General features: G+C 40.2%; 4 protein-coding genes across 8 annotated transcripts; 1 reads left to right on the forward strand and 3 right to left on the reverse strand.

Moving 5' to 3' along the window:
• Window positions 1-4,087: 4,087 nt before the first annotated feature.
• On the reverse strand, window positions 4,088-10,155 carry LOC117415878 (solute carrier family 35 member E3). Its single transcript, XM_034026790.3, has 5 exons — window positions 9,395-10,155; window positions 8,499-8,609; window positions 7,507-7,665; window positions 5,163-5,245; window positions 4,088-4,786 (listed from the first exon to the last, which is right to left on the reverse strand). Exons 1-5 carry the CDS (start codon window positions 9,794-9,796, stop codon window positions 4,600-4,602), a joined length of 942 nt encoding a protein of 313 aa, XP_033882681.1. The 5' UTR covers window positions 9,797-10,155; the 3' UTR covers window positions 4,088-4,599.
• A 1,273-nt stretch (window positions 10,156-11,428) lies between these two features.
• Window positions 11,429-32,610, reverse strand: LOC117415080 (nuclear pore complex protein Nup107-like). Of its 2 annotated transcripts, none has more exons than XM_059027668.1 (28): window positions 32,468-32,610; window positions 30,960-31,045; window positions 30,075-30,170; window positions 29,471-29,577; window positions 28,885-29,017; window positions 28,252-28,355; window positions 27,919-28,046; window positions 26,210-26,258; window positions 25,858-25,929; window positions 25,365-25,453; window positions 25,036-25,114; window positions 24,467-24,580; window positions 23,845-23,935; window positions 22,231-22,307; window positions 21,602-21,661; window positions 20,446-20,591; window positions 17,884-17,932; window positions 17,432-17,501; window positions 16,930-17,048; window positions 16,467-16,505; window positions 16,168-16,318; window positions 15,350-15,456; window positions 14,836-14,938; window positions 13,775-13,935; window positions 12,927-13,052; window positions 12,405-12,518; window positions 11,920-12,087; window positions 11,429-11,668 (listed from the first exon to the last, which is right to left on the reverse strand). In XM_059027668.1, the coding sequence occupies exons 1-28, from the start codon at window positions 32,479-32,481 to the stop codon at window positions 11,561-11,563; spliced, it is 2,760 nt and encodes a 919-aa protein (XP_058883651.1). In that variant the 5' UTR covers window positions 32,482-32,610; the 3' UTR covers window positions 11,429-11,560. The 2 variants fall into 2 exon arrangements, with proteins under 2 accessions (XP_058883651.1, XP_058883650.1); XM_059027667.1 differs by lacking the exon at window positions 32,468-32,610 and adding an exon at window positions 32,270-32,459.
• Window positions 32,611-36,045: 3,435 nt separating this feature from the next.
• Window positions 36,046-77,731, reverse strand: LOC117415871 (ras-related protein Rap-1b). Its single transcript, XM_034026765.3, has 8 exons — window positions 77,589-77,731; window positions 50,854-50,943; window positions 48,429-48,497; window positions 47,883-47,939; window positions 44,971-45,111; window positions 43,038-43,181; window positions 39,191-39,306; window positions 36,046-38,457 (listed from the first exon to the last, which is right to left on the reverse strand). Exons 2-7 carry the CDS (start codon window positions 50,911-50,913, stop codon window positions 39,220-39,222), a joined length of 558 nt encoding a protein of 185 aa, XP_033882656.1. The 5' UTR covers window positions 50,914-50,943; window positions 77,589-77,731; the 3' UTR covers window positions 36,046-38,457; window positions 39,191-39,219.
• A 17,624-nt stretch (window positions 77,732-95,355) lies between these two features.
• On the forward strand, window positions 95,356-119,721 carry mdm1 (Mdm1 nuclear protein). 4 transcript variants are annotated; one of them, XM_034921839.2, is made up of 20 exons: window positions 95,356-95,555; window positions 96,663-96,762; window positions 99,998-100,341; window positions 101,148-101,282; window positions 102,033-102,203; window positions 102,975-103,207; window positions 103,315-103,411; window positions 104,160-104,198; window positions 104,738-104,913; window positions 105,091-105,342; window positions 105,846-106,009; window positions 107,961-108,097; window positions 108,522-108,759; window positions 110,033-110,101; window positions 110,768-115,788; window positions 116,101-116,293; window positions 116,587-116,691; window positions 116,924-117,070; window positions 117,509-117,547; window positions 118,732-119,721. In XM_034921839.2, exons 1-15 carry the CDS (start codon window positions 95,532-95,534, stop codon window positions 110,875-110,877), a joined length of 2,289 nt encoding a protein of 762 aa, XP_034777730.1. In that variant the 5' UTR covers window positions 95,356-95,531; the 3' UTR covers window positions 110,878-115,788; window positions 116,101-116,293; window positions 116,587-116,691; window positions 116,924-117,070; window positions 117,509-117,547; window positions 118,732-119,721. The 4 variants fall into 4 exon arrangements, with proteins under 4 accessions (XP_034777730.1, XP_034777732.1, XP_034777731.1 ...); XM_034921840.2 differs by lacking the exon at window positions 104,160-104,198 and having other exon boundaries at window positions 95,357-95,555; XM_034921841.2 differs by lacking the exons at window positions 108,522-108,759; window positions 116,101-116,293; window positions 116,587-116,691; ... (1 more) ...; window positions 117,509-117,547; window positions 118,732-119,721 and having other exon boundaries at window positions 110,768-110,866.
• The last annotated feature ends 24,458 nt before the right edge of the window (window positions 119,722-144,179 follow it).

Genomic DNA, 144,179 nt, shown 5'->3' on the forward strand with positions numbered 1-144,179 from the left:
CTGAAACACGGGCACGTGTTACCCCCAGAACTAACTCTTTCTATTGAGCTGGTTTAGATCAGTTTAGCCCCCTTCCCCCCCAGTGGGCATGAGTCCACATTACAAACACACAGAAACACACAGCACCACCCTGAACTGTGTGTGGCACAATTGTCAATCTCTGTTTGAGAGGGAGGCCCAGGGCTGAAAAAACTTTATCCCTCACCCTAGGTGCAGTTCGGTTCAACCAGCAGCAGCAGCTATACTCTGTGCCAGGGCTTAAGGGGTGAAACACGACTTCATTCCACTCTGCTATCCATGAAAGGATGTATGAATATTTGGTTCATATAAACAGGTAAACTTTTGTATAAAATATTTATTCCATAATGTGTTTATAGTTGGGTGACGATGCAAAATGATGCTTTATTACTCGGTGTGTTTCCATGGTCTATATCTGAAATTGATGAATTCAGAACGTATTTATCTAAAAATAACTTCTAGTAAACTAAAAAAAAAAACAGTTTGGTGTTTAATAAGAAACAAATGTGATTCAAAATAGCATTTGAGTATTTGTTTGGGCTCCTAGAGACACTCCAGTTAAGACAATGTAAACAAACGGGCTGGTGAAGGGGGTGCCCAGAACAGTTAACAATGAAACAAAGCAATTCATACGGCAGTCAGCAAGGAATTGTATTATAGTACAGAACTGAACACTGCCACGCCCATTTAACTCACAAGATCCTGCAGGAATACTGGCAGTGGTAGCTATTGAATACTAAATGAGGTATCAGCCATCTGTAATCTCTCCCAGATGTGTTCCAGTTCTACAGGGCAGAGGAGCAGCAGCTGTCAATCACACTGCACTGTCTTCACAATGTCAGGCTCCCTCTCACAATGTGTTGAAATGTGACACCACCTTGAGTAGTTATTGCAGGTGCGGCAGGTCATCATTGATAGGTCTGGAATACAGAAACAATCTATTAAAAAGGGAATGCCCTTGTAATATGAGAATGAACATGCAAACAGGGGACTACTAGTGGACATTTCAGGGAAATGTGGTGCATTTTAGCAAGCTTCAGTCTGTCCAGTGCCTCTGCTAAGACTCAATTGACAGCTAGTCCTTGTAGAGATGACTTAGGCGTTTATGTGTGACTCAGCTCCACAGCCTGTGCATTAGGCATGGTTTCTGAGGCATGTTGCGACTTGTTCAAACAACTTGCCAATGTTACTTTCTTGTTTGGCTTTTTTTAAACACAATATATTGAAAAAGAAGTTTTCAAAAATGCAACCCTGTCAGGTGAAATGGAATAGGTCTATTTATAATTGTATCACTTGACATTGATCATACTGAAAGGTTTTAGAAACTAGAAATTCTACATGAAGTGTACAGTAAATTGTTATTCCATCCATAACTAGAAAACAACTCCATGATGGTATATGTAGTAATGAAACAAATAATGGTGCCGAGGTTGATAAAACAATTGAAATAATGTACTTTGTTTTTTGAACACCTTCACAGACCCTGATTAGCACTAGCCTTGAACAACCTAATGTTACTTTAAGTAAGGAAGTCCAGGAGCTGTGCTAATCATGAAACCAGCCGTTTGTGTTTTATAACTAGATCTGTCTTTACTTCGTGTAGAACTCCTAATTATACTGCAGGGATGGAAACAAGACTCCTATTGCATAGCAGTTTCCCCCATTCGGGTTTTACTAGGAGCTTGATTAGCTGCAGTGTGTAGGTGTGTCTGATTAAACTCATAGTAAAACCAGGAATGGATCACACTGCTATGCAATGGGAGACTTATTTCCATCCCTGGTATTTTATGCCCTGCAGTATTTGTTGAGGTGACTATGCCACATATGCTTGCTCCTAGTTCAGGTACTGAACTTATGACCAAAGCCAAAAGTGGCAATGTTAATATAATATTACAGAATAATTAAAGGGTGATTAGAAAGTATGTTAACCACATCAGCGCACCATGCACCATGCACCATGCACCATGCACCATGCCCGTGCACCGTGCACCATGCACCATGCACCGTGCCCCATGCACCATGCACCGATGTGGTGATCTTACTTTCTAATCACCCTGTATATTACTTGGAGAATAGGAATATTCTGTCAAGACTTACCACAATTAATAGATATTACATAATGTGACAATGCCTTCCTTTCATTGCCCCTACATTGTGTAAGGGTATATTGTAACATGATGTAATAGTACACACTGAAGGGACTGTGGTTATAGTTGAGGGTGGGTCACATTCAGCACAGGGAAAGCGCTGCACAAATCATAAAATAACTGTTATTAACTTGTTGACAGGCCACTGTGAAAAAAACAAAAAAACAGATCAGTTTCTCTAACCTGCTCCCAAAACCACCACATTCCATAAACCTCTGGTGAGAATCAGCAAGCAGCCAGACAGGGTTAGTGAAAGAGAACAGTCTGTTCATTCTGAGTGACGGCTTCACAAACACTGCTGCCTCTGTGCACTGTCATCAGCTCCTGTTGTCCCAATCCACTCAGCGGCTTACAGCATTAATGAAGAGTTGCAAAGTATCGTTTCAATACATTCTACTACACCTCCCACAGTTGTTTAAGTTTGCACCTATATTGTTTTAGGGAGAAAGATGTTTGAAAACTTTTTTTCTTAAGTGGAAGACAAAATCTTAGCTGAAAAGTGTCTACTTCATCTATATGATTATACAGATTCACTTCTTTCACATATGATGAGTGTTTAAAGTTACACACCCATTTTTAAACTTTTACAGCCCTCATCCCCTCTTTAAAAAGAACAATCATTTTTTAAAGTGATCATTAATAGAAGATAAAGGGGGATAGTGCTTGTGCTAATAACTTGGTTAACACTTCTTTAACCCTTTGCTGCCCAGTATCCAAAATATTTGACATTGAGAAAACAGGCATTCAATAGGTATGGGAACATACCCAGGGCAGAAAGGGTTAAACAAACTTATCAATTACTAGCAAGTTCATTTAGCAGAGGAACATGATTTAAGCAGCCTGTTACAGGTGTAGGTCCCCATGACCCACACACTCAGAATGTACAGGAGCAGCAACTCATAACAAACGCCCAGGCACAGACTCCTCAGGAGAGAGCATTCTACAGTTCAGCCAGCAGGGGTCAGTATGGAATCTCAGGTCACGTGCAAGGTTGCCTCACAGTCCCTCAGTACGTACTCTCATCTGTCCCCAGCGCCTGGGATATTCACAGTGACCGGCACAGCTGATCTCAACACCTCTTTTGGTCCCACATCTCCAGGATTGTCTGTTAAATTAACCAGCAAAAAAAAAAAAAAGAGTTGTGAGATTCCTGTACCCAGCAGGCTAACTCAGCCTCGGGCATCACCATACAAGTGTAGTACTAATAAAGAATATGCTTGTGTGTGGAGCATTATTAAAGTGTACAGCAATCCTACAGGCTTGGGTCCCCCTAACCGTTAAACTGAGGTTCCAGATTGGAATGTGCAATCCGACTCTGGATGTGCCGTCTGAATCCTATCTGTGTATCAGGGTAGTAAAGCGAATGCATTTCTAAGTAGCTTTCTCTTTTAAACTCTGCTAGGTTTGTGTATCGGTAGTAAAGCGAATGCATTTCTAAATAGCTTCCTCTTTTAAACTCTGCTAGGTTTGTGTATCAGGGCAGTAAAGCGAATGCATTTCTAAATAGCTTCCTCTTTTAAACTCTGCTAGGTTTGTGTATCAGGGTAGTAAAGCGAATGCATTTCTAAATAGCTTCCTCTTTTAAACTCTGCTAGGTTTGTGTATCAGGGCAGTAAAGCTAATGCATTTCTAAATAGCTTCCTCTTTTAAACTCTGCTAGGTTTGTGTATCGGTAGTAAAGCGAATGCATTTCTAAATAGCTTCCTCTTTTAAACTCTGCTAGGTTTGTGTATTTGGTTAAAAAAGCACATTACGTGTCAATCGCTGGTACAAAGCCTCCATTCAACAGCCATCATTTGACAGCGTGGATCTGTTTGAATAACTGAAAGACTGAATAGTTCCAGAAACGTTAAAGAATTCTCATTGTTTATGTGGGACGCTTTCTCAGACCAAACCGAAAGAAAATGCCCAATCTCATTGGGTGTTAATAAAAAAAAACTTTCATTTATTGCATAAAGCGCCATATAAAAACAGTTTTTTCAATTCAGTTTAATATTCAATGTTTCAGTTCAATTTGAACATTTGAATCAATGTATTAGAGCACATATTAGTATATATATATATATGTAGGTAATGTAAGCATCATAATCATTTTGTAAGACCTACAAGCACACTATTGGTTAAATAGACTCCTTACACTCCTAGGTCCCCCTTACAGTCTCTGTAAACACAATCATTTTCTATAAAATTTCCATTTTACACATTGCTCACTCATCCGACACACTGCCAATTTCAGCAAATCATGTTCTCGTAAAGTAGCGTGTCACGGTTTGCTTGGACTGTAGATTGTAGACCAGCTCCCCACTGCCAGTCCGTTTGGGTTATGAGACAATGTGATGACACCCCCCTGTTCAGACTCTTCCACTCTTCCACTCCTCCTCCTCCTGTGCTGGTGACACAGGCATTCCCGTGAGCTGTTAAAGCCACACTGAGCTCAGGGCCTCTGCACTAGCTTGCTCTTGCCTTCCTCTTGCTCGCTCAGCTTGAAATGGGTGTAAGACAGAATCCCAGCCAGCGTGCACAGGATCCCCACGCTCTGATTGAGGGTCAGCTGGTCCTGGAACAGGGCATAGCCGCCCAGCAGGGTGATGCAGAACTTGAAATGTCCAAACATGTTGTACCTGAAAACCAGTGTTAAGGAACAGGAACAGCAGCAGCAGCAGCAGCAGCCGCCACCCGGGGAGAAACCGGACTCAAGAATAATATCACACTTTTAGAATCAGTCAGGTGCTTCTTTTATTTAACCAGATTGCCAGTTACTGTGGCTAAAGTAGACAAACTTATGCTAGTGATAACAGAGAAACCACCTGCAGTAGCAAGGCTGTTTCTGTACTGTGTTGATTCGTTGCTTTGTCAGGGTGACAGGAGCACAGTCAGGTTATAACATGAATTTTCTGAGTAGCACAGTGGTCTTCACAGCGCAACACATTGAAAGAGCTCCAGTATTAACAACTCTTAGGAAGAAGGAACCCCCCCCCCCCCCAAAAAAAAGGATACGTGACTGGGGAGGTGTTTCCGATGATCCAGTAAATGGACAAGTTCACTAGGAATGCTATCAGTCCCGACAGCAGCACCATGCCCTACAAACGAAAAGGAAGAGCAGCTGTTACACACACTCTTATTGTACAGCAACACATTGGAAAGATTACTTACCTGCCTATTTTACTAGCTGTGAGCCATTTAATGAACAAAAAAACAAAACAAAAAAAACATACCTTCACTGACTAAGTTTCAGTTAAAACCTTTTAATAAATCATTAAGTTTGGAACAACTGACCCTGTTCCTTGACCCCCCCAATGGTGCCCTCTATAGGTGATCAAATGCTGGTAGCCCTGTGACGTGTAATACTTCTACTCTTCACATTTCCAGTAATAAAACAGGACTGCTGCATTTTATTGCCAGGAGAAAACGAGTATATGGGTTTATGTGCCGCACAGGGTCAACTTCAAACCATAAGATCCAGATTCACATGTGACACTGTGTAGCAATGGTGATGTCATTTCCATCCGATACAAACCAATACAAACTATCTGATACAAAGACATTTTATTCAGTCTACCTCAGCTGAGAAGAGGCGATTTCATTTACTCCTTCATTCTAATCTGTTATACAGGACGGTGCGGACCACTGCAGCTGCAATGAACTCACCTCTCACACAAAGACAGAGCTTATGAAAAGGTTAAACGCTGTATTTAAACAGGACACAGCCCCTGTAGCATTGAGATCATTATGCAAAGCTGCTTGAGCAGAGAGCAGTGACACAGGAGGACTTAACTACATTATAAGCAGAAGTGCTGAATCTGCAGTGAACATTTCAATACAGGTCCTGAACAAGGGTACTGCTGAACAGAGCACAACAGTACAGAGTTACTCTGCAACTGAGCCCCAGTCTGGTATCTGTAGGAATGCTTGTGGGCACAATGCCCAGCTCTAGCAGACAAGGTTGAGGAGTTGTCGTGCCATAATTCATCTGAGCAGCGTGGCAGGTCTTTAGCCTTACCCTGAGAACCCCTGAATGAGCCACCTCTCTGAATTCACCTTGTGTGCCCCGACTCAGTCACTAACCCTTTAACAAGCGAAACACTGGCTAAGCTCAGTGAATGGCATTGAACAGTCCATACCATGTGTTTACTAAATGTCACCACGAGCATCTACAACATTCAATCACGTTGGGTTTGTTTTTTACAAATGGACTTGAGTTAGGGGTGGATTTGATCAACCTGAAACATTTCACTACACTGACCAATCTCCCTGTATCCGTGGTTGTCCCGGGAGTACCACTGAAAACAAGGGAGTTGTCTAGTACTGTAAAATGCTCCAAAGAAATCCAGCTGTTGCTTATCCCAGAGGGGCCTGGTTTATCAAATCAACACCTTTGTCAAGGAGAAGCGAGATTCTAAACATCCAAAAAAATCACAACCCCACATTCACTTCAGCTCTGTGTGGAATAGCGCAAGCTCAGCTTCCATCGCAACAGCCTATCCTCCTGAGGTGAAATATGGTTCCCATCAGCCCACCGATGAGAAGGAAGGCTCCTAGTTCAGTGGTATTAACCCTGGACACCACATGCAGTGCTATTCACACACAGTCAGTCTGTCACATATGCAAGGATTCCAACAACCAGCAGTGGTGCAAGATGACCCTCCATTGCAAAGCAGTGTGAGCCATTCCAGGCTTTCCTGTGAGCCATTCCAGGCTTTCCTGTGAGCCTAATTAGACACGCCTGAGCTAGGACAGATAAGCTACTGGGAGTTCACAGGCTCGTGCAGATCTCATTAAGCTCAAACTGGGAGGCAATTGGAGCTTCCGATTTTCTCCATTTCCCAGCGCTCACTCACAGTGAAGCACATCACTGCTGTAACTTGGATTAGTGTCCCGAGGGATTCAGTTTCCAAAATGTTTTAAAAAGACAAGCTGTAAGCTTGGATGTTTCTGTGAAAGCTGTGCGACTCAACTGCCGACGGCTTTGCTGGATTGATCTGAAACTGTGTGCAGATGCATAAGGGTGGGGGAATGAACCAGGCACAGCAGGGATTGCATAGCAGTTTCACCCATTCCAGGTTCTACTACGAGCTTGATTAGTCACAGTGTAGAAGTAACAAGCTCAGGTGTGTCGTCATAAACTCACAGTGAAAGCAGGAATGGATCAAACTGCTATGCAACAGGAGTCATATTTCCATCCCTGCACAGATTCTGAAAACAAAGGGTTACTCAAAAAAAAAATTAAATAAATAAATAAATAAATAAATAAATAAATAAGTAAGTAAATAAAACCTCCCTCTGGCTACTAATAGGTTCCTTTGCAGAGCACAGTCTAGTGTGACACACGCAGAAGCCTTACCAGGGCGGGGACAGACCACGGCCCGAATACCCCCCCCTCCCCAGTGAAGGGCTCAAAGAAAGGCACGCAGGGCAGCAGGATGGCGGAGGACATGGGCGCCTGGTAATACAGCAGCTGCATGGAGTTCACCTGCAACTCGTGCTGCTTGGCTCCCACCCACTGGAAAGACAGGAGGACACAGACACAGGCATTACTCCTTACCCTGCCAGGGGGGAGTGAGACACCAACACAACCAGACAACACTCATCACGAAATACGATCCGTGCTGTAGCTGTGCAAAAAGATCAAATGATCATTCAAAGAAATCATTTGTTCAAAGGCAAATATGGAATGTGATAGAGTACATGTATGTATTCATATCAACTATAAATCACTTATTATTATTATTATTCAAAAATCATTTAGTGGACTACATGGAGCTATGTTGTGCTGTTGGTTCAGCATCACAGCAGAACGATACACACCTCCAGTACAAAACTACTGTATAAATATCATGTAAAGAAGGTGAATCGTTACACCCAAACTCTATCACTTCTGCCTGGTGCTGAGACTTCGGATTTTAAAAGCACCCTGTGCTGCACGGTCTAGGAACACTGCAGTGGGTTATGGTTTTAGGTTGTGACCTACACTTAAAGATCAAAATGTTCCCTTCTTATTACAGTTCCATTGATTAAGAACAAATATGCCCTTAATGGTTATGAGACATTCCTGAATGGTATAACAAATAAATCTGTCAACTTGAATAGTTCTTATAAAAAGAATCCATTAGGGGGTAGAAATTGGGCTATGCTGGATAAAACCTAAGATCATCACAACTAATTATATATTATATACATATACATTATATATATATATATATATATATATATATATATATATATACACACACACACACACACACACACACACACACAAATATAGTCAGGCCCACTAGGCTGGGTCTACAGCAGTATACACTCATTCCACAATCAGTGCTTTACTTCACCACTCACCACTTGATACAGGGAGGTGACAAAGACACCCAGGGTAGCAAAGAGAATTCCCAGGAAGTTGAACTTCACGTCATAGTAAGAGTTCAGCAGTACACCCAGTGTAATAGGAATCTGCAAGACAGAACACACACCTCTGAAGGGAAGTGCAAAACATGACATATACAATCTAAGACAGAACACACACCTCTGAAGGGAAGTGCAAAACATTCAACATACAATCTGCAAGACAGAACACACACCTCTGAAGGGAAGTGCAAAACATTCAACATACAATCTGCAAGACAGAACACACACCTCTGAAGGGAAGTGCAAAACATTCAATATACAATCTAAGACAGAACACACACCTCTTAAGGGAAGTGCAAAACATTCAATATACCCCAGGGTCCTGGTAGCCAATCACTTCCTGTGCTGCAGGTGACACAGTCCAATTGCAGCAGGACTATTGGCAGGACATTGACCCACAGCGCAGGAAGTGGTTAGGTAGCAGAAGTAGGCAGTTCAACATTTAATCCAGCAAAACAACTTCAACACAATTCCATCTGGGGAGAGGCCAAGTGTGGCAACGTGGGGAATGTGCCCCACTACACCCAAGTCACGGGTCTTGTTTTAGCCGACGTTTTTTTTTTTAAATTTTAATAATTATTATTTTTGTTTTGACAGATGTCAGTAGAGGCCAAGGACAGGTCTAGTATTGAAGAGATTGGACTGCTCCCTCACACTAGCCTATATACTTAAACTCCCTCTATAGTACAAACTATGACCGTACTTCCTGCCTTACACAATGTACAGTAAGTAAAAGGTCATTATTTTAAGAACGCTGTGACTGAATGCCCTTAACTTTATCATGAAGACATTTTAATACATAACTTTTTTTTTTTTTTTTTTTCACTTACCAGCGTCAGCTTAATCTTGGTCGAGAAGGTCTTCTTGTAGTAGGCGGTCTGGATCACAATGATCACGGGGGTTGTCATCGCTTTGGCAAGCTGGTACGTGCCTATCGTGTTGTTCTGAAGGGAGAGGTTGGTAAAAACGACAAACCCACAGAAACTCAACGCCAGTAAGATAATTTTGGTGGGCTGGAGTCTTTTCGGGGCAAAGACGTCCAACTTCTGGCACACGTAGAGACCCAGCCAGGTCACCACGAAATGTATCAGGGTGAGGCTCATGTTTGGGAAGCCGTAATGCACATAGATCCATTTGTTAATAAACACGATGCAGATGGAAGACAGCAAATTCGCTACAAGCCCAGTCACGATACGGCTGTTGGATACAATATTAGAAATACGATATGCCATAGTTAAGCAGACTTCTCTGTGATCCGATTTTTGTGCAGCAGAATTCTGTTTCTAAAAAAAAAAATAAAACGAAAAAATCACAACCACCACAAAAAGTCTTTTTTCAACACGTCCACCTATGCCGAGCTGATCAACTTGCCTGTGCGTTTATGTGGTGGTTAAACTTGCCCGCTACATACAACGGTATCCATTCTGTCTGAATATGGGGGCCCCTTGCAAGCCGGTAGTCATACTCAGCTAGTGTTTCAATCATACACACAGTAACACACTGTGCAGCGCTCGTCTGGTGACGTCATACAGAGCGCAGCCCCTCGGGCAAGACTCTGTTCGCCACGTCAATGAACTCGATCGCCGTCCAGAGGCTGCACCAGGTACTAAATAACACACTTTACTACATGGCTTTAGAAAATGGGCTTTTTATTCCTGGCATCTCATTGGCAAATACCCTTGGCAGGGGGGTACATTAACTTTCAATAGACGACCAGGAAATAAAAGGTGCCTGCAGAAGTGCCTTTTCACCTGGACAGATATCCTTGAGCCACCTAATCATCAAAATCTCTGTTCGAGTTTTAAACTTGTTTTTGTCTTTTATTTTTCATAACAGTTGCACATTTTCTAAGCGCAATAAGACCCTCCAGCGTGGGAGGTATTGGGAAAATTGCCCAATACCACCCACCCTGTCGGGACTTATTGCTTACTTTGATGCCGCTATGTAAAATGCATAGTTAGAAGTACACAAACAGGGCTGCCCAAGGATGACATGAGTTAGGGTTAGGGCTGGGGCTCACTGTGTGTTCTGGTATTGCATATGCAAAGCCATTTTTCAGACATGATAGAGCTCCATCCCTGACGGAATGCTCACTGATGAACGTTCTGTTGATGATGCGGATGGAATGCGAGTGGCCAATATGGAAGAGACTGGCCTTCAGATTGTAAAGATTACATTTAATTTACAGGTCAATACACATGATTTTGATCATTTTTTTTTCTGATTATGTATTGCTATCCAGGACAAGTCCAAAATAAAGTTGGTACTTTGTTTTGTTCAGGAACAACACTAGACCTTCATAGATTTGGTACTTGAACAAAAATGTATGATTTTTTCAGAATTATAAAATTATGTTCAGAAATAGCAATGGAAATCCAAGTATCCTCCCACCCCTCTAAAATGTACTCCTGTAATACCGATAACACATTTTACTGAAAAACGTATTGTTTTAACAAGCATGGAATCGTTTCTTTAGCTTCAGCACTCCAGTGCCACGGCTGCAGGGCAAGGAGGGCTGCCTGCGTTATTGTTTCTGTATTTCTCTCTTAGCACAACCCACATTCGTACATGTCCCTTAACACTTTGCTAAAGGGTTTATCCTTCCACCACTCTGTAAATGCACTTCCTGTCCAGCAAATATTAGGAATCCACCTGAGCTGGGGAAAGCCCTATTCCCTGCTGCACAGCAAGTGAGTTTATTGTGTGGTGGAAGGAAAACTAAACAAAATATCAACATCAAAATGATAAAGGAGAAAGGTCCCGTCCTAAAGGCTCCACATAGATTTGGCAATGTTTTTTTTGCATATAGATTTTCTATATACAAAAATAAGAATATCTGATTCACTGGGATACAGGGCTGGATAAAGAAAACCACACACACACTTTTTTTTCCCCCCAATGATGAGCCTTTATTAAACACAAAATTAGTTTTGACAGATGCTTTACATTGTCATCTGCTATGCAGTACAAAAACAAAGTTAAGAAAAAAAACTAAACTAAGACTGAATTTCATATCCCAGTGGATCCAGGTCTTTATCCAGCAGCAGGAGTGAAGATTCCCTCAGCTTCCGCAGAAACTTCCTCAGCTCTTCCTTTGAAAACACCTGGAAAGAGGAAGCAGCAGCAGCAGCATGCGTTGAATTTCCATGTCAATCTGCTTGTGAGTGTACAGTATGGCAGTCAACACATGCTCTCCCCATGCAACTGCAATGAGCAGCAGGGTGCAGGTGGTTTCTGCTTTTGATAGGATGTTATAGCACTGTATAGCGCTGCTGGGTTTTGCCATGCAAAGCACCAATATGATTGGCAGCGGGGGGGCGTACGTTACGTATGTGTGGAAACGCTTCGTATTTACCTGGTAGAGCTTCTGCTGCTCGGAGGAGACGATGTCGGCGAGCCGGAGACACTCCTGGTGCTGCTCAGTGTTGTGCAGGACGCTGTGCAGCAGGAAAGCCATCATGGGCAGACACAGCCTCCGCAGCAGGGTCATCTGATGGGAGCGCTCAGGGTCCGCCTCCGCGTCCTGCACACAACACAGGAAAGAAACTGTCATCTTCCTGCAGCGGCTCAACACCAAAGGAACCCATGCGATTAGCTGCAGCAGAGTGTGACCCCCTTTGCTCTTATCTGACCTCACAACCCTTAGCGATGACCTTGTAAAACAGTCCCTGTCCGGACTAGTCAGGTACTCGGTTTGTTTGGAGCATTCAAATTCAATATGCTTTCACACAAACCAAACTGCACCCTGTTTTGAAATACACTACCCAAACCAGCCACGTGTGTATGTACTGTACTGTACTGTACTACACCCTCCAGACAGGTCCGGCCAGGCAGCCTCACCTCTCTGACATCCACCATCCAGCCTCCGTCAACAAACAGCAGCACGTTGTAGATCCGGTCTCTGACGTCGTCGGTCAGCGCTTCCAAACGCCCTTTCCAGTTCCTACAGTCCAGCTGTGGAGGAGATTTTCACGTAAAACACAACAGGACTAGAATTCAATCACTGATATGCACAATCATTTATTTTACATTTATTTATTTTTATTTATTTATTTATTTATTTTTTTTGCAATGTCCAAAAAAAAAAAAAAAAAAGGCCAAGTTGTTCACCTCTTTGGACCCAGGAGGTGACAACAGAGGTCAGTGAGCTGCCGGCTACGGACAGACAGATACACTGGGCTGTCCGGCTGAGCTAATATTTCATACCATAGAATTTCCAGATAATACTGTGTCAATTGAGCACTTAAAACATATGGCCGTGGCAAGAGGAAAGGGAACCCTTGATGTCATTCAAACTCATGTACCCCATCATTTTTAAAGTACAGAACTGCAATTCCCGCTGTGCCCAGAAAATGCACTGACCTCGTATTCCTTCTCCTTCATCTCGTGCGCCACAGTCTCTGTGAACTTGGCCTGGGAGGAGAGGGTGGGCTTCTGGGGAGGGCTGTTCATGTGCTTGAACCACTCGTTGAAAGCTTCATGGGCCTCCTGGAGCAACAACACAGGACATGAACAGAATCAAATCAGGACTCCCATACCTGTCACCAGAACATCACTCAAAATACAGAAACACAGAGTCCACCAATAAAGAGGCGTGTCAGTGACAACCATCCATCCCCATGTCTGTAAATACAGTGTTCAAGAGCCAGTAATAACATCATGACAAAGTAAATCACGAAGACCTACATACACCAGACATGGACATGATAAACAAGAAGTAAGTTGTGCAAAAGAATGTTTCAGCATTACTGTATAAGCACTTCTTTAGATATAAATAAACTCTGACATACAGTACTTAGACAGACAAACAGGGTGCCTCCATATAATTATCTATATAAAACCAGATTCTAGAACACACTCAATAACTTGTGCCATGGTATGTTTCATCTCAATTGTTTAAGCTGAAGACATAAGGTAGGAGAAACTTTTTTTTTTTTTTTTTTTTTTTTTTTACAGAGAGAGTGCTGAGGGTATGCAATGGGTTACCTAGCCAAGTTGCTGCTGCTGAATTATTGAGGTCCTTTAAGACCTGACTTGACAAAGTTTTGAGATCAACCAGTTACTAAGAACCAGACGAACACCAACGGGCCCTACGAGCTTGTTGGTACATTTTCTTGTGTTCTTCTGCATTTAAAACTGTGGCGTGTTTGTGAAGCCCTGCACTCTCTCCCTGTCGCAGGTAATGAACTCCTCAGACACGAGCTGCTCACCAGGTAGGCTCGGATACACAGGTGCTCTCGAATGGCATTCTGGTCCTCAGCAGGCAGAGGGATGTCCATTCCTTGCGCCTCCCACTGCTTGTAAATTTCTCGCATGGAGTCCTCTGGGATCTTGGCGAAGACCTCCTTGGCTGCTTCATGCTTCTTAGAACCTTTACAAGGAAAAATACAGCAGATAAAGAAGTGTCTTTGAAAAACTGCCACTCTGTTTACCCAGTGTGATCCCTTTAGGGAACCCCAGTCGTCTCGCTGCTAGCTCACTCCAGCTCAAGTGGAGTTGTACTTAACACAGTAGTGTTTTACATCAGTCTGTCTGATCCTTGACTCATAATAATTACAAAACACAACCACAGCATTCAGAAATGTTTTTAGTGATTTTACAAGCACAAATAAGTGAATAGTACAAAATAACCACCAATACAAATTACATTTTAGCAGACCTGAAGTCAGTTCCATTTGTAATTGTGTAATTCGTAATGAATTGCAGTTACAATGTAATTGTAATTGTAGCTGAACCTTGGTACACCCGCGTAATAGTTATCCCATATAATTGATCAATTCCAGTTCAATTACACACCTTTCCAAGCTTAATCATTCACATTTCCATGTTTTGTTTTTACACTGAGCAATCATTATTCTCTTATTTTCAAAACCTTTTTGGTGACCCCATTTGTTTGAAAAAATGAATTACATGGTATGTGTCTATATTTGTACCTGCGATTATTGCTTGGTTATTTAGAATAAACAGAGTCAATCTGTTGATGTGAGCAGTTTATGTAACTTTTTAGTATAACCAATTATAATTGTAATTACTGCAGCATAACTGTAATTGAACTAAATATCACTGTAATTGTAATTTCAGCAAACAACGCTGCTGTAATTATGATTGTTATTACAACTGACCCCCAGGTGTGCTTTTTAGAAAGAGAAATCAACTTAATTTCCCAGTGGTGAACAGGTCCTGGCCAGGTTCACAGAGAAGTGGAGAGAGACAGCCAGACCCCCCTGCCCCTCAGCCACACTCCTGAGTCCGAGTCTCAATCAGAACTCACCCAAGAACTTCCTCATGATGGCGTTGCTCTGCTTCAGCGCCTCAGCCCTCTGGGAGGGGTCGAACACCAGCCAGTCAATCACATCGATCTTCCGAAGGTCCTCCTGGAAACAACACCACCACACAGATTTACACATCTCTCTCAACCACTGCCTGCCCTAAATGATCAACTTTGCAGGAGGTATTTTGGAACATTTGGGCTGGTTCCATAGACCTTGAAGAGCACTAGTCTCGGACCATCCTTCCTACTGCGGGGTTACATTAGGCAGTCCAGGACAGTGCTAATTTGGGGTCTGCAAAACCAGAGAATATCTTACGATGTGTTAGCAACGTTTGGAAGAGCATCTGTCAGAAAAAGATTAAAAAAAAAAAAAAAAAAGAAAATCCAACCTACTATAAAATAAGTGATAATAATTCTCTTGTCTAGCCCCCTTGCAGTTTTAAACCGCAGGCAGGTCTTGTACTGAACACCCTGTGTAATACACATATCTAGCGCTGATCCACTCGTACTGTACCTCGGAGGTGCCACTATCCAGAGCCAGGTCGTGATGAGAAAAGTCGTCCGCATCTCTCTTGCGGATATTCTCCACCACCGTTTTTGTTACTGCAGCAACATCTAGCCCTGTACATGGGAACAAGCAAACAAAACATACTGGCTAAAGTTACTGTACTTCAGCCACTGGTGTTACTAAATTTTATACAATAATTCAATGTGTTAACACTAGGGTCCCCATGTACAGCTTAGGTTAGGTCTTGTTTAATTACCGTATTCCTTTGAATTTATGAAGCACTTTTTAAACCAAATTATTCTTCTCAAACATGTCCTACGTCTTAAATTTGAGTTTAGTGACGCGTGTTTTACAAATCAAAAACGTTACTGTCCGATCATGAATCCTCCATGACATACAGGCAGCCATTTTCACTTGACATCTCCCAGACTCATTGTCTGGGAGATGTCAAGTGATAAAGAGGACTCTTCCAACTCAGATGAGGAGGACTAGGAGAGAGTCGCTGTTGTTACAGGCATGTTCATTTACCAATATACAATATGCATTACCAACATGCCTAATAGATGAGTGTTCCTTTGTATAAATTGGTCTTATATGTGTTGTATCTTATTAAATGCATCTTTATTTGATGTTTTATTTTTTTCCTCAAATTGAGGGTGGGAAATTTGGGCTGTGTCTTAAATTCGATGGAATACGATACTTGGTATTATCATCACTAAAATCCAAATGATAAAGAACGGCAGTGTTGATATTTCGCCGCTGTGTAAAGCAGCGATCATGCTCCAATTGAAACCCTCAGAGGTTGTTTTGAGGCGGCTTCTTACCTGCTTCCTTGGCCAGTTCCAGACAGTGTTTCCGTTGATCGGTCTCTGTGACACACTCCAGAAACTCAGAGTACTGAGCGATCGCCATGTCTGCAGGCAAGTGGCTCACATAAAAGGCAATCAGGTCTGTGTGCTTCTTGTTTACCAAAACCTACAGAAAAAAAAAGATCATCTATTGCTACAGCACAAGGGTGATGGTGCCACGGTATAATGACCGATTCCTGTCAACCAGGACCCATGAATAACAAGACAAGCTGAAACTGTGTTTAAACACAGGAATGTATTTCCAAAGAAGATACCTGGATATAGGTCTTCAGAATGTCCACAGAAACCTCCTCCTGTAAAAGAAACACAATTAAATTATGTTTAACAGATATTATTATTATTTTTTTTTTTATGCATCTAGCCTCCCTCCCTCAACATCAACCCTTTAGACGGGTGTTTAAAGGCACCTATGCAATAAGCATGGGCAACAGAAGGACCTAACATGCATGCTCCGCCCACCTTGATCTGCATCAGAAGGATCTTACATGCACGCTCCACCCACCTTGATCTGCATCAGAAGGACCTAACATGCACGCTCCGCCCACCTTGATCTGCAACAGAAGGACCTAACATGCATGCTCCGCCCACCTTGATCTGCATCAGAAGGACCTAACATGCATGCTCCGCCCACCTTGATCTGCAGCAGAAGGACCTAACTTGCATGCTCCGCCCACCTTGATCTGCAACAGAAGGACCTAACATGCACGCTCCGCCCACCTTGGTCTGCATCCCCAGACTGCGGAAGAACAGGATCAGGTGAGTCATGAAGCGCAGCAGGTGAGAGGGGAGGGCAGGCTTTCCATGGGACAGCCAGTCACTGAACTCCTCCATCAAACCTAAAGCACAACAAACAAAATCACACAATGCCAGAGAATGAGAAGAGCTGGTAAAACTCATCTTCCGCGGCACACATGTCCGGAAACACTTTATCTACTGCATGATTTCACAGCTAAAATGCAACACCTCATCTCAATAGGACGGAGCACCAGGCTCTGTGCTGGGATGCAAACACAGCCCTACTTGGCTCTTGTATCACCTCCCCTAACCCTAACCCTAACCCTAACCCTAACCCTAACCCTAACCCTAACCCTAACCCTATTAAAAAAACAACCACCACCACGGCTTGTTTTCTTTCTTCCTTTCTTGGCATATGAAGCTAACAAATAAATAAATACCTAAATGCTAAATGTATATCCTGGCAGCAAACGTCTTTCCTTACCATCGAGATCTCCCAGGATGATGAATTTTTGAATGACGTGGTAATGCTCCGTTGTTTCCTCCAATACCCTCTTAATAAAACAGGATGTTAAATTGAAGATCAGTGTCAGTTATCTCAAGTCAGATGATACAGTTTACAACATGTTATTTTTTTTTTGGTGGGGGGGGGGGGGGGGGCACAAATCTTGGCCCAGGTTGTTTTTTTTGCAATGATTGTAGTATTTTTCTAAATCAGACACCAACAACAGCATTAGGAATTCAGTAAGACTGCACGTTAAGGATGACATTACCTCTTATATAAAAAACCATACAGTAAATCATATTTGCGGCAAACAAACAAACTAAAAATAAAAATAAATACTGTGTACTTGTTTTACTGTCGTCTTGCTAATCTGTTTAGCAACACGATCATTTTAAGTATACCTTTAAAAACCTTTAGAAATCAACACGTACCTTTTTCTCTGTTGCTTTTAGTTCTTCAAATACCCTTTCCAGTGTCCAACTAAAAAGAAAAACACGAGCAGGACTAGTTATTCAAGGGTCTTTGTTGGAAGTAATCTCTTAAACAGACACACACATACACAAACAACTGACTGAAAACTTTGCAAAGCTATAATGTCAAAGGAAGTCTTCGCTAAGGAAATAAAACTAATAAAAAAAAAAATTATAAAAGAATAATAGAAAACAAAGGATGACTGTTAGTTGTGCCCTGCGGCTCACTCACTCACTTTGCTTCCCTACCCTGCGGCTCACTCACTCACTTTGCTTCCCTGCCCTGCGGCTCACTCACTCGCTTTGCTTCCCTGCCCTGCGGCTCACTCACTCACTCGCTTTGCTTCCCTACCCTGCGGCTCACTCACTCACTTTGCTTCCCTGCCCTGCGGCTCACTCACTCACTCACTTTGCTTCCCTGCCCTGCAGCTCACTCACTCACTCGCTTTGCTTCCCTACCCTGCGGCTCACTCACTCACTTTGCTTCCCTGCCCTGCGGCTCACTCACTCGCTTTGCTTCCCTACCCTGCGGCTCACTCACTCGCTTTGCTTCCCTGCCCTGCGGCTCACTCACTCACTTTGCTTCCCTACCCTGCGGCTCACTCACTCACTTTGCTTCCCTGCCCTGCGGCTCACTCACTCACTTTGCTTCCCTACCCTGCGGCTCACTCACTCACTTTGCTTCCCTACCCTGCGGCTCACTCACTCACTCACTTTGCTTCCCTACCCTGCGGCTCACTCACTCACTTTGCTTCCCTACCCTGCGGCTCACTCACTCACTTTGCTTCCCTGCCCTGCGGCTCACTCACTCACTTTGCTTCCCTGCCCTGCGGCTCACTCACTCGCTTTGCTTCCCTGCCCTGCGGCTCACTCACTCACTTTGCTTCCCTACCCTGCGGCTCACTCACTCACTTTGCTTCCCTGCCCTGCGGCTCACTCACTCACTCACTTTGCTTCCCTGCCCTGCGGCTCACTCACTCACTCGCTTTGCTTCCCTACCCTGCGGCTCACTCACTCACTCACTTTGCTTCCCTACCCTGCGGCTCACTCACTCACTTTGCTTCCCTGCCCTGCGGCTCACTCACTCACTTTGCTTCCCTGCCCTGCGGCTCACTCACTCGCTTTGCTTCCCTGCCCTGCGGCTCACTCACTCACTTTGCTTCCCTACCCTGCGGCTCACTCACTCACTTTGCTTCCCTGCCCTGCGGCTCACTCACTCACTTTGCTTCCCTACCCTGCGGCTCACTCACTCACTTTGCTTCCCTACCCTGCGGCTCACTCACTCACTCACTTTGCTTCCCTACCCTGCGGCTCACTCACTCACTTTGCTTCCCTACCCTGCGGCTCACTCACTCACTTTGCTTCCCTGCCCTGCGGCTCACTCACTCACTTTGCTTCCCTGCCCTGCGGCTCACTCACTCACTCGCTTTGCTTCCCTGCCCTGCGGCTCACTCACTCACTTTGCTTCCCTGCCCTGCGGCTCACTCACTCACTCACTTTGCTTCCCTGCCCTGCGGCTCACTCACTCACTCACTTTGCTTCCCTACCCTGCGGCTCACTCACTCACTTTGCTTCCCTGCCCTGCGGCTCACTCACTCACTCACTTTGCTTCCCTACCCTGCGGCTCACTCACTCACTTTGCTTCCCTACCCTGCGGCTCACTCACTCACTTTGCTTCCCTACCCTGCGGCTCACTCACTCACTTTGCTTCCCTGCCCTGCGGCTCACTCACTCACTCACTTTGCTTCCCTGCCCTGCGGCTCACTCACTCACTTTGCTTCCCTACCCTGCGGCTCACTCACTCACTTTGCTTCCCTGCCCTGCGGCTCACTCACTCACTCACTTTGCTTCCCTGCCCTGCGGCTCACTCACTCACTCACTTTGCTTCCCTGCCCTGCGGCTCACTCACTCACTTTGCTTCCCTACCCTGCGGCTCACTCACTCACTTTGCTCCCCTACCCTGCGGCTCACTCACTCACTTTGCTTCCCTGCCCTGCGGCTCACTCACTCACTCGCTTTGCTTCCCTGCCCTGCGGCTCACTCACTCACTCACTTTGCTTCCCTGCCCTGCAGCTCACTCACTCACTTTGCTTCCCTACCCTGCGGCTCACTCACTCACTTTGCTTCCCTACCCTGCGGCTCACTCACTCACTTTGCTTCCCTACCCTGCGGCTCACTCACTCACTCACTTTGCTTCCCTGCCCTGCAGCTCACTCACTCACTTTGCTTCCCTACCCTGCGGCTCACTCACTCACTTTGCTTCCCTACCCTGCGGCTCACTCACTCACTTTGCTTCCCTGCCCTGCGGCTCACTCACTCACTCACTTTGCTTCCCTGCCCTGCAGCTCACTCACTCACTTTGCTTCCCTGCCCTGCGGCTCACTCACTCACTCGCTTTGCTTCCCTGCCCTGCGGCTCACTCACTCACTTTGCTTCCCTGCCCTGCAGCTCACTCACTTTGCTTCCCTGCCCTGCGGCTCACTCACTCACTTTGCTTCCCTGCCCTACGGCTCACTCACTCACTTTGCTTCCAGGTACTCTCGGGGCAGCTCCTCCAGCTGATGCAGCGCGGTTCCCGAGGAGCAGATCTCCTGCTCCACCAGCGTGTCCACCAGCACCCGGAAGTACGCCCACACCGTGTCCTCCCATGAGTCACACACTGGGAGCAGCTGTACCAGAGCAAGAGAGAACATTCAAACACCTGCCTTGTGAGAACCAGCTCCCTCTGCTCTGTTAAATTAAACACCTGCCTCTGTGAGAACCAGCTCCCTCTGCTCTGTTAAACACCTGCCTCTGTGAGAACCAGCTCCCTCTGCTCTGTTAAACACCTGCCTCTGTGAGAACCAGCTCCCTCTGCTCTGTTAAACACCTGCCTTGTGAGAACCAGCTCTCTCTGCTCTGTTAAACACCTGCCTTGTGAGAACCAGCTCTCTCTGCTCTGTTAAACACCTGCCTCTGTGAGAACCAGCTCCCTCTGCTCTGTTAAACACCTGCCCTGTGAGAACCAGCTCCCTCTGCTCTGTTAAACACCTGCCCTGTGAGAACCAGCTCCCTCTGCTCTGTTAAACACCTGCCTCTGTGAGAACCAGCTCCCTCTGCTCTGTTAAACACCTGCCTCTGTGAGAACCAGCTCCCTCTGCTCTGTTAAACACCTGCCTCTGTGAGAACCAGCTCCCTCTGCTCTGTTAAACACCTGCCTCTGTGAGAACCAGCTCCCTCTGCTCTGTTAAACACCTGCCTCTGTGAGAACCAGCTCCCTCTGCTCTGTTAAACACCTGCCTCTGTGAGAACCAGCTCCCTCTGCTCTGTTAAACACCTGCCTTGTGAGAACCAGCTCCCTCTGCTCTGTTAAACACCTGCCTCTGCGAGAACCAGCTCCCTCTGCTCTGTTAAATTAAACACCTGGGATGGAAATAAGACCCCCATTGCACAGTAGTTTGATCCATTCCTGGTTTTACTATGAGTTTAATCAGATGCACATGAGCTTGTTACCTATTCACTGTGGCTAATCAGGCTTGTAGTGAAACCTGAAATGTGAAACTGTAGTGAAACTGCTATGCAATGGGAGTCTTATTTCCATCCCGACGTGTTAACAAGGGCTAGATCACTGAAATAATCAATATGCCCAACTAAGACATGAAATAAAATGAGTAACAGAATTGTGATGTGTCAGTAATACCTGTTTAAGATTTCCGCTGAGGGCTGCGTAGATGGCTCGTTCATACCGGTTGAACTGCTCCTGCAATACGAACATGTATTAAACGCAGAAATGCTTTTAAAACAATGCTCATCACCACAGCTTAGGAAATGTAAGTGCAAAAAAATACATACAACAACCTAGACAATAAAATACAATTACAATTCTCTAGAAATAAAATGCAATACTCAAATAGTTAAGAAGATTCTTTGTTATTATTATTCATGTTTTAAAGCCATCTTTAAAACTGTACCATCTACTAGATTAGATTGTTTTTAACACTGTGATTCTCTGAACAAGACCAAATAAAAGGACTATATTTCCAAAGCGTTTACTCCACTTGAATTAACTCCTATTTTTTGGAATGGAGAAAAACAACATAATAATAATAATAATAATAATAATAATAATAATATGAATAATAATAATATGAATAATAATAATAATAATAATAATAATAATATGACAAAGCCAGACCCAAAACAACTAGGTAATAGCGCTGTCAGGTTGTTTGCTTCTCATTCGGTAACATTAACATTGTTGTTGTTAAAAAAAATAGTAGTTTAAAGATTCGAGTAAACGCTTTGAAAAGATGGCCCAGTGTCTCTTACATCCTCCGCCATCCTCCAACAACAGGTTTTCCAAACACAGCGATGAGGGTTCCCCTCCACGGGCTGCAGCTCCACCCCTGCAATGACATGCAAACAGAGGCTCTTACACGCCTTACAGTCTTTGTTGAACACTTTAAAAAAGTACATATGTGTCCCACAAATAAAAATGGTGCTAACTTCCTTACTTTTGCAACGAGGTGAACAAAACAGGATTTACAATTTACTGACACGTTGGATCTGCTCATCCACATTGTCAGATTCCTCCTCGCGATACTCGAGTCACTCTCAAATGTATTTTAAGTAGAAACGGTTTGAACAGCCATTCAATTCTTTCTACCTTAAGGGGTTAAAGGACTAGGGTCTAAAAGATGAGTATTTCACCTACATGTGACGGCAAAAAATGTAATATTTACTATGGTAGTTTCACCTTTAATGAAACTACCATCGGGGTGAATTTGCAGAACTTGTATTACTGCATTCTAATAGTTTCCATGCGTATTAAATCCTATGTAGGCCCACTCTGCTATTCCTAATCTACATTAATGACTTAGATTCTGGTATAGTAAGCAAACTTGTTAAATTTGCAGACGACACAAAAATGGGAGGAGTAGCAAACACTTGCAGCAGCAAAGGTCATTCAAAATGATCTAGACAGCATTCAGAACTGGGCAGATATATGGCAAATGAATTTTAATAGAGAAAAGTGCAAGGTACTGCACGCAGGCAATAAAAATGTGCATTATAAATACCATATGGGAGATACTGAAATTGAAGAAGGAATGTATGAAAAGAACCTAGGAGTTTATGTTGACTCAGAAACGTCTTCATCTAGACAATGTTGGGAAGCTATAAAAAAGGCCAACAAGATACTCGGCTATATAGTGAAAAATGTTGAATTTAAAATCAAGGGAAGTAATGTTAAAACTTTATAATGCATTAGTAAGACCTCATCTAGAATATTGTGTTCAGTTCTGGTCACCTCGCTACAAAAAGGATATTGCTGCTCTAGAAGGAGTGCAAAGAAGAGCGACCAGAATTATTCCTGGTTTAAAAGGCATGTCGTATGCAGACAGGCTAAAATAATTAGTCTAAAAGAAGACTACGCGGCGATCTGATTCAAACATTCAAAATCCTAAAAGGTACAGACAATGTCAACCCGGAGGACTTTTTTGACCTGAAAAAAGAAATAAAGACCAGGGGTCACGAATGGAGATTAGATAAAGGGGCATTCAGAACAGAAAATAGGAGGCACTTTTTTACACAGAGAATCGTGGGAGTCTGGAACCAACTCCCCAGTAATGTTGTTGAAGCTGACACCCTGGGATCCTTCAAGAAGCTGCTTGATGAGATTCTGGGATCAATAAGCTACTAACAACCAAATGAGCAAGATGGGCTGAATGGCCTCCTCTCGTTTGTAAACTTTATGTTCTTATGTTCATATGTTCAATTTTACTCATTTATAAACTTCCATGTAAATATTTAATACTCGTTGGCAAAATTCTCATTATAGACCCTCGTCATTTAAAACATCAAAAAACAAAAAACAAATCTTGTCATAATTCACACATTTCATACACTCGATCACTGAAATAGTGAACTACAACACATATTCACCTCCGCTGATGTTTGGGTCATGGTATAGCTTCCACCCCTCCAGTGTCGCTGCTCTCCAAGCTTGACCACAGCGCTTACAAAGACGCTGAGCCTTCAAATAGAGCAAATGTGTCAGATAGCTGCAATTTTATTGAAGCCATGTCAATGCTAACCAGTTGGAGAATATTGAACATTGCAGAAGTTCTACTTCAAAGGGTATTCGAACAGTGAATAAGCAAACTAAATAATAATCAATTTGACAGTTATTCAAACCAGGTCTGACCTCATTCACCAAGGCGAGACAAAAAAACCCAGTACTTGCATGAATCCTAGTCATTTTTAACACAGATTCCCCCCAGAAAGTCCCACTGATCAGGCAGCCATGTGTAACTTGTAAAGATTACTTTTGAATGACAAGCGAAGTGCAAGGAATCAGTGAGAGTAGGGAGTCAGTGTTTCCTTGAGAAGAAAGCAAGTGGCTTTGTATATTAAAGTACTGATGGCTTATCATCTACAAACAGTCAGTGAATTGATGCTGAACAGCTGCATTGCTGGACCCTGACTAAAGGCACCTTGTCCAAGATGGTCAAGTGTTTTCGCCCACAGGAAGCCCTGGAGCGGCTCAGATGAGAGCTGCACTCACCTCCTCTGTCATGCCGGCTCGGATGAGGGTGAAGAGGTATTTGAGCATCCTGATATCGTCCTCCCTGTCCAGATCAGCCAGAGGCAGCTTCTGCCTGACCGGAGCATCGGGGTCCTGCATACAAACACAGCTCAGCCTGTATCCACTGGAGACAGCATGCAGGGCTATTCCCACTGGAGAAGACTTGTGCAAATGTTCTCATCTCTTATTTGCAACAGCATTCTCACTGGTCCTTATTGGTGGGCTTAAGATGCTTTTATGATCTTCGCTGCTTGATATTATTTATTCTATAAAGTGAGGCTGGAACCATGTAATTGAGCCCATGTAAGGAAAACTCAGGAACAAATGGCAGGTTACACAAGACTGTCAGCACAAAGATAAAGAGAACAGTGAAAATGTTGCAAATACTAATTGGAAATAGCAGTTTGCTACATGTATAGTTCAGAATGGATACTATACAAAATAAATGGCATATAATCTGTATTTTGAACATTAAAACATTAGTGTCAAGCCTTTCGATTGAATCTAGGAAAGGGTACAATAAAGCAGATGTCTTTCTGAATTGATACCAGTTCAGTGACCAGCGGGCGGCTGAACCCTGCGTGCGACGGGGTTCTTCTCTGCTTCAGGGTGTGCAGCGTATTCTCCCTGCAATAAAACAAACGCAGGAGAGTTGCAATGAGTGTGCAGCGTATTCTCCCTGCAATAAAACACACGCAGGAGAGTTGCAATGAGTGTGCAGCGTATTCTCCCTGCAATAAAACACACGCAGGAGAGTTGCAATGACTGATTTAGTATCTGAAACCCAGGGTGCACAGAGACTGTTCAGGACATACAGTTCACATTCAAAGCTGCTGAAAATAATTTTACATACGCAATTGTAGCAAAGGTTATTTACCAATAGACCGATTTGGCATAGAACTCGATGTTATCAGAAAAATCCCCGATTTCATCTTTGGCGATGGTTTCCAGCCAGTCTACAACAATCTGCAAAAAAAGAAATAATAATAAATGCAACTGAAGCAAGCCAGCCCTCCTACATCACCCTGGCAGTGTGGGTAGGAGTGAACAGAGAGCCATACTAATTCAAACAGGGAGTTATTGTCACATGCAAAGTTATGCATGCACTGTCACAGAGTGACAGACAGGTGGTGCTAACAGGATAGTAATGCATGCACTTTCATTTTTATAATTTGATGATTTTCCTGATGTACAGAGAAGCTCATTTTATTTTACCAGGGTATTGGAAACATTTTCTTATAATGACCTGTAGCTTTATTTAGACTGCTGCTTCTGCTGTTCATAAACTGGTTAACCTCAGTTTGGGACTGCCTTCACTACTAATACTACACATGCATATAGTATACCATTAGATTGAATACAATCACTACCTGGCTCTGACGAACCAGAGAGTCTCTTTGAAACAGATTTTCCACGATCACCTTTTCACTCTCACTTGGTGCCTAAAACCAAAACCAAATGCAACAATCAATAAACAATAACAATAATTCACACATATGAACAGCACTTCCTAACACTCCCTTCTTAGGTTAACAGTATCCCAGGTGCAGCGACGCACTACACATACACTCCAGTATCCTGCTACAACAGCTACATGTTCTGTGCACACACATTCCTTCCTTCCTTCATTGGCTGTTGATTCCCTTGTGAGGAGATGGACAGCTGACATGCCCAGGCAAGTATAAGCAAGAGTTGCAATGAAAGGCTTTTGGGTTGACTTACAGCAGCATCAATCATTACGTCATCTTCGAGAGCAGACTGGATTCTGTCCCTGGAAGAGAAATCAGGAGCCTAATGTAATTCAGCTCAGGCATGTTTCAAGTAATAAATGGACATGTCCTTAAATATACATACATTGAAAGTTATATTACAGCAAACTATCACCACTAGGCTTATTAGATTAGATTAGTTACAGAACACCCTGCATTGTTCACAACAAATGCAAAACTTTACCGGTGTCCTGTGTATCACAGAGTTATATTTTATTGAATAAAAATCCCAGTCATTTTCTTATTTTTTGTTCACACATCCTAGGTAAACCAGCAGGAGAATGAAACCCAACATTATTCACAAATTCCACCCCCCGTTCCCACCACAGCCATGTGATGTGAGCACCAGCTTTGTTGCGCGGATTTGGACACAGACAGGTTTCAGAGAGGGACAGGAGAGGTCTGTCCTGATGAAGGCTGGTATTAATTTGGATACAGACAGGTTTCAGAGAGGGACAGGAGAGGTCTGTCCTGATGAAGGCTGGTATTAATTTGGATACAGACAGGTTTCAGAGAGGGACAGGAGAGGTCTGTCCTGATGAAGGCTGGTATTAATTTGGATACAGACAGGTTTCAGAGAAGGACAGGAGAGGTCTGTCCTGATGAAGGCTGGTATTAATTTGGATACAGACAGGTTTCAGAGAGGGACAGGAGAGGTCTGTCCTGATGAAGGCTGGTATTAATTTGGATACAGACAGGTTTCAGAGAGGGACAGGAGAGGTCTGTCCTGATGAAGGCTGGTATTAATTTGGATACAGACAGGTTTCAGAGAAGGACAGGAGAGGTCTGTCCTGATGAAGGCTGGTATTAATTTGGATACAGACAGGTTTCAGAGAGGGACAGGAGAGGTCTGTCCTGATGAAGGCTGGTATTAATTTGGATACAGACAGGTTTCAGAGAGGGACAGGAGAGGTCTGTCCTGATGAAGGCTGGTATTAATTTGGATACAGACAGGTTTCAGAGAGGGACAGGAGAGGTCTGTCCTGATGAAGGCTGGTATTAATTTGGATACAGACAGGTTTCAGAGAAGGACAGGAGAGGTCTGTCCTGATGAAGGCTGGTATTAATTTGGATACAGACAGGTTTCAGAGAAGGACAGGAGAGGTCTGTCCTGATGAAGGCTGGTATTAATTTGGATACAGACAGGTTTCAGAGAGGGACAGGAGAGGTCTGTCCTGATGAAGGCTGGTATTAATTTGGATACAGACAGGTTTCAGAGAAGGACAGGAGAGGTCTGTCCTGATGAAGGCTGGTATTAATTTGGATACAGACAGGTTTCAGAGAGGGACAGGAGAGGTCTGTCCTGATGAAGGCTGGTATTAATTTGGATACAGACAGGTTTCAGAGAAGGACAGGAGAGGTCTGTCCTGATGAAGGCTGGTATTAATTAGTAAAATACGTTTGGTTTCATCCCCTAGGCTGTGTGAATATAAATATCAAAAACAGTTGCTGTGATGTTGAAAAATGCACAGCAAAGTAATGCATCTGTTGTAAACACTAACTAACCCTTTCAGCTCAAGGTGAACTCAACACAGCACCTCAACAGATAAGAATATCATGAACACCAAGAGTCATCTAATGCGGAAGAAAACAACATGTTTTCTCTCTGAAATGTTTTTTATGTAATGTTCATTCATGTGATGTCACAGTAGATAGACAGACCTGTACAGTGAAGTTAGCAGCCTCCATGTCACCATTTCCTGCTGTAGCAACCACAGCATGCTGGCGGTTTGGGAGAATTTCTGTTGCCCTGGCGTCGCTCTCGTAACGATTTTTTTCAGCATGCCCACCTAAAACAAACCCATTGTTAAAAGAAAGTCTTACAAAATGCCTTGAAAAGAGAAACTTGGCACAGTAGTGGTTGACTGGTTCTAACACTGATGATCCAATCATCATAAAGGATCTATTTTTTGATATCCTTAACCTTATGGTTCATATTGTCTTGACCTTCGACAGACGCACACACAGTAATCCCCGATGGGCCCGTCTCTGTACCTGTTCTTCACAGATTGTCTCGTACTCTTCTATCAGATCAAAGATCGCACTGGAGGAATGCCTCAGATAAGACTGTAAGAATTCAGGAAACATGCTGAAGGAAGCTGAAATGGACAGAAAAAGCAGGGGAACGAATGAGTAATTCAACACGGTCGATGGCTTCTTTAACTGCATGCATCTTTATTCAATTCATAAAAACAGACTTAAAGCCAACCTGTGCTAAAGGTCCTCAGCAACTTTAATTACAATGGATGAAGCAATGATCTACTGCAGATATACTGTAAACCATGACATATGCGCCCAAACGTAGCAGGGACAGAAATACGACTCCCACTGCTGAGCAGTTTGATCCACTCCTAGTTTTACTAGGAATTTCATGAAACACCCCTGTGCTTGTAACCTATAGACTGGGGCTAATCAAGCTCCTAGTAAACAGAATGCAACAGGAGTGTTATTTCCATCCCTGCTTATGCACTACACCCTCTGTTGTAGGTGTCGCTGCAGATTCTTTTGCACAACACAGGCTATTATTGGCACATACTGTACTCCTGCATTAGGAACACCGCTGCCACATAAAAGCAGGGGTGTAAATACAGCAAAGGCAATAAGGAAGCATGTGGAAGGAGGACTCACCAGCCTCCCCAGGGTCATCCTCTTTCAGCATCACTGCACTCATGGTGACGTCCTCAGTGAAGCTGGAGTCCACCAGGCCGCTCTGCTGGGGGGACAGGTACAGCGTATTGGTCCAGTCGCTGTCATCCAGATTCTGCACCCAGGGAAAGACCATTTTTAAATAATAAGTCACTACCACGACACACTTACCAAGATATTAAAAACCTGTGATGCTGGAGGGTGTTGCCTGTTTTTTTGGTTTTTTTGCCTTTATTCAGATCACCTGCTTACTAGCTGGAGGTATCCCTGAATAAATAATCCTCTACAGATTTATCCAAAGGATTTCGACACAAGCAAGCCATCTCACCAATTCAGACACGCCTCAAATGCGATCCCTTTACTGCCAGTGACTGCGTGGGATATGTGCTGTTCATTTCACCTCAGCAAACCTGGTATTGTATCATTTTTATAACGTGAAGTAGACTGGGTCTCTCCGCGCAGACTGGCGTGCTTACAGTGTTGAACATTCCCTCAGAGACTGCACTGCTGTTGAGAGCGCTGCTCAGGAGGCACTGCTGTTAATACAGCTGGTATTAGTCTTGCGTACCGTAGACAGGTTTCCAAGGCGAGCTGGTGTCTGAGAGTATCGAGGAGACTTCCCTCCCGTTGACAGAATAGCCGATACATCAGGGTGCCTCTTAATAAGAGGGGTAACTGAAAGAGAGAGAGAGAGAGAGAACCAGCAGAGACGGTCAGCTCGAATATAACCAGTTAAAAACCATTAACTGAAGAGCTATTAAACAAAACTTGAATCTATACTGGAAACAGTCCAGCAGGAGCCATTTAACCAGTTTGTAAAGTGCCATTGCTTTTGTTATTGAAATATTTAGACATTTATAATAACTGTTTCCAGTTCATTAACCAATGTACATTTCACAGTGTAAATAGAATACAATATTGCTCATATTTATAAGCATGCATTTGAATGACAGCTTTGGATATCACTTCAAAGCACATTAACTACTTGCACTGTACGTACACGTCTATCACAGAATGTACTTGCAACAAAAATCACTACAAATCAAGAAAATAACTTCAAGCACATGTCGCTATTGTCTAGAGTTCCATGCTCACAACCCCAGAAATGTGTGCATGCTGTAAATGGCAGTAAAAGGTCCCTGTTTGCTGTCAGGTTGAATGGCTGTACATACAGGAGTGTTTGAGAAGTGAGCCTGGAGTTCGGTTCAGTAGCTGCGGCCTGGCAGGGGTTGTGGATGCGCCGGAGACTTCGCATGGCGAGGAGGGAACTGGACTAGGAGTCAAGAAATACAACAAGGTCTCGAGGCACAGTAACAGCATCGATCAACTACTGTGCCGACAGGAATGAGCTGGGTGCTTTATTCCCCCACCACATGACCATCACCATAGAATGAGATCTCTGTCTGGTTTACAATAGAGAAATATTACATTTAGAAAATAAGTTAGGTTCAATACTGCTGGCAAACTTGGTCATTTCAGGCAGCGTTTGTTTGAATATTTGAATACATTGCAGGGATGGAACTACAACTCCTATTGCATAGCAGTTTCACCCATTCCTGGTTTTACTATCAGCTTGATTAGCCACATTGTAGAGGTAACAAGCTCAGGTGTGTGCTTAAACTCATAGTAAAACCAGTAATGGATCAAACTGCTGTGCAATAGGAGACTTATTTCCATCCCTGCACTCAGCTCTAGAGACCTAGGGCAATCAAAGCTCAGTGTCTGTATGGCCGTCAGTTTCAGAACCTGCGGGAAAACAACCGACAGGATGTGTGGAAAACACACAGCAATCACAAGTCATGTTTTTTTCATTATTAGTTTTCAACAATAAGATTATTTTAGTGCCAAGAAAGGGAATGAAAAACTGTAGGGAAGCTGGGAATTTAGTGTGTAGGCATGGAAATAAGGTGTGTCTTATTAAAACGCATAGTAAAACCAGGAATGGATCAAACTGCTATGCAATGGGGTCCTATTTCCATCCCTGGTGTGTGTGTGTGTGTGTGTGTGTGTGTGTGATTTGTCCACAGCTTCAGATTTCCAGACCCAGTAAAGGATACAGAAGACCTTCTTATTGGTACTTCTTCTTCGGGCTGCTCTGGTGACCTCTGTGTCCCTAACGACAGGAGACAGCAACTCATCACACCTGTGAAATACAAACAGGAGACAGCAACTCATCACACTGTGAAATACAAACAGGAGACAGCAACTCATCACACCTGTGAAATACAAACAGGAGACAGCAACTCATCACACCTGTGAAATACAAACAGGAGACAGCAACTCATCACACCTGTGAAATACAAACAGGAGACAGCAACTCATCACACCTGTGAAATACAAACAGGAGACAGCAACTCATCACACCTGTGAAACACAAACAGGAGACAGCAACTCATCACACCTGTGAAATACAAACAGGAGACAGCAACTCATCACACCTGTGAAATACAAACAGGAGACAGCAACTCATCACACCTGTGAAACACAAACAGGAGACAGCAACTCATCACACCTGTGAAACACAAACAGGAGACAGCAACTCATCACACCTGTGAAATACAAACAGGAGACAGCAACTCATCACACCTGTGAAATACAAACAGGAGACAGCAACTCATCACACTGTGAAATACAAACAGGAGACAGCAACTCATCACACCTGTGAAACACAAACAGGAGACAGCAACTCATCACACTGTGAAATACAAACAGGAGACAGCAACTCATCACACCTGTGAAACACAAACAGGAGACAGCAACTCATCACACCTGTGAAATACAAACAGGAGACAGCAACTCGTCACACCTGTGAAATACAAACAGGAGACAGCAACTCATCACACCTGTGAAACACAAACAGGAGACAGCAACTCATCACACCTGTGAAATACAAACAGGAGACAGCAACTCATCACACTGTGAAATACAAACAGGAGACAGCAACTCATCACACCTGTGAAATACAAACAGGAGACAGCAACTCATCACACCTGTGAAATACAAACAGGAGACAGCAACTCATCACACCTGTGAAATACAAACAGGAGACAGCAGCAACCCATTAAGACTGCTGCCAGTTGTTTCACGCCAGGACTGAAGTTACATTCTATTTCATTGGCCTTTCATTTTAGTGAATGGGTAGTTATATTAAGTATTTGTGTTGTGCAGCGACTGTCTGCAGCACGATCGGCTGCCTTGGTGCCAGTATTACTACTGTCCTATTCAGTAGTACCCACAATACAGAGCTGCTAGTACCATTTCCTAAACAAGTACAGAGTAAGGCTGTACTACTAACTGAACAACGATTTTGTGCGCAGAAAGGACGTTTGTGGAATTGAATTATATAACCGCTGTAGAGTACACATACTTTTTTACACTGAGATACTCATTTAAAAGACAGCGTGCAATTATATGCAGGGAGGCCTCTACAACTGCACTGATCCAAACCACATGTTCTCCGACAATAGACAACGAGCCAAACCCATTCACTGGTAACACAGTAAATAAACCCATAAGCACAGCAACACTTATAATAACAACAAAAAAAACCGTTGCAGGGTCTTACCGCTCCATGTTCATTCTGCTTTCAGAACTTCAGTAAAGTTTCATTCACCTATTCCCGCTCGGCTAGACCACTCCTATCGAACTCAGACACAGTCGATAAGAGGCTTAAGAGCACTAAGTAACACAGATCTGAACCTTACGCTGACCAGACCCGCATGCATACCCATTATATATATATATATATATATATATATATATATATATATATATATATATATATATATATATATATATAAATGCACAAGACTAGAAAGATCGATCGATGACATCGAAATTCAACTCTAAGGCATTTTACTAAAGAGCTGCAGCTGAAACAAACAAATCACCATTGAAGATGGTATGCGCTGTTCGCAGTCTTGGCCAGGCGGAGAGCGCCATCTGGCGGTTGAAAAACATATGCATGTACACATGGTTTTTGGCTTGATGCTCTTCAAATAAGGAACGATTCCCTCAAATAAAGAACTTACTAGCATGCCGCCTCTCACGATGCAAAGTCGTGGTTTTAGCCCTCATAACGATGTGGGTGCAGACCAAGACCAGGAAGTGTGAAACAAATCCATGCAATATATATAGATAGATAGATAGATAGATAGATCACTTTGAAAACACTCCTCAGTGTTCCTAATTACATTTCTCAATACCTTTATGGAAAGTCCAGCACTGGTGTAACCTGGTTCAGGAGTCTTGGTGCCGGTTGAGGAGCTGGTTAAACACTGGAGTTTTAAAGTGAATTGTTGCTGTAATCCATTTCAGGTATTTTATAGGCTGGCTGTCTGGACAGTAATTATTAGTTGCAGCTCCCATCTCTAGCTGGTAACCAGATTCTCAGCAGGGTGGGACACTTCTATTTTTTAAATTGGTATTTCTTTGTATGCATTACATTGGGATATGATTTACAGTCTGTTAAGATTCATTTAAATAATTTCATATATAGTGGTTCGGGGTGTACTTACTCTAGTAGGCCTATTGTTTTAAAGGATGGGATTGTAATTGGTTCTGTATCACGTTTTAGCAACGACAGGCAAAAACCGGCCACTCCCTTCCCCTATGAAAACCAGCTTGCCGTTACAATATCACGCTGTATGTGAGTCACACAGCCGTTCTCCTACATCAACCCCGAGCAGTTAGCGGGTATAAAGGACATTTTCAGGTTTGGTTGCAGCTCAGAAAGAAAAATGTAAAAATGTGCTTGTCATTTTTCTGAAATTATTATTATTTTGTTTGTTTGTTTTTGTTTTTATTATACTCATAACATTGTAAATGGCCTATATAGTTGTTATTTTCAACATGGGAGCAATACGATGCTTAAAATTAGTACAGCCTGTAAACACAGTTTTTAATGTCTGGTTTCACCCAGATGATTATGATCATTTCGTGTTAATCGGGGTCTGTGAAACCAGCTGTTAATCTATACAGGGCACTACACCTTTAAATCACCTGGTATGCTTTTGTAATGTAGATACTGCCACCTACTGACAGGATCCAGATGTTAAATCTCAAAGCTGGTGGTTGTATAAACAGATCAGTATGCATATACATGATTCTTTTCACATGCTGATTGGTGCTCAAACAGGAGCTAATTATCCTGCTGCAATACGTGTATCTGGGAATGCAGTACAGCACTGCATCTGTTTTGCATGAAAAACCAAAAAAACACTTCATTACCATAGGAATTATAAAGAGAAGAAAAGCTCTTCTGCAATATTGCAAATCACCATTATCCAGAGCTACCCAAAACAGAATGCGCTTTCAGGATTTGAATCTGATTACATTAAAAAGAAAAGGGATCCATGCACATGTTATGAATTGTCCCTTTTTCAGTAAGTATGAACAATAATTATGCTAAACAACCGAATCCAAACAGTTATGCACTGTATATATACATTAGCAATAGGGAAATATATAATAGATTATGTGTTTTATATAGCAAAGTGATCTATGAGAGATTTCCATGTTTAAAAAAGAACCCAAGCTTCCGTGTCTTTTCTAGTTATAGCTGCTCCACTTTCAAGAAGTGCTTTATCTCGCTTCTCTATTCTCGTAGGAAACGTATTGGATTTACAGTACTTTAAGACAGGTTTATTAGCCACGAGAGAGCCATAGCTGATAATAATATCGAATGTGGGCAGCCAGGTAGAAAGGAGGAATTGCTCCAGTTTTGTAGTCGCTAAATGTCATGCAACACAGATCTGCTAATCCGACTGCTGAGTGTGAAGAGTGAGGCAGGCACACCCTGTTGTGTTTGTGTTTGGTTGCACACCCACCCAAATAGCCAGGCATACCATGCTCAGCCGCAGGCTTCAGCTGATCGAAGAGGAAACATATGTTATCTTCCCACACAGAGTAACACCCTTTAATGATTTCATTTGTCAGCTTCTACTTAAGAGTTTTCAGGCAAGACATTCTTAACCATTCTTATTTAGTTTGGTCTTAACACTAGCAGACGCATGGTCAAGTACAAAAACAAATAATTGAATGGAACGGTGTTACATATTAGTACAGAATTGTACAATAATACTGTAGAAGGTCACCGCTTTGAACCATTCATGTCTTGAATAGAATCCACCAGTAGCAACTAGTTATAATTTTACTGACCCCATGAGGGTTTATCAGAATCCCTAGAAATATCCTTTATTAGCTAACTAATTAGATTTCAACACTGAAATAAGTATGTCAATGTAGGTGCAAAGTTTCGTTACTTTTTACAGCTGTGGATGGATCAGGTGGGTTTAGGTATTGGGATTAACTGGAAACGATCCCCAGTTAGCATCACACGAGCTAGGACTCAATAAAAATAGGAAGCACCACTTGTTGATACTAGAAAACTTTCAAATCGTGTGGATGTGGCGACACCAACCTAGGACTTTCACTTCTTGTAAATTTCTAAAAGAAAGAAACAGGGAAAAAAAATACAAGCCACTTCCTCGAATAAGAAGCATCAGCCTTGTAAGTGTGCTAATCTATTCCATTCTTAGTCAGCAAGCTCTGTGGAATGTGAAATGAAGGTGAATTGTAACAATTTGTGTAGTTAATGGCTATAGGTTACTCCATGTTGCCTACAATACATCCATTTCACAAATTTGATATAAATGAATGAGGATGAAGCGCTCATTCAGCTGGTTTGGTTCTGCTGTTTTTAATTTGCACCGGTTTCCAGGTCTCCCATACAATTATGCGCCAGCTGACGTTTCAGGATTTTGGTTTATACATGAATCTCTGCATCCTCTAACTATTAAAGATTAAAAGTGCAGTGCCCCATAAGGTTTTCAATAGTTTTTACATATTTAAAGATCAAGCAGCTAATTTTTTGCTATCCTGGCTGTTTCAGACTGTAATCACTCCGAGTAATCAAATCTTTGATATTTTATTTATTGTTAACGGCTAGTTTCACAGACCCCGATTAGCACTTATCTTGGATTATTTTGCCTAAGGTAACATTAGGTAGTTCAAGGTTGCTGCTAAATCAGAGGTCTGTGAATCAATGCTAATGGAGCAGAAACATTATTCTAATTAACTAAATTGTAAATGTCAGACATCCTACTCACAAATTACCACTAAATGTAAAATTACTCATTTCAATCAAATTTTGGATTTGTTTTTATTTAAAATATTTACACAGAATATACAGTGCACTTAGATTAAAACATCTCATGTTCAAATCATTCTAATACATATTAAAAAGTGATGTGGATTAGTGCCAGTGTTTTTTGGCAACCTACCTCAGTAAATATAAAGATTTGATTATGGAAAAAAAATCAAAGACATGAAAGCATACTGTGGGTATCTATTGGAAGAACTGCCTACATAAACCACCAACCAAATGCTTAGGAAAGCAAATGGTAATTATTCTAGAGAAAGGACCTGTCATGTCCAGTCACTGGTCTACCAAGTCTGAGTTCTCAGTACTGAAGGAGGAGTGATTGTCAGGTCATTTCTCAGAAATTGTTGGGCGAGTCCCCCCCCCATACAATACTCGATTTTAGTTACTGCAACTGAAAGCAAGTTATGTTCAGTTTTTGCACATAAGCAAGTGCTATGCAATGAAAACTCTCCAAATAAACACCATTATTAATAACATTACTGCACCCCCATAAGCACAGGATACAGTTTATACTGCCATAGGAGGCTGCAGCAATCAAAGAGGATTCAACTTGAGAAGCAGCTGAGAAAGTCATCTGATGATTCGCAGGTTTGCAAAAATCCTTATAGTGAATTTAACTAATAAAATTAGGTAAAATGATGGAACATGATTATAAAACCATCTTAAAAAAAAAAAAAAAAAAATTATATATAAATCAAGGACATTAAATTAGCAATTGACCAAATTAGTGAATTATCCTATTTTAAAGCCACGAGGGAACACTAGTCTTTGTGCATGACATAGGAAGAAACATGTAATGCATACATTTGTTTTACCACACAGTACCTGTCACCCACTGTAGAATGCACACAAGTATTAGATTTAAAAAAGTTAAACCAATATTTATTTCCTAGCACTGTTAAAACAATACACAAAACATTCAAGTGGCAGATAATCTTTACTGCAAGCCCTTGCATGGCAATCCACATCTACTGAACTACGGATGCTAGGTTATACAAAATTGCACCACTTTTAATTAAGGCTTTTTAGTTTACATTTGGCCACCTCAAAGCAGATGTTGCATTACAAATACTGTGGCTCTGGACTGGATATACACATGATCTTTACATCCAGGAGTTAATGCACACAAAGCAACAAGGCATTCTTAAATACATCCACAAGAGTGTTAAACATACTGCAGCTTGCGCCCTGTAACCAAATTACACGCAGTTCAAATTTTAGTTCCAACATTCACCACTGACATCCACAGTACTCGTTCACCAAGAAACATTTCAACCCAAATATTACACATGTGAAACAGAAATTACTAACAGGCAATTTTACTAACTAGTTGGTATATTTGGTTTTTTTCTCAATTACAACAGATGCATGAGCAAGCAGGGGATTTACAGTGAGAATCTACAGCTGCAGAAAGAAGCGTGAAGATTGGTTTTACAAACTAAATGGTTTAAATCATTCTTTAAAAAAAAAAAAAAAAAACAAAAAAAAAAACTCATTTTAAAATATATACTTCCTGTTGTAGATCCCCCTCAGACATCTATAAACATGGTTACCTATGTAAACATCATAATTATATAATAATAATAATAATAATAATAATAATAATAATAATAATAATAATAATAAAAAAAAGGTGACAAAAGGTTGACATTATTTTTTTTGTTTCTCCTGATAACTTACACATATTTGAAGGCAACATCTCAGGCTAAAGACAACATAATAGTGACAGAAAACCATTACTTTTTCCATACACAGAAAATCACGGTTTCCACAGGTTCCCCCCCAAGATAAAATCATATTAACAGCTGTTGCAATAATGTATCTTGGTACAACAAAACAGGAATAATCTAGTATCTCATATTTTTTTTATATTTATATATATATATATATATATATATATATATATATATATATATATATATATATATATATATATATATATATATATAAACTACAAATACCAAAGTTAGCTGTATGAAATTGTCTAAATAGGAGCTCTTTGGACTTTCACTTTTATTTTGCTAAAATAGTGGTGCTTCTCAATATTACATCATAATACCTGCGGCAGAAAACTGGGCACAGTGTTCAGCATGTTATACATCAGTTTCTTACATTTACAACATTGGTAAACGGAGTGTCTCCATCAGCAATAACACTGGGTGTAGGCTCTATCTTTTTTTTCAGTTGCATACAGTTAGAATATATTTATATACAAGTAAAAATCTCTTTCTTGTGATACTGGAGAGTGATTACAGTTATCTATGTACAAAAACTGACGCAGTAGCTTTAATCCATTTGTTAAAGGGCATCACCACAGGAAAGTCCATTTGATGTTGGGTTTAGTAAAGTTGGAATGCTGGCACTGTTGAACAGACAACAGTTTATCAGACCTGGAATTGAAAAAAAAAAAAAAAAGAAATGAGTTGCATGCTGCTGAATCAAAAAGTACAAAACAAAACTCTTCTGATTAATTTCCCTTCTATGTTTTAGTCCAGTAACACAACAGAGCATTATTCTAATAAACTCCAAAAAAAAAAAAAAAAGAGACAAATTAAACTCAATTGGCCCAGTGAAAGACATGTTTACATAGCATGCCCCGCTTGTAAATTGTAAAAGTAGGTGGTTTGAATATAAATCCCCTGACACAGTTACAAGTACAGAATGAGAGACGTCAGTGTCCTGTAAAAGTTGAACTCCAGAATCTATATACATAGTACATCTCCACAAAATGTAAATTGTGGCCTGCAGACTGACGTTTTTCTCCATATATATCCCGATACCAATACACAGAGTGTTGTATCCAAGCTTATTCAAAATTGGATAAGCGATTCTTTATCTACAGTGGTGCCAGGAAGTATTGTCAACTTGTAGTCTTAAATACTCATTTAGCTGTATGAATATACTGTTACTATTGTAGTTTAAAACGCATGTCAATACTTCTGGGACACGCTTATACCTGTGCCGTAGACTGCCTTCATTTCCCCAGACACCAATACTCTTGTGCAAAACTAAAATGTGACATAAGTACACAAGCATGAATGTGCAGGTGACTCCACTATATCCCAGTGACTGAGGGATACGAAAGACAGACAGTCCAACAGTAAACGTTCATTCTTCACCCACCTGGCTCAGAGATACAGCACATCTGTACATTAAAGCAGCTGACATGTTGACTTTTTGCGTGCTTTCCCCGGTACTGGGGTTTTCCTGTTGATTTGCCGAACCAGGTCATAGAAGATCTGCAAACAAAGACAAATTGAATTGCAATAGGATGTAGGAGGTACTGATTTATTATTTTTGGTAAAGTACGGATTTCCAGTCTTCCAGGCTAGTGTTATGTGATGCATTAGCAGCACCCCTTTACCCACATGTGGTAACCCTCGATCTTTCCTTCCCAAGGTAATCACGACAACGGTCATAATCCTGCTGTAAATACTTTAGATGCTGAACACAAGCAATGCAAATTTGCATTGACTCCAGGCAACCAAGAATCAGAGCAACCAGCTAAATACCCAAGCTTAAAACACTTCCTTATGCATATAATTCAGAATTAGGGGTGCTAGATTCCATATTGCATCATTTTGTGTTCTATGTTCTCACAGATGTTTGAATGTTCGCCATAATATGCATCGGGCCCCCAAAATATGGGTTAGTGTAGGGCCCCCACGTCCTTTAATCTGGCCCTGTGTACGCTGCCAATATCAGAGCACAACTCGCCCTGCAAACTGAACACCAGTGCTCTTACTAAGTGAGTCGCTAGGGGCGCTTAAAGATCTGCTTTATCATAAAGTGGAGAGCAGAGAAGAATAAACAAATGAAACTATACAGTATATATATATATACAGTACTGTGCAAAAGTTTTAGGCAGGTGTGGAAAAATGCTGTAAAGTAAGAATGCTTTCAAAAATAAACATGTTAATAGATTATATTTATCAATTAACTAAATGCAAAGTGAGTGAACAGAAGAAAAATCTAAATCAAATCCATATTTGGTGTGACCACCCTTTGCCTTCAAAACAGCATCAATTCTTCTAGGTACACTTGCACAAAGTCAGGGATTTTGTAGGCATATAGTCAGGGGTATGATTAAACAATTATACCAAACAGGTGCTAATGATCATCAATTCAATAAGTAGGTTGAAACACAATCATTAACTGAAACAGAAACAGCTGTGTAGGAGGAATAAAACTGGGTGAGGAACAGCCAAACTCAGCTAACAAGGTGAGGTTGCTGAAGACAGTTTACTGTCAAAAGTCATACACCATGGCAAGACTGAGCACAGCAACAAGACACACGGTAGTTATACTGCATCAGCAAGGTCTCTCCCAGGCAGAAATTTCAAGGCAGACAGGGGTTTCCAGATGTGCTGTCCAAGCTCTTTTGAAGAAGCACAAAGAAACGGGCAATGTTGAGGACCGTAGACGCAGTGGTCGGCCAAGGAAACTTACTGCAGCAGATGAAAGACACATCATGCTTACTTCCCTTTACAATCGGAAGATGTCCAGCAGTGCCATCAGCTCAGAATTGGCAGAAAACAGTGGGACCCTGGTACACCCATCTATAAGTCTGGTCAGAAGTGGCCTTCATGGAAGACTTGCGGCCAAAAAGCCATACCTCCGACGTGGAAACAAGGCCAAGCGACTCAACTATGCACCAAAACACAGGAACTGGGGTGCAGAAAAATGGCAACAGGTGCTCTGGACTGATGAGTCAAAATTTGAAATATTTGGCTGTAGCAGAAGGCAGTTTGTTCGCCGAAGGGCTGAAGAGCAGTACACGAATGAGTGTCTGCAGGCAACAGTGAAGCATGGTGGAGGTTCCTTGCAAGTTTGGGGCTCCATTTCTGCAAATGGAGTTGGGGATTTGGTCAGAATTAATGGTCTCCTCAATGCTGAGAAGTACAGGCAGATACTTATCCATCATGCAATACCATCAGGGAGGCATCTGATTGGCCCCAAATTTATTCTGCAGCATGACAACGACCCCAAACATACAGCGAAAGTCATTAAGAACTATCTTCAGCGTAAAGAAGAACAAGGAGTCCTGGAAGTGATGGTATGGCCCCCACAGAGCCCTGATCTCAACATCATCGAGTCTGTCTGGGATTACATGAAGAGAGAGAAGCAACTGAGGCTGCCTAAATCCACAGAAGAACTGTGGTTAGTTCTCCAAGATGTCTGGGCCAACCTACCTGCCGAGTTCCTTCAAAAACTGTGTGCAAGTGTACCTAGAAGAATTGATGCTGTTTTGAAGGCAAAGGGTGGTCACACCAAATATTGATTTGATGTAGATTTTTCTTCTGTTCACTCACTTTGCATTTTGTTAATTGATAAATATAAACTATTAACATGTCTATTTTTGAAAGCATTCTTACTTTACAGCATTTTTTCACACCTGCCTAAAACTTTTGCACAGTACTGTATGTATATATATATATATATATATATATATATATATATATATATATATATATATATATAAGCTCAAAGAGCTGTGTGTGTGTGTGTGTGTGTGTGTGTGTGTATATATATATATAAATATATATAAATATCAGTGTTCTCCCTAGGAATTCTGTACAGCCGGGCGGCAGAACATTATAGCCGGGAGCACTTTTATGGAAAAATAAACTTGCCTTACCTTAAATATATAATACGACAAATAATTTAAATAATGTGTTGTCTTTCATTGACTATATCTGGTTGCGCTTTTTTATGTTCTGTATTTTTTTTTATTACTGTTTTTTTTATTATAGTAAATTACCTGCTTATTTAGGCACTCGTACCATTTGACTGGGGAAAGATAACGTAGGGTTATTGGAGTTAACAAAAAAACGGTAACCTTTTCACTTCCTTTTTAACTTAATTATTGAGCTTATTGTTTCATTTAAATTGCTTTCTTTAAAATAAGTCTTTGTTTTTCACTATTCTACATTTTTTGAATGCAACTCTTCATTTTAACCATTTAACACAACAGAAACCGCAGTGTAATAATCCAGCACCGCTGCACTTAAGCACATCATGCCTTTCTTCTTAAAGGCGTACAGCCGCTATACATGAACCCCCAATATCTCTCACAAGCACCTGGATACATATTGTTACAATATCACAACAAAAGGAATACGCTTTTTTTTGTGCATAGCTATTATCTACTATACATCACCTTACCGTACAATAATACGACAAAAAATTGACTGAATTATAATACCCGAAAATAATCGGAATATTTTTTAATAAAGTAGCCGGTGCAAATATAGTATTAGGCGGTGGATTGCGTCGATCGCCGGATTATTTTGACCCCCTGCATTCAATGTCATTATTTTTGCTTTGAAAATAATTGGTTATTTTTTTTTAGCAATCATTTAACGTTTTAGCTTCTCGAAGTGCTTAACACAGAAAACCCGCCCCTTCAACTCTCTGATTGATTGGTTAAATGTTGTGTCAAGATGCAACACAGCCGTCAAGTGGTTCCAAGATTTTGTTTTCATCCAGCAACGCCCAACTGATCTAGTCAGCTAGAAGCGCAATCAATCCTTACTGTTAAAGGCACAGTAGCACCTGCAAGACGGGCACATCAGGGTTTTTCAGCCGGGCGGCGACAGCCACTTTGATAAGGTCTGAAAAGGCCTGGGGAGAACCATGTGTACACACACACACACACACTTTATAGTGTCAACTTCACCACAATTGCGTCCTTAAAGCTGCAGTTAAATGTTATAGTAAAATTGTGCGACTGTTCACTACAGTCTTCCACAGTTTAGCTATCCTTATGTGCGCCTTACTGCTGTTCAGCACAAGACATTGCAGGCTTTTCAGGATATAAACTTTCTCCTTTAAGCCCTTTAGCTAATATTCTCAACATTGGTTTATGTATCCGAGCAGTGTATTTAAATTGTGAGAGGCACTGTCCACTTAATAGGGTGTGACACTGTTCTGAGACACAAGTGCTTCAGGATGGATTATTAGTTCTTACCTCATTCACATTAATCTTTGACTTTGCTGAGGACTCTAGGAAGGCGCAGCTGTTCCACTGTCTTGCCAGGTTCTGTCCTTGCTCCTTCCCGACCACCCGCTCGTCTTCCAAATCACACTTGTTGCCAACCAAGATCATTGGCACCTGAAAATTAAGAGGAAGAGAAAACTATTGAGCAACAAGCCTGTTAGACACTGAATGCCTCAGCTAAACAGAATGCAGAACTCACCAAAGTCAGGTTTGTGGCCTTCTGAAGTAGGCTCAAAACCCTGGATCCTATTTTAAATGAGCTAAACAGTGTCCAATATAAATACCACTGCTCTTTTGATTAATTGGTCTACTGTGTAACACCTTTATTTAATGTATTTTATTAGGTGAGGGGGCATTTGAAGTGAAGTGATCTTTCAAGCGATATATTGGAATTTATGATACTACCTTGACTTCAGGAAGCACTTTATATTGCTATGAAGGCTGAATTTTTACAAAAACATGAAAATTGACAAATTTGTGCGATTACTGGAGCCTTGCCAGCGTCCGCTTGTAAATAACGTTCTTGCTGCATCTAAAAAGATGTTTATGTTGATCAAGCATCAACTGTGTGTTCATATCGAGCTGAAACAGCTCTTCTGAAAGCGTCAAAGCCTGAGGCACATGTACAAAGAGAGCATCAAGTAGATTTCAAAAGCACCCTGCAAGGTCTCTGATCTCAGGGGGGCGAATAACTTTAATAAAAGCAACATGTTTACTGGAAGTACACTGCATATCGATCCCTGGTGTTAAAGCCTTGGAGAGTAGTTCTAGTATACAACCACGTACAAGATGCATGTCTAATACAGGGAATCCCATAATTAAGGCATTAACAATTATCATTGTTAATACTGGTTGTGTCTCTTTTAGCTCTGAAATGTATTTAAGCAAAGAGGAATGAATTCAGATCATGTTGATATGTGGTGCACATGGTCAATGAGGTGTGGCAGCCCGACTGAATGGAATATCCTAAAAATCAGCATAACAGGTCTGTTTAGACTTAAACTGATATGTTATGGCATTCTAATAAATAAACAGTATCCCCCTTCTCTGCTTTGTACACAGAGCCAATGTTTTAAAATTATTTCTTTAATAATGAATATCCTACCCAGGCCCCGAAGTGCCCATATTCTAAGAACATGTAATTTTACAGCTGATACCGGAAAGGAAATGCCTGTGGTTTTGAACAAATGACAGACACCCTGTTTTATGGGGAACACGCCCAAACCCCCCCCCCCCCCCCCCCCCCCCCCAAAAAAGAAAGGAAGTGGGCGATGTCATGCAGAATACTTTCTAGCCCATCTCAAAAGAAGAATATACTGTTCTCTTGCCTCAATACTGGACAGCAGAATGAAGGTGGAGGGATTCCCAACAGCAATGTGAAGCAGTAATTTGTCTCAAGAAAACCCTTGCTAAAAGGGTGTTTTGCATCTATACCAGAAACAAAAATAAAACGAGAACAGACAACTACCCCACCCTCTTCCTGTTATGAAATATTACTGCACATCTGTACTTCACTGGACAAGGCTGTTTGTAATGCCCATATTAAATCAATTATATTATCAGCATTGACTCATATACACACAGGCTTGAAAGCTTGCTGTGAATAAAACATCCATGTATGCTATGAAAAAACATCTTAAAGCCTGAATGCTATAGAAGAAACCTTTTTTTCTTTACATATATCGGGTATCTGTTTTTTCTTTGATCAGCACTGCGTTTGCTTTCAATGGAGCCTGCGGATTAATTAAATGTGCGTTTCTAAATGGAACTTGGAATGGATTCAGTTCTTGCATTGAAGATCAAAGCAAAAGCACTCAATAGCGTGCAGTCCAAAATTACCTTTTTATTGCTGAGTACCATATTCATTTTTTTGGACTTGGCCTTTTCAGGTAATAATACTCACGTCATCAGTGTCTTTTACTCTGAGAATCTGTTCTCTCAAATCCTGTAGGTCATTAAACGTGGACTGTGCGGTTATGGAATACACTAGCGCAAAGCCCTGACCGTTTTTCATGTATAGGTCCCTCATCGCCGTGAATTGTTCCTGTGCAAGGAGAAAGCAAACAAGTAGAGAGAATGTACAAGGTTACTAATTATAACAACATGATGAATCTCAGAGTCTGTGATCCCCCGGGGTCCTCCCACATACCTCCATGCTCACCCAGTACACAGTCGCAATTCAGTTAAATATGCTGCTAATGAACCTCTTTATTGGGAGCAGCAGTGCACCTTCGTGTTTGTCAAATTACTTTCTTTGAATAACAAATTACAGTCCTCTACATATATGGGGTGAAGTCATTCCAACATTAAAAAGCTGTTTAAAATTTAAATGAATCTCATCCTTTCAGAAGTTTCATTTCTATAGTATCACTCCACTGCCCGAGTAAGACAGTAACCAATAGAAGAGGGACGTCAGCTCCCAATCAACAAGCCTCCTATGTTGGGAATGGATTCTTACAATGCAGTGGTTTGGGCATTTAAGAAAGGAAGATTCAGTAAATTAATTGGAGACTTAAGTTGTTGAGAAGCAATTACCCTCTGCAGTATGAATTAAAACGGTGCACTGCTTTTTAGACGAAAAATAAGAAAAAGCATGTTGCGTAGAGGACTTATATTGGACCCTGACGCCCCCGATAAAACGAGGGAGTGGTTGTACAGTATTTATTAGCCTATTTGTTTTTCTATGGGTCTCTCGCTATATCGCAGCCCTCGATATAGTGGATTTGTATTGGACCCCGGCACCCGCGATATATCGAGTGGGTGGTATTTATAAATTATATATATATATATATATATATATATATATATATATATATATATATATATATATATATATATATATATATATATATACACACACACACACACACATACATACATACATACATACATACATACACAGTGCCTTGCAAAAGTATTCAGACCCCTGACCAATTCTCTCATATTACTGAATTACAAATGTTACATTGAAATTTTTGATGTTTTATTTTAAAACACTGAAACTCAAAATCAATTATTGTAAGGTGACATTGGTTTTATGTTGGGAAATATTTTTAAGAAAAATAAAAAACTGAAATATCTTGCTTGCATAAGTATTCAACCCCCACACATTAATATTTGGTAGAGCCACCTTTCGCTGCAGTAACAGCTTTAAGTCTTTTGGGGTAAGTATGTACCAGCTTTGCACACAGTGTCGGAGTGATTTTGGCCCATTCTTCTTGGCAGATTTGCTCCAGGTTGTTCAGGTTGGTTGAACGACGCTTGTGGACCGCAATTTTCAAATAGTGTCACAGATTCTCAATGGGATTGAGATCAGGACTTTGACTGGGCCATTGTACGACATTCACCTTTTTGTTCTTGAGCCACTCCAATGTTGCTTTGGCCTTGTGCTTGGGACCATTGTCCTGCTGAATGGTGAATTTCCTCCCAAGCTTCAGTTTTTGAGCGGACTGAAGCAGGTTCTCTTGCAGTATTTCCCTGTATTTTGCTCCATCCATTCTTCCTACAATTTTAACAAGATGCCCAGTCCCTGCTGATGAGAAGCAACCCCACAACATGATGCTGCCACCACCATACTTCACTGTAGGGATGGTGTGTCTTGAGGCATGGGCAGTGTTAGGTTTGCGCCACACATAGCGCTTTGAGTTTTGGACAAAAAGCTCTATCTTGGTCTCATCTGACCACAAAACCTTTTCCCACATCGCAGCTGGGTCACTCTCATGCTTTCTGGCAAACTCCAGACGTGCTTTCAGATGGTACTTTTTGAGTAACAGCTTCTTTCTTGCCACCCTCCCATACAGGCCAGTGTTATTCAGAACTCTTGATATGGTTGACTGGTGCACCATTACTCCACTCCCAGCCACTGAACTCTGTAGCTCCTTCAAAGTGATTGTTGGCCTCTCTGTGGCTTCTCTCACAAGTCTCCTTCTTGTTTGAGCGCTGAGTTTTGAGGGACGGCCTTTTCTTGGCAGTGCCTGGGTGGTGTGATGCAGCTTCCACTTCCTGATTATTGATCCAACTGTGCTCACTGAGATACCCAAACACTTGTACCCTTTCCTAATCTATGCATTTGTATTACTTTATCTCTAACTTCTGTAGAATGCTCTTTGGTCTTCATTTTCCTTCAGATTCACAGACCAATGATCCTTCAACAGTGGGGTTTTTATCCAGAAACTGTGACAGCAACTTTAATGGTTCACAGGTGGAGGCCAATGGTAAGGTAATTGTGTCCTCGTTAGGGCAATTTCTTTCATCGGTGTAAACTGGGAGCTTCCACAGCACAGGGGTTGAATACATATGCAAGCAAGATATTTCAATTTTTTATTTTTCTTAAAAATATTTCCCAACATAAAACCAATGTCACCTTACAATAATTGATTTTGAGTTTCAGTGATTTAAAATAAAATATCAAACAGAACGAAATTTCAATGTACCATTTGCAATTCAGTAATATGAGAGAATTGGTCAGGGGTCTGAATACTTTTGCAAGGCGCTGTATATAAAATAAATAAATAAAAGAAAGATGTCAGGGTTGAATCTAGAATCAAGCACTTTATTTTTGATGGTCTCACACAATCTTTATGCTCACAGTGAAATCTACAATGGTCCAAACCTAATTTCCAGTCCTGCAGTTCAAGGCTTATATTTAAAACGTGACAATGCATCACAATCAGGAAATGTTTTAACTGGTAACAGGATGCATGAGAATGAAGAATTTCCTTTGAAATGCTTAGTATTCATGGTCCGTTTCCTTGTGTCCCCTTATTGAGACATGCCTATATTTATAACAGTTTAACCTTTACTATAATCACTCACCGTTCCAGCCGTGTCGAGGATTTCAAGCATACACTGCTGTCCATCTACTTCAACTTGCTACCAAGAGAAAAAATACAATGTTCTATAATGGAAATTCTAAAGCTCACACATCTTAACTAATCACTTTCTATGTAGGGCGTCCTTGCGCAGTTTCATGAGATTAGAATTAGATGAGAAGCGTGTAAAATGAAACATTTGCCTCATTTTATTACTAGGTTTTTTTTTTAGTAATACTGCAAGTCTTAAAAGAGAGAATATAAAACGGTACAGAATAGAAAACACATTAAACATAATGACTTGGGAACTCTGTAACCATAGTTACAATAAGTTATGAACCAAACCAAGCTAAATATAGTACTGAGACCTACCACTGTGCAAGTAAAACGTGGTGTACCGTGCTGCCCTGAGACGGCACTACAAATGGAATAATATAAAGAAATAAAACAAATAAACAAATAAATAAAATAAATAACAATAACAAGGAAGCAATTTGCAATTCCATTAAGTTATTTAAAAAAAAAACAAAAAACAGACACAAGTACTTGCCTTTCTGTACGAGTCCTCTATTGTGGGGTCATATTTTTCAACAAATATTCCTTGAACAAACTGTACGGTCTGGAAAAGGAAGAGAGAAGGACGGATGGTAATGTAAATGGTGACTGCACTTAGAAACAAAACAAAAATAAAAAAAATCTACACAAGTAAAAAATAAAACACTGAAAATCTTGAGGTGGTTGGTGTGTATTGGGATGGCTTGGGGGTGGGGGGGGTCATAAGGATTTAGAGCAGCTGTAAGGCAGCGGAGGTGCTTCACTGGGAGAGCCAACAGTCTGGACAAACCCACAAGACTGATTCTCAGCTACCCATATTTCATAGTAGGAAATTAACAAAACCATCACAGTTTTTGTGCCATTTTTCAAGGTTTTCCTTGCTTGCATTAAATTCCTGAATGTCTCAAACTGCTATGCCATGGGAGCCTTAAGTGATTCCCCACTAATGAAGTAAAAGGCTTCGTGAATTTCCCTCAGTGTTCTTGCATCAGCTGATCCATAGGGTCACCAGTCCTCTTTAGATAGACATTAACATGTTGATAATCCAAGAATCCTGGCTCCAGGATTTGCTCTGCATTGTGTTGTAACGCTGGCATAGTTTAAATGGTGACACAGACCTCCCCAAACACACACCACTAATGCAGCCTTAATTCTGTCTCTCTATAACTATACCAGCCTGAAATAAGATTCAAAGGCTTCGGTTTCTTGCCAAGAGCGTGGTCGTTTAACTTGCTACAAAAATAAATGAATATTACATTGAAACTTGTGGATGTACTCCAGCATGGCTGCTGCTGTTTAGCCGTACAGTGCGTTTTGTAACACGACTCCTTACAGCACCACTGCCACCTGCGCAAACACTGCACTTCCGATCAAATACAAAGACTCTGCTAGCTACAGAACACCCACATTTCATTGACATTATGCTAAACATCCCCATGACAAGTGCAGCTTCAATGCAAACTGCTTTGTTTACATGGTGTACAAAAAATGTACATTTTGTATTCACAGACCATCTTTAAAATTTACCAATGCATGATTACCATTTACATAAATATAAGTCCTGTAATGATAGTAAGTTCACTAGTACTTCATAAGTATTTAGTTACTGCAAACCAGTTTAAGAAAAGTGGAAATAAAATACTTGTTTGTTTACATCTATATGGGTCACAGTATAGTTGCTTTGTCCCATGATGCTATAGGGAGATTGAGTGTGGATTCCAAAGTAAACGCAACAGAACAACTTTATACTGGAATGCACTCACCCTGACTCCAAGGCACAGATCAGGAGGGGGTGCTCACATAAATCCCTCTGTGGTCTTTTCAGAATGCAAAAAATACACTCCTCAGAACTACAGCATTTAACTTTAAATAAACATCTAAATTCATTATTTGGGTAACGTAAATGTTGGAAGCCTTTACAGTTCCTACATACGCACGATCTAAACAAAAAGCTAAAAGTATGGCCTACTTAACATTTGTATCTTTACTGGATACCAAATGCTGATCACATTAAGATTATATAGTGAACTGCTAAATTACATTTAAAAAAGACGAGGCAATTTAATAACAGAAGCGAAGGGCCAATTATACTTTCTCCCTTTTCAATCAGAAAGGTCCAGCCAATTATAATTGACCCGTTACTTTTTGGCAAGCTGTACTGCTTAACACAAACTCCCCCACACACATTTAGATAGCTAATTGGTATCCCTATATATATATATATATATATATATATATATATATATATATATATATAAAAACCCTAGTTAATAGTTAATACCCTAAGTGCCAGAGAATTATTTATTGGAGTCTTTATCTCTTCATGGGAAAACTAATAGTGAATTATTAATGGATGCTATTTCATTTTTACTCTAAAAATGATATATTTGCTTGATGGGCAATAATGGATTATAGAGTACTACTATGTGTATTGCAAGTACTATTTTGAACATCTATATCTATCTATATGTATTTGTCTTGGCAATCGACACACACAATTCAAGGCACTGCCTAGAAAACAGACGGTTCTGCAAATCAATTATACTGTCTTGACAGCCTCCACAGGAACACAGATTTACAGACTAGCACACAGGGCTGCAGCACTAGTGACTTATAGCATCTACAATTAAAACAATTGGAATGCTCAATTTCACTATATTTAAATACAGCTAAACTGCAGTATCTTGACTGAAAATACCCACAATTCATAACTTAGTATTTTATAGTATGCATTGGAACACATTCTCCCAATTATAAAAGTGAGCTATACTGAATGCACCGAAAGGATGTAAATATTTTAAGCAGGGCTTTTTTTGTTGCTGCAAGTGTCACAAACTAGCACTAGAATCAAGTATATCATACAGTGAAGGACAGGACCACAGCATGCACTTCAAGTAAAACATGCAAAGAGACTTACTTACCAGAGCAGATTTTCCAACACCACCTGAGCCAAGAACTACCAACTTGTATTCACGCATCATGCAGTGTTTCAGTAATCAGTGTCAACAGACCTACACGAAAGAAAAAAAACACACACATCAACTAAGACTGCCAGTAACTGAATGACAACACAATTTCACCAATTTCAATGTGTAGTATTGTATACAAATGATAAAAACCCAATAACCCATCTACCGAACAAGATAGTTGCAAAGGACTGCACTAACATTCAACTTTTAAGAAGAGAAAACATTTCTCAAAACTGGATGCCATAAAAAAAAAGACACATTTAAAAAAGTAAAAACTACAGTGAGCAAACTTAAGTTGTTTCATAAACCTATGAATCTCAAGATCATCAACTGGTTTTGAAGTCATGTAGCGCATAAGAAACTGGGACTCGGACCAAACCATGCAGCCTGCTTCATGTCCAGCCAGGCAGCACTTCTGTCAAGTCTCTCAAAAAAAAAAAAAAAAAAAAAAAAGAAAAAAAAAATTGTATTGCACTGCTGCAGATGCTTCAGTTCCCTCCTGAAATTAGAAGTAGAGGCTTGCGGAATGTGTGCGCGTGCGCGTGCGCATGCGTGGGTTGGTGGGGGGGGGGGGGGGGGAAGAGACTCTGTTGGGGCCTATAACAATCTGTATTACAATTCAGGCTCACACATGGGGTTTCCATCTTTGGAACACCTTAATGACCTGGTCCATCAAATCACTAAATGTTCTACCAGAATTTTAACACACACATGGTTCTGGTGGTTTCATTTCTCTATGATATGCCACTTAACCCTTTCCTGGCCCAGATTGTGAGAGCTGGAAACACAGCTCAAGGGGTTTCCTCCTTTTAAAGTTGCTCTGCTGGCTAAACTGAGATCAGACTATGTACAATTATTATCTGCAGGTCAAATCTTTCGAAAGCTGAGGGTATGGTTCACAACCATATTCGAGTGCAGTGAAGTGCAACAAAGGACATTACTCCCCTTGTTACTGCACACATTTCGGTTGTATAAACACACTATACCAATTCACCTTCCTCAATTTCATGTTTTAGTCAGACAGCGAACAGAAAAACAGAACCAGCTGTACTTGGACTTTAAGTTTTCAAATGAAATTACAAAATGTAATGTACCATTTGTTTCCTATCTGACTTCCCCTTTATAGCAAAACTTCAATCCTTGTACATTTACTGTATTAAAAAAAAAGGTTAGCCTCTGGAGGCTGGAGAGGGCTCCTTGCAGATACGAGGGGGTGTGGAATGCTCACACTGCACCCACACTACACTGCACTACACAATCTGGGCTAAAGAAACAGGACAGCCTCCAGCCTCCAGTGCATTCAATCTCTTGAAATTCATCAGCACACACCAATTACTGGAACATTTATATATTTAAAAAAAAAAAAAAAAAAAATCTAAAACATGCTTTGATTTTGACCCAACGGTGGGCAGGAGTGCATGAATGAAGATTAAAAGAGAGATAAAAGGCATACAAAAAAGGAATGAAGTCTGATGGACTCGCTGGGATATTTCCTATGCAGCACTACAGGGGGCAGGGGTGACATTCTGCAAATTTTAAACCCAAGAGAGGTTCAGATGATAATACTGCAGGTCAACGCCCATCCGTCTATGCATTTATTTATTTATTCCTAAAACACTTAACTGCGTTGAGTATTTTACTTGCCAGCAAGAAAAAAAATGCTGCTGTAAGAATGAAATGTAAAAAAAAACCCAGATGTTACAGAGACCGCAATTCTTACAGTACAGATATATATTTATTAATCTCAAGCAGGCAGGAAATGAAAACTCTGCCTTCATTATCACACTAATGTGTGTCAGGCACTGAAAAAAAAAAATGAATGCAAATCTGCAGCAACATTTTACTGCCTGAGAGAGGAAAAAAAAAACTAAAAAAAAAAAAACAGCCATCATTCTGATCTTGGCATGTCTGTATTTCTACTGTTGTCAACATCCTGGCTGCTATACAAGACGACTGAAGTGGCTCAACCTGTACCTGTGCTACAAATCCTAGTAAAAACCATCATAGTTACAGCATACATACCGGTACACACTTCAATACAAGAACACAAGAAGACCGAACTCTTCCAAGGGCAGTGTAACAAACCTGGTGCACTTCTTCCATTGGTTTACTGTGCACCTGCCTTTATATGACACTCAGGGTCACTATACAGGAGTGTACACGGTGCTACAGTACATTAAGTTTTACAGCGCCATCAATTGTGCATTAGGTAAACAGCAGGAAGCTCAAATATGAGCTACCTGTACTGCATCCACATACAAAGCATGCACCAGAATAGTTTGAGATGTCACAAGTGGTTTACTGTACGCTGTTTTTATTCTTTATTTTTTTTAATGCAGTCAAGTATAAAGTAAGCAAAAAGGGAAGTGGTTATTGAAAGTTCCACTTGCTACTGTTAATCCCTTCCCCATTTTGTGATCCGAGTATTCAATATTCGGAATGATTATGGAAAAGTGTAACCTGGAAACCGAACTTCTGAGCACGAGGCTTACCATACAATTGCTCAACTAGGCATTTTAGTTTGTATGCAGGACTACTTTAGAAAAGGATTGGAAAAAAATGTATTAAAATCCAATTACAAGGCTTTATAGTAATGAAGTCTTTATCCATGTTAATATCACAATGTACTGTATCAGGCTAGTGTACAGTGATACATTTGTTGTTTATTATTATTATTATTTAAACATCTCAGCCCTTGCATTTGAACTCTATTGGGGCATTCTCGGTCAGGAACAGAGGCTTATACAAGAAACCAAAAACCGTGTATACCCAAAAAAGAGACGACACAAAAGAACATGTGTGAACAAGCGAATTATCAAGAGACAGCAGCTTTAAACCCACTGCTTCCAATTACTATCAGGTGCTGCCATTTCAATCACAAGCAGGGTTACAAACACACACACAGAGTGTTCTTGCAGCCCACTGTTGGCAGTAGACTGCTATAACTGACAGGTTCTAAACATACAGAAACATGCAGAAACATGCACCGATCTATGCTATTCATTAGAATAAAGATCTAGGTGCAAGATGCCGGGTCAAAATCTGATCACAATTCACACCAGGTTTGCTTTGGTCTTTCCTTCACATAAAGTGCAGTCTAGGTATGATCACCTGAGACATACGGAGCTGTAGAAATGGATACTACTGAGACACATACTGTCTTTAGTAGCTGCAGGCCTTTTATTTTAATATGTATGTCCTGAATGGTTTTAAGGCAAAAAAAAAGGGTTAACAGTACAATAAGACATTTTCTATGAATAAGTTGTGTGGGCAAAAATAAATAAATAATCTGAAACTGGAATAGGCTTCCATGTCATATTTTAGGGTCTGTCGGAGAGCAGCCCCCAGTTTTTTTTTTCCTGTACCAGAAAATGGTATGAAATCATTGCCAATTTTCCGCATTCTTGTTAAACTAAACCCTTGACAGATTCTCATAGTCCCCTGCATCTGGGTCATCAGTAAGGAGCTGTAGCCCATCAGGAGCTTCCACACAGTACATTAGCTCCGTCACTCAGGGTGTTGCAGTTATCTTGCTGGGAAGCGGTATGGCTGTGCTGTGGCTCAAGAGGGACACGAGCTGCGAGAGTCTGATGACATAAAACTTCAAGAGTGCTACTCTTTCCCTTTCCTCAGTTTCTACCAAACACTTAGTGGGCACAAGAGGAGTCATTAGTGACAGACAGAGCCTCACAAGTCTGCTACTGCTTCTGTGGATCACAGCGAGTCACAGAGAACTTCATGTCTTTGGGTAAAAGAAACGTTTTTCTATGCAACATTATGTCTTTACAGTAATGCTAACCATGCTCCAGTCTAGTGAACTGGACAAAGGAGATAAGACCTCTTAATATTTCAACACCAACTGGCTGATTTATCTGTAATAGTGTATATTCTCTGGTAGATAAAGCTTTGTTAAATACCCCTCTATATAGGAGGACCATCTGTCTATAACTAGCCACCGACAATCACCGGATGTTCATGTATGAGGAGAAAAAGACCACTTTCAGAACATCCAATTTTGTGGTCATTACTAACTGGTTTGATGGTACAGTCCTCCTAAATGTAATCACGAAAGTTAAATTATCATTGCATTAATACCATCCCACCATTAATATACAGATTCACTTTTTAGCATTGTCCTTTGTCAGATAACAAGGACATTTCAGATTTCTGAATGTCGATGTGTTCTGGAGTGTTCTGCAGATTCAAGTATCTGAATTTTCTATGATGTCCTTTGTCGTATCAGTAAACTGAGGGAGCACTCTGTTCACATTAGGGATTGTTCTGTGAGCCAGCTGTGATTTGCACCACACTAAAATGTCTGGTCTATGTTGTCCATACTTATTATAATTAATTAATTAATTAATTAATTAATACATAAATAAATAAGACAGCTGTAAATGTTTTATCAATCTTCTTATAGAATTACGAAACTGAAGTTGTTTTTTTTGTATTTCATCATCATGACAGCATGGTTCAGTTTACGGGTCTATTCAGATCTAAAGGTCTGGATTAGCGAGTGCACTACTTCTGAAACTAATGCACTCCTTTTGTTATAAACAAAAATACTATTGCAGTACAAATTGTTTTCGGTTATGTGTCTCCCTGAACGCTGTACAAAGATCTGGCATTTACAGCTTTCGAACACAGATGTCCGATTCAGAGAATGCCACCCTTTTTACTGTCACCCACCCGGCTGTGCTTCTCTGCACTTGCTTTACAAACTCATCTGCCGAGCCAGCTCTCCTCCTTGAATCCCCCCTTTGTTTTCGGTTCACTACATAAACACAAACATGCAAAGCGCTTGCTTATTGTTGTTGTTGGCAAAGCTTTGGCCGTAAATCATCACTGCCTTTGGAGACGAAAAACGAACAAGCATACATTTCATAACAAAGTGATAATTCAATGTTGTTGTTTGCGGAACTGGTGAATACTGTTCTTGATTAAAAGTATCAACAAAGAAATTAGTGATGTTTTCATAAATCCACCTTGTGTATTGCTTGAAAAGTCAATAAAAAACAATAAAAATACATTTAAAAAAAAAAAAAGTAACAAAGAAATCCCCATACTTTATGCAGCTGAAGCCGGCAACTGGAAAGCTGTTTAGATCAGTAGAAAAATATTAACTTGAAATGAACAGTAGCACTAACTATTGTTTGTTTTTTGTATAGTCAATGGCTACACCAAGTGTTCAAAACGTGCACACTACAGTGAAACTAGAATCTATAAAAGTTCTGGACATTAGTGCCTGCTTATTCAAGGTGAATAGGGGGTAAAAAAATAAAAATAAATACAAAATAACTGCAGGTTCACTATACTTGTACTGCAGGGCAGTTGTTGCATGCACTGTACTCACTGATTATTATAACACTGCAATGAGGCAATACGCACCGCTGTTGGGTGTGCGAGATTAACAGGGTGTTGCACTTCACACTTCGTAACGTTTCCACTAAACAGATGCGTGTTCTGTTTTTTATTTTCCAAGTTACTGTATTTATTCACAAACTAACTTTTGCACTTAAATGAGATTAAGAGAAGCAAGACCCTGAAGTGCAGTGCAGCATCACCAGGATCAATACATTGACTGGTAGCAAATGAGTGCTTCTGCAAAAGAGAGGACCAGCCATACAGTGCTCCTTCCCCCGCCCGTCCCCTCCCTCGAGCTGACTTGCACATAAAAAAACATGACACTCAACTACAGCAACAGTGAACTAGTGAAGGGCCCTTACGACTTTGTACTCCATGTTTAAATGCAGGCATTTGAAATAATGTACAATATGAATGTTGTTTAAAACGTGCTCCTGTACTGCTGCACATTATCGAATGGAACGATACAGGCTCAGTTTCTAAACCTTTGTGTAGGGATTATCTAGTCAGAGAAGCTCAACGCGTGAACATGACACTGCTTTGTGTTCTTTGTGAGTCAAACAATATCTGTACTTGACACTGGCTGGCAGATACCCCCAAACATAACCTAGAAAAAGAGTAAAACTAATCCATGTGGCGTGTTCCTACAATGCACACTGAGGTTTAAGAAAAAACCCACAGAATTCATGCATGATCAAGACAGCAGTGCTTCAGGTTTACTGCCTGGCAGGCTTTTAGCAATGGAATTTTACATAAACACTGAAGAACAGAAAGCCCCAGCCACTCAAACTACCGCAGCAAATAATCAAGTACTGCTGCACTGGGGTGCCACAGAAGAACATTACATTGAAAAACCCTTGTATAGCCTAATTATGTCACGGAACACAGATCTTAACAGCTTTGTTACTTTTAGATTGGAATGAATGGAGTTCCTAGCAGGGTCCTGCATGAACAAATGAACACGATTAGCTTCAATGAAGCAATTGGAGATTAATAACTCATGCAACTCCTTGAAATGTTTAACCTCAAACCTGTACAGCAGAACAGCTTCAGTAAATAACATCATGAAGACATTTCTTACTGTTTTACAGTAGGCAGAAATTGCTGCTTTAGGTGGAAATGTAGGCGTTGCTCTTTGAAAGAAATTAAATGAATTAAGCACAAGTTTAACTACAGCAACAGAACAGGACATACTGTTTACAAATGACTGGGGATGGGGTTTCCGATTAATCGATAATGAAAATATTTAATTGAATAATGCAAAATCTGTTATTTAATTAATTGTTACATCACTTTAACCGCAAGTCAAGCAACAGTGTAACATTTCAGTGTGCTACTGTTATTTATTTTTTTAACGCAGAAATTCTCAAGATTGTGTCCCTTGTTTTACAAAAGGTATTACACACAAGTACATACCTACAGTATGCAGAAACCGATGTATTCATTTTTAAAAATCAGAAACTCGCAACATAGCCACTTGAAATCAGCAGCACAGCAGATCACTGAATAATAAGCTGCAACGTAGATTACATTTAGGATAGAACAGTAACGTGACAAATCGGGCAGCATCATGAGGTATGGTATAAATCAAAACAGCTCGCAAACATGAAAACAGAACGATGGGGGATTTCTGGGATTCCTTAACTGGTAAAAATAAATAAATAAATAAATAAATAAATAAATGTCCAACAAAACAGAAATATTTCACAGGCCCTGCGACCGAAGATTAATACAACATTAGCTGCCACTGCTTGTCATTTCTTATGGCATTCAGAAGAGTCAATACATTACTAAATCGATCAAGCCGAACACACACACACAGAGCCAGGCACACTTACAGACACACACACACACACACACAGGGACTGCTAAAACATTCTCCAGCAACTCATACTGCACTATGCTGCCTTGGGTTATAGCAATCCTTTCTGTCCAGTAATAAAATAAAGTATAGATAATGCAACACTGAATAGAAATCAGAACGATTCAATATTTTCTGTGACCATACAAAAAAAAAAAAAAAAATACAAACAATGTATTCTACTGACCTTCAATATTTGCCAACAGCTATCCATTGAGACAATAGGTGGACATGAAAACACACATGGATTATGTCTCTGAGGGAAGATATTTGATATCAATAAAATTCTATTTTGAATTGGTCAATTTCTATAGTAGCCATAACTACCTATTGCAGCAACAGAAAACCCATAACAGACTGATCAGATGCCCTATAAATAGGGCAAATTTCCACCAAAGAAAAAAAACAAAAACATTACACAAATTTGGTTCCAGTAAAACCTCCTATCAATAGTGTAGGAATCAAACACTGTAGGCAGCACTAAACCAGCACAGTGAAATCTGTAACACTGTACACCCACACTGTCCCAAAAGCAATTCAGTTTATTCCAATTTAACAGTGGATGTGTCAGCTGCATAGCCTTCAAGGATGTACTGTAGTTCAAATGGAGGTATGGAGGTATGATTTGCTGCAAGAAAAAAAAAAAAAGCTTTTCAGCACAGATCACACGCGGCACTGATCAAGCGCAGTCAGGCTGGTTCTGTATAATGCCCTTCTGCCCTAAGCCACGGTTCGAAGCACGGTTGTGTGTGGTGGGATGCATAGCATTCCACCAAATCTGGCATAGTTTGCCAGTGGTCAATGTCTGTCACAGCTGCAAACTTCAAGTGCTGGGTTCTAATGCACTACTCCCTGCAGGTATATTTGCACTTGCGTCGTTCATCTAATTAGCCAATCCTCTCTGCTTTACGGCACAGCTCTACAGCAGAAGGTAACGTGCAGATATTTTCTTCTCCACCCTAACAATGCACTGTTTGCGCATAACGTTTTGAATTCCTGTGTTTACGATAGGTTCTACTGTAAACCCAGAAACCACATCAGAAACAATTCTGGAATATTTTGGGACCTACAATTAAAGTTTCAAATTATGTTTTCTTCATGTCTTTCTACCTTTTTAAAATCAGAGAAGTAGTTTATTTATTTATTTATTTGTCCTATGTTTGTTGTGTTGCTAGAAAGACACTCCGGGTATATTTCTAGAGAGCCTCAGCAGTTTCTCAAAACTGAACTGTGGAAGTCTAACACTGAAGGACAAACATTTACAAACATTTTAAAACATTTGCTTCTTCCACAGCTAGCCAATCAGAATATGTTTCTAATGATAGAAATTAAATGCTTGCATTTATGTATTAATTCATTTACCGGTGAGAGTAGTGCAGGGAAAGAATGTTGCCCTCCCAAAAAAATTAATTAATTAATAAAAAGCCAACAGGGTATGAAAGCTAAAAATAGCTGTAAAATGTTGTACACTGTATAGAATAAAAATAAACAAAAATAAAACACATTTGTCTTTGCAGAATTTGATGTTGCCTACTGGTAGAACAATACAAAATGCAGAGAAACTTGACAGGTTATACACAAGTCCTTTAAAAATCTGGGGTTCAGCAGTTACAAAACTGAAACATCAAGAAAAATCTGAATTCCACAAAGCAGCAGTAATAGTTGGCAATGATTTCGTATCTGTGATGCAACAAACAAAGTTGGTTTCAGCTTATAGAGAGAGCGAGTGGCAAAAACCAGGCAGAAGTTTTTTATTTATATTTGAATAACTCCCAAGTATTGCTTATTATAGTTAATTAAATTTACTGGCAAATGTATTCCAAACTGCACTGAAAGGAATGTTTCCTTAAAGTATGTTATAAATGTGTTGAGGTGAGGTCACAGGGAACCTTTTGTGCAGCTTGAAGAATTTAGTGAACCCGTCAAGCTACAAGCCCCCTGTTCATCACTAATTGATTGACTGCATTCACTGTTAAATTAAAGCAAAATCCTACCTACAAGTTATATTCTGCTTTTTTTGTGTGTGTTTTGTGAAACGGGGAGGGGGCAAGTAGATTTTTCTTTTGTCCCTTGCACCCCCCTGTACATATATATACACATACATATATATATTTAGTTCATCAGATGCTCTTCAGTTCTAGCTGCCTGCTACAGACATAGGTAACTCAGATCAGCCAAAGTACATTATATGGATGAAAGAGCCAATGCCACCTACCGATCTAATTTAGATCAAGTTTACTTTTGTACTGCTGGCTATACAAAGCTGTGCTGGTGCGAACATTTTTTAGACACTTTGGCTGATGTAAAAAAAAATTAAAAAAAAATAAAATCAAAATATACACATAGTACATGACAAATCTCTTTAAGGGCACTACACAATGTAGATTTTCAACTGAACTTTGCAGGTTACTAAAGGAAGATCTTCCCTACTGTTAATGCATTACTGCCATTATTTCCATCTCGCTAATGAATAAAGCTCTTACTGTTCAAGGAAGCCAATTCCATCCTTTCTGGGAGTCAAGCCTGCATACAGGAGCTCGTATGAAAGCCCCACTCACCTGCCACTGTACATTCACAACAGGCGTGACCTATGCACTCACCGGGGGCTCATTCATTTCATTTTTATATAAAATACAAAAAGGAAAAAAAAAACTGGTGTGTGTTTATATATATATATATATATATATATATATATATATATATATATATATATATACACACACACACACACCTCCAAAATGATTGGCACCCTTGATAAAGATGAGCAAAAAAGGCTGTATAAAATAAACACAGGTAATGAGCTATATTTTATGCTCAAATATATGGGAAAACCATATTCTTTTATTCTAATACAATTGCTCAGAGAAAGTTTTTTATTAACAAGTAATACATTTCTCAAAAAAGATAGGTGTCAGAATTATTGGCACCCCTAAAGATTCTTATAAATAAAATCAAACAAAATTAAATCTGCATTAACATTCTTCATCTCAGTCTTAAGGAACTGTATTGTGGCCTTCCACGGCTTCCTGATTCGCTGGGGTATAAAAATGAGGTAACACGCATATGAAATCCATTTGTCATCCATCACCATGGGAAAAGGCAAAGAACTCACAAATGAAAAGAGACAAATGGTTGTTGACCTTCATAAAATCAGGCAATGGGTACAAAACAATAGCTAAAAAACTAAATATACCACTTACCACTATTAGGACAATAATGAAGAAGTTCAAAACCACTGGAACAGTGGTAAACTTGCCTGGTAGAGGACGCAAGTGTATCTTGCCCCCACGCACAGTGAGGCAGATGGTTCAGGAGGCAAAGGGAAATCCAAGGGCCACAGTTGGAGAATTACAGAACTTGGTTGCATCTTGGGGTCACCAAGTCTCCAAATCTACAATTAGACGCCACCTCCATGCAAATAGGCTATTTGGAAGGGTTGCCAGAAAAAAGCCTTTATTGAGAGCAACCAACAAACGTAAGCGCCTGGAGTTTTCTAAATGGCATTGGCACTTCGATTGAAACCGGGTGCTATGGTCACAGCGGTGGGTTTGGCGTCGAAAGAAGGATGCGTGTGCAGAAAACAACGTCATACCTACTGTAAAATATGGTGGTGGATCTTTGATGTTATGGGGCTGTTTTGCTTGCACTGGTCCTGGGGCCCTTGTTAAGGTCAATGACATCATGAACTCTACCGTACCAGGACATTTTAGCCAAAAACCTGGTTGCCTCTGCCAGGAGGCTGAAACTTGGCCACAAGCGGATCTTCCAGCAAGACAATGACCCCAAGCACACATCAAAATCCACAAAGAAATGGTTAATTGACCACAAAATCAAAAGTCCATAAGCGCAGACCGAAGGATAGCAAGGATCTGGAAAGATTCTGTATGGAGGAATGGTCCAAGATCCCTCCCAATGTGTTCTCCAGTCTCATTAAACATTATAGAAAAAGACTCAGTGCCGTTATACTTGCAAGGGAGGGTGCACAAAGTACTGAAAACAAGGGTGCCAATAATTGTGACACTTCATTTTTTTGGGAAATAAATTTATAATTTGAGAAATGTGTAATTTTGGTTGATTCAATTGAATCATTAATGAAGTCAAATATATTCCACATGTTGGAAAATTACAATATAGCTCAGTACTGGTATTTATTTTATACAGTCTTTTTTGCTCATCTTTATCAAGGGTGCCAATAATTTTGGAGGTGACTGTAAATATGCTGTGCTTCTCTCTTTTCAGAATGAGCCTCTTATCAAATACTGAAACTGAATCCAAAGTCATAATACCAATACTGTACTGTGATGAAATAGGACCCAGACATGCTTCGGTGCATCAATCTGTAGATGAAGATTAAAATAAAATCATCTCCCTGACTGAATCACACTAACTTACACATATGGCGACTGGAGACTGGGGCGCGGTAAACAGAAACACTATGTGCAACACCCAAAGACACAAAGCTTCTATATCAACATGGTAATGAGTCACCTCTCAGAATATTTGTACAACCCGGGTGACAAATGCCACTTTGTTCTGGCCAAGCATGAGCCTTGCCTCATCTGGCCAGTGCAGAACAGCTCACCCCACATCAGAAAGAAAAACGCAGAGCTGCACACTACAGGCTCTATTCACAAAGCTTTAGCTCAAGAGTCGATTAAAGAATGTATTTCAAAGCCTGCTTTTTATGAAAAATCAAGTTGAATATTCTTGAAACTGTTGTGGGGTACTGATATAAAATATAAAAAAAAAATATATATATATATTTTTTAAACACATTCTTTAAAAACAACCACACATTCCAAATCTCTATGGGATTCTGCTTTGGCAATTTAGCCAACAGTGCAATCCCCCTTGGTTAGCAAGAAATATATAGATCTTGGCAGAGGGATGGTTCAAAAAGATGCAGACTATGTGAAAGTCAATAACCATTCAGGGATGTTAAAACGGAAAGAATGTTCAGTTCATCTCTCAATCTTAACAAATAGGATGTTTTCATCCGATTCTTGTACGTGTGACATCTATAAAGGTGCTGTGTGCTGTGATGGGGAGAGGTAAAGAACACACACTCTTTTGCCAATAAAGTCTTACTTTCGTGTGAAAAAAAAAAAATCCCATTAACAAACCCAAAAAAATCTAAAATGTGTCCCCAATACCCTCCGCTACAAGCGAGTGTCAGCTACTGGAATTGTTTACGATCTTCTACACAGATCCATGAACATGATTAAGGGATGAGGTTACATAATTACAGGTTTTTATTTGGCAAATACACAGTTAGCATAAATAGTACTGACATTTTAACCATCATCTCTAACTGTATAATTAAAAGCAGGATAGCGCTCTTTTTAAACAAGACACACATGTGATGCATCTTTACAATGCTTCTTGTTGTCTTCACTACACTGAAGGCACAAGACTGAAGTTTCATACAGTTTTGCCTAAAGGATCTTTACTATATTTAAAAATAATCTTCATCTGCATTTGTCTTGAAGCACATTCCCATTTTCTACTTGTACCAATGCAATTTACATTAACTACTAGGTAGTGCAAGAATGCTTTGTGACTTGGGTAAATTGTGTCTCTGCTGTTTCTTTATTTCCTCTTGTTCTTGGTCTCGATAAGAATCTATCATGGGCAGGTCACTAGTGTCTTTCTCTTCTTGTTCACACAGCCTAAATAAAGGAAGTCCATCAACACACACACAAAAAAGAGAGAACTTGGAACACAATTTTACATGGTCCTGCATATGGGATGCTACAGTAAACCAGAGATCTTAAGATAGGGGTATTCTTGATCACAACAGGTTTTTAAAATAAGACTTGCTTAAATCTGTTTTTCATCTATAGGTGGTGGCTAACCATACATACAGCATCTTTAAATTTTGAGTCAAGGTGGTAAAAACCCTTGTGAGCAACATGTATTTGAGGTACATTACAAGGATGGAAATAAGACTCCTATTGCATATCAGTTTCACCTATTCCGGGTTTTAAGTTTAAGACCCAGTTTATTGGTAACAAGCACAGGCATATCGTATTAAACTCATAGTAAAGCCAGGAATGGATCAAACTTAGTGCTGGGACGAACACAGGATTTTCACGTTCGGCTATTCGCTCACAATTTAAATATTTATTCGGATACTCATTCGTTTTCAAAAAGTAATAAAAGCCATTATATTGCTCAGAACGTAGGCAGACAGTATAGCAGCAGGGGCAGGGGGCGTGGCCCCTGTGTGTGTGTCTTTATTTTAAAGCAAGACCTTACAATATGCTAAAGAAAAAAAATATCCCAGGAGGAAAAAGACGACGTTGTGTAGGCCTTACTTTACCCTAATGAATTAACTACAAAACAAAGGATGCCAAATAGCAGTTGAAGTTGTTTTGTTTATTCACTAAATAAATAGTACACAAAGCTGAAATAGCATTTTATTTATTTTTTTCATTCCTTGCCATTTCTGTTTCTTCACAGTAAACAGTGGCCATAGACACGTTTTCATAAAGTAATAACATGAGGTTAACGTGTGCCTTTTTGTAGCTGAACAAGCAAACAAAAACTGAAATTTAACTTTAAACACTTCAAATAACATGAAAATGGTGTTGTAAAGTGATGGGGGAAAAACTCACTGTTATGGTTCTCGCTTATTACATTCCATAAAACAAAGTAGCAACAAAAAATATATATATATAATCTACTGTATATAAAAATCACTACACAGGCATTTCAGAATGACATGCTTGCCTTTTTTCTGTCCCATGAGACTGACTCCCTCTAAAGCAGTACAACGTGTTTTTGTCCCAGGTGGATTTTCATAGAGATCACTATGCATGCACGCGCATAATCTGGTTTGTTTACTTTTTGTTGTCTGAAACTTTTAAACAGAGGCTCAAGAGCAGCTGTGTTGCTCCTGTGTTTTTTTTGTGTTTTGTTTTTATATATTAAATCTCACATATCACACAGAGCTCTTTCATTTACCATTTTTTTAAACTGTCGCGCAACTTCTGGTGAAGTGGTAAATAAGTGTCATTTTTGTCATTTCTAGCGAATACGAACATCTGATTTTTGTATCCAAATACATGTCAAAAAATATTTGTTCGACTATTCGGATATTTGTCCCAGCACTATTCAAACTGCTATGCAATGGGAGTCTTATTTCCATCCCTGAATTTGGGATGTTTCTGTGCATAAGTCAGTTGCACGTTTTATACAACATAAAAACCAGGGAACTTTCAGCAAGCATGGCATTATTTAAACGGTAACACTTTAAAATAAGTGTCTGTTCATGATTATTTCATGTGTATTAAGGGAAATGTTATGAAGTCATGAAAAGTATGAAATCATGCTTGTGACTCTTGAATTCAATAGGAATTTAATTTGAAATCAGTAGGAAATCATGTTTTAGTTACATTGGAATTACAGACACTTATTTTAAAATGTTACCATTTAAGCAAAGCAGGCAGAACCTTTCCTTATTACATGCCTACGGCAAAACAAGGTCAACATAAATACAGTACATCATACACCACCAGGCTGCAAAAAAGACAAAACAAACACATTCTTCAATGCATTGATCCTGGTTATTAAAGCCTTTTGTGCTTTACTAACAATTACATGAGTGAACCCTAACCTACCCCTTTAGCAATGCTATCTGACATGGTGTGAGCCAGCACAGGACTGAAGACCAGTTATCTTTTCTCCCGGTTCAGGGAGCACACAGAAATAGTTCACTTGTCTTGACAGCCAGATGCACTTTGACAGGAAGTGCTAGGCCTACATCTCAGAGTCAAGGAAGAAAAAGAAAACAAGAAACACAGCGCTTTGTATCAGATTATATTATTCAATATCCTTAATGCAAAGTCACCACCCACTTATCTTGATCAGGGCAGCAGGAAATGCTTGCTCCTAGTGATACGCTGCCTAAACATTTCTGAGCAGGCCAAGAGAAGCGACATGGACGCAGTCTGCATGAAAAAGTTACAGAGAAGAAGCATGCCTTGTAGAGACTGTGTTTTCTGATGTTAGCAGCATGCTATTTTCTTGCTGGTATACAGCACTGTGGTGGAATTTGTGATTAAAGAGAAACGCTTTTCTTTCAGCTAAAATGTGTGATGGGAACAGGTTTTACACAGACAGACACACGCATGTACGTTCCAGTATAAAGTATGCGTTTGTATATGTTTAGCGTCGCTATCTGATCAGAATTTCTCGCTGTCACTCCCTCTCCTCCATTTGCTGAACCACAACCATAAAGTCTTCCTCTTTAAACATGACATGCTGGTTGTTATTTGGGAGATTAGTTTTAGGGTTGAACGTTATTAATTCTGCAGTTCTGCCTAAATGATAGCTCACCACATATACAGCAGCATTATGAAACAATCTGTTTCTACAGCTGGAGGCATTACCCATGCGCCAGGATTCAAAACCCAAGATACTGTATTCTTGCTCTGGATTCTTGGCTCGACGTTGTTTTACACAGACTGGATTTAAAAGGTCTCTGCTCCCTTGTGCGGGTGTGGTTTTTCAAAGAGAAGCGTGTTTCTGAATATTAGCTTGAGCTAAAGGAACGACTTTCAGAAAGTGGGCAGTGTGCAAAGACATGCTATTGACCAATCAATGTTGTGGACATATGTAATAAGCTAATAAAGTAATTGCGTCATTTTCTGAGCAACAGGCTCAACAACCATGAACCTGGTTGTAAACAAACCAGCAAGATGATGTCGTGTTCAGGTTTTCTTTAGTGATGAACCAAAAGTTACTGTAAATATAAAACTGCTGTACAGTTCTGCTTCTACTAATGCATAATAAAGTTTCTTGTGTACAACGACTGCCTAATTATTATTATTATTATTATTATTGTATGCCGAGATTAATTACTACAGTACGCTACAGTCATACGATGGGGTAGGCAAAAAAAACAAACATGAATGTAGTCAGTAATGGGCGTAAAATTGAATCTGTTACATCTCACAATTCTAGGAGTCAAAATGCATCCAGAGTTCTACACTGCCAGACTCCTAATGTGGACATCCTCACTTCAACACAGTAAGTGAACGTCTGTATGTGTATTAGTGAAACGTACATTCAATGTACTGTATTATAGAAACTGAGGGGTGTTTATTTAATAACCGAAAATAACCGATTTTGCCAAATAAAAACAGATAACCTTCCCGTCCCCTGAAAAAAATGTTGAATACACGAAAAAATAAAAATATTCGAATGGCACATTACATACTTGAGTACATGAAAAAAGCCTTATAGATTAACTACGAGTAGAAGCAAACACGACTTTTTTTAAATGCTGACAAATGACAAGTCTGTTTGTTAAGTTATGCCTGTAGCACTGACCAACAACTCAACCAGGCTTAGCTACATCCGACATTAATATTCTGTCTGGCATTCAAAATGCACGTTCATGTGAATTGGATTTGCATATTAAAACGTGAAGACCCTAATTAATTATGCAATGCTTATAACAACAACATTCTACAGTAAACGCATTCTGTTTGAAATTGTGTTGCCTTGTTTTCAGCTAAAGTGAACAGATCCCTGCTTGAGTTCCCCTGTAATGATGGCACACAGCAGCTTCTGCAGCTGTTGCTAGGCAGTCCTGAAAAAACACTTCCGGGAGCACAGCACCTGCAAACCTTTAATGTGTAAACTGAAATACAATAATGTATACAGCAAGTCCTAAAAGAAGGAATCCAAACTTGGGTAATTTGACTATGATGAATATAAAGACATACTACATGTTAAAACGGAACAATGCCTAATAAGAAAAGGCAAGTTATTATTTAAACTGTGGACTGCAGTTCAATGTAAAACATCTACTGATGGCGTTCTGTGAATGGATAGTTACGTTAACATTGCTCTGACCATTAATAGCATAACTAGGTATGTTCCTTGCTTTGAATTATTAAAACAGGTTATTGATTAAACAAAGTAACTTGACTTAGATTCATCTGATGTCAGTGCTTAATGGCTAATTGTAAAAGGTAGTAATGCTAAACTATTGTAAAGTATGTTACAATATTTGCACTATTTAGATTTTATGAATGTTATTATTTGTTAGAATTAAACAGATGTAGAACATTTAGGATGCTATATAATGTGTTCTTTTATTCTGAATACAGCAAAAATGATTATTTGTTTTGTACTGCGCAGCATTATGCTACTGTAGCTTTAATTGGAAGAGATGTGCGCTATGAATGCATCTTAATTCAGTAAACAAAAGGAAAAACCTGTGCCTAAGGAAATAGAGTATTGAACAAAAAACTCTCGCCTTGGACATTGTTTGTGCACTTCATGAACCCAGTTGGCTCCTCTGAAGAGTAAACTTAAACTTTGCCGGCTTACATGATTATGCTGTCTGCTCGTACAGTACGTAAGAATTAACCTTGGGAGCATAAGAGCAGGAACTAGTGTTCGGGTAATCAAACACATGAAAATGCTGGACCCTGTGTATTCAAAAAGGAATACACAATTTGTTTTGTGTGTGTGTGTGTGTGTATATGTATATATATATATATATATATATATATATATATATAACATACACACATACACTCCTATGCTGCTCAAAAAAGTGTTCTTTTCAAATAGCTTTCATAGTTCTGCATGTGTCCACAAGCCTCAGTCATTGAAGCTAGTTTAGGGTACATTACTTCATAGCCTGAAAGAATTTTGTCCAAGGACAGCAAGTCTTCTGCTTTAATTTGCTACTGTCAGCAGTGTTTACATCAGTTACAAGCTTTATCAAATGTGGCTTTTCCTTGAAACTAGGTCTATAGTGTTAATACCAGTAACTTCCACAAATATTAAATGTACAGTAAAATCATGATTTGTATTTGAGAACTGCCCTTCCTCCCATTCCAAGCCTCTGCTAACTGCAAGTGTCCTTTCTCCCTTTCTGCTTTCAATGCAGAAGTTGCAGGACATGTCTCAGATAAGACCTCTGGCTTGCATGAAGTGTTCAAAACCCTGCTTTGACCATTATTATTTTGCTGCAATTAAGGCCAGTCCTCAAAGAACCTTGCAAAACTACTGTCCAAGGTCTATCAGAAATCAAAAAAGCAGTTATATCCCTATTTAACTCTACTTTTCAAAGTTGCACTATATATATAATATATATATATATATATATATATATATATATATATATATATACACACACACACACACACACACACACACACAGTGCAAAAAAATGTGTCAAGTGAATATCTGTAACTCATTGATGGACAGGGTGTCAACGACTTACAGTCAAGTGAAAGCTCACATGGATAGTTGTAATCCCTGTATACCAGAGAGGAAACTGATCAGGAATTGAAACCCACCCACCAACCATCGCCTTTGCAATCTTCCCACGGACTGTGGAACCTGCTCCCACTGCAAAACCATGAACTCTGAATTACTGACTCACTGGAAAGTATCATCAGACAGTTCATCTGCTGACAGAGTTGCAAAGTATTTCCAGCTGTGGCAGCTTCCCTCACCCCTCCCCTCACATGTGCAAGACCATTCCTATATTATGCAAGTCTCCTTAAAGCACCTTCTGAAACACAGGCATGAACACCCCTGGCATACTATACCAGTGGACATGACACTATATAAAAGGTACTCGCCACGTTTACTGTATGCCAACAGTATTTCGTTTCTATACCAAATACAGTCAATTAATAATTTGATTCATACAGGATTGTACACATATATGTATTCCAGCTACTGCATACTAATGTTGCATATATGCTGCTGCTAAAACACTAAACCTAAAATGACTTAAAAACAGCAGACAAGAAGAAACTGCTAGGCAACGCCTGTCAGGCTATTACCAAAAATATGATATTCTAGTGTGCATTTTAAAATAGCAATACAACCGGATAACAAAATAGAAAATCAAAATACATTTGAGAATACCATGCGCATTTCAAAGACAGTGATTTTAAGTTAAACATCTTTCTTAATAGATCCCGGTTATGAGGAGTTGAGAGATTGTAATCCCCAATAACAAAATGAATTTAAAAAACAGAACCAAATTAAGGGAATACTAGGAATACGAGGTTAACTCCAGGCTAATTCCAGTAGTCGAGTAAACACGATATGCTTTTAAACATCAGGAACAGGCAGCCACTGTCGTCTGTACTGCTTCTCTGGTGCAGAATCTGATACAGAGTGCAGCACATAAAGTTACCATTTATGGGACTACACTTCAATAGCAGAGGACATTAAAACCAGGCTTCTAGGGACTCAACAGCACAGAGCTCTCCATTAACGTCATATCGTAGAGTTTCTCAGTGGGGATAGACTGCGTGATACTAAGCCACTACGCGCCGACACCATCTGGTGCTCTCCTTGGATGTCTTTAAGTACCTCCTGGAGAGATCAGAATCCACGGTGGTGGGATTCAAACAGATCATTCCCCAAAAGCTGCACACAGGTACTTTTGAACTGAGAAAGACAGTCCATAATCTACTGTCAACTCGTTCCATAATAAACATATGCTTTCAAAGCTACTGGAAAACAAATAGTTTCTGGGGTTAAGAAGATTCAATAAAGGGAAGCAAATGCACAGATAATGCAATATTGGCCTTAGTACAAATACTGCAATATCATTTTAAATTAACATATAACTTAAATTTAAACAGCTGTATGAAAAGTTACCCAAAAACATTACTTCCTAATTGGGTGTGAGGCTCGCTATATGAAAAACTGTGTCATTGCACTTTCAAGCAATGAGCTAATCTTTCCCAAATGAATTCCAAATTCACCAGTACTACTGAATTATCCACAAAACCTAGTTGCAACTCCTTACAGAAGCCCTAGGTTATTCCTTTTAATAACAGGTTAGCAGAACCTTGGCACATTTGTTGTGAACTTTGTGTGTGAATGGTGCACAGGTTTTCAAGCTGTGACTCAGTATTCCTTTTTAGGCAACAGTTCTGTATTACAACATTATGCAACAAACAGACTCTTCTGCAACTCAGAAAGTTAGGTATGATTTTCTTAGTCAACAGAATGCATTTGTCTGCCCTTCCACCACATAATTGTTTCTGTATAAAATAAACAATGTTCCTTTGCTGTATATTACTATCTGTTAGCAAGCTGGTTAAGAAAACCACTTCTTCTGCATCATTACGTACATTCTGCTACCCCGTCACTCATCTCCATATCAGCACTCTCGAAAATGCAAATACACTTTTTTTGCTTCATTAGACCTTGATCTGATGCACTGTAAAAGAATAGTGAAAGACTTGCGACATGAGACACCTTAGATGATTGTTACTTCTGCATCCATACATACATACATACACATTCAGAATGTAATACTGCTGCTGTTACACTTCACTTGTGTATATTATTAATGGGGAAACCAACACCAAGCTTTTGTATTCACAATAGAGGGCACAGTACTTTACCTAGCAGTTATTACTTTGGAGCAAGGCGGCATCATCATAACGACATTCATGACTTGCGCTCAGAATTGTAATCATGACACTGCTATCCTTAAAGCTGCTTTTTAAAAAGGACCAATAACTCTGCGATTTACACAATGTTACTAAAAGGATATCTACACTACAATTAAAACTGAATCCTTGGCCCAGTGTAGCAAACACAACATCTTTAAGGAATTGCTTAAGAATGAAATCATTCACGACCCTGACTGGAAATGTTTTTAATTACTCCAATTATCTAATGCATCCTAAATAATGGAATGGATCATTCACATTATTTGAAAACTTAAACACAGTCTATATCTATCTATATATTAGGGCTGTCACTCAATTAATTTTTGATCGGTTAATTTATGGGCATTAGCTGATTAACCGGTAGATTCATCCCTGCAGGTTTTTAATAAAGGTAATGATCTTATAGTGGCTGTCCTGCATAGCAATACTAAAAAATAAATCAATAGAATCTATTAAAAAATAAATAAAAAGCCTATTGGGAATTTGGTCTTTTTAAAAGCATTTTTATTATTTTAGTACATGTAACACATTTTCACAGAACCTCAATCCATGAAAGAGTTTAATAGCAAAATATAATTCACAAGAACCGAGAATGGATTTTCTTTTGTCTTTCATGCAAACATACATAACACTTATAGGCTCCTTATGAACAACCTTTTTTACATTATATTCAAAAGAACAAACCCAACAACAACAACAGCCATAGCTTACATACAGAATTTATCAAATGCACAGATTCCAATAACTTTATATTACTACTATTCAGTGATCATTGCCAAACAGGAAATCATTTATATATTTAAAAAAAAAAAAGTTCCCCTCCTGTTGACAAATTACATATACATAATTTATAAACACTTGCGTTCTCTGAAATATTAAAAAAAAACAAAAACAAAAAAAACTTAAAATCCTGTTATACGTATTCACAGGGATGTAGGGCCAAATAAAATGTCAGTCGCGATCTACAGCGTTCTGTTTATTAATCTGCTAAAACATACTTTGTAGTAATAGGATGACCAATTAAAATGGTTAAAGTAACTTGGGATGACTGCAAACAATATTGCAAACTACTCACACTACCGTTGTACGAAAAACTTTGATTGCAAATGAAATTGAACACACTTTTTTTACCAATGATTTTCCCTTCAGAGTTTAATTTATACCCAAAACAAGTTTAGAGTTTTCCCTTCGGTTCGGAACCCTCAATTTTGTGTTCTCTCCAACTATCTCCACGTGATACTGTATGTGACGACTCAATTTCCCATGTGTTAGTTACTTTGGATCTTAAATCTATAATGCCCAAACAGAACATTTAAATTCTGCACGATTAAGTTGTAAAAAAAAAAAAAAAAAATTAATCTAAAATCACCTCTTTAGTTGATTAATCTGTTAACTAGGAAGAGCCCTAATTATTTATATATCATATAGCGACCAACTTGTTGCCCATTTATAACTGCACTTCTGATGGCATGATCACTTTACAGGAATCCTATCCTACTGATATTTACAGAGAAAAGGCTAGTGCATAGACAGAAAGGCCATCTCCTGCCTTTCGTCACTCAACTGAATCAAAGGGGGGGTTGCTCGACCCTTTACGTCAATGTCATTCGTCAATTAATTGGAAAGCCTTTTAAACAAGAACTCATTATACCAATTTTGTGTCTCCCACATAGAAAAAAAAAGGTCATCAAAATTATAATTTCCAGTACCAGCTTCAGACATTTTCTCACCATGTGGTTAGGAGTTCTACTGCTCTTCCTTGGCATGCACACACACCTACCCTGGAAGCCCTTTCTACATCACTTGTGGTTTATGTATAATCCACCACAAGTGCAGGAAACACCTCTCCAAAATCTGGTCCACTTTAACTGTAATGACCCCTTTGCAAAAATCATAAACCGTAGGCCAAGTGGCATGATAAATTCACAAACTTCCTTATAACTAGTTTTGTAATGGGAAACCACTCATTAAACAAAAAAAACAAAACAAAAACACAGAAATGACAAAACATTACCAAAACAATTCTGGTACCCTAAGACATTAATGCAGCAAAAGACGTAGATTCTGTACTACTGCTTTGTGCATTTTGCTGCGGGAACTTTTTCTTGTAATCAATCTTACTATGTTGGCTACATCAACTTTATGATATTTAACTATAATAACTTAAATAATGGTGAATTGTCTTTCTTCCGATTGTTTGAAGTAAGTTGTTGAAAAGTTGCAAATCAGGTACTTCGCTTGATCCTTGCTGTAGAAAACTCGAATTTGATCGCGCTACAAGATTAACATTGAGATAAAGTCTTGTTACGTGTACAAACAAGAGGATCCTATAAGATTATAGAAACCACTTACGTCATGCCTGACAAACAACTTGAACATAAAAGGTTATGGTTGCAATACACAACACCTTACAAAAATATTTCCAGCTGTTACTTTATTTTGTGTTTTAGAATTACACACACACTACATGTGTCAAATATCAGCACTGGACATGCAGATAAATAACCCACAGGCTTCCGAGGAAAATAAATAAAACCACAATGAAATATTTGCAAAGGTATGCTACCCAAGCCAATGACCCTCCATTCCCACTGTGTTTGCTTTAGCCCTAGCAAGCTGCTGCGCCCGTTCAGCTGTTTGCAAGTCTACGATCAGCCCATTGCAATCCCTTATTGCAAACAGTCAACGTTTTATTGACAGAGCTATCACACAAAATGAAGCGAGCAACCTCCCAGACATTTCGACTTTCAATTTTATTTATACTGTCGTTTCAGACGGAGCAAATTACCTCTGCTGTACAATATATGGCAAGGGAACAGGTTTAGTAATACATACTCCGGAAGACAACCTAATGCAGCCAGGGGCTATACAGTCATTGAATCACGATTAATTTGATCCACAAAACTTTCCTTTCTCAAGGCAGAAGGCATTATTTGTAAAGGATAGAGAAAAATAGCCTCAAATGTCACACCACATTCAGAGGTGGATATCTATAATTCAGGTGGCATAAATAATGTACAAAAAAACAGGTTATGGTCCTTGGCAAGTTCCTGCTTTAGAGTTTAAAATCATCCACCAAGTTTCACAACATCGACATGCAGTATTCATATTATTTCCAACCATTTCCACCATAGAACCATATTCCAGTATAGCCATGTTAGGTAAACTACAGAAAAATTAACTACTAGCTCAAGACAAGATAAATTACTAGCCGACCTCAGAAACTTAAATGTTGCAACTGCATCCTGAAAAAGCTGTCAAACCTTTTTTGCTCAAAGAGCCAACTTCCCCAACGTTCTGCTGTGTTTAACATGCCTTTGTCATGGGAAGTGTGTTTGAAAACAAACAGTGGAGGTATTTATAGGCTTCTGATGCCATGGTAACCACACATTTATTCACTACATAGCTAATGATGTAACAATCTACTGTTCCTTTTTATTTAAACCTTCAGGCATCATGGTATTATTATTATTATTATTTATTTCTTAGCAGACGCCCTTATTCAGGGCGACTTACAATTGTTACAAGATATCACATTATACATTATTTCACATTATACAGATATCACATTATTTTTACATACAATTACCCATTTATACAGTTGGGTTTTTACTGGAGCAATCTAGGTAAAGTACCTTGCTCAAGGGTACAACAGCAGTGTCCCCCACTGGGGATTGAACCCACAACCCTCCGGTCAAGAGTCCGGAGCCCTAACCACTACTCCACACTGCTGCCCCAGTGTGGAGCAGTGTGGAGGTATCTAGTCTATTTATCCAAGTAGTGTATTTTATTCTTCTATACTGTACATTAATTTTATTTTTTCTAAAATAATTTATTTCTTAGCAGACGCCCTTATCCAGGGTGACTTACAAGATATCACATTATTTTTACATACAATTACCCATTTATACAGTTCAGTTTTTTTTATTGGAGCAATCTAGGTAAAGTACCTTGCTCAAGGGTACAGCAGCAGTGTCCCCACCGGGGATTGAACCCATGACCCTCCGGTCAAGAATCCAGAGCCCTAAACACTACAACCACACACTAAGTCATCCATGGTGTGTCTGTTCCTTGTAAAGTGCTGAACTATTTACTTTTTTATATTTGATAGGTGGTTCTGCATTCTTTTACATAACGTACCTGTCTCTCCTACATATTTATTTGCGATTTCACTTTTATCTTAACCAATATATCTGCACACTTTACATGTGCTTTTACACATCTCCGTGTCCCTTAATGTATCTACGACCCCTTTATGTTTACTGAGAACTAAATATATATATATATATATATATATATATATATATATATATATATATATATATATATACACACACACACACACATATAATTTCTAAAATGCAACATTTATGAGTGTGGCAGCTGAGTCAAAATTGCACAGATTGAAGACAAATACACTGTTCTATGCATTAAGAAATTGCATACAATCTTACATTTCAATTGCAGTGAATGGAGTACAAAGGCTAATACAATTTTGCGAGGCAGAAGACTTTTTATATTAGAGCTGCACTATCAACACATCTGAAGCACCACAATCGTCTAATCTTAACACACTTCTTCACAGCTACACACACACAAACACTGGGGCGTACTTTAACCACTATGACAGCAACCACTTCTAATTTACAACCATTTGTTTTTAAGTGAAAATAAAATCCTGTATTCTGCCTGTACAGTCCACTGTCAAATGTGCTGTTACAGTAGAAAAAGTTTAGCTGTGCCATCACTCCATGAAAGGCCTATCCGACACAGCATGAGATAAAAAAAAACCCTTATGAACACGTTACACAATTTTCATTCCAGCCCGTCACTTTGCTTTTGGGACAGGCCATTATTAAATAATTTACAGTACAGGCAATAAATTAATGTTTTGCGATAACAACATTCAGGCATTTTAACATTATACATACGCCTGTTTTAGTGTCTAGTGTACAGTTCTTTAAATAATTCAATTAAATACTATAAACAAACATGTATTTATTTTAATACAACCATCACAAAATTGTAACTGCCCAATTAATCTGTCAGTCATTTTTTGTTATAAGGTTTCTTATATCAGTACGAGAATTAATATCTACCGGTACGTTAACGAAATGGGGCACCGGTTTCAATTACATTATTTAATTGACAAGGCAAACCACGCTTCAAAGACCGCTCTTTAAGCTTTTGTGGATATTGTCACTATTCGACTTTATTTTGTATGTAGAGGAGAAAAAAATATTAAGATTTGATAATAGAGGTATTTTAAATAAACGACACAGACTCACAGTATGAACTGAACTAGGCGGGGCTCGCCTCAGTCAGACATGATCAACCCCCTAGTGACTGCTCTGCTTGCAGAAGCTTCAGTAAAATGTCTTAAAAACAACATGAAAATTTGCATCAACGTCCATTTGTTTAAATTTTGTTATTATTTTATTTATTTTACAAGAGCTCAACGCCCTTATTGCATGTTAAAACAGCCGGGCCTGGAAGTATGGATCGGGTGGTGTTATGAGGAAACAGAAAATTCACATTTTTAAACTACACAATCTGACAACTTTTCCATTTCCGTTCCAACTTATTTACCCTGTCACAAGGTAAAAAATAAATCACAAAACGCCACTGCCCCTACCCTCCTTGCACCCAGTTTGGACTTAGCCTAATAATATTTAAAAAATGCCTAAAAGTTTAAAGTTGACCTCGGGAACCGACAGGAAAGGCTATGCTGTCAAGTAAAATAAAAGATTAGGAGGAGTTGGTCTGTTTCAGCCTTGCTCCGCCATATTTTAGACATTTGACCTGCTCTTCCGCAAATCGGCTGTCTTTTTAAAATTGCGTTTATAAACCGGTTTCCGTGTTCACTTAACCAACTGTTACCGCACTGCCGTCTCACGGGCGGGACTCCGCCGGTGGTAAAACCCATCTGCAGTGTTATATCGACGGTGTTCACCGCCGGCTAATATTACAAAGTTAAATTAAAATCTGCCCGGACACATACTACTTACAAGTTCCCTCTCCGTAGCTTCAATCTGTTTGTCTCTCTCTGAAGCTGCGCTTCGCTCTCTCTCGCTCTCTCTCTCGGGGTGAGGTTGTGAGTTTAGAGCATGACGTCGCAGCCTCGGTTTCAACACCACTCACAAACTAAGAATGTGCTACTCGTGTGCTTACATTAGAGGGTATCTCTGCAGCCTGGACACTCCAGGTCGTGCAGTGCCTTCAAAAGAACCACGACATGTTCCTGTCAGGACAACTGAGGAAGTCTGCACCTTTTTTTTAAAGTAACACAAACGTTTATTCGCTGCCAAACATAAGAACACAAGAACATAAGAACATAAGAAAGTTTACCCCATCTTGCTCGTTTGGTTGTTAGTAGCTTATTGATCCCAGAATCTCATCAAGCAGCTTCTTGAAGGATCCCAGGGTGTCAGCCTCAACAACATTACTGGGGAGTTGGTTCCAGACATGAACTACTTTAGATGTGTAATGGCTGCAGTATAGGATACTGACCTTAGGTTTAGGTTTCGGTGTTGGGAGAGGATTATTCATTGTTTTAGTAACAATAATATGATAACCAATCAGAGTGCAGTGTCCTGACAGGAACATTTGGTGGTACCTTTGTAAGGACAGCTACAGTCGTGCAGTCGTGCGTGCGCAGGTTGTAATAGACGTCATTATTCGTCTGCTAAATGTCTGTAATAATACATTTTAAATAATGATGTTTTAATCAAATCAATACATAATATTAAATAATATATTTCAGATCTATTGCATATACACATCACCTATCAAAAACATCGTATAGCCCACATTACAATCAATACTGCATACATTAGAACACGCGGGCTTTAAAATAACATGTTAGGAAATGTACAATGCATCATTGTATGTTATACTAACTGTATATTGCAGATACTGGAGCTCGTTCCTCTAATTATAGGGTTTATAACATGTATGCGTTTTTTTTCTAACCAGTGGTTGTAAACTTTGTAATTCCAGTACTTCAGAACTGTACCCATTGTTACACGATTCAAAATGGAGTGTTTTTTTTTTTTTTTTTTTTTTTTTCAAAATAAATACATTTCATTTCAAGAGCATTTATTTAAATAATCCTCATTATTATTTTCTTAACCCAGTCAAATAGAAATGTTCCTCATATGCTTATTTTTTTCAGCTACTGAGATTCATTTATTATTGGGGAAATGTCATACAGTGTGATATGGATAACTATAGTAATATGCAATAATGCACACAGTGACATGCATATTACCATATCATCTGACATTCCCATTGCAATCGTGTAGTACAGTCACCTGTATTAAAATAATAAACTGTTTCAAATGGCCCTTGTATGAACAAGACACAGGGTCTCCCCTGATAATGAATAAATCAGTGAAAGGTAAATATATATATATATATATATATATATATATATATATATATATATATATATATATATATATATTTATATGCAGTCAATGACGTGTACACGTCATGCATGCACAGGTATTTCACGTCAAAAACCGTAAAACCAGTCTTTGGAAAATAAAGGACATTATTTACAATGATATTGCTCTGACTTAAATTTAATATTTTACAGCTTACAAACAGTGTTGGTATGGGGGAATTATTATTTCGCTTTTCTTTGAAATTTGAATTTATAAGACAAAAATACATATGTTATGTAAAATTGACGTTTTTGTTTTGTTACGTTTATTGTTATTGTTAATAGCAATTGTTTGATGGGGGTCTTATGAAGTTTCCATTAGCTGTATGGCTGTATTACGATAGGGTACGATGTGATCATGTGATTGGGGTGTTCAGATGAATGAGCTTGCCTTCGTCAGTACAATGATGACGTCTATTAAAAGCTGCGCACGCATGACTGCACGGTTTGAGGATCCAAGCTGCAGAGATGCACTGTTCCTTGCATTGGACATGCTGGGAGTGAGAGAAGGAAAGATGAGGGGACACACTGCTTCCTGCAGCATAGACAGCATACCCACATTACACGGAAGATACCACAATGAAATATGTTGTGGGTCTCCACCAGTGGCGGAGGAAGAGGAAGATGGGCAGGACCTTATTGTGGCCCCCCCCTCCCCAAACGTTAATTTAACCCTTATTTATAAACATCAAACATACCAAATCAAGTGTTCAGTATTTAACTATATTTAATTGTTTGAATGTTAGCATGTATGAAACAGTGTGTAATAAGAACGCTTTCTACTCGCCTACTTCATTTTATTTTGCGGTTATACAAACATCTGCAAATATAAATGTGAAGGATATTATCATTGTTAAAAACTAAATAAATAAATAAAAACTTTCGAACCCCTCCGGGGCCCTCTGAGTGCGTGGGCCCGTGTGCAGGTGGACCTGATGCACCTGCTATTGATTCGCCACTGGTCTCCACCTCTATGTAGGCTAATGTGTATAGCGGCCAGTTTGCCTTTTGTACTTTCATAAAATGTATTGCCAACGGCTGTATTTTGTGTTACAGACAGGCGCTCGATTCCATTTATTTATCAGACATTTCAGCAGTCACATGGTATGTACAGTATAGAAGTATATGTACGTGCAGTATTTGTTATTGTCGTAGGTACAGTTGCCACCTACCCCTGTTTTCCCTGGATCGTCCAGGTTTTGAGGAAGGTGTCCCGGGAATTCAATATGCCATCCCAGGACACTAAATGCCAGTAAATTGAGCACAAGTTAGATAAATCAGGAAACAACATTACTGCAATAGAGGCACAATGTTAATTGGTTGTCAATACTATAGTAGTAATGGTATCAATGTTTCCTATTGGATGAATATAGGATTTCTAGAGAGTACACGTTTCACAACCCCGCTCTGTGTTAGTGTCCATGTCATTTCCCCTCAGCATGTAAGTGTTAAACAGACTCAGATCTTTGTGTTAGGGTTGTTGTACCCCACTTTCATCACAACTGGAAAAGTGCTTTTCTGGATATATTGAAAAAAAGGGTGATGGATATATGACTGCATTGCTGGGAATCTCATCCCCTGTGGGGTAAAATATTCCATGAGGTAGATCTTTGTGAGCAGCAACCACCGCAGGCAAAGGGTACACAAGTTCCACACTAAGCTAACCATCTCGCAGCAGCTGCATCCCACACTTTGGCTCATGTAGGCCCCCAGTTTGGAGAAAACAGAAGTGTGGTTATGGTCAGTATAAAATTATGGGGCTGGGCTAGAGCTGCTCCTGATTATCACTGAGCTGCTGGTTCTGCTGGTCCTTGCTTGTACTTGGCTGCTCTCTCACAATGCAGGTGCGTTGAACGAGATGTGAAGCCAACCTGCAGTCCCAAGGTGACTTGACCCTTTGTCCTAGCCGCAGGCTTTGGAATTCAAAGTGAACTGGAATGTTAAAAACAGCATTTTTCTCGTCAGGCTTTTGGTATTTAGGCAGTTTTTAATGGACCTCTATTATGGGTTCTGTTCACCAAAGGACTGCTTAAAAAAAAAAGCAAATTCAGAATAAATGAATCAAATTTGCAGGTTTTTTTTTTCAGAGCACTGTTTAATCCAAGAGAATGTTAATAATCTCTCTTTAAAACCATCCTTAAAGTAACATTCCTTAAAAACCTTCCGCATCCTACATGTGGTTTTATTAGTTCTAAAGCTTTGAATCCTCTTAATTATGTGTAAGGATTTCATTTTTTTTCCCTCCACACTAAAAGGGTTTTTTTAAATGTTATTGCAAGTTTTATTTTTATTATTTTCCAGGTGCTTGGGAAAAAAATGTTCAGAAAAGTGAAGTGCTCAAACTCAAGCTGAAATAAGAATCTGACAAGCTTTGTTAATTATTGTTATTTTGTTAGATTATTTTTAGAATCTGTTTCCTCATGAGCTTGCAAGGCTGTATTAGTTTAGCTCTTATCTGTTGTACAGCAGCGTTGTAGTGGTTTTGTTATCCTGCTGTGAGCCGACTTACCAAAAATATACAACTGGAATAGCTCAATCTCTTTCTAAGGTTCCTGCGTCCAAACAGCTAAAAATGTTCCTCAAAGCTGCCCCAAGTAAGCTGTAGGAATGTTTTTTGTTTTGTTTTGTTTTGTAGATCATTAATGAAGTGAATACAAATCCAAGCCTTGAATTCTGTTTAAATTTTTACCACAATAAATGTACACTGTGCATATACTGTACCGTTATTTAAAGTTGTTTACTATGTTGCTTTTTCTGCTGTGCCTTATTCTACTTTTCTGTTCTTTACCATTATTGACTGGGCCTTCACCTTGCTAAGGTATCGCTTATAGGAAAATATATTACAATAGATTGCAGATTACCAAATATACAGGTATATGTGCAATCTATGTATGAAACAGCATGCAACATGTACCTGATACCACAGGGTGTTCATAATTGCTGCTGATTAGTATGGGAAAAACAAACAACAAATGTGTGATACTGAGGTTTATTTTCCATCTTCTTGGCCTATATATATATATATATATATATATATATATATATATATATATATATATATATATATATATACAGCTCTGGAAAAAATTAAGAGACCACTGCAAAATTATCAGTTTCTCTGGTTTTACTATTTATATGTATGTGTTTGGGTAAAATGAACATTTTTGTTTTATTCTATAAACTACTGACAACATTTCTCCCAAATTACAAATAAAAATATTGTCATTTAGAGCATTTATTTGCAGAAAATGACAACTAGTCAAAATAACAAAAAAGATGCAGTGTTGTCAGACCTCGAATAATGCAAAGAAAATAAGTTCATATTCATTTTTAAACAACACAATACTAATGTTTTAACTTAGGAAGAGTTCAGAAATCAATATTTGGTGGAATAACCCTGATTTTCAAGCACAGCTTTCATGCGTCTTGGCATGCTCTCCACCAGTCTTTCACCTTGATGTTGGGTGACTTTATGCCACTCCTGGCGCAAAAATTCAAGCAGCTCGGCTTTGTTTGATGGCTTGTGACCATCATTGTTCCTCTTGATCACATTCCAGAGGTTTTCAATGGGGTTCAGGTCTGGAGACTGGGCTGGCCATGACAGGGTCTTGATCTGGTGGTCCTCCATCCACACCTTGATTGACCTGGCTGTGTGGCATGGAGCATTGTCCTGCTGGAAAAACCAATCCTCAGAGTTGGGGAACATTGTCAGAGCAGAAGGAAGCAAGTTTTCTTCCAGGACAACCTTGTACTTGGCTTGATTCATGTGTCCTTCACAAAGACAAATCTGCCCGATTCCAGCCTTGCTGAAGCACCCCCAGATGAGTCCAATTTTCAGCTTTGCCCAACACCTGGTCGTCTAATGGTTAGATGGAGACCTGGAGAGGCCTACAAGCCACAGTGTCTCGCACCCACTGTGAAATGTGGTGGAGGATCGGTGATGATCTGGGGGTGCTTCAGCAAGGCTGGAATCGGGCAGATTTGGCATGAATCAAGCCAAGTTTTGCAGTAGTCTCTTAATTTTTTCCAGAGCTGTATATATATATATATATATATATATATATATATATATATATATATATATATATATATATATATATATATATATATATTTCCATATGGGATTAGTTTAAGTAATAGTAAAAAGGAATTGTTGTCACACTGTAACAAGAGATACCCCAAATAGACACACTGTAAGACAGTCAGATACTGTATACATTTTAAGCAGATTTTGTACACACAACAACAAACAAACACACACACACACACATTTTGTTCTGAAGAAAAATATATATAGTATTTGACTATAAGAAGCCTTGTCAAATGATAAAAGCGAGGTGACAGGCGGGTTTAGAAGCAATGAATTTGAAACCACGCAGCAATGTGAAAGGTTGTACCCAGGGTGATACACATGAATGTAATGAAAGCATGGCATGGCATGTACTGTGTAGGACCAGCTTTTCTGGACACACCTGGACAAACCTCATGCAGACCCTGACAGATTCCATGATTCTGAGCAGTGCATAGTGTAATGAGTCTCCTCCTAGCAGCTGATGAGTTCATTACCCTACAGATTCCATGATTCTGAGCAGTGCATAGTGTAATGAGTCTCCTCCTAGCAGCTGATGAGTTCATTACCCTACAGATTCCATGATTCTGAGCAGTGCATAGTGTCATCATTAGCAGTTCATGCCCAGCCCTTGCCTTCCAGTTCAATTGGCTGAGACACCAATTCATCACACTTTGTTAAAACAATCATGTCTAAGGCAAGAGCCTTGGCCCCACCCCCAGCATGAACTGAGTTCAACAAGGAACCCAATGTTAATTTGAAGCTCAGCTGAGCTATTGGTGGAAACCCTGTTTTTGGTCGTGTTCCTTGGTATATTCTCCCCTCTTCTCAACAATGTACCCTCAGGGAGCCTCTGTCTTGCTCTTCTTAACAATGTTAAGGAGGCTGTGTGGTCCAGTGGTTAAAGAAACAGGCTTGTAACCAGGAGGTTCCCGGTTCAAATCCCACCTCAGCCACTGACTCATTGTGTGACCCTGAGCAAGTCACTTAACCTCCTTGTGCTCTGTCTTTCGGGTGAGACGTAATTGTAAGTGCCTCTGCAGCTGATGCATTGTTCACACACCCTAGTCTCTGTAAGTCGCCTTGGATAAAGGCGTCTGCTAAATAAACAAATAATAAATAATAATGTACCATCAGGGAGCCTCTGTCTTGGTTTCTAGGAAACAGGGGGAGTCAGGTATTCAGGCTTATAACTACTTACAAAACAAGCCCTGGCCTGCTGTATCCCACATACAGTGCACTTCATCAGAGACGCTTGTGTAATTAACTGACGACTGCGACCAGCTCACACTGTGCATGTTTCACTTCCTGCTGCAGCCCAGAGAAAGAGGAAGTGTGGAGGAGGAGCGAGAGTTTGGAAGCTCTCGGCTGGTGTGACTGCTGGCTAGAGTGAGATAAGAGAAAGCAAACAGTGCGTGACACAGCATGGATTGGGAAAGAGATGGGAAAAGATGTTCCTGGTAGAGCTGTGGGGAGCATCTCTGAAATGACTGCATTGTGAAGATAAAGAACATGCTGTAACTGATGTGGTTACTGGCTATATGACCCTACTATGAAGCATACCCATGAAGGCATGAATGCCTCCCTGCTTGTTTCTAAAAGTTTTACCTTACAGGGGTCAGGGGTGTGGTCTGTATTTGGCTCCCCCATGGGCCAAACAGCGGCCCCCACATAGTGTACAAGCTCACCCTACAGCGGTGCTTAAATAAACAATGCAAGGAAGCAAGGGTTTAGTACTTCTTCAAAATGATGCTTAAATACTATAATATATCATTAAAAAATATATAATGTCTGTTTTTAAGACATGGGCAATTTGCCCATTGTGGAAAAAAGGGCCCTTTGTAAGCAGTATCTGACCTTGTGCGCTGCTCAGATGTTGTGGGCAGAGTCTAATTTGACAGTCTAAACTGGGGAGAAAAAAGGAGGGTAAAACAATTGGATGATCTACAAATTGAAAAAGTATTACAAAAACAAGCATTCAAAAGGAATACATTCAACGAGACGCTGGTCGCAATTGTATTTGTTAGTATTGCTCAATGTAGCCCTATTGAATGTTGTATAGTTATGGACGATGGATACAATAAAACATAAATAAATACATTATTAAAAAAAATTGAATACAAAAAAAGTCTAAATTCAGCGGGGTACACATAATTATGATGTCACACAAGTCACATGATATTCAAAGAGCCCTTTATTGGACGTGTGGGAGGAGCCCCCTCAAGTTCCGCAACACAAACGAATTCAACAGAAAAAACTAGCAATTCTCCACTATAGACTTTTGTTGAGAAGCTAAAATTGCTGCTTTAGTATCATACATCGTAAGGAAAATCAATATGCTGTTTATCTACAAGCTAGACACGGAAATGCACAATACAAATGATCTTTCGAAGACCACTTAACAGAAGACTATTGAAGGACCACAGACCTACTGCTGAGTACACTAGTCTTGAATAATTTATCTGAACACGCCCCCCTCCGATTTCCTTTCATAAACTGAAAAATAAACAGTTCAGCGTACATTGAAGCATTCATCATACCCCTCACAAAGTGTGCAGGCTGCAGGGATTGCAGCATGTCCATAAGGTTTGTCAGCAGAAAGACCCATTGCAGTCTATGCCTTTACCACTATATCAGAGGTGCAGTGTGGGTTTGTGGGGGGCCAAAGACCCCACAGTATCATTTTGGACCCTGCAGTAAATTTTGTCAAATGTGACCTCTTAAAGTATCTTGAATTACATATATGTAAATTCCTGTTTGAATGCCTTACAGCAGGGGTGTCCAATCCCGGTCCTGGAGGGCAGTTCCACTCCAGGTTTAACAGGTAAAGTGATATAATGAACTATTGCAGGGTCTGAATAGAAGTTTAATTGGATCCATTAAGCAATTTGCAATAGGGTTGGAACAAAGACCAGGAGTGAAAGGAACAACTTTGGACACCCCTGCCTTACAGTTTCAAATTATCGTCATTCCTAAATGGGGAATAAAGTTAATTTGAGGGGGTCTAATAAACTGGAGCCAGGAGCAAAGGAGCAGTGTGGCTGATTTGTTTAATAAAAAACAAGCATATCTCCCTTGCCCCCAGATTAACAAAGCTGCACAGCATTTACTTTAGTTTGCTGCAGAGATTTTTTTATTCTCAATTTTCTGTTTCAGATCAAAAGCAAAGTGAATGTACCTTAAGTGCAACTGTGTTGAATAGACAAGGTTTACTGCAGAATAAGACTTCTGTTCTTCTGATTGGCTGGTGATGATGAAATCCAGTGTATTACACCTATCCGGAGTGTGTTACTAAACTGGAACGCAATCCTGGAGCTTGAATGACATCATATCCTGCTGCAGAGTGAAGCTGTACTGTTTGGACAACTTAGTGCTGTTGCTCAAGTGATCCAAGCTTTTGGCAGTATTAAAGTACTGAATATTATAAACATGGATTGAGCTTCACTGTATATTTTTGACAAGTATGCCAAATACTATAATAAATCACTCACCTTGAATGGAACCTTTTTGCTTTGAGCCGACTTCATCGAAACATAAGTAAGTTATGCAACAAGTTTCAGAGACTTAGACACTTCATGTGATAACCCTGTATTTCTTTTCAAGGTGTTGCAAGCAGGTAGACACTTACACATACAGATATAAAGATAGTCCTGTTTATATACAGTTCACAGATATAAATAATAAATCAGCTGCAATTAACTGGGTCGGCAGAGATAAACAATGCTGAGTGCCGGGTGGTTGGATGTCAATCAAAAGTTACGATGCGCCTTATTGGCACAAATCACTAATCAGTGCCAAGGGGGACAAGTTAAATAGCAATCATAAAGACTTTAAGGAACTAGATCACAACAGGCCCTCACTTTAGGACCTTAAGGTGGGTCGCTCCTCTCAAAAACAAGCAAGACAGGCTGTAGTTTTCTTATATAGTAACATCCCCCAAACACATTTAGCCAAGTGAGTGAAACATTTGTCAGCTTTATCATTTATGATTTGATGTTTTGAGTTTCTGATGAATTACACAGCCATATACAACAAACATCTGTTCTGCAAATGCAAAGCCTGTTTATTGAATGTAACAGGCTGGAGGCTGGGTGGCGCATCTTAACCACAATGCAAAAGAGCCGGATCATTGCATTCATGGTTTTCGATCTTTAAACCTCCTCTCATCTCACTGACAGGGGACACAATCTGTAATCCGCATCACACAACCCTGCCCGTTACATGAACAAACAAGTTAGGGCTGCCCATGAAGACATGACAGAGAGCTCAGTCACCTTGTGTCTTTGAGAGAGGCTGGAGTTTCAGGGAATTTGAATTTGCAAGCTGCTGCCTTGAAGCTCGCCACTAATGTGTGGGCAGATTTCCTTCTCTCAGTGAGTACCAAATGACAAAAGCAAAGTAAAAATGCAATTATCGTCCAAAGGAATACTGAATAAGTGGAGAATGAGCTTGTTGCAATTAGCGCTGCGCTTCCTTGCAGGCCATTAGGAACCTATTACTCAATCCTGCTTCAAACATTTCTCTACAGAGCAATTCTCCTCTGTCACTAACAAACACATCGCTACACCCCGCCCCCTGCTCCCGGGCAGCTCAGCAGAGATCGAGAAATATAAGAACATAAGAAAAGTTTGCAAAAAAGAAAAGGCCATTTGGCCATTCAAGGCTCGTCCCTTGTGGCACAGCATTCTCCCTTACTGCCAAGTAATATTAAAGGGAGCATCTGATATCTACAGAAGGGGCCCAGTTATAAAAAAGCCAGGAAGAAAATGTGTGATTTTTAGCCAGGACACTGGGGTTAACACCATTTTCTTCTTCAATAAGTGCCTTTACAGACGGTACTGCAGGTAGTATAACTGTGCTCTCTGCATGTCCGCTGGCTTGTGACACACATTTCTCTCTGCATGTCCTCTGGCTTGTGACACACATTTCTCTCTGCATGTCCGCTGGCTTGTGACACACATTTCTCTCTGCATGTTCACTGGCTTGTGACACACACTTCTCACTGATAAAGCTGATAAATTTCTCATTGATAAAGTTCTACGCCGCTGTTGCAAAAACTCAGCTTTTGAATGAAATTTGTGTTTGGTTTCTCCAATGGTGCAGCAGTAACCTGTCCTATGCTGATACCCTTAGAACAGTTTACCACAGTAAATGGGCATTTTTCCAGGGCTTTGCCCATGCATTTACCACAGTTTACCATGGTTTGCAGTGTTTTTTTTTTTTAAATATGCTTTACCATACCTTTCTGAGCTTTATTATGCGTACCTATGCTTTAAAATGCTTCTACTATTGTTTTCTTACACTTTGCTATGCTTTTACTATTGTAAACCTGTATTAGGGTAACGAGAGCAGATGCTGACAGGGCTGCTGTCACATTGTTTACTGCTGTAGTCTGTATTGACAGGAGGGTTTTATACACTGGTTAGCTCTATAAACTGCTTCCTGCTGGCTATTTAATTCCCGATATCTCAGCAACAGGAGTTCCGAATGTTGCTATGGTGACCTCTCAAAAAAATGTGACTGGAAGCTGATGCCAAGGCAGTCACAGGGGTCAATAGTGTTAAGGATGTGAATGAATCAATAAATCAATACATGGTAATAGAGGTACCCTCTGGTCAGAACCTGTAGTGTCAGTCATGTGTCTGAAGACCAAAGCAGGCCATACCTGGACTCCAAACAACTTTCAATGAACAACAAAAACAAAACCTTGTCGCAAAAGAAAGGGAAAAAACACCATTTGATGTTCTTCTTCTTCTGTAGGCATTGTAAAGCAAATTATTTGTTTCATTTGTTACTTCTGAAACACTGTATCTGACGTTCTGTTAATTCTGGCTGTCTTGGCATTGAAGTCATTATAAATAAAGACCTTGCTGTGTTTCCAATAGCAGATTTATTCAGGTGTGTCTGGTTTGTAAGCAATGCCCCCACCCATTGGTGATATCTACGATTGCTCAGGGTGCTTCTTGTTGAATTAAACCATTATGTTTTAGTTTTACTAAGTGCACATCAATGAGTGTGTAATCCTGTGTGTCCGCTCTGCCCTGTCCGCTCTGCCCTGTCCCTCAGTATCACAGGCAGCTGTGGTGGAAAGCTGCAATCTGTGTCTTCAGGGACTGCTATGGGTCTGGAGGTCTCAGTGCACATCGTTTGCTTCCTATAGAAAGCATGCAATCACTTCCCATAACAACCTACAAATAAATCTCACAATTTGCAACTGCTGTTTGTGTCTTCCACAATATTTGCATCTGAGAGCTGACTTTCACTTTCCTGTCTAACTTTAAGCCCCAGATTCTCAGAAATGGATTTTAAAGGGATCTTTCCTATTAAGAAAGAGGTTTAGTGGAAACGTTTGTCATGAATTCACAATTTACCACTGCAGGTATTGAGTGGATCTTAATTAAGGATGAACCTATAGATGAATATATTCTCTTATTTCCTCAAATATATTAAATACTTTTGTTACAGACACGTCTTTAATTAGATCTCAAACACCCACTCATTGATTGCATGGCGTATTGCGTTAAATAGCCCGGATATTTCTTCATAGTATATATTTAGACTTTCCTTCCCCTACCCCTACAGAGTTGCAAAATGCTGGAACGCCCCACTGTGAAAATACAATTAGGATCTTTGCTTTGCTAAATTGCTCGCTACAGCATTCTCCATGATGATGCTGCAGAGGAAAGGCACGTGAAAAATGAGATCCATCTGTCTGTGCTGGACAAGGATGTGACAAACTTCCTTATGAGAACAGGAGGCTGATCATTGCATTCACACCATAACCTCGAACCCCACCACCCCCATGTGGGGAAACAGATGCCTTCCTTACAGCAGCCATTAAAAAGTACAAAATAAAACAAATAACAACTGTGATAAACATAACGGAAGTTTTTGTTTTTGGTACTTTTATAACAAGCCCCAATAAGGACAGTGGAATGCAATCCTAGGGAAAGTTTAGTCACACTAGCTAGGGACTTGATCTATTGTTTTGGTATAGTAACATCTAGTACTTTTAACCATTGTAGTATTTTAATACACTTATACTAATCATGTTAATTACCTAACTCTTTCTTGCTGAGAACTGAACTTGTTTTATACATGTGTGAGAGGTAGCATTTGTTCTTTGTTAAGTAAGGTCTGCCTGCCAAGTCAAGATAGGCCAGAACATATTGAAGGTCTATACTGGAGACGGGAGAGATAATGAAGGGTCCACTGAAGATGTGTGGGAATGTGAATCAGGAGTAATAGTTGAAAGTCACCGCTTGCTTTGCCCTAGTAGTTGCTTGGGGATGACCCAGCAAAGACAGAAAGTAAGACAGATAAAAAGGCTGGTTATAGTGCAAGACTGAGACACAGACTTGAAGGACAAAACACAGAGGCATCTGATCTTTTCCAAAGCTCCCTCCTGCTGAAGAACAGACGCCCGTCGCCTGTGCTCCCATTAGAATCTGGGGTAATATCCACCTTCACTGTTATATCTGCTGCTTATATTGAATGCATTTCTATAGAGACTCATAATAGTGTTGATTGTTGTACTTTCCTCCTTCTTCCTACACCTTCGGCACCTATTCTAACATGCTTAAAAGGTACAGCCACCCTATTCATGGTACCATAATCTTACAGTATGTATATTCTTTAACTAATGTACCTAAATGCTTACTGTGCCTTTCAGATATACTGCTAGCTCTTTAGCACCACCTGCTGGCCAGAACACATGTACAAAGATCAATGCGCTGCGTACCTACCTACCTGCATCTTCCCACAACTCATATCTGGGAACCTGACTTAACTTCAACTTCAACAAACCCTGAATAACCATGATCCAAAACCTGCAGTAACAATACCCAATCCCTCTTTATTGGTAAGGCTACAGTTCAGAATATAACCACGTGGTACTACAGAGTATGCTGACTAGAACCATGAAAAAAAGAGCTTGTTTGCATTCAACGCTGCTGGTCGTTTAGTGGCAGCTCTGTCCAAATGAACAGGCAGGCCATTGACAAACTCCAGGGCGACATACATCATCAGAGCCCTGTGCTCCACGTTGTACTCTTCCTTCCGAAGCTGCAGGTTAGTGGTGGCGAGCAGGGCCCCACAGCGTTCCGGTACTGGAGCGTCCTGTCTCAGAGGCTGAACACCTTCAGGATCTGCTCCAGTTCCCCTTGGATGAAGGTGTTGATGGGACGCCCAAAGATCCTGCACTCCCTCATCAGCTAGGTCCAGTCCCAGCTGGTGTTCGGGACCAGTGACGGCCAAATGACGTGTCTGTTCAGGAAGTCCTGGTAAGTGGCCCACTTCCCCTGGGCGCGGGAGGCAGGCTCCTCCTCCGCTGTGTGAGCGCCTCGCCCCAGAGTGCGTGCACCTCCAGCTTGCTCCTCCTGTGCAGAGCTGTTAAACGCTATCAAAGGGACTCCAGCCTGCTCCTCCTCTCCAGAGCTGTTACACGCTATCAAAGGGACTCCAGCCTGCTCCTCCTGTGCAGAGCTGTTACACATAATCAAAGGGACAGGTCCCTGGCTCTTTACCACACCACCTGGCTCTTCACCAGCCTCCTCCAGTGGTGGACGGCCCCTGGTGCAATGCTGGGTGCAGCTTATGTCTGTGTCTTTGTGTGGGGTTGAGATGTCTGCCGATGGACAGTAGCAGGCTGGCTCTCCAGCACAGGCTCTCCAGCTTCCTTACATACTGTTCCAGTGCTCGCCGTGGTTTCGCACTCTTCTCTGTGCCTTGCAGATGAAGGTTCCGTTGTGCAGTTTTGTGACCCATGTGACAGAGGTCAGGACCAGGTTAAGGTTCAGTCTCATCGCCATTCCTGTAAGCAGCGGTTACACAACAGGAAGGAAACCCTAGCATGTAAGACTGGCCAAGTGATTGTGTCTAATACTGTACACGTCCATTAGAATCCATGTGATGTTTCACCTTAACTGACCCGATTCATCACTGAGGGACATATATAAATGAGATACTCTTCACCCTGATTAGTTTAACTCTCTGAGTTACATCACAATTGTGCATACCACACATGGTGTATCACCATACCAAGTATCAATATTTTAGGTGTCTGTCATCAAATGTGAGTGCAGCTGCAGCAATATTTTCCCTGTCCAGTTCATCTAAGATCCAGTCTTCCTATATCTGCCTCTGTTTGCAATGAAGGTGTTGGTTAATGAGGAGATGAGTAAGAGTGACAGTCACATATTTTGGAAAGTAACCAAAAACAATAATCCCATAGAGTATATAAAAAAATATACCCCCCCCCCCCCCCCCCACACACACACACAGGTTCTCTTGAAGGTTCTGGACAGAGTTCACAGGTTCTCTTGAAGGTTCTGGATGGAGTTCACAGGCTCTCTCTTGAAGGTTCTGGATGGAGTTCACAGGTTCTCTTGAAGGTTCTGGATGGAGTTCACAGGCTCTCACTTGAAGGTTCTGGATGGAGTTCACAGGCTCTCACTTGAAGATTCTGGATGGAGTTCACAGGTTCTCACTTGAAGGTTCTAGATTATTATTTGTTTATTTAGCAGACGCCTTTATCCAAGGTGACTTACAGAGACTAGGGTGTGTGAACTATGCATCAGCTGCAGGGTCACTTACAATTACGTCTCACACAAAAGACAGAGCACAAGGAGGTTAAGTGACTTGCTCAGGGTCACACAATGAGTCAGTGGCTGAGGTGGGATGTGAACCGGGGACCTCTTGGTTACAAGCCCTTTTCTTTAACCACTGGACCACACAGCCTCCTACTTGAAGGTTCTGGGTGGAGTTCACAGGCTCTCACTTGAAGGTTCTGGATGGAGTTCATAGGTTCTCTTGAAGGTTCTGGGTGGAGTTCACAGGCTCTCACTTGAAGGTTCTGGATGGAGTTCACAGGCTCTCACTTGAAGGTTCTGGATGGAGTTCACAGGTTCTCTTGAAGGTTCTGGGTGGAGTTCACAGGCTCTCACTTGAAGGTTCTGGATGGAGTTCACAGGTTCTCTTGAAGGTTCTGGGTGGAGTTCACAGGCTCTCACTTGAAGGTTCTGGATGGAGTTCACAGGCTCTCACTTGAAGGTTCTGGACAGAGTTCACAGGCTCTCACTTGAAGGTTCTGGGTGGAGTTCACAGGATCTCACTTGAAGGTTCTGGATGGAGTTCACAGGATCTCACTTGAAAGTTCTGGATGGAGTTCACAAGTTCTCACTTGAAGGTTCTGGATGGAGTTCACAGGTTCTCACTTGACGGTTCTGGATGGAGTTCACAGGCTCTCACTTGAAGGTTCTGGACGGAGTTCACAGGCTCTCACTTGAAGGTTCTAGATTATTATTATTATTATTATTATTATTATTATTATTATTATTATTATTATTATTTATTTCTTAGCAGACGCCCTTATCCAGGGCGACTTACAATTGCTACAAGATATCAGATTATTTTTACATACAATTACCCATTTATACAGTTGGGTTTTTACTGGAGCAATCTAGGTAAAGTACCTTGCTCAAGGGTACAGCAGCAGTGTCCTCCACTGGGGATTGAACCCATAACCCTTCGGTCAAGAGTCCAGAGCCCTAACCACTACTCCACACTGCTGCCCCTAGATTATTATTTGTTTATTTAGCAGACGCCTTTATCCAAGGCGACATACAGAGACTAGGGTGTGTGAACTATGCATCAGCTGCAGGGTCACTTACAATTACGTCTCACCCGAAAGACAGAGCACAAGGAGGTTAAGTGACTTGCTCAGGGTCACACAATGAGTCAGTGGCTGAGGTGGGATGTGAACCGGGGACCTCTTGGTTACAAGCCCTTTTCTTTAACCACTGGACCACACAGCCTCCTACTTGAAGGTTCTGGGTGGAGTTCACAGGCTCTCACTTGAAGGTTTTGAATGGAGTTCACAGGTTCTCTTGAAGGTTCTGGATGGAGTTCACAGGCTCTGACTGATGAATACAGATTCCACTCTGAGGGGGTTGGATTTACAATGTCATTCTCTGCCTGCCATTTAAGCCACTTACTTCCAAGACAACATAACTCAATACTTGCAATGCTTTGATGTGTGTGGTGAGACTTCCTCCATTTTCAACAAGAGATATCATCACACCACCACCCTGAAGCTCAGCGACATACTGCCCTATTCATAAACAACACTGGAGTGGCAGAGGTCACTTCAGGGTGCTTTTTAATATGAACAGCCACTAACCTGGCACACTGAAGACAGCACCAGCACTCTGAATATGGTCCTTAGTGCATGGCTTCACTCTGAAACAGTAGTACAGCCTTAACTCCACTAATGCAGCTCTGCTGTTGATGCTGTCCTTGAAACCCTGAAGTTCAGATTGGTACCTGCTGTGGTTGGCAGTTGTTCTGGTAAATGTAGTGCAATGCTATGTGGGCAGCAGTGTGGAGTGGTGGTTAGGGCTCTGGACTCTATGTAATGGCATGGCATGCACACTTATGATGCACTGGGCACTGACTTTGACATTTTCAGTTCACAGCACTATCATAATAGTGCAGGCCATATTTATGCCAACTAAAGGGACTGTTTTCACTCATTTATCCCACTGTGCTGCTGTATTTGTACAACACTGTTTTAACAGTGAACCATAACAAAGCCATGTACACACCATTTGCCACACGGCATCCCTATTGCTGTGCAGCTTTAAGCGGGTATCATTACAGTTGTGTTTCTGGATGACGTACATACAGTATGTGAAGAGCCTCCAAGACAGCAGCGGCTCTCAAACTTTACCCTCTTTTTCTTCTTTACTAAATATTGTGAATTGCGCAGTGAGTAAAGGCAGACCTATCCGCCTCATTCAATCGTAGAATCTCCTAGTTCGTATAGCAGTCAATAAATTCAATGTGTGCTTGAACATTAAAACTGCAGACAGATCTGTAGATCACACCAGGTTCTATCATTTTCTACAGGTAAAACTGATGACACATTTGTTTAGTTTTATTTAGATGTGCATACTATTTGTATAGGATATTTTTTATAAGGGTTTGTTCTTTCCTCAGTTGGTATTTTGCTGGGGGCTCCTGTTCAAGACCACATCTGAAAACGTCTTCAATAAAGGTATCAGCAGAGGTATTAGTACTGGTGTACTAATATGACATGTAGTACAGACTCAGCACTTACATTCCCCAGAGCAATATAATCACAGATTATAAAATTCAAGAAGGCAGAATCAAGCCTGTACCACTTAACTATGAGAGTCACGGTGCAGTATGGTGATGCGTTTGTTTGAAGAAACCACGTGGCTCAGTGACGCCGCTTCAGAACAACAACAGTTTAGGAAGACGGATTAGCAGCGAGTCTTTAGTGCGCCTGCGCCGCGTGTCGAGGGACGCCATGGGCTTTGCTAAGGAAACACACAACACAGCGGTTGGACGCTTATCAACAGACAGCTTCTGCACAGACAAAAAAAATCCTGCAGATTTCTACAGTTGTGTTGCATGAAAATGCCAGTCCGGTTTAAGGTAAGCGTTGGTTTGCTTATTTCACGTAACTGATCTAGACCCACTAGGTTACTTTTCATTTGCTGTAACAAACAGAAGTCCCTGCACTTAATACGTCACCGCTAGTTTGTATTATTATTATTATTATTATTTTTTTTAAAGCGATAGTTGATTTCATTTTGCACATAGGAGTTTCCGAGAGGTTAACTAAGGTACTCTGTATGTAGCCTGTGTTCAGTCACACGTAGTGTCTGGGAAAACTGCTTTTAAAATATACAAAGTTGATGTTATAACTCCATCTTTTTAAAAAATGTAATTCAAAAAACTGTTTAAAACGTTCCCATTTCTGCATGTAGCGTATCGGTATGCTGTTGCAACAGACGTAAGGCGATGCATCTTGTTACACTGTTGAAATGTGAAGCACGGGCGATTCAGAGAGGCGTTCACAGTGTGTGAAGCGCGTCTGTGCAGGTGACCAAGGCAAGGTGTCCCTGGATGAAGAGAGAAGATGCGACTTGATTGAAATGAAAGCTAGAACTGGTCGCTCTACTTTCAGTGTCTTACAGATGCACACGACATTTTTTTTTACCCCAATACAAATAAAACATTTTATTATTATTATTTTTTTTAAATTTTTCATAATATAAATATTTTCACAATAACAAACCCAACCGGTGAATTGTATTTTATAACGTCAAAAGAATTTAAAATATTTTTTTACAAGCTTTCATATAAAAGCACCTGTCTGCTGGAGCAGAATGCAAACTTACAGCAGCTGTCTTTGATTTCCTCACTCCAGCAAATCCTGCGTGGCTGGGTGTGAGCTTTGAACTGGCCTCACCTGTTCTTTTGTATGCTGTGGCTGTGCCAATACCAACAGCATCAGCATGAGACAATCCAGGGCAATGGCAGTGACATTTGTGATCATGTGCTTTTCATTCCCCGGTCACCACAGAGATTCAACACAAAAACGCATATTCAGTGTCGGACGCCCCAAGGCTCTTCGTCAGAAGAGAGTGGTGGCTCCAGCTACCATTTATTAATTCTTGGATATTTTAATTGAAACACAATTCAGATAAATAAGACATTAATATCTGACATATCTGGTTGCTGCTGTTTGTTTTTCAGGGTTTAAGTGAATACAAGAAGAACTACAAATGGAAGAGTTCTAGAAGCCCCTCCCCAGAGCACAGAGCCCCCTGGGCAGGACTGCACTCTGACCACCTGGGTAAGCAGCGCTAAAGAAGGGCCACATGTGACCGCTGCTAATCATGCCAAGAGACAGGCAGCCCTATCTAGACTAGGCATTTATATAAGCAATAGAACCCTCATACAAGGGCTTTACCATCTGGTAAGGCCCTTCTTCTGTTAAATGCCCTTGCGAGTGTATTAACATAGCAAGAAGAGCCTTACCAGACTAGAGCGTTTAACATCATGAGAAGATCCTTACCGGACGAGAGCGTTTAACATCATGAGAAGATCCTTACCGGACTAGAGCGTTTAACATCATGAGAAGATCATTACCGGACGAGAGCGTTTAACATCATGAGAAGATCCTTACCGGACGAGAGCGTTTAACATCATGAGAAGATCATTACCGGACGAGAGCGTTTAACATCATGAGAAGATCCTTACCGGACGAGAGCGTTTAACATCATGAGAAGATCCTTACCGGACGAGAGCGTTTAACATCATGAGAAGATCATTACCGGACGAGAGCGTTTAACATCATGAGAAGATCCTTACCGGACGAGAGCGTTTAACATCATGAGAAGATCCTTACCGGACGAGAGCGTTTAACATCATGAGAAGATCCTTACCGGACGAGAGCGTTTAACATCATGAGAAGATCCTTACCGGACGAGAGCGTTTAACATCATGAGAAGATCCTTACCGGACGAGAGCGTTTAACATCATGAGAAGATCCTTACCGGACGAGAGCGTTTAACATCATGAGAAGATCCTTACCGGACGAGAGCGTTTAACATCATGAGAAGATCCTTACCGGACGAGAGCGTTTAACATCATGAGAAGATCATTACCGGACGAGAGCGTTTAACATCATGAGAAGATCCTTACCGGACGAGAGCGTTTAACATCATGAGAAGATCCTTACCGGACGAGAGCGTTTAACATCATGAGAAGATCCTTACCGGACGAGAGCGTTTAACATCATGAGAAGATCCTTACCGGACGAGAGCGTTTAACATCATGAGAAGATCCTTACGGGTCGAGAGCGTTTAACATCATGAGAAGATCCTTACCGGACGAGAGCGTTTAACATCATGAGAAGATCCTTACCGGACGAGAGCGTTTAACATCATGAGAAGATCCTTACCGGACGAGAGCGTTTAACATCATGAGAAGATCCTTACCGGACGAGAGCGTTTAACATCATGAGAAGATCCTTACCGGACGAGGGCATTTAACATCATGAGAAGATCCTTACCGGACGAGAGCGTTGCGTTGTGGGTATTTCCAATCACCTAAATAATATCTCAATACTAAACCAAATCTTCTCCTTACATGGAGCTGTTCTTCAGTTCTGTTACCTTGTGCACAAAAGCGAACAATGTTTGTAAAACAAGTGAATGAATGAAAATCCCAGAAACGGTATCGCTGCAGTGTGGCAGAGTTCAGGGAGAAGGGGCAGAGCAATCAGAATGTACACGTTTGAATTCACACTGCGGACTCACCATGCAGCCACCCAAGAGCTACAGCGTCGGAGGAGCTTACAGGCAAGCCCACAGGCGCCCGGCCAGACCACAGGGGTCGCTGGTGCGCGGTGAGTCAAGGACACCCTGGCCGACCTAACCCTCCCTCCCTCCCTCCCCCGGGCGACGCTCGGCCAATTGTGCGCCGCCCCCTGGGAGCTCCCATCCACGGTCGGCTGTGGAATAGCCTGGACTCGAACTCGCGATGTCTAGACTATAAAGTGCATCCTGCACTCCACGTGGAGTGCCTTTACTGGATGCGCCACTCGGGAGCCGCTTCTGTGTTGATTTTCTTGGCCCCCTAATCTCCACCTACAGAATGCCGGTAACTTAGGTTAATGTATTTGTGTACATTTCTTTATATATATATATATATATATATATATATATATATATATACATATATGAATATACAGTATTTGAAACAGTGATTAAACGTAGTTTCAGAGATAATGTTCAAGGTCTCTTATCAGAGACTGGGGACATCATACATCTCCAATCTCCATGGTCTAATTGTTCGTTTACCTGTCAGTGGCCAGGCAGTGATTTCTACTTCTCCTCGTTGACCATTTTTTGTTTGTTTACATTCCCCTACAGTTTGTTTTAGCTGTAGGGACACAAGCCCATCCTCTTTGAAACATGCTTATAGTTCTGTTATGCTGAGGACTTTTTTGCAATTTAGAATTATTTAATACATTAAAAATGTGCTTAAAAGGTAATAACATTGTTGCGTTAAAGAAATCTCAGTTTGTAAGCCATGCTTTTAGGTGGTGTTGCACTTTCTTGGGCATTTCACTTGGAGAGTGAAACTGTCCCTACCTCTCCAGCACCTTATTTCCTGTCGTTAACCAACCAGCTGCTTTCCCTATTGACTGACATGCTTTCAGCCAGTAACATGCTTTGACCCAGAATACACTGGTGAGGTGAAATGACCTATGAAGGGATGCAGCAACAGACTTCCTGAGAGGACTGCATGGAAACAGAGAACATTATTTAAGCTGGCGATGTACCAGGTATCATGATTTCAAATGAAAGTCCCAGCTTGCTCTACAACATGGATTTATTTATAAACTGCACATCTAAGACCTGTGTAATAGTGGAATGGAATTTATTTACTTATTCTGTTAAGCCCCTTTCACACTGGTACTGCTACCCGGGTCACAATCTCCCGTAGTGTGAAACCACATACCCGGGTTAACCCAGGTCCCAGTGGCCCACCTCAGGATGTGGGTCGACCCGCTTTGACGGCCATTCCTGAGCCAGTGCAATAACAAACAGCCACGCCTGCGTGACGGTTTCACTTCCGTAAGGAACGTTTCTGTTTAGCCATATTTTTGTTGATTGAGATACAGCATGAGCCAAATTGCAGCAGGGATGAAGAAACATTTGCTCTAATTAACATTTGGGCAATGGTTCAATCCAGAGAAACTTGGATAGAAGTGTCCGTAACAAGCTGCTTCCAGGGCATTGATACGTGCATTGTTTACTTGCATCTGTCACCCAGGTCAACCCTGCTTTATCAAAAGCAGTGTGAAATCGAATACCCGACCCGTATGACACTGGGTCCTGACCCAGGTAGAGCATGCTAGTGTGAAATCGCGTACCCGACCCGCATGACACTGGGTCCTGACCCATGTAGAGCATGTCAGTGTGAAAGGAGCTTCAGATTAAACAATTTAAACACTAAACACAACAGATATAGACTGTGACAAAAACACTGACTTAAATACGTTCCTCTGTTCATCACAGGAATAACCAAAGAGCCCAGCTTTATTTCCAAGAAGAGAGTGCCTCACTATCGGCCGCAGATCTCCAGGTCCTTTCAGTGGGTACATGGGGGTGAGACGCCACGGCACTCTGCTCCACGGAGAGAAGCAGCACGCCATCCTGTGAAAACACACGCCCCCGTTACTGAGGACCAGGCAGCCCCTGAAAGAATCCAGACTCCACCAGGCCCCCGGGTCCCCAGACTACCCCGATCCCAATCCGTGGAGCCGAGACCTCGCAGCGCTCCGCACTCGCCCTTAGGAAACGGCAAGAGCATGCCTTCCCTTAACGCAGAGAAGGGCGGGCCGGCTGCCGAGGGTAATGGAGTAAGTACAGTATCGTCAATCTTATCATCTCCAAAGCTGCAGTTAAGCTTCTTTAATCCCTCTGATGCTGTGCATTCAAATACTACCTGTCAGAGCAACAGTGGCACTCAGGAGACATCAAAACACAGATACACAGAGTAAAACGCAGTCACTCATTAATGGCATATTGGTTGAATGTTAATGCTGGTTTCTTTAGATTTGAAGATCGGAGATTAGCGCTGTGTGTCTTCTGACAATGAGCTCTTCCACAGTTTAATATTGCAGAGATGGTTATTGGGGTACTTCTTGAACTTTCTAATGTCAAAGAAATGAATTACCGGGTAGAGACTACAGACTGTGTAGTTGAGCATTTACCTATCGGAGACACTTTGCTTAAAGGTTCTCTGTCGATCATTGTGCAGCTGAAGTTATTGTGTATGTATACCCGCATTCTAACTAATGTATTGTTGTTTAGTTTCACTTTCTATCATTTTCTGTTTGTCACATTTTAAAACACTGAATTGTAAAGATCCTATATGACCACAATAAAGGTCTCACATCATGTCTAATCTACAAGTACATTTCACACTTGGAAATTAGACGTGTTTCTTGTGCAATGAAACACAGTCTAATAAATGACTGTAATTTAGGGCCCATTGAGCCCTTTTGCTGTTGAGTTTATTTTTCCTTTCAAACATGCTATCTAGTATACACTAAAGAAATCTCCTGTTTGCCAGCCTTGCTTGCACTTCAGTGGTAACTTCACCTGGGCAGTGAAACTGTCCAAACGCTGTCTGACATGTTATTCCATCACTGCTGTCCTGCAGGTTAACAGGGTCCTGCAGAAGAAGGCTGGGCTGAAGACAGACATGCGCCGGAGCGTTGTCCGAAGCTCGGAGTACCAGAGACAGTTCATGTGGAAGAGTCCATCGGAAAACTCTCCGTTACTGGCAGCAGAGCAGGTACACACAGGCCTGTAAAATACATTCACTGCAGTGCAGAGGAACACAACAAAGTCATGTCATCTCTTAATGTTTTTTCTGATGCTAAATGACATAATGTCATGCTAAAGTTGTTTAAAAACAGCACTCACATTTAAAAAAAAAAGACTGCAAAGTAGGACCAATCTTCAACATACAGTATCTTCATGACTCATTTGAAGTTCAGTTAATAACGGCACTGCAATCTATTAAAAATGATATAAGATGAGCCTCCCTTGTGACCAGAAGATGGTGCTAAAGAGTTATGTAAATTCCATGTGTTTGCAAGTTCCCTATTTGAAAACTATATACAGTAAATATCTTTGTTTACTCCGGTCATTTTTAAATTGAAGGTTGTCATCAAACAAGACTATTGAAAAGTTAAGTAACGTAGGATTCTTTATTCATGGAAACATCGTGACGCCCGGACGGCTGCCGAATTACAAAAACAAAAAAGCAGCACAACTAACATACTGTATGACCAAAGCAACTTACTTTATAGATTAGGTAAAGTCAAGAGCAGGTAATTCATAGTATAACAAGTATGCACATGTTTTTTTATGAAATCTGTGGTTCCTTGATTTGCCCCTACAGCATTTGTTGAGTCATCTTTAAATATGAATCTGAGTAACAGGATATGAGAGGTGTAAGATAATATCTTAACTAGCGTGTTCACCATCATCAAAAAATGCTTTTCAAACGTTCTTCCCATTGCTTCCATTTTCATACCAGTTGGTTTACAACAGAAATAAGGAGGTTCCTCCGTTCAAGTCGGGCAGCTTTGTGCGTGAGAGCGAGTACCAGAGGAGCTTCAAGAGCTCTCCTCCCCCCAAAGGGCTGAAACTGCGCAAGGACCTGGAGGAGCAAGAGGCAGAAAACATCTCGCCAGTCAGCAACTCAAAGGTGTCCTTCAAGATACATACATGAGACTCCAAGCTGTTGATGCTCCCCCCACACCTCTGCTTGACTTACTCTCTCAGCTTTGAGAAGGCTGCGATATGATATGGATCACAACACGTGATGGTCCTGATCAGCTACTTGTATGATGCATGATAAGATGAAATGGTCATGCCAATGATAAATCGTTTTATTAAAAGGCAATAATTAAATGAGATAGGGAGAGTATGTATCCATAGCACTATAAAATACATTTATTCTTCATTCAAGAAGTGACAGTGAGCTCTGATTCATCGATGCACGAGGACTTATGACAGCCCTACGAGCTATTGGGTTATGTAAACAATGCAGACTAAATAAGCTGTGATCCAGTCTGGCTGACATCATGTGAATGTCGTTCTGATACACATCTACTTGTGGCTGTATCTCACAAACCGTTTTAAAAAGTATAAATATACCCCGGTACTGATTCACTGTACGATCGCTAATCATTTCTCTAGTTAGTTTGAATATCTAGTTTCAACTACAGGGCCTTCTCTCCATCGTGGCAATGAGCCAGTCTGTGGTTTCTTTTAGTATTTCTAAGTGTAGCACTACTGGGCGTTTTATAGCTATGAAATACTAAATAAACTAACATTTGAAAACATTGCAAAAGACTTTTAGTCTAAATGTTTTTCATTTGAGTTTTATTATTTCGAAATGTAGCTCTATTGATTGTTTGTTTAATAATTCTGGTAAAATGACCTGTGGCATAATTTTTATTTCCTTTTTATTCAGAGTGAAAAGAATAAAACATACAGTTCACTCCAGAATGGGCACATAGATAAGGACCCACAGCTGGCTGCAGAGAAGCCGGTTTTGAAGCAGCATTACAGTGAGGACCCAAAGCCGGCTGCAGAGAAGCCAGTTGTGAAGCAGTGTAACAGTGAGGACGCAAAGCTGGCTGCAGAGAAGCTGGTTCTGAAGCAGCAGAATCCACAAAGGCTGTTTTTCCCTCACAGAGGCTATGGGTGAGCAGTGCCTTTTATATATACCTGAGGTCTGACTGCAGGTCTGTGTTGAGTCAATGGAAATGTGTGTGGAATAAAGAACCTAATTATTTTGTGTAACCTTAAAGGAAAATGAAGTCGGAATACAATTCAAACTTCCGGTCTCCTGTGAAGTACAGCTATAAAGATGGAGCCTGGATAAAAGGGCTTGTCTCTTCAGATGAGGTGTGTTCATCTATTTCATTTAGTGCAGGTTTGTGTCCCGTCCCGTCCCGTCCCATCCCGTCCTGTTCCCCCGCCGCCACAAAAAAACAAAACGCACCTGCAACTTGCTTTTAAATGCAACATGGCTTGTTTTGAAGCAGATGCAAAAGTATAGGTACATTTTTACAAAGGAATTCATTCATTTCAAAGAGCGTGTTGTTGCTTCATGTCATTGTTGTGTTTATTTTTTATTTGTTACATTTCTCTTGTTTTGTGGTGTATACGCGCATTCTAAGCAGTTCTGAGTTCTGTTGCACCCACATTAACTTACAGTGTTTTCTCTGCCTTTACCCGGCTTTGAACTTTATCAGTACAAACCTAGCCGGAAACTACTCAGATCAGGCATTGAACTGCTCCTTCCTGCAGCTATGTGCTTGCAAGTTTTATTCTGTTAATATTTTACATCTCTTAGAACAGACGTGTGGGGTTTACTAGTGGCTGGATTGAATTAATTTACAGTACAGAAGAGCGCTTCTCTCCTTTTCTAATGCTGGTGATGTACTGTATAGGGCTCAACTTCTCCCCTCCTGCACCTCAAGTGCCTCCTGTAGACTGGGAAATCAAGGCAGTTATCCAGCAGGGTTCAGCAGGATTCAGCCCTTTGTCTTGCAGTGCAGTGCTCAGGTGTCTATATGAGCAGAATACTGGAATAATCAAAGCAGTAAAAATGCTGTTGAAGTTACGTGTGCTTTACCCTTCCTCTTTGCAGGATTCACAAAGCCACCTCGCTTACATGTGGTACAATGAGGTAATAGGCTGTCTGGTGTTATTTGCCTGTGCTTTGTGTCTTTGTGCTTTTTGGTGAAATAAAAAAAAAAACTCCCACTAGTGCATACTGCATACTGTGTACCTTTGTTTGCAGCAACCAGCATGTCCCAGTGTCTTGAAGTTGTGTCAGGCACTGAAAGACCTAACGCTGCTGCTCCATGCTCTTTGCAGTACTTTTTGTATGGCTTTTAATGTCTAGGTAGAGTGAACACGCTTTCGACTGCATACCTGCTTCACTGTTTAGTTGGGAGAATAAGAAATGCATGTCAGTAAACTGTGTATGAAGGGGAGGCCTGCTCTGGATTTAAACTGCAAGTATTAAACTGCAAGCCGGTCAGCATTGCTTGCTTTTAAATATATAAATGCATTCTGTGTATAATTACTGTATGTGTGTACAAGTATAATTCCAGTGTATTTGTTTTTTAGTCGTGTTTTTGTGTTCTATTTCAAAACCCTTGAATTTGTTCTTGTATTTATGTGGGTGTATTGGCCCTGTTGATCCCATGCCTGTTTTGACAGGTGAAGGAGCTGAAGGAGATGGCAGAGGCTTACAAGAAGAGAGCCCAGGGAACCCACTTCTCTCGAGAGCACCTGAACCAGATTCTTTCAGAGAAGAACCGATTCTGGGAGGTGTCTTCCTCCTCGACCCTGGAGGAGTCTGCCAGCGATGACATCAGAGCCCTGGACCTGGTCAGGTATGGGCATCTCCATCACTGCAAACTCTGAGGTTAACAGTGCAGCAGGATGCATGGTCCTTACCTGATTCAGAGCACAAGTCAAGTCTGTAAAACTGAAAGTTCTTTAGAAAGATGTATAAAAGTTGTTCATCCTCATGCATTTTGAATTCAGCAGTGTTTTGGGTTTTTGTTTAGAACAAGGGTTTTGAAGAGAAGCCCCAGCCCAGCAAGGTCTGGTTCTTGCTCTCCTGTGCAGAGTGACACTTCTGCCAGGAAGTCTCCAAGCGACGACACAGAGAAAGCCAGCCTGCACAGCGGAGCCACCCTTCCAGTGAGGAGGAGACTGGCCTGGGACGACAAGGAGAATGAACACGAGGAGCAGGAAACCCTGCAGAGAAGCGAGGGAGAGCAGGCCCAGGAAGAAAAGGAAGACGAGCAGGAGAAAGAGTAAGCACTGACATGCTGGATCAGTTATATAGTAAACTTAACCCTGAATTAAGAAATGCGCACAGCTTAGGCACAAGTGTAAAGCGCTAAGCATCATAGTATTCCAATGCCAGCGGAGCACCATGCACATGTAGAGAGCTGTGCTTTTTAGTGTTGCATCTTCCAAGATACTTCCAAGTTAAGAAAATTTATTAGAAATGGAAAGTTCAGCTAAACCATGAATAGTTGTTTAGTTCAGTTTATGGTAGCAAAACTAGTAAAACTTTAATTTACTATATATACTTAAATTTACTGTATGTAGTGTTAAGGAATGCAGCGCATTTCCTTTCTTCTAAGTATTGGACCATTTTTTTTTTTTTTTTTAAGGCAACACTAATTTAATTGGTCCCTGCATTAGCCAATTGGAATGCAAGTTTCATTCTAAGGGTCTCCTAATCACGTTGTAACCCTATATAAAGCAGATGGTTTGAGTGTGAACTTCTGGTTCTTTTTTGTTTTTTCAGAGGCAGAGTTGTAGGACAAAAGTCATCTGCCAAGTCTGTCTCCGACATCACCCCTGTGTCTTCAAAACTCAGCAATGAAGATGAAGGGAGACTCCCCACCCCCGAGATGAAGAATCAGGGAGGAGCCCCGAGAACTCACCATGATCTCACCACGCCAACAGTCGGTAACGAGTCTCTTCATTCTGATGAGCCATGAAATGAGAGAGTCTCTGCTACAATAGTTTGTCTTGCAGTACTGGAGAGATCTATGCTAGCAGTAACACACAGAAACATCCTTTAGTTTAAACATTTAATCATGAGGTACGTGGCAACAGTAAAAACAATCTTTACATAAAACAATAAAAAGACCAAGGACAAACCTGGTGTTTATTGTGTTTAAAAAGAATTGTGCTCTCCTGGCATACAGAGGCAGGAACAGTAAGTAGTGCTGTACATGTTAGAGGTCCTGGGTTGCTTTGCAGTGGTCCTGCTCATTGTTGTACACTTTTAAGAAATACAGTACTGTGCAAAAGTTTTAGGCAGGTGTGAAAAAATGCTGTAAAGTAAGAATGCTTTCAAAAATAGACATGTTAATAGATTATATTTATCAATTAACTAAATGCAAAGTGAGTGAACAGAAGAAAAATCTAAATCAAATCCATATTTGGTGTGACCACCCTTTACCTTCAAAACAGCATCAATTCTTCTAGGTACACTTGCACAAAGTCAGGGATTTTTTAGACATATAGTCAGGGGTATGATTAAACAATTATACCAAACAGGTGCTAATGATCATCAATTCAATATGTAGGTTGAAACACAATCATTAACTGAAACAGAAACAGCTGTGTAGGAGGAATAAAACTGGGTGAGGAACAGCCAAACTCAGCTAACAAGGTGAGGTTGCTGAAGACAGTTTACTGTCAAAAGTCATACACCATGGCAAGACTGAGCACAGCAACAAGGCACAAGGTATTTATACTGCATCAGCAAGGTCTCTCCCAGGCAGAAATTTCAAGGCAGACAGGGATTTCCAGATGTGCTGTCCAAGCTCTTTTGAAGAAGCACAAAGAAACGGGCAACGTTGAGGACCGTAGACGCAGTGGTCAGCCAAGGAAACTTACTGCAGCGGATGAAAGACACATCATGCTTACTTCCCTTCACAATCGGAAGATGTCCAGCAGTGCCATCAGCTCAGAATTGGCAGAAAACAATGGGACCCTGGTACACCCGTCTACTGTCCGGAGAAGTCTGGTCAGAAGTGGCCTTCATGGAAGACTTGCGGCCAAAAAGCCATACCTCTGACATGGAAACAAGGCCAAGCGACTCAACTATGCACGAAAACACAGGAACTGGGGTGCAGAAAAATGGCAGCAGGTGCTCTGGACTGATGAGTCAAAATTTGAAATATTTGGCTGTAGCAGAAGGCAGTTTGTTCGCCGAAGGGCTCGGGAGCGGTACACGAATGAGTGTCTGCAGGTTCCTTGCAAGTTTGGGGCTGCATTTCTGCAAATGGAGTTGGGGATTTGGTCAGAATTAATGGTCTCCTCAATGCTGAGAAGTACAGGCAGATACTTATCCATCATGCAATACCATCAGGGAGGCATCTGATTGGCCCCAGAGAGAGAAGCAACTGAGGCTGCCTAAATCCAGAGAAGAACTGTGGTTAGTTCTCCAAGATGTTTGGGCCAACCTACCTGTCGAGTTCCTTCAAAAACTGTGTGCAAGTGTACCTAGAAGAATTGATGCTGTTTTGAAGGCAAAGGGTGGTCACACCAAATATTGATTTGATGTAGATTTTTCTTCTGTTCACTCACTTTGCACTTTGTTAATTGATAAATATAAACTATTAACATGTCTATTTTTGAAAGCATTCTTACTTTACAGCATTTTTTCACACCTGCCTAAAACTTTTGCACAGTACTGTACATGTATTTGTTAACGTCTGTTCATTTAGAGGCAGTCGTGGAAGAAATGTGTTTATTATTGTATACAGTGTGGTTGTGACAGAGAGTCGCAATCCACGCTCCCTGTTCCAATGCCCTGTCTGATGTCTCCAACACAGAACCTCCTGTATGTTAATAGTTAGTTCATTGCGATGGGTATGCCACTGATTCTTCCTCTGCTTTCCACAAGGTGGTGCTCTTTTAGTTTCACCACCAAAACTGAAGCCTTCACCTAAACTGGACCTACAGCCAGAACCCCCCCTTGGAAAACGTTATTCCCCCCACAAGTACCTTCCCAGAGAGTCTGCAGAGAGGACGTCGACGAAGGTGAGGGAATGAACGCTCATCAAAGCTGTAGGATAAAAAGGAGTTTCAAAAGCAGAACTGCATTGAAATGAAGCCCAGTGTACAAAAGGTGTTTTTCTCTCTCATGCTCTACAAGTTTTGTATCTGTGTCTTGAAGTGCTTTTGATTGTATGGTTAAGGAAGGCCTTTGGAACTGCTTGCCAAAATTTGATGAAAAATAAAATGGACTGTACTATAGTGATTGGCTGAGGCATTGAAGCTTATCCTGGGAACTCATTTGTGAATATGACAAAAACGATACTGGGGTGTTTGTAGTGTAATATAGTCAACGTGCTGTGGGTGCGGGTGGAACTTTATAGATATTGATGCCATTTAGGATCCTGGCAGAAAACAAAAAAAAATGTCCATGATCTTTTGTGAAGTGATTTGAATCTGTGCTTTCCAGGTTGATGTAGATGGCCAGTCACGGTCGTCCATCGCAGCAGGGTTGAAAACCAGCGACCCTCTCCCCCTGAGAGAGGACAGCAGACTGGCCGACTCCCCTCCGGCAGCTTTGAGAACTCCCTCCAAGTCTTCAAACAGCACTGCCCCCCCAAACACAGGCCCTGCCTCCCTCTCCCCTCACAGGGAGGCTGTGAGCCGAATCCAGGGGTCTTTGAGGGACCCAGAGTTCCAGCACAATGGTAGGTCAAACAGTACAGCACAATGAACAGTGGACCAAAAGCAGACCACAGAGATAAAACTGAGAAATAAAAGTGCAATATACATGGATACTTTCCAGTAAACAGCTGCTCAATACAGAGCCCGCTCTGGTGATCGCCAGCATCTCAATGCAGCTAAGCTAATTGAGTTGTAAAAAATAAAAAGGGTAGGGAAAAAAGTTTAGATATTGCAGTAGCAGTAGTTAAATAATAATTAAACTACTTGTGATTTAATTTTACCTCAATAATGGGGGTGTTAAAGTGATCCCGAAAGGCTCTGTACAGTATAAAACAGTATTGTTATCATATTTGTACCACAGCATTGGTGCTGCTGTTCAAACTACAGGACACACCCCATGCGACTGGCCGCTACCACTGTCACCATCTCACACTGATTAACCTGCCTTCACTTAGCGGGTCAACGGCAAACCGGGAAATACAAAATGAACCCCGCAGCAGAACGTACAAATAGGGTATTTCATGGGCTCTTTGAACAATGCGACTAGTACCACACCGGCATTCTGTATAAATCTGCATCATTAGTGCGTCCCGACCAGCTCCTAATTCAAATAACTGGTGGGGTACACTCCACAATCCAGAAGCTGTCTATTCTGGAATCGGCATGTCCAAGAGGTCTTCTCTGCCTGAAATCAATGGTAATGTGTCTGTGGAGCACAGCACCAAGTCATGTGCTCTTTCTTTTCCAATCCAGTATGTTTTATAAATACGCAGGGTACGGTACACTCAAATCTTTGTTTACTTAAAGGAGAAAGGAAAAGGAATGCAATCCTTGAATTACATTTTTTACCTGGACTGTACTTCCACTGTAATATAGTTTAAATACTTTGTCATTTATACCTTAGATTTGACTCTACCTCTGTACACCAGCATTTGACAGGTTTTACTTGTTTTCTGAATAATTATTGAAATGAAGCACAATGTGTGTGTGATCCATATTGTGTTAGTGTATACATTACCACTTATTCTATTCAAGCTGTGCTAGTTGATGACCTCCTAAATCAGTCACAGACCAGTGCTTTTGTTATATTAATACCTCAATGCCCTCCAAGCCTGTGTCTGGGTTGTGGAAACGGGTTGTCAAGGTGGCAGGTTTGAGTGTAGTATTTAGGATACGGGGGATTGCTTTGCTTTTGGATGGCATGCCTGCGTCTGGGATCCATGGTGTGACACTAGCGTGGGGATAACATGGGCAATAACAGTGGGTCAAAATCTTTTTCATTTTCTTTCTACCAAGGTAACATTGGAGGCCCAAGATCAGACCTGTTTAGGTTCTCTTCCAATGACTCTGACATCTCCGATAATGGTATTTTATTTATTTATTTATCCCCGTTTTGTATTTGTTTAATTGTTCTGGCACAGGCATAGTTTAATTCTTCCACAGTGAAGACTACTCACACTGTACGGAAAAGATAACTGTAGCCCAGTAAACGAATCAAATGTAATAATACTGTATGTATATGTATGCCCTGTTTTATTTATTTTACAGTTGAACACACTGGAAGTAGTTGTCCTTCGGCAGTGTGTTGGTTACTTGGTGCTGAAAGAGTTAAGCTGGTACAGTACAGTATGTCGTGTCTGTTACTGCAGTGCATACATTCTGGGAAGGCTGCAGATCAGAAACTCCCTGTCAGAACGAGGAGGAGAAGCTCCAGCACTGCTTCCCTGTTATAAAGTCATATAGCTACTTTGCACTGCTGCTGGGGAAAAAAACATTCACCACAGAGTGATTGAGCTTACAAAACCGCTTGACCCTTCATCTTAAATACATATCCCTTCGTTGAGAGGACATTAAAGACAGCAGCTTTTTCACAGGAACACATTGTGACTGACCTCCCTCCCCACTGCAGTATACAAATTTTGATAAATGTACTTTTAGACTCTGGACATGTGTGTTAAATATCAGAATCTTCTTTGTGTAATTACTAGAGCAGGTTAAAGTCACACTGTTTTCTTTCTGTTCCTCTGCTAGATGACAGAATGTCTCAGATATCTGCGAGATCAGCAGCTTCAAGCTCTCTTGCCTCTCTGATCCTTGAACGCGCTCAGAAGAGGAAACACAACTTTTGGGGCAAGAGTTGATGTGCACTCACATATTGCTGATCACATTTTTTAAATTATTGAAATTTATAAGCCAGAGTAATCTTTTGACAAATATGTAAATCCTGATTTTTTTTTGTTTTGTTATTGTTGTTGACTGACAACTTTTGAACTTGGATGCAGATTTAAACCATTTCATATCTTGAATATTTTTAAAGCATTGGTACTGTTTTTTAACAACATGACATTTTATAAAACCAAAAAATATGCACTTTTTAAAATCTTAAAAGTAGAAGAAATATAACCCTTCTCCTGTAACTGGTGCATTTCAAGCATTATGCTATCATGACAGTGTTTTTTATCTTGTAATGTCAGAAATACTCAAGTAAATGAGTAAACGTTTTCACCTCTTATGAAATTGTTTGTTTTTCTTTAGCGGGTGTTTTTTTTGGTTTTTGTTTGTTTGTTTTACTCTATACTGTCATTTAAAATGTCCACTGAGGTATATCAAGGATCTCCAGTTTATCAGAATTGCAAATCATTATCATCTTGTAATATTATTATTTTTAAGGTTGTGATGTTGAATAGTCAATAGCCATGGCCACTGTGTAATGGACCCTAGTGGTGTGGCTCTGGATGGGTGGGGTAAAAAAACATCTGTCTTCTGATCCCCATTTAAAATAGCTGCTGCTTTTCCTGCCCAATCCTCTCCACCTTTCTTTAGTATTTGTGTCTCACTCGTGGTTATTCTAGCTTGCCCAGGTAACAGACCCTACTGCCTTTGATCCCAGAGGTTTCAGGAGGTTGTTTTTCACTCTCTGCTCTGTGCTGTTGGGTCAGGCTGGTAACATTGTATTTGTGTCTCACTCGTGGTTATTCTAGCTTGCCCAGGTAACAGACCCTACAACCTTTGATCCCAGAGGTTTCAGGAGGTTGTTTTTCACTCTCTGCTCTGTGCTTTTGGGTCAGGCTGGTAACATTGTATTTGTGTCTCACTCGTGGTTATTCTAGCTTGCCCAGGTAACAGACCCTACAGCCTTATATCACAGAGGTTTCGGGAGGTTGTTTTTCACTCTGTGCTGTTGGGTCAGGCTGGTAACAGGAGGAGTCTTATTGAAGTTGGCAGCAGCTTTCTCTTTTTGGGTGTTTGGCTCACTATCCTCGACTGACGGTGAGCAATGTTCGGGCATGGAGAGGCCAAATCATTTTCATTCAGTTACCAAAGGGTATTTACAAAATTGATTTATTGGCTACAAATATAACCTCTTAATTTCAAATGTATACAATTATTCCTGTTACTATATTGAAAGGAATTTTTTAAATGTATGTATTCTTTTTTTAAAAGGAAACAAGAACATTAAATGATATAGAATACATATCGGAGTAAAAAGTATAATTATAGTCTGTGGCAGTTAAGTACCTTATTAGCAGATTTTTATTAATTCCGAGTGATGAAGCAGTCTTGCAAGTTGGCAATGAAGTGGTTAATTCTTGAACTATTTCATAGTGTCCTTTAACAGAATATATCAAAGGTTTTCAGAATTACAGTACTGACCTGCCAATCAAATTGATAACTTGTATGTAAGTTAGTCAGTTAGTCTATTAGTGTCAGGTGTCTTTCGATTGAAACCTGTCCAATGTGGGCCTGTATTAGTCATGTCTCGAAGAACCTGGTTAGGTTCTTTTTAGAAGGCTGTGGTTTGGGTATCTGTATTTGCTGACACTCACAAAAGAGTCATATCTTTACAGAAAACCAACAGTGGTTTAAGAAAAGTTTGTCATGCAACAACCCCGGTTTCCTTTGGGGAACCGTAGTCATGCTGTCGATACTCCCCGTGATGCAAACGCTGCACAAGCTCAATGGCGGTTTCAGTGATGTTCCAGAATTTCATGGATTTCCACGATTCAGTATGGATTTCCACGAATATCTTGTATATTGTAATGGACAGAAACTAAATTCAGAGAATATCACTAACTCCTAATGCAATAATGTATTCAAATATTGTATTTTTTTATTTTTTTTAAGAAATTAAACTATGCATTAAAAAGCTTTTTTGACTGTAAAAACTGGAAAGTGTCATTATGCATGACACACTGCTGTTCTTAACCAATCATCATTAACTATTCAGGGCGATATTAAACTATTGGTTCTCTTGCTTGCTATGGCATAATTTAGCAATATTATACAACAGTGGAATTGACTGCCCCACTTAGGGGTTAGGGATAAGGATTCCACATCGGTATATACTATGATTACTGTCACAATGCACAATAAAGCCAAAATCATGAAGGCTTAGACTGTTTTAACCTGCTGCTTGTCACAAGTTTCTTGTCCGCTGGTTCTAAATGAATCCTGTTCAAAGTGTGTTCATTTCTCAAAAAGAAAAGCTGCCTTTCTCTCACTTGTGCAATTGAGTACCAATCAATGACAATGCACTTCTGCACAGAGTGGTTTAAAGGCCATTGGGTAGTGAATTTTCTTTACAGTCAGGGCCGGTGAGTCTATAAACCGATACAAGACATGTTGTGAAACTAGCCACTGATTTATCACTCACAGTACATGTAACCTTTCCCTAGTCCTACTGAATTATCAAGTTTAATAAGAGGTTAAATCTACACATCGCATAGTTCACTGCAGAGATGATGCATTTGTATGAAAACAAACAAAGTGAAAACCAGAAAGTGAAACCAAAATTACATTTTTATCAAATGGATAAAAGACAGATAAGATCAATAAATTGAGTGTTTTTAGTTTGACCACGACAGGTTCTGTATGAAGTCACAATGCCAGATTATTAGTGATTGCTACTCAATCATTTTGTTGACAAGCGCTGATAGTATTGTTTTGCCTAACAGATTTTTCTTTCCATTTAATTAATACCTAAGAACTTAAAAAAAGTTAAAGCCAATTACTCTGAAAATCTGAGTATCTGCACAGCCCTAATGCTCAGCACATGCCAAACTTCTCTTCCCAAGTCTATGTTACTATATAATATAATATAATATATAATAATAGATCAGTGTAAAAAAATCTTTGGGTGTGTGTAACTCTGAAAACTTCTTTGCCGGTATAGAAAACAGGACCAAGCTGTTTATTCACTTGATCCTTCATTCACTATACTCGGCCAGCCTTACAGTTATCGCAGCAATTCCATTTGTGGAGTATTGTTGCCATTACCAGTATTGTTGACGACACTGAATGTACACGGTATTTTTGGTTTATTTTTCATGTATTTACGTTTTTGGTTTTGTATTATTTATCTGGAAGAAAGTACAGTAGTCTCTGCGTATGGGAAGACCTCCTAAGAGAACACTTCGCCTAAGAGAACACCCTTGTGGTGAAACTGATTTTTCCCCATTGTAAATGCTCCGGCTAAAGTAACAGGAACTTCACTTAAAAGAACACCTTCTTGGCACAGATAGCAATTCATTCACAATGGATACAGTACTGTTTGGTAACCTGATAACTCATCTTCATCAAACTTAAATTAAAAGGGTTTATTCAGTCTTTTCAAAAGCGACTTGTCATCGAGAGAGTGTCTTGAGGGACACGGATTGGTTTATTCAATCATTCCAGAACCGCCGTCATATCATTGCCTCGTTTTGTATTCTGATTTCCACGAGTGCACCTCATCGCTACAAAATGGCATGTAAACAAACGGCAAAACGCGCTGCTGTTTCTCTTGCTACAAAAAGTTGTTTGAGCTCTTGAATAAAAACTGAATCAGACACAAGTCGCCAAGTAACTTGTAGAGCTTCATTTTTAACGTGCTCTGTTAATTTATTTTGACAGTTTATTAACGTTAGTTTGTCTTTAATATTAAAGTTTATTAACATACACTTGCCTATTGTTTTTTTCTTATTCAATTAATTTCATATGTTGATGCACATTTGGGTCTGTTTTTCTATTCTATAAAAAAATGCACAAATGACAATATGGAGCGATGAGCTTTGAGAATCTAGTTTTATAAAAGAAAAACACATCCAATAAAGTTACCAAACCATAAATAAACTAATATATTTAATATATAGAAGGCTTAAGTACTGTCATTTATTTGTTTTAGAATTATTTCTTTTTTTGTTACTTTCCGGTAAAAAAAAAAAAAAAAAGTACTTTTAGCGATTTGGAGGAAAAAGCTTTGAAAAATTCCCCATTGAAAATCGTAAATGATCGCATCAGCATTTTCAGCTAGCTGGCTATGAAAGCAGTGTTATGATGATGATTTTAATAGGGGCTGACATTTGGTATTATGTAGATTTTTTTTTTTAATCCACAATAGCTGGGATGATTCTGAAAGTTATGGTGTAGGAAAGAGCAATTTACACTAATGATTGATTTAGAAAACAAAACCAAAATGGAATAATTTCACTTTGGCCTTCTCGCTTCAGCACTCTCTGTGATGTTACATGACCCTGTAGTGACATTGTTTTTCCTTTGTATTTCAAGGTGTTAATTCACCTCATTACCACACTGACCAAGGCAGTGTTTTCACGTATTTCTTTGCTAGGACTTTTAACCCTAGCAGGCAATTGTAGAGTTCATTTTCGGGAACAGGTAACCACTGTGGCTAATGGTGAGCTGGGGAACTCCACCCATTTTAACCAAGGTTTTTAATATACTGTCCAGTAACTTTTGTACAGAATAATTACATAGGTTAACCCCATGTAGTTTTAAAATATGAAATATAATTTGTTTTCAGTCTCTTCCACCCTCAATCAGTTTCTTGGCTGTCACTGTTTCTTTCTTTTTTAACCACTGTTCTATTGACCTGAAAACATGTAGCATTCAGAGTGGGGTTTAATTTTGCATCCTTTCTTGAACCGTAATTTCAGAGAAAAGACGGCCACAGTGACGTCATGACGCTATCAGCAGATCTGGGACATGCGCTTGAGAATATAAATACTGTAAGCTCCCAATTAGCAATCATCATAAGGGAAATCAAAAGCTGAGAGGTAAGGTTGACATTGTTTTATTTCATTATGAATCAGTTATAATTCATTATGAATTATAACTGATTATAACTGAAGGAGGTATTACTGTAGCTAAAGATTTGTCTACCAGTTTCAGGAAAGCTTGATATTAAAGCTTGATATTAACCAAACAGTAAGCCTAATTACCAGCTGTTACCATTGCTAATGTCACATTATTTCAATGTATTGTCCTAACCCTAGCCTGTGTGCTTAATTTATTCATTTAACTTAACATTCTTTTTCATGCCAGTTATAACTCAAGCAAGTTTTCTCTCTCTTTTTTTTTTTTTTTAGGTTATTTCTCATCGTGTCGTAGCTTCACAATTTGAAGATGAAGTGGATCGCACTCTTTGCATTGGTGGTTTGCTGCTATCTGTTGCCCTGTGGACAGGCAAGAAATCTACCCCACAAATCCAAGGAGTCTTCTAATAGTCCGGGTTTGAATAGTCCACTCTTAAGACAACAAATCAATGCACTGGCTAGAGCTGTGAGTATCCTGAGCCATCTTACGACGGTGCCTGTACGATACAATTGAGTGTGGGAAAGAATCATTCCTTTTTGTGTTATTATTATTATTATTATTATTATTATTATTATTATTATTATTAATAGCAGTTGTAGTATTATAAGTTGTATTAATATTACTATCATCATTATTAAAATGACAATTAGAATTAGTATTAGTATTATTACCAATAGAAGTATTATTCGTATTACTATTGTTTTTGCTTTATTTAATTATTATAAGGACTGTAATTATTCTTACTGTTATTTTTACAGGCACAGCAATTTGATAATGGCGCTGACACAACAAGTCTGATAGAAATTCTGCTAAATAAACAAATAAATAAACAAATTCCAGAAAACTACAACAACCAGATGGCGGTATGTATAGAGTCTACTGAACCGCTGAATAACTGTGAGAGATACACTCTTATTGAATAACTGATTTGAAGAGTCGAGACTGTTTATTACATTTACTATTAAATGCACATTTAAAGAAATGGGCGTTACTGTTAATATTTGCATGTATAACACTAGTGCTGTAACAATGCTGGGAGAGGGGGGAGTGGGCTTTTCGGAAAGTAAAGTACCTTTTTTGTTTGTGTTTTTTTAGGCCCAGCACGTTTGCTGCCTATACGTTAACATTCTGAATTTCTACATCACTCATGTGTTAAACACATCAGAAGAACAATACCCACACAAGGAATCTGTGACCCAGGACCTTCACAGGATCAGTGAAGACCATAAGAGCTGTGCTAATGTAAGCATCACCATTCTCACTTTCCATCTGCAGCCTGGACACAAGCTCCACCTGCAGTGCCGTAGCAGCTGGTGGGTTAGAGTCAGGAACGAGGGTGGGCGAGGGTGTAGCAGAGCTTCAGTCTTCATATTGTTAACCACAGGAGGGGCTTATTTACTTTTCTTTACAGTTACAGACACTTTGAAGACACTCTACATAGTTTAACTAAGGGTTTGTCAGCTGAAGCTCTCACTGTATTAGGTTATCTGTTGTGGGGAGATCAGAAAGCTACTGGTAGATTGCACATGCAGATTGATACTACAGCAGTGCCACTGCTGCAAAGATAAGGGAACCTCAGATCAAGATATCAAAGCATGGTCTCTGCCTGTCTGCTAAAATAAATGCCCCAAATGCAGAAGAAAAATAACTTTTTTTTTCTTCTACTCATTTTTTTTTTAGACTCTCAACATTGACAAATTCAAAGAGGATTTCCAAAAGGTAAAAATTGTAGCTTATTTCATGTATGCAATAGAATTCAGTTATCAAATGCAAAACAAAATGCTTTTGGCTTTGCAAAACAGGCTTTTAAATCCACTGTAGAAAGACTATAGTGACCACTCTTACTTGAAAAGGTACATTAACTACATGGACTGTAGTTACAGTGTAGCTACTGTATTAACTACATGAGCTTAGGACACAGTTCTGTGATTGTGAGGATGGGCTGCTATACATTAACAACATGAAATGGGTAGAAGCAACTATTGGGGCCTCCGCATCCCAGACTATAGAAAGTACCTGGGAATGAAGGGTCTCTGTGCTCCACCATGCCTTCAGGAATGACAAACGTGACACACATCAGCTAATGAGCAGGCATCATGCAGTCAGAGCAATGGATTACTGATTGGGAGGAGGACACCTGTGAAATCAGAAGGTGTCAATCGCAATACACAGTAACCAAACACTGAAGCCGTGCAGTGAGGAGGAGAGTTACTCTGGGAGCATTTTGAACATGTAATAATACCGCTGCCACACCCTGTATGCTCCCTATGTATTATCAGCTAGGCGGTCCTTCGAGCTGCTATGTATTTCATTTAAGAAGATGACCTTCTATAGTGGCCTGATCTTCAGCGTGTGACACCTGCTGGTGAAACATTGTATTTCAGTAGGAATCTGTGACGAAGCGCTTTCTAGTTAGTTAACTAAACTGCATATCGTATTTATCGTGGCGCATGCTGCACAATGAAGTCATATAAACTGCTCCCTTGTTATTTTACAACTTGATTATTCACAAATTCGGTTCATTCCATTGTTACAGTAAATTGAACTTTTTAATGTGTTCATCAGATGGCTTTTATTATAGTGTTAATGGTAAATGTGCACTACTGAAAAAACATGTAGACCTCCTTAAAATAAAGATGAACCTGACTACATTTTACAATTGGGGCAAAATAAGAACCTGGTTATACATGTTTTTATATATATTAAACCAATTCTCTAATAAAATGATTCTTAAAAATACTTTAGTGACATAATAAAGTCTAGAATGACATGTCTTCTCCCCAGTAAACTGCTGCCGGGAAGCCTCATATCTGCAGTGCAGTATTACGGCTGTGCATCCAGGTGGTTTTGTCATTTCTTTTTACTCACCTTAACCCTTTTCTTTCTTTCTTTTTTTTTTACAGCTTGGGAAAAGAGGGAACAACAAGGCCATCGGAGAGCTGGATGTATTGTGGGAACACCTCACAAGGTTCTGCAGAAAAAATTAATCAACAAATACAACTTAATTTATTACAAATATTTATTTTTAAAATTATATCAGAAACTATAATATGTACTTTGCAATGACCTAAATATTGATATTGGGTTATACAATTTGATAAGTAACTACTTGCATTTGTGCAATGTAATATTATTATTATTATTATTATTATTATTATTATTATTATTATTATTATTATTATCCAAGGCGACTTACAGGTGTTACAGGGCAGTACAGGGTTACAATGCAAGATTAATATTTAAATACAGTGCAGTTTACAGTAAGTGCAATAATACTAATAGAATACAATATGAACTAGGATGCAACAAGTTATGATTACAACAAGTTATATCTACAGTGACATAGTGGTGCAATAATACATTAGCTGAGGATCCAGTAACGTGGTGCTGAGGTCAGGGAAGTCCAATCCAGATACACTGCAAAATACAGGTCCAGTGTTATTGAGCTGTAGATCTATGGAGTTCCAGACTCACAGTCATGGACATGTGTGCGAAGTACATGGAACAAATATAAGCAAATGGTAACGGCAGTGTAACTGTCTGCAGTGAATGCACCTGTATTTTAAAATGTATCCGACTGTTCCTTATAGAACCTAAACAAAACCAGAGTTCCACGTCTGTAACCCTAATGCTTCCATTGTAACTGTGTATTTAATCTTTTTTTAATGTATTTATTATGTACTCGATTTGTAATTGCTTTTGTACAAGTATGTTTTGTAATACATATTTTAAGTATAAGTCTTTGGTCTGCTAGAATTTGAGATTTTCTTCTACAGAATTTAATGGCACTGTACAGAGATAACCAGATCACATTTTCAGCATTCTAAAGCTTCAAATTTATTGTTTGTAAGCATTTCTTAATAAATACAGTATGTTTACACCACTAAAATATTATTCTGTTTTCTTTTTTTATTTTTGTTAACACAGAAAATAATATTTAAAGGCATATTTAATGTGTATCAGAAATCTTTGAAAACACATTGGTGTAGAAAATATAGCTCCTATATAAAATTTGTAAAACCAAAGTATAAAAGCCTATACATTTTGCAGTATATTAATTGTATACAGTGCAGCATACAAATTATATACAGTCCAGACGGATATTTGGGGGATCTTTAACATTGTATTTGTCATTATTGTAACCTTGCGTGTGTTTCGGGGGGCAGGAGCTAGGGATTCCGTGTGTCTCCTTTTCTGTGGGATGGCAGAAATCGCCTCCTTCTACCTTCGAATCTCCAAAAGATCAGCTCCACCAAGGACAGTTTGTGCTGCTATGAAGACTCAGCTCTCCTTAGGGCCCTTTATCAGCCATGGAAACATATATCCACTCCTTTTTCCCTGACAAAGAAAGAGTTAAAGAAAAGATTTAAAACTAAAGTACAAAACTATGATTGAGATGCTGCTGTGCTGCTGTTGTATGGGCAGTGTATTCTGCAATCATGTAAAGAGATAGAGTCTCAAATTACTATTATTTTTTTTTTTAACAATTAAAATATAAAAACTGACATAATCCAAAAACCCTTGTATTACAGAGTCTGCCTCACTTCGTGACTTTGGACATTTCTGCATTTTTTCAAAAACACAGACTCTGAGGAAACTGTTTCTCTCTCAGTCAAACTCCCTGATGCATATCCATGTCCCATTCCTTTCCCCTGAGTTCTGAGCTGAGTATGTTTTAATGAATACATTTACTGTGTATGTCTTCATAAGCACACTGATATATACTATTCACCACACAAAACAAAAACCTGCATCAATGGACAGGTAAAAAAACAGAAAAAGTACACTTCTACTACCTGGAAACCCAAGCAGGAAGTACAGACAAATAAATTGAGGTGAAACTCCCCTGGTAAATGGAGATGTTACATGATCCCTCTGTGAGGAGCATTCGTTCACATCAGTGCTTGCTTTAAACACACAGTTCCTCATTTAAAGAAGTACAGAAGATTTCAAGTATGTGTTCTGGTATGTATTTATATGAGTGGTGGGAATATCCACTGCAGCAAAGGTATACATGTTATTTGAAATGTAATGGGTGATGTCTATACGTCATTAGCAAAATCTAGTTGAGGCATATAAAGAAAGACAATAGCTCACAATAACCTTGACTTTACATCACTGAAATAATCACATATGTTGCTGTAAATAACCTTTAGGTAAGAAAAAGTCCTGCTTTTGTATTTCCTTAGCAAGCAGGGGAAGCATATTAGATTAAAATGTGTAGATAAAGTAATACATTTAAGCGATAGAGCCCGTCGATGCGAGCGCTACTGTGTGGTAGATGACTGCGTCTGGAGTTACATATCCTGAGTATAGGCCACGGCGCTAACGAAAGTCAAGGTAATCTACCACACGGTAGAGCCCGCATCGAGAGGACTCTATCACTATTAGAAAATTATTTATTTCTTTATTTTCTCTTTAAAAAAAACTTTAAAACCTATATTTACCTTGAACTTCTTTTATTTCGCCGGGTAACATTCCGCTGAGGAATAGTCCCTAACATAATTAGAATAGAAAAACGACATACACGTAGAGAAAACATTATTATTACACTATGTAACACAATTTTTGTTCCTGGGTAGTAAGTGTTATTTCCTAATTGCTTATGCCTCAAAAGTATAGAAAATGGCTATTATTCCCCACAAACTTTGCTTTTGTGACCAGGACAGTGATATTTTGAAATTTACCTATTTCCAATGAGAAAACGGGCGAATTTGTGTCTTTTCGTTCACATAAAGTCAGAAAAAAACAACATATGAATCCAAATTAACATGTATTTATACTAAAGTAATACGAAAATGACTACAAAAGATTTAGAAGTGAGTAGTTTTTCGAGATTTACGATTATACTGTAAATCACTTTCACGAATCAGCCCCCAAATGTAGTCTCCCATCATGTTCTCGTTATACTGTCCTTGGTAGCGGCGTTCAAAGTCCAGTATATCCTGGTGGAAGCGCTCGCCTTGCTCCTCCGAGTACGCTCCCATGTTCGTAGTTCTTCACCAGAGTCTCAACCAGCTCCACATAGTTTTCGGCCTTGTGATTGCCAGGAAGCCCCGAACCACTGCGACAAAGCTGTTCCAAGCCGCTTTCTCCTTACTAGTGAGCTTCTTGGGGAATTCATTGCACTCCAGGATCTTCTTTATCTGTGGTCCGACGAAGACACCGGCTTTGACCTTTGCCTCAGACAGCTTAGGGAAGAAGTCTTGAAGGTACTTGAAGGCTGCTGACTCCTTATCTAGAGCTCTGACAAATTGCTTCATAAGGCCCAATTTGATGTGCAGTGGTGGCATCAGCACCTTCCGGGGGTCCACCAGCGGCTCCCACTTGACGTTGTTCCTCCCCACAGAGAACTCGGTCCGCTGTGGCCAGTCCCGCCTGTGGTAGTGCGCCTTGGTGTCCCTGCTGTCCCAAAGGCAAAGATAGCAGGGAAACTTGGCAAAACCGCCTTGGAGACCCACCAGGAATGCCACCATTTTGAAGTCTCCTATGACCTTGATGCCATCTCAGAAAAATGCAGATATGTATCCACTTAGGCAGCTGGAACTAAACTAAACTGGTGGGCTTAAGGCCCCTGTATTTATACTACTATTTATATTACTGGAACGTTCTAGAAAGTTCTAGAAGTTACTCCAAGTATACTCAGCACTGAATCTATCTGGAATGTTCTGGAAAATAGGTAAATTTCAAAATATCACTGTCCTGGTCACAAAAGCAAAGTTTGTGGGGAATAATAGCCATTTTCTATACTTTTGAGGCATAAGCAATTAGGAAATAACACTTACTACCCAGGCTGCCTGGGCCTCCCCGATCAAATTGGGGCCCAATTGGGTAGTCCACCATTCCCTTTCAAATGCTACCAGGTAGGCCTCGGGATCATCCTCCAGTGACATCTTCACTACCTGCGTATTGGGTAGGGGCACTGTTGGTTCTGCCGTTGGTTCCCTCCTCTGATTGGCCTCCAGGAATATGGCATGCATCCTCTCCATCATGGCCGTGTGGCAAAGTGGTTTGCATTGAGCAGGAGTGATGCGGTGATCAATGAAAGACAGACAATGATAATCCAGGTGCAATGTTGTTTATTTATAATCCCTAATTTATTTTTATTTGTTTATTTAGCAGACGCCTTTATCCGAGGTGACTTACAGAGACCAGGGTGTGTGAACTATGCATCAGCTGCAGAGTCACTTACAATTACGTCTCACCCGAAAGACGGAGCACAAGGAGGTTAAGTGACTTGCTCAGGGTCACACAATGAGTCAGTGGCTGAGTTGGGATTCGAACCGGGGACCTCTTAGTTACAAGCCCTTTTCTTTAACCACTGGACCACACAGCCTCCTAATGAATGGTAGTACACAACGATGTGTACTACACAGTATAACCCAGGGGGTTCAGTCCCTAAATAATAAACACACACAAAACACAACACGGTCACAAGTCCAGAGTGAGTGCTAATGTGCAAGTGGTGAAATACAATTTATTAGGTGAACAGTAGTGCAGTGTTGTCCAGGTTTGTGCTGGCCTTTAGCGACAGCTCCTGGTATGTGTTTAGCCGTCTAATAATAACAAACGAGCAATAATTAGACATGACAAAAACAAACAAACACTCACGGTATAATTCACGGTCCTTTGGGTATGTCCATAACCATAACAAAGGAACAGAACGCTCAGCCACGTCCCATTAAGTACCATCAGTCACGTCCCCTTGGTTAACGAGTGCAATTGCTTTCTCCAATCCGCAATCACCACATCACTTCCTGTCTGGGATAATGACTTAGTGTACCGTGGCTCCACCCCCTTTCCAGATGGCCGACTTCCAATTTTCCTTGGAATGAATTGTCAGACCTTCCAGTCCGGGGCACAGTGTTCCTTTTCTACAGCACCCTCACAGGTCGGGAGGGAGATTTATAACCAAGGTTCATTTTCTCTCTGTCACAGGCCGCCATTCCTTCCTGGTGTTTCAGCTCTTGCGCCGCTAAACATCACTGCAATTGTAGCTGGGTCCATCTTTTCTCCAACTTCTGATCACCAACTGTGAACAAGTGAGAGTGGTGTGGTAAACACAGTGAATGACCAGACAGTATTGTCCCCCCGAAACGTCCGTGTTTTTATTAACACAAAAGAGCCGCCCCTCTACCAACGATGGTAACGGGGGGTACACGGCAGGCCAAAACAAAAACAATAACAATCCACAATCCACGTCCCTGTGCACGACATTGTGCTCTTCAAACAGCGGGGTCATGGGGAGTGCTGGTGCTGTGAGGGGAGGGAAGGTGCACGACATTGTGCTCTTCAAACAGCGGGGTCGTGGTGAGTGCTGGTGCTGTTAGGGGAGGGAAGGTGCACGACATTGTTCAAACAGCGGGGTCGTGGGGAGTGCTGGTGCTGCGAGGGGAGGGAAGGTGCATGACATTGTGCTCTTCAAACAGCGGGGTCGTGGTGAGTGCTGGTGCTGTGAGGGGAGGGAAGGTGCACGACATTGTGCTCTTCAAACAGCGGGGTCGTGGGGAGGGAAGGTGCATGACATTGTGCTCTTCAAACAGCAGGGTCGTGGTGAGTGCTGGTGCTGTTAGGGGAGGGAAGGTGCACGACATTGTGCTCTTCAAACAGCGGGGTCGTGGGGAGTGCTGGTGCTGTGAGGGGAGGGAAGGTGCACGACATTGTGCTCTTCAAACAGCGGGGTCGTGGGGAGTGCTGGTGCTGTGAGGGGAGGGAAGGTGCACGACATTGTGCTCTTCAAACAGCGGGGTCGTGGGGAGTGCTGGTGCTGTGAGGGGAGGGAAGGTGCACGACATTGTGCTCTTCAAACAGCGGGGTCGTGGGGAGTGCTGGTGCTGTGAGGGGAGGGAAGGTGCACGACATTGTGCTCTTCAAACAGCGGGGTCATGGGGAGTGCTGGTGCTGTGAGGGGAGGGAAGGTGCACGACATTGTGCTCTTCAAACAGCGGGGTCATGGGGAGTGCTGGTGCTGTTAGGGGAGGGAAGGTGCATGACATTGTGCTCTTCAAACAGCGGGGTCGTGGGGAGTGCTGGTGCTGCGAGGGGAGGGAAGGTGCACGACATTGTGCTCTTCAAACAGCAGGGTCGTGGGGAGTGCTGGCGCTGCGAGGGGAGGGAAGGTGCATGACATTGTGCTCTTCAAACAGCAGGGTCGTGGGGAGTGCTGGTGCTGTGAGGGGAGGGAAGATGCACAACATTGTGCTCTTCAAACAGCGGGGTCATGGGGAGTGCTGGTGCTGTGAGGGGAGGGAAGGTGCATGACATTGTGCTCTTCAAACAGCGGGGTCGTCGGGAGTGCTGGTGCTGTGAGGGGAGGGAAGATGCACAACATTGTGCTCTTCAAACAGCGGGGTCATGGGGAGTGCTGGTGCTGCGAGGGGAGGGAAGGTGCATGACATTGTGCTCTTCAAACAGCGGGGTCGTGGTGAGTGCTGGTGCTGTGAGGGGAGGGAAGGTGCACGACATTGTGCTCTTCAAACAGCGCGGTCGTGGGGAGTGCTGGTGCTGCGAGGGGAGGGAAGGTGCATGACATTGTGCTCTTCAAACAGCAGGGTCGTGGGGAGTGCTGGCGCTGCGAGGGGAGGGAAGGTGCATGACATTGTGCTCTTCAAACAGCGGGGTCGTCGGGAGTGCTGGTGCTGTGAGGGGAGGGAAGATGCACAACATTGTGCTCTTCAAACAGCGGGGTCATGGGGAGTGCTGGTGCTGTGAGGGGAGGGAAGCTGCATGACATTGTGCTCTTCAAACAGCGGGGTCATGGGGAGTGCTGGTGCTGTGAGAGGAGGGAAGGTGCACAACATTGTGCTCTTCAAACAGCGGGGTCATGGGGAGTGCTGGTGCTGCGAGGGGAGGGAAGGTGCATGACATTGTGCTCTTCAAACAGCGGGGTCGTGGTGAGTGCTGGTGCTGTGAGGAGAGGGAAGGTGCACGACATTGTGCTCTTCAAACAGCGCGGTCGTGGGGAGTGCTGGTGCTGCGAGGGGAGGGAAGGTGCATGACATTGTGCTCTTCAAACAGCAGGGTCGTGGGGAGTGCTGGCGCTGCGAGGGGAGGGAAGGTGCATGACATTGTGCTCTTCAAACAGCGGGGTCGTCGGGAGTGCTGGTGCTGTGAGGGGAGGGAAGATGCACAACATTGTGCTCTTCAAACAGCGGGGTCATGGGGAGTGCTGGTGCTGTGAGGGGAGGGAAGCTGCATGACATTGTGCTCTTCAAACAGCGGGGTCATGGGGAGTGCTGGTGCTGTGAGAGGAGGGAAGGTGCACGACATTGTGCTCTTCAAACAGCGGGGTCGTGGTGAGTGCTGGTGCTGTTAGGGGAGGAAAGCTGCATGACATTGTGCTCTTCAAACAGCGGGGTCGTGGGAAGTGCTGGTGCTGTGAGGGGAGGGAAGGTGCATGACATTGTGCTCTTCAAACAGCGGGGTCATGGGGAGTGCTGGTGCTGTTAGGGGAGGAAAGCTGCATGACATTGTGCTCTTCAAACAGCGGGGTCGTGGGAAGTGCTGGTGCTGTGAGGGGAGGGAAGGTGCACAACATTGTGCTATTCAAACAGCGGGGTCATGGGGAGTGCTGGTGCTGTGAGGGGAGGGAAGCTGCATGACATTGTGCTCTTCAAACAGCGGGGTCATGGGGAGTGCTGGTGCTGTGAGAGGAGGGAAGGTGCACAACATTGTGCTATTCAAACAGCGGGGTCATGGGGAGTGCTGGTGCTGTGAGAGGAGGGAAGTGCTCCGTGGTATTGGCTGGCTCCGTAGCTGCAGCCCCTGGCTTCTTACTCCTCCTCTGCAAGACAATATCAAACACATAACAAAACAAAACAAACAACGCTCCGGCCGTAAGTTATGTTTCAGTGCAAGGAGCTGCATCCCCTTTGTACTGCCCAACTCCTCCCTGCAATCAGCCCAGTGCCTGGCCCGCAGCTGATCTTGCTTCCTCCAAGATGGCTGAATTCCTGTTTACGTCCACCGTCGAGTCGACCCGTCTATGGGGAAGTGTACTACCAACCTTACACAGCATCCTTTCTGGGAGGGAGGGAGATTTACAGCATCGATTCTTTCTCTCTTTATCACAGGCTGCCATCTTAACACTTGCATCACGGTAGCCACCTCTATTGATCCGTGAGTCTGTCAGTACACTACAGGTGTGTACACTACAGGTGTGTACACTACAGGTAAGGGTACAGGTACGATGATCTCTTATTCCTTTATCTGTGTCAGTCTTGTCTTCTGGTTGCATCAAAGGGGTGGTTCCCCACAGTGACCTGGTTTGAGGTTCTCATTCTGCCAAATGGGTGCTGCTTCCCACTCATTTAACAGACAAAGTGCAACTAACAGGAAATGCCAGCAGATTCAGAACTGTATCTTATGTAAAAACTTTGGTCCAAAGGTCGTTTTGGGGTTATCAGATTTGTCATTGAAATGCTGACTTGTGTGATTAGTTCTGCTGCGTTATATATTCTACACCACTTGAAGGTACCTGATCATCGCTACCCACACTACTTCTGAGACCGCAGAAAACATCTTATTATGCCTAGGCAACAAAACAGAGTTTCTATGAAATAAGAAAAATCCAGTTCATTTGTTTGTATTGTCTTAATAACTCTCTTAGGAGATAAAACATGATCTCACTGCCTACTAATCTGTGTTGAATATCTCTTCTGTAAAAACATGCTTTTCTGTTTATTTAATGTAACGGAAAAAAAAAAACAGAACATCAGCTGCAGTTAAAGTTTTGTCTAAGTTTTACAACTGAATTTGCTCATTAGTAGACCAGTTTACCAGCTTACGAAAATCTTTTCTATCAAGTAGGATAAATATGGCAATTCGAGTAACTGTTTTTCCTGGGCAGAAAAAACTAGCTCCTGTTATAAACAGAGCTGGAATGGAGCAGTGTTTCTGCATTGAATAAACACATTATTGACAATGCGTTCAAAATTGATTCAAATAAATGCTGCCGCATATTTGCCTAGTTGATGGCATTATTTATTTTATTTTATTTTATTTATGTAACCTTTACAAGGGAGACCTGGTCAAGAAGGTGGCATATAACTAGTGTTCAGCGTTTTCGGTTTTTATCTTTAAAAAAAAATCCTGGAAATTTTCAGTTTTCAGAGTTTATTTTACAGCTATTACAATAGGGATGAAATTGGTAAAAAAATTGTTTTTATTTGAAACATCGGTAAAAATTGGGGGGAAAAAATCTCAGTTTACACAGTTCTGGTTTGTGATTAATAATGTCCCTGGCATGTATGATGAAGCAGAATCTGTGCAAGTCGAAGCCACATTTTCCAAATTTAGCTGGTACTAACGTTTGGGAAATAGTATCTACAAAAAGTATGAACATGACATCAGCACAAAACAAGCCAGGTTTATTCACAGAAGTCTCTGAGTATAGGAGCACCTCCTCAGAGAACACTTCACCTAAGAGAACACCCTTGTGGTGAAACTGATTTTTCTCCATTGTAAATGCTCCGGCTAAAGTAACAGGAACTTCGCTTAAAAGAACACCTTCTTGGCACCGATAGCGATTCATTCACAATGGATACAGTACTGTTTTGTAACCTGATAACTCAAAAAAAAAAAAAAATCAGACCCAAGTCTACGAGCAATTAGTTTTTTTCCCGTTCTGGTGAGTTGCTTCACCATTCTGTTCAATAATGTGCATGTTGAATATCCTTCCTAAATTTTTATATCTCTTTCAATGTATCCCAATCTTTATAACCAAATCTTTCTTTACATCTTAGATAGACTATATCTTCCTTTATGTGGAACGGCAAAACACCACACATTCGCAAAGATTTCCTTCAAAAGGCCTAAATCACTGGGAGGTATGGCCATGCCCAATTTTCGGCTGTATTACTGGGCTGCTAACATTCGCACCCTGTCTTTCTGGACGCACTCCCACCTTCAAAAAGATCTCCCAGCTTGGTTACATATTGAAACATCTTCCTGTGCACCATACTCACTTCCAGCACTTCTTTCCTCCTCCCTTCCTCTCTCAATCCCTCACTTTACTAACCCTGGCATTCTGCATTATCTATGGATTTGGTCTCCGTTTAGAAATCATTTTGGTCTGCAGTTCTCTTAATTCCTAGCTCCTGTTGATGCTAACTATTTATTCCCGCCTTCATTATCGGACACGACATTTCGAACTCAGCACCGTAATGGTATTAAAGTTTTGAGTGATTTATATATTCAGGGAATCTTTTCCTCCTTTGAACAGCTCTCCCAAAAATTTGGATCTGCCGAGAAAAGACTTTTTTCGATACCTTCAAGTGCGACACTTTGTAAAACGACAGTTAATTTCCCAACAATCCCTCCTAAATCCCCTCTAGATTCTATTATAGTGTCAAGCCCTAATTCTAAAGGAAGTATGTCTCAGATTTATGGTAATAGTTGCACATTGAACTCTACCTCTCTATCTAAATTAGGACGCTGTGGGAGGAGGACCTTGGACTGGTCTTCTCAGATGAGGAGTTGGACTCTGTTCTTGCTCGAGTGCACTCACTCTGTGCAAGACACGGCCTAATACAGTTTAAGGTTCTTCATAGGCTTCATATGTCTAAAACCAAATTGGCTAAAATCTACCCTAAGATAGATCCAACTTGTGATTGATGCCACCAGGCTCCGGCCTCCCTGGTCCACATATTTTGGACATGTCCAAGATTACATACTTTCTGGAGTTCTATTTTTCAAACCTTTATTGATGTCCTACAACAACCCTTAAAACCCTCTCCCGAGATCTCGCTCTTTGGTATTTTACATCAAGATGTGACCATGTCCAAACTTCAATCTGATACCCTTGCTTTTAGCACCCCGTTAGCCAGGCGGCTTATTTTGTTGAACTGGAAGCAGTCTGCCCCGCCCAGCCATGCTCACTGGATCAGAGATGTGATGCAACATTTAAAACTGGAAAAAATCAAGTGTACTGTTTGTGGCTGTACGGATAATTTTCACGCTGCTTGGGATCCTTTTCTTTCACGCAACCCCCACCTTAGCTGGACTCTGTGTACTATATAGGCATGGTTGTCCTGTACTATCTTTTTAAATTATTATTTATATATACTATTTCTTTATCTGTCTTATTATTGTTTATTTAAGTTGCATTTAATTCGATTTTGGTTGACGGGTGGGTGATTACCAATTCTCCTGTTATCTGTATATTGTATTACTGATTGCTTAATTTTGCTCTTTTCAAAACCCAATAAACAGAGTTGAAAAAAAGTAATAATGTGAATGTCTTGTTTATTGCTGCTGCATTTTTTTAACGTGTGTAGGGGTGCTGTGTTAATTTAGTTTGACAGTTAGTTTATTAACGTTAGTTTGTCTGTTACTTTATTATTATAGTTTATTAACATGCACTTGCCTATTGATTTTCTTTTACTTAGTCAGCTCTTTTTTATTGCCTACCCCATTACCATTAAAGATTGCACAGTATTTATCGAGATTACTCATGACTTCAAGGTAATGTTGCATTTTACCCCCTGAAAATGCAATGGTATTACGTAATTACGTGTTCCTTTTTACCATGTAATTACATGATAAAAAATAACGTATTGTAAAAAACGTGTAATGAAATCAAACTGCAGGTATTGCGACGCTATCTTATTTGAACTTGCATCATAAGGATCTGAATACTGCACACCAAGTAAGTCGGAAAAAACATTTAAAAATAAATACACTGATTAATAAACCCTAGTTATTACTGACGTTGACATATTTAGCAGACATCTGTAGGCGTAATAATACTGTGTGGGAATAATACTGTGTGGGCTGAATGTTCTTTCTTGTGTTCTTATGAATTAATTAAAAGATGCATTTTTATTTAGCCTACGCTTTGGTTTATGGGGCAGCCATTGATTTTGGCTCAAGTTTGACGTATCATTGACATGATTGATAGAGTTTAAACTTTTTTATTTTGCTAGTACCCTGGGCCTTATGGTTAAGAACCACAATGGCAACAGGAAAAGACAATGCGATACAGGTCCTCAGAGCACGTGACTTATCTGAAGATCACATTTAAAAAATGATACAGGACAAGGTAAGAGAAGAAGTATGTGTATATAAATTACTGCATGCTTAGTAATTATTATTATTACTATTATTATTATTATTGTATTATTATTATATAAAATATACGTTTACTTTGTCACTCTGCTTTTAACATTACATTGTCTGCAATTGGCATTGCAGTTTTGTCATCCATTAGATTTTCCTTGCTCATATACAGTATTTAACTGACGATGCGACTAAACGGCACATCTCTTAATCATACTGAAGTCGAAGACTAAAACATTTTTTCATACAACTACCTACGACTCAAGTGAGAGTTAAGTAAGAAAATATCCTGGTACTTGAACATCCCCACTGTTAGACTGTATTAGATTGTAACATTTAACTGTGAAAACTGAGACAGTGCATGCCAAAGTAGACACTTACTTCAGTGAGCACTAGGAACGACTGGTGCAGATAGCAAACTGAGAAGTTACTTGAAATGGATATTTTTTGAGATACTGGGCCACAAAGTTTGCTATCTTCACCAATTGTACATAGTGCGTACTGTCATAAGTGCCTAGTCTGGCATGCATTATCTCAAAATGTCCCCAGTTAAATGTTAACATCTTAGAGCCAAGTGAGAAATGATCCTCGATCCTCGTAAGTGTCTACTTTGGCATGCACTCCGTTTTCACAGTTAAATGTTAACATCTTCTACAATCTAACAGTGGGGATATTCAAGTACCAGGATATTTGTGCTTTTTCAAATTATTTTACAAAGTAAAATTAATGCAATTGTATAAAAAATGTATTGACATTTTTTTTATCAAATTGTATTAAGATTTTATTTCATACCCTTTTTAGAATACTGTCTGATACTATCATTACACTCTTGTGTTATATAATGGTCTGATAGCTTGACTAACCACCTGTAAGTGTCTGACTTTTTACTTGTTTTATGACTATAACTAGTAAATGAGCCACCACTAAGCTGCTGCCAGATTGTGAACTTAAATAGACAAATAAATATAGTGTGTGTGTGTGAGTCTGTGTGTGTGTGAGTGCATGAGTGCAGTGTGTGTGTGTGTGTCTGTGTGTGTGTCTGTGTGTGTGTGGGCAGGTATTACTATCAATGTGCGGACTAAATTTGAGAAAATGTACCCACAAAGATAGTAACTCCTGAAAAAACGATGTTGTGGGGACGTCCCCACTTTGTAAAATACCTTTTTAAGAACTAAATATACCTTCAAATTTTTTTTTTTAAAGTGCCAAAATATTTAGTTTGTTGTCGACTTTCACCCTGTGTGGAGTTTTGTCTGATTGGAGTTAGAAATAGTAAATACAAATATAGTGAGAGTCAATTAGAAGTTCCCACAATACCAAGATATTTAGTGAGCAAGTAGTCTGAGTGAAGTTATCCCACAACAAACTCCCCGTCCCCAGTGGCAAACAGTACGGTTCGAAGACGGGCTCTTCACACGGGTAAGGAACCTGTTGCACACATTCTTCCTGGCACAGACAGATTTGCTCTGCCGTCACCTGGCATACATGACTCTCAGCTCCAGATAGCTGTGGCAGGTTGTACATTGTCAACAGACGACCGTTGGTGCTGTCTGATTGCAGCTTGGGAATTCAAATTCGAGGGGTGCTCCAGAGGTGTACAACTCTGTTCAACTCATCCTGTACATAATACAACGAAACGTAAAAGATGACATACATTGTTAATAAAAATAACATCATTATTAATATAAATAACATTAATAAGTCTCTGTGTATAATTTGGGGTAATATTTATAATTTTAACGTGACCTTCCCATCTGGCTCAAAACATTTTGCTTAATATTAAAGTCTCAAAGTTTGATTGTGCGAGTTTTGCACTGCATTAAACACAGGAATAAAAAATATTGATTCCTGCCACCAAACCTTTCAGGGACACTCAGTATTGGTGTTTTTTTTCATTATTACTAGTTTATGTACAAACAAACATTTGAATTAAAAATGTAAGAAAAGAGTTGTGTGTGTTAGGTGTTATGAAGCACTTCTTACAATGGAAACTTACCTGTATGACTTGGAGGAAGCAGAACTGAACCAAATTACTGTCCAGAAAATCCCCAGTAAAGCTGTCTTTCCCCTTTAGCCTTTGGAACAGAGTTATCCAATACTGTGTGTTATGCTTGCGCAGAAAACCCCACCAGCACGCCGTCCTTTGATTGTGGTTGCTAGATCCACATAGAAAGCTTTCTCTGGCAAAATCAGCACTGTGATTGTATCTCAGGAATCATTGCATGTTAAATAAAATAACCCACTATTATAGCCAGGTTACTGCTGGTTGTGTGTGATTCTAACCAAATATGTCTTGAATATCCATCAATTGCAACATTGATGCAAATTCCATGGGGCTTTCATTTTTCTTATGAATCGACATGCCAGACAAAGTCAGGCCCTGGGTTTTGGTACAATTGTTTCCTCAGACGACTTCCTTGTCTAGCTTTAATGCCTTGAGGATCAATAATGTGCCGCAGCAATCTCACCGTATTCTGGCTAATAACAAACCCCTCTTGAATGCATTGCATGTGATTTAGCTTGTACCCGTGCAACTGCCCCGAACGTTCCACTTCCTGTTGTAAATACAGTGCCACATCCATTAAATCAGAGTGCTGCTTTCAGCGGTGGAGTGTTTCTCTCTTCAAGATCCGTCGCTGTTCTAATGCTAATGATGATCCCGTTTAGATGAGTGTGGCAATGTGCCCCGCCCCTGTGTGCATTTCTATGTTGTATGTTGTGTGTGGTGTGTTAATGTTGGTGTATAGGCATTGGTACACGGGATATAAACGGGTCTGTGTTTCACGTGTGATTTAAAATGTATAATTGTATTTAGGCACGGGATTGCACATCACTTCACGTGCATTTAAAGTATGTAATATGTGAGCACGAGGTTGCACATAATTAATTCACGTGCTGGGATTCAAGTGAATAATTAATTAGTAATTGAATCCCGGCACAACAGTATATATAGATGCACGTTTTACTCACTCGGGGTTGTGTGTTCGGTGAGTGGAGAACGGGAGTGGAGAGGAGTAAAGTAAAGTAAAATAAAGTAAAGTAAAGTAAATTGATAGTTGTTTGAACTCACCGTGTTTGTTCCTCCCTGTTTGTTAGTGTCTGTTCGTTTTGTTTGTCTGTTTATTTTGGCGTAAAGTGCTGTGTCCTGTGTTTTGTTAAAACCTTTTTATTTATAATAAACCGGCGCAAGCAAGCGTCTTCATCATTTCATTTCATCTGTCCTGTGTGTTATTCATTTCCTGGATCTGACGGCACCACTCAGCCAGCCGTGTGACAATGAGCTAAACATTTTAAATGTCCTTATGGCCTAACCGAAAGTACACATGTACAGAGTTCACAACATGCGACATATTATGGCTTCAATTTAACAAAAGCTCAAATGCGGTCCACTGTCCTGCATTTAGTACTTGCCGTTTGATTTGATTACACGTTTTTACAAGAAATTATCACGCAATTACGCAATCATATTTTATCATGTAATTACACAATCATTTTTTAATGAACACTTAATTAAGTAATACCATTGCATTTTTTTCTTCCATGTGGCAGCAATGCACTTCCATACTCCGGTGCTCCCCAAGCAAGTTTTTTTGATACAGTAGGCTATTACAAAAAACACAGGTGGAAATCTAACATGAGATACTGTACTACTCTTATGGCTTACGGTTGACTCGCGATATCATTTCATAGTTTCTTTGATTAAAAGGTGTTTAATAAAATATCAAAATTATGTTCATGTAGTTCTTTAATTATGTTCTTTTTTTAATTACGTCTCAATCCTAAAATGCTCGGTGATGCAAAACTTTATGCCATAGCTGTAGCTTTGATTGACATATGATATGTGTCATTACTTTTTAATTACGTGCCCAGTCCCGGGAGAGATGTGCTGCATTGACCAAGTAAATACCTCCATATGACTGAAAAAAGTATGCTCTGGCTCATAAAATTAGTTCAGAAAGTATTTCCATTGCATTCCTGCGAATCATTTATCGTACAGGATACATTTTCATCCACCCCTGTCGAATGTGTTTTTTTTTTTGCTTGCATCAATTAACCTGATTTTGCCCGTTTCCATTACACTTGCCATAACATTTTTTGATGGAAACAGCTGTTGTTTGTTCATAAAGTCAAAGCCTCCTTCTCCTGGCCCAGATGTGACGTGCCTGTGTTGTTACTGGGAGATGCTTAAATAAAGTTGCTGAAAGTAATCAGACTGCTTCAAGCTGTTTGATTTCAACTCGCCATTCAAACCGGAGACTAGCTGCTAGTTACTGTATTGCCACTGACAGCAAACACTATTGTTGATAATTTATTTATTTTGTAATTTATTTGCTGTACTAAATTTAAATAGCTAGATAGGACAGCGAGGAAGCAGAATAGTCTACATTGTCAGACAACATTGAGAGCGAGTGTACCATTTAAGAACTGAGATTTTCTTTCAACAAGCAGAACAAAGTAAAATACACAAATAATGTATTTATGTATTTTGGGGCTGATCGATTTTGGAACAGTGATTAAACATAGTTTGAAAGATAACATTTGCGGTCTTTTATCAGAGATTTAAGCCCTCGTATTGACCATTCAGGTTAAAGGAAATCTCCGATCTCTCTGATCCATTTTCTAATGATGTCCTAGGCCTATACTAAATGCATTTGTGTTGTAATGATTTATATTTATAATTACTTGATAGTTTAAATGTAAAATGCAACTCTTTAAGGCTTAAGTAATTTAGAAATGCATCATTATTGAGTAGCCTCACGTAGTCTTATGCTTCGTTTCCTTTTAACTGTTCACGTTTATAGGAATGCTGACATTCACAGCCAGCGTGTGCTGTCTAGCTAACCAGTTTTCTTTAAAAGTCTCTGTCCAAGCCGTACATTTCTTAGAAAGTCTTCACTTGACGGCAGACCACAAGAGACTTATTACAGGTACTTCACCTTATCTACATACGTGGTGGCTATTTATAAACTGCTTTTTAAAGGCATATGCTATTTTTTTTTTCTTGTGAGGACTTACGTGGAAATTTCAAATAGCTCTTAGTTGACAGAATTTTTTTCATACCTGGCTGTCTCATAATCAAATCACATGAGATGTGGGATGTTTTTAGAAAGGAAAGCCCTGTATAAAAAGCAGGCAGTCCAGTTTGAATATGGATTACAAGGTACCACAGTCTTATCTTGAAAGAAATAAAGTAGGACACGGGGTTCCCGCCACAGCAGCTAACCAATCATTAATACACGTGCTGTGAGCAACAGGGCAGAGCTAGGATGAAAGCATCTTTTGTGGCTTTTGCAGCGCTTCTGCTGACGCTGGGTCTTCACCTGCAGAGCTGCCAGGGCAAAAGAAGACACTGCAAGGCCGCCCCAGAATGTCTTCAAAGACTAAAACCAATGATAGAAGACCTATTAAAAATGTCAAAAAGTTTAAACACAGTAAGTAAAACTCCAGTAGACGTTATCTATTATTATTATTATTATTATTATTATTATTATTATTATTATTATTATTATTATTATTATTAAATAAACTTCTAAATTGGTATTTTTGTTCTCTAACAATATTGTGCTGTGTGCATTATTTACAGAAGGACGACATCAAGCATATGAAGTTGTTACCAAAGATGAAAAAGGTTAGAGTACATGCAATTCTAGACTCTCTCTCATATATATATATATATATATATATATATATATATATATATATATATATATATATATATAAATTATTATTATTATTATTATTATTATTATTATTATTATTATTATTATTATTATTATTATTGACAAACAGCTTACACACTTTTTAAATTTGTTTTTATTTTGTTTCCAATCAGAGACAAGGCGTGTTCGGTATAAAACAGATGTTGGATTTTTACAAAGAAGATGTTTTTAAAAAACACTCTCCAGATTCCAAAACTGAGGAGGACATCATGAATAATCTATCTCGTTTGCAAGAAGACGTCGGAGGCTGTGTAAGTAATTATTCAAAATACATTACGGTCATTTGTTGTGATACTTTTAAAGGGTCAAAAAATATAGCTAATTACTGTAAATGCATGTGTACTTACACATAATTACAATGTTATTATGCATAGTTACAATGTACTTAACGTGTAATTACAGACACAATGTATAATGTCACCAAAATGTATCATTTCAGTTTCAGTAAGGATTTGAGACACCTGAAACGGCAAACTACTATATAAACAAAAAGTAATGTGCATTTTTTTTTTTTTTACCAAACAATACACACATCTTTCTGAAAGTCAAAATCATATAAGGGAAAGATCGTCACAAATTTGTTTATGTACTTTTTGTTATAAAAAAAAGAACTGATTGACAAAGCAAACAAATCAAATCAATTTATGAATTTAAATACATTGCACATTGGATTGGAAAAAAACAATCATACACACCTGTCCCTAAATGCTGTATATTTGGCTGCTTCACACCTTGAACATGAGACCACGTTGGTTAGCTTCACAAGACTCTGACTACACAAGGTCCTCTCAGGGTTCTGTGGCATGCATTGCATACTGTACAGTGAACTACAGTATGAGGGGTCTCAGTAGGATGCTGATATCAATATATACGGGAAATGTCAATATCTGAACATTATTCATGTACTCATAGTGAAAAAATGAAACAAAAGCATGCCATTACCATAATCCTCATTTCCAAGACTCCTGTCTTCCTATATTTAATGGTTAATTAATGGTAACTGTATTATACTTGCAATGACTTCCAGGAATACGGAATAGTTACATAGTAGTTCACAATTGATTACTGTCAGAGATGAAGCACTCTGTACTTGATGGGTCATAATTTACTGGTTGATAGTAAAAGACATTTAAATATGTATTACTTTTAACTAAGTGCAGTACCATAAACACTGCTCAACAACAAATGTAACTTAAATTCTTTAGTTACTGTTTCGGCCACTGTAAATAACTGGATGACTAAATTGCATTATTGGCTTCAAATGTGTTTTGGTTATAGTTTTTATTTTATTTTATCTAAGGTATAGCATTTGCATTTTTCTAATAAAATGTGAGACAATGTGAAATTTGATGGTCTATATTAATATTTGGGATGTATGGTACTTTCAATGGAGAGATATTGAGCACAGAGTTTAGTTTGGCTAGAGAGACAGCAAATATGACCATTTATGGGCATTTGTGGAAAGGGTCTCTGTTCTGTCCTGTTTTGCTTAAATGGGGCGATGGGAGAATCTCAGAGATAAGAGATGCAGGGGAATGTTTGTGAGGCTTGGGGACTGGCCACATACACAGGTTTAGGTGGGGAAGGGTCTCAAACAATGTCATAAGAGGGGAATGTTCTATGTTATTAAAAAGTAATTGCAGCCATTGTCTGTGGCACAGATTCCATCCGCTGTGACCCAGAGCATTTGTCTCTGCTTTCTTCAAATAGTTCTATTCTTATATTACACCAATAAACATATTTCTGGCTTCACTAATATTGCTTTTCAGGTTTCATCAATTTTTCCCTACACCACGCTAATGTATATATTATTATTCTCTACCATAGAGGAAAAAATAAATAAAGACCAAGTAAAATGCACAAACTTGCTATGACTGTATTAACAAGTGAGTTTTCATTTGAATTGTAAAAAGTGTTCAGATGATGCAGCTCACAAACTTCACACTAAATGAAATCAATCCTAAACCCAAACCTTCTTCTCTTCCAGTTAAATCACCCTTCTTGTCAGTATTCTGCCAAAGGTGCCATGATTAAACAAATGAGAACGACATTCGTGGAGGTACTGTACATTTTCTTTGCATTTTTAAACTGCTCCTATTTTAAAGGTTCCATGACCAGCGATTAACGAACTTCGTCTTTCTTCATCCACAGCTGAAGGAAAAGGGAGTTCACAAGGCCTTTGGAGAGCTTCCAAGAATGCTTGACTGGATAAATGAATATGTGCACTTAGAAGAGAAGCAGCACAAGAAAAAGCAAAAGAAGGGATCCAAATGAACAAATTAAAAGTAAATTTTAATCTGGAGTTCAAATTCATCTGTTTGTTGATTAATTGTAACCTTGTGCCAAAAGACACATGAACTACAAAAAATCAAAACTGTCACAATTATAATAATTGCAAATCAGCTGGACAATAGAAGGTAATTTGGTGTTGACTCCAATACAGCATTGTGAAATGCCTTAAAGGAAGTACATTAGGTGGCTTTGTATGTCTTGATATAGTGCAGTATATATTTTTATTTGACTGTTTTGTATTTGGTGCAGACAAATATTTAAAAATATTTAAAAAGTTACTGCAAATGTTATTTTTCTATTAACTTAAGAACAGTTTATTATTTAGGATATTTATAAATGTATGTACTTTATTATTTATTGTTCTTATTTTATTAATAAGCTCTTTGTTGTGGAAATAAAAGTTATATCATTTTGCAACTTAAGTGTTTTCTCTATAGCTTTGTATATTAAATCAGGGGGAGGCCATTCCATTCAAGGTTTAATCGTGTAATAAGTGCTGTAGGACATGGTCAGATGTTTCATTAGTTCAATTTACTAAGTAAGAACACAGTATATTTATATATGTAACTCAATATAAAAGTAACTGGTGCAAAATTGGCACCATTTTATTTCTAAAAGAAAATTGTGGAAAATCACTGAATATCAATGTAGGTGATCCCACATGCAAATAAGTGGTTGCTTATTAATTCAGTAGCATTAAAAACTGTATTAATGTTCCACTTTTACTCTTTTAAATGAATGAACACATAGTTTCCCCTCAGTTTTCCACTAGCTCGTAGGTTAATTGAATTGGGCTCTTTTACTGTAGATAAGTTATGGGTTTTATTTCACACATTCTGTACAATATTGCCATTTGAATGTGTTAGAAATGGCTGACAGTGTCTTGAAATCTAGAAAATCTCGACAACAGAATGCAATACAAGAGCTGAAGAACACTTCAGAAATCTTTCTTTTTTAACTTCAGAAAACACACTATTATATTATACCCCTATTGTAATGTTCAGTTGTTGTAAAGTGATAATTCAACGAGTGCAATTTAAGATGCACTGGTTGCAGTTTCTTTCATGGTGGCACAGCAGGGGGAGTAAGTGTTCAGATCCACATGTTCAACACACCTTTAGCATGGCAATATCTTTGTAATTCATCATTGTCTTCAGTCTTGTACAGGAGTCTGGCTAGGGACCCGGATACACTAAATAGAGTTGATACAATGAGGTTGTTAAACAAGCTTCATGCTCATTTAAAATGCCTGGGCAATACTTTTCTTTTTACACTTGCCGCTGTGCCTCTCTACTCAAGCTGTTCAACAATGAACTGAACAAATAATAAACTGGGTTGCAAAATCATGTTTTGACATTTGTCAACCAAGTGTGCAGTCATGTTTGTTTCGAACCAATACACTGCTGTGCATACAAGGCACATTCATATTGTATTGGCTGGCAGGTTGGAAGACTGTAAGACAGCAACAAACCACCCCCGCTCCGTATAGCCTCCACAGCCTGTAGAATGTTTCATATCACTAGCTTAAGTGATGACTCCTCGAACAACCACATCTAACCCTGGAGAAATAGCATGTCATGTATCTGCTCACTGCCCGACAGTGACAGACTGCTGTTACAGATAATGCTGACACCTGCTGCTCAAACAAGGTAATATGATACATGCTCAAGAATCTACCATCATTTCAATTATATATATATATATATATATATATATATATATATATATATATATATATATATATATATATATATATATAAATCCTTTTAAATGCACCCAGACTTCCTCCCTGTGCCAGGAATAAGAATCAAAGATTTTCAATTCAAGATTCGTATGGCCATATGGTACAGCCACTTTTTTCCAATCCTCAGAAGCTCAAAGCTTATAGGATGGTGTGTGGGCTGTTTAATGTGTATTTAAAGCAGCAGAGTCATCAGGTGTCATTTGAAGCACTGACAACAGACTTACGTACGACCTGTATATTACATAGCAATTCAAAGTGATGTTTTAAGCAAGACAGGTTACTTCTATCAAACCAGAGCTGGGCCTGAAAAAAAGAAAAGGTGTTTCTAATAGCAATCTATGTCTCTCAATCACACTTCTGATTCATTATAATTGCCATGTGGTTAAGCACTGACCGTTTGCTTAAAATGTTTCTTAATGATGAAAAGCTATGGTGGAATACAGTTTGAGGTTATTTTTTGTTTGGTTTTTACATTAGAAGCCACAAAGCATTTCTTTTTCATGAACAAAGCAAATGAATGTACTGCACATACAGCATGCATCAGGTCTTAAAACAGTGGCAATAATTCTAATTATATCTAATCCCTGTCACAGTACTGTATTTAGAAAACTAAAACTTCCCATTAACCATCAGCTTGAGAAATCATTACAAGAAGTAATGAGAATGAAAAGCTGCAGTGCAATAGGAACTATATTTCAGACACAGCTTCTTCTAGCTACTATTATTATAATATATAATATTATATATTATTCTTATTATAATATATAATATTATATTTTATTCCTGAAAATAAAATATTTTTTAATCTTTTAAACTTTTTGTGTACATTTAAAAAAAAAAAAAAACTTTTCTTTCATATGCCTTCAATATTGTACATTGCAGTTTTACATACAGTATATGTATTACATATATGTATTTTTATTTTTTTCTCTCCAATATCTTTAAATATAAAGAATCTGGTCGAGCTCAACTGGTCCTAGGATTGGGAGTTCAAGCCAAATGTGCAAGTTTTCAGTACCTGTGGGACAAATACAACCCCACCGAACCACCACGCTAACACACAGCGACACGAACAGCAGCCTTTCTAACTGAAGGAAGTTTATACAATCCATGCTAACACACAGCGACACGAACAGCAGCCTTTCTAACTGAAGGAAGTTTATACAATCCATGCTAACACACAGCGACACGAACACCAGCCTTTCTAACTGAAGGAAGTTTATACAATCCATGCTAACACACAGCGACACGAACACCAGCCTTTCTAACTGAAGGAAGTTTATACAATCCATGCTATCACACAGCGACACGAACACCAGCCTTTCTAACTGAAGGAAGTTTATACAATCCATGCTATCACACAGCGACACGAACAGCAGCCTTTCTAACTGAAGGAAGTTTATACAATCCATGCTAACACACAGCGACACGAACACCAGCCTTTCTAACTGAAGGAAGTTTATACAACCACCATGCTAACACACAGCGACACGAACACCAGCCTTTCTAACTGAAGGAAGTTTATACAATCCATGCTATCACACAGTGACACGAACACCAGCCTTTCTAACTGAAGGAAGTTTATACAATCCATGCTAACACACAGCGACACGAACAGCAGCCTTTCTAACTGAAGGAAGTTTATACAGTCCATGCTAACACACAGCGACACGAACACCAGCCTTTCTAACTGAAGGAAGTTTATACAATCCATGCTATCACACAGCGACACGAACACCAGCCTTTCTAACTGAAGGAAGTTTATACAATCCATGCTAACACACAGCGACACGAACACCAGCCTTTCTAACTGAAGGAAGTTTATACAATCCATGCTATCACACAGCGACACGAACAGCAGCCTTTCTAACTGAAGGAAGTTTATACAATCCATGCTATCACACAGCGACACGAACACCAGCCTTTCTAACTGAAGGAAGTTTATACAATCCATGCTAACACACAGCGACACGAACAGCAGCCTTTCTAACTGAAGGAAGTTTATACAATCCATGCTAACACACAGCGACACGAACACCAGCCTTTCTAACTGAAGGAAGTTTATACAATCCATGCTATCACACAGCGACACGAACACCAGCCTTTCTAACTGAAGGAAGTTTATACAATCCATGCTAACACACAGCGACACGAACACCAGCCTTTCTAACTGAAGGAAGTTTATACAATCCATGCTAACACACAGCGACACGAACACCAGCCTTTCTAACTGAAGGAAGTTTATACAATCCATGCTATCACACAGTGACACGAACAGCAGCCTTTCTAACTGAAGGAAGTTTATACAATCCATGCGAACACACAGCGACACGAACAGCAGCCTTTCTAACTGAAGGAAGTTTATACAATCCATGCGAACACACAGCGACACGAACAGCAGCCTTTCTAACTGAAGGAAGTTTATACAATCCATGCGAACACACAGCGACACGAACACCAGCCTTTCTAACTGAAGGAAGTTTATACAACCACCATGCTAACACACAGCGACACGAACAGCAGCCTTTCTAACTGAAGGAAGTTTATACAATCCATGCTATCACACAGCGACACGAACACCAGCCTTTCTAACTGAAGGAAGTTTATACAACCACCATGCTAACACACAGCGACACGAACACCAGCCTTTCTAACTGAAGGAAGTTTATACAGTCCATGCTATCACACAGCGACACGAACAGCAGCCTTTCTAACTGAAGGAAGTTTATACAACCACCATGCTAACACACAGCGACACGAACAGCAGCCTTTCTAACTGAAGGAAGTTTATACAATCCATGCTAACACACAGCGACACGAACAGCAGCCTTTCTAACTGAAGGAAGTTTATACAATCCATGCTATCACACAGCGACACGAACACCAGCCTTTCTAACTGAAGGAAGTTTATACAATCCATGCTAACACACAGCGACACGAACACCAGCCTTTCTAACTGAAGGAAGTTTATACAATCCATGCTAACACACAGCGACACGAACACCAGCCTTTCTAACTGAAGGAAGTTTATACAATCCATGCTATCACACAGTGACACGAACAGCAGCCTTTCTAACTGAAGGAAGTTTATACAATCCATGCGAACACACAGCGACACGAACAGCAGCCTTTCTAACTGAAGGAAGTTTATACAATCCATGCGAACACACAGCGACACGAACAGCAGCCTTTCTAACTGAAGGAAGTTTATACAATCCATGCGAACACACAGCGACACGAACACCAGCCTTTCTAACTGAAGGAAGTTTATACAACCACCATGCTAACACACAGCGACACGAACAGCAGCCTTTCTAACTGAAGGAAGTTTATACAACCACCATGCTAACACACAGCGACACGAACACCAGCCTTTCTAACTGAAGGAAGTTTATACAATCCATGCTATCACACAGCGACACGAACACCAGCCTTTCTAACTGAAGGAAGTTTATACAATCCATGCTAACACACAGCGACACGAACAGCAGCCTTTCTAACTGAAGGAAGTTTATACAATCCATGCTAACACACAGCG

Source organism: Acipenser ruthenus, chromosome 7 (genome assembly GCF_902713425.1).
Source record: "Acipenser ruthenus chromosome 7, fAciRut3.2 maternal haplotype, whole genome shotgun sequence".
Lineage (NCBI taxonomy): Eukaryota > Metazoa > Chordata > Actinopteri > Acipenseriformes > Acipenseridae > Acipenser > Acipenser ruthenus.

Bases quoted from the DNA above. Each gene is read 5' to 3' on its own strand.
- LOC117415878 (XM_034026790.3), bottom strand. From the start codon at position 9,796: ATGGCATATCGTATTTCTAATATTGTATCCAACAGCCGTATCGTGACT. The intron at 5,246-7,506 runs GTAAGGCTTCTG...TTTCGTTTGTAG, and splicing joins CGTGGTCTGTCCCCGCCCTG to GGCATGGTGCTGCTGTCGGG. The intron at 4,787-5,162 runs GTATCCTTTTTT...ACTGGTTTTCAG, and splicing joins GGAAACACCTCCCCAGTCAC to GTACAACATGTTTGGACATT.
- LOC117415080 (XM_059027667.1), bottom strand. From the start codon at position 32,415: ATGGGTTTATTTACTGTGTTACCAGTGAATGGGTTTGGCTCGTTGTCT. The intron at 25,930-26,209 runs GTAAGTCAACCC...TTTTGGTTTTAG, and splicing joins ACGTAATGATTGATGCTGCT to GCACCAAGTGAGAGTGAAAA. The intron at 21,662-22,230 runs GTAAGAGACACT...TTCGTATTGCAG, and splicing joins GTTGGAGGATGGCGGAGGAT to GAGCAGTTCAACCGGTATGA.
- LOC117415871 (XM_034026765.3), bottom strand. From the start codon at position 50,913: ATGATGCGTGAATACAAGTTGGTAGTTCTTGGCTCAGGTGGTGTTGGA. The intron at 48,498-50,853 runs GTAAGTAAGTCT...TTCCTTTTCCAG, and splicing joins GTGTTGGAAAATCTGCTCTG to ACCGTACAGTTTGTTCAAGG. The intron at 43,182-44,970 runs GTGAGTATTATT...CTTAATTTTCAG, and splicing joins GAGTAAAAGACACTGATGAC to GTGCCAATGATCTTGGTTGG.
- mdm1 (XM_034921839.2), top strand. From the start codon at position 95,532: ATGAAAATGCCAGTCCGGTTTAAG. The intron at 101,283-102,032 runs GTACACACAGGC...TTTTCATACCAG, and splicing joins CGTTACTGGCAGCAGAGCAG to TTGGTTTACAACAGAAATAA. The intron at 106,010-107,960 runs GTAACGAGTCTC...GCTTTCCACAAG, and splicing joins TCTCACCACGCCAACAGTCG to GTGGTGCTCTTTTAGTTTCA.